Source organism: Limanda limanda, chromosome 11, assembly GCF_963576545.1.
Source record: "Limanda limanda chromosome 11, fLimLim1.1, whole genome shotgun sequence".
Taxonomy (NCBI): domain Eukaryota; kingdom Metazoa; phylum Chordata; class Actinopteri; order Pleuronectiformes; family Pleuronectidae; genus Limanda; species Limanda limanda.
Genome location: NC_083646.1, coordinates 4,701,140 through 4,841,990, shown reverse-complemented (window position 1 = coordinate 4,841,990; position 140,851 = coordinate 4,701,140). Strand labels below are relative to the sequence as shown.

General features: G+C 42.1%; 10 protein-coding genes, 1 long non-coding RNA gene and 2 pseudogenes across 21 annotated transcripts in view; all 13 read left to right on the top strand.

Moving 5' to 3' along the window:
* tap1 (transporter 1, ATP-binding cassette, sub-family B (MDR/TAP)) overlaps window positions 1–4,046 on the top strand; it is a 6,923-nt gene extending 2,877 nt beyond the window's left edge. The window contains exons 5-13 of the mRNA XM_061080956.1: window positions 1–101; window positions 320–525; window positions 740–937; window positions 1,114–1,242; window positions 1,343–1,537; window positions 1,636–1,809; window positions 2,214–2,373; window positions 3,042–3,178; window positions 3,271–4,046. The exon at window positions 1–101 is cut by the window's left edge and continues 30 nt beyond it. Coding sequence (XP_060936939.1) covers window positions 1–101; window positions 320–525; window positions 740–937; window positions 1,114–1,242; window positions 1,343–1,537; window positions 1,636–1,809; window positions 2,214–2,373; window positions 3,042–3,178; window positions 3,271–3,504 — 1,534 coding nt within the window. The 3' untranslated portion in view covers window positions 3,505–4,046. The remainder of the gene's footprint in view (window positions 102–319; window positions 526–739; window positions 938–1,113; window positions 1,243–1,342; window positions 1,538–1,635; window positions 1,810–2,213; window positions 2,374–3,041; window positions 3,179–3,270) is intronic.
* Window positions 4,047–5,570: 1,524 nt separating this feature from the next.
* On the top strand, window positions 5,571–15,458 carry brd2b (bromodomain containing 2b). Of its 3 annotated transcripts, none has more exons than XM_061081523.1 (12): window positions 5,571–5,680; window positions 8,514–8,802; window positions 8,923–9,060; window positions 9,459–9,603; window positions 9,793–9,956; window positions 10,139–10,648; window positions 10,814–10,942; window positions 11,053–11,286; window positions 11,406–11,659; window positions 11,786–12,102; window positions 13,627–13,752; window positions 13,895–15,122. In XM_061081523.1, exons 1-12 carry the CDS (start codon window positions 5,649–5,651, stop codon window positions 14,023–14,025), a joined length of 2,469 nt encoding a protein of 822 aa, XP_060937506.1. In that variant the 5' UTR covers window positions 5,571–5,648; the 3' UTR covers window positions 14,026–15,122. The 3 variants fall into 3 exon arrangements, with proteins under 3 accessions (XP_060937506.1, XP_060937505.1, XP_060937507.1); XM_061081522.1 differs by having other exon boundaries at window positions 11,053–11,298; XM_061081524.1 differs by lacking the exon at window positions 13,627–13,752 and having other exon boundaries at window positions 11,053–11,298; window positions 15,050–15,458.
* A 4,173-nt stretch (window positions 15,459–19,631) lies between these two features.
* LOC133013594 (vitelline membrane outer layer protein 1 homolog) lies at window positions 19,632–23,568 on the top strand. Its single transcript, XM_061080580.1, has 4 exons — window positions 19,632–20,442; window positions 22,259–22,371; window positions 22,988–23,299; window positions 23,486–23,568. The coding sequence occupies exons 1-4, from the start codon at window positions 20,248–20,250 to the stop codon at window positions 23,490–23,492; spliced, it is 627 nt and encodes a 208-aa protein (XP_060936563.1). The 5' UTR covers window positions 19,632–20,247; the 3' UTR covers window positions 23,493–23,568.
* A 3,420-nt stretch (window positions 23,569–26,988) lies between these two features.
* Window positions 26,989–37,665, top strand: LOC133013591 (vitelline membrane outer layer protein 1 homolog; annotated as a pseudogene).
* Window positions 37,666–41,044: 3,379 nt separating this feature from the next.
* Window positions 41,045–43,767, top strand: LOC133013847 (H-2 class II histocompatibility antigen, A-K beta chain-like). The gene is made up of 3 exons (XM_061080934.1): window positions 41,045–41,135; window positions 42,488–42,613; window positions 43,517–43,767. The coding sequence occupies exons 1-3, from the start codon at window positions 41,045–41,047 to the stop codon at window positions 43,708–43,710; spliced, it is 411 nt and encodes a 136-aa protein (XP_060936917.1). The 3' UTR covers window positions 43,711–43,767.
* A 134-nt stretch (window positions 43,768–43,901) lies between these two features.
* LOC133013592 (vitelline membrane outer layer protein 1 homolog) lies at window positions 43,902–47,135 on the top strand. 2 transcript variants are annotated; one of them, XM_061080578.1, is made up of 4 exons: window positions 43,902–44,169; window positions 44,942–45,057; window positions 46,537–46,839; window positions 47,053–47,135. In XM_061080578.1, exons 1-4 carry the CDS (start codon window positions 43,981–43,983, stop codon window positions 47,057–47,059), a joined length of 615 nt encoding a protein of 204 aa, XP_060936561.1. In that variant the 5' UTR covers window positions 43,902–43,980; the 3' UTR covers window positions 47,060–47,135. The 2 variants fall into 2 exon arrangements, with proteins under 2 accessions (XP_060936561.1, XP_060936562.1); XM_061080579.1 differs by lacking the exon at window positions 47,053–47,135 and having other exon boundaries at window positions 46,537–46,843.
* Window positions 47,136–55,358: 8,223 nt separating this feature from the next.
* Window positions 55,359–57,131, top strand: LOC133013846 (uncharacterized; the record flags this gene model as incomplete). Its single annotated transcript, XM_061080933.1, has 2 exons — window positions 55,359–55,679; window positions 56,575–57,131. Coding segments are annotated over 2 exons (609 nt in total), but the record flags the coding sequence as incomplete, so codon positions are not given.
* A 1,029-nt stretch (window positions 57,132–58,160) lies between these two features.
* Window positions 58,161–60,322, top strand: LOC133013590 (vitelline membrane outer layer protein 1 homolog). Its single transcript, XM_061080577.1, has 4 exons — window positions 58,161–58,381; window positions 59,115–59,227; window positions 59,716–60,019; window positions 60,234–60,322. The coding sequence occupies exons 1-3, from the start codon at window positions 58,202–58,204 to the stop codon at window positions 60,014–60,016; spliced, it is 594 nt and encodes a 197-aa protein (XP_060936560.1). The 5' UTR covers window positions 58,161–58,201; the 3' UTR covers window positions 60,017–60,019; window positions 60,234–60,322.
* Window positions 60,323–63,020: 2,698 nt separating this feature from the next.
* LOC133013588 (vitelline membrane outer layer protein 1 homolog) lies at window positions 63,021–66,179 on the top strand (annotated as a pseudogene).
* A 405-nt stretch (window positions 66,180–66,584) lies between these two features.
* LOC133013589 (vitelline membrane outer layer protein 1 homolog) lies at window positions 66,585–86,650 on the top strand. Of its 2 annotated transcripts, XM_061080575.1 has the most exons (9): window positions 66,585–67,031; window positions 71,942–72,025; window positions 72,155–72,235; window positions 72,586–72,691; window positions 82,041–82,124; window positions 82,694–84,673; window positions 85,223–85,335; window positions 86,020–86,323; window positions 86,529–86,650. In XM_061080575.1, exons 6-8 carry the CDS (start codon window positions 84,485–84,487, stop codon window positions 86,318–86,320), a joined length of 603 nt encoding a protein of 200 aa, XP_060936558.1. In that variant the 5' UTR covers window positions 66,585–67,031; window positions 71,942–72,025; window positions 72,155–72,235; window positions 72,586–72,691; window positions 82,041–82,124; window positions 82,694–84,484; the 3' UTR covers window positions 86,321–86,323; window positions 86,529–86,650. The 2 variants fall into 2 exon arrangements, with proteins under 2 accessions (XP_060936558.1, XP_060936559.1); XM_061080576.1 differs by lacking the exons at window positions 66,585–67,031; window positions 71,942–72,025; window positions 72,155–72,235; window positions 72,586–72,691; window positions 82,041–82,124 and adding an exon at window positions 82,152–82,343.
* A 15,391-nt stretch (window positions 86,651–102,041) lies between these two features.
* On the top strand, window positions 102,042–115,704 carry LOC133013585 (vitelline membrane outer layer protein 1 homolog). Of its 3 annotated transcripts, none has more exons than XM_061080572.1 (8): window positions 106,020–106,212; window positions 106,563–106,668; window positions 111,104–111,187; window positions 111,747–112,400; window positions 112,511–113,725; window positions 114,277–114,389; window positions 115,074–115,377; window positions 115,583–115,704. In XM_061080572.1, the coding sequence occupies exons 5-7, from the start codon at window positions 113,537–113,539 to the stop codon at window positions 115,372–115,374; spliced, it is 603 nt and encodes a 200-aa protein (XP_060936555.1). In that variant the 5' UTR covers window positions 106,020–106,212; window positions 106,563–106,668; window positions 111,104–111,187; window positions 111,747–112,400; window positions 112,511–113,536; the 3' UTR covers window positions 115,375–115,377; window positions 115,583–115,704. The 3 variants fall into 3 exon arrangements, with proteins under 3 accessions (XP_060936553.1, XP_060936555.1, XP_060936554.1); XM_061080571.1 differs by having other exon boundaries at window positions 111,747–112,745; window positions 112,915–113,725; XM_061080570.1 differs by lacking the exons at window positions 106,020–106,212; window positions 106,563–106,668; window positions 111,104–111,187; window positions 111,747–112,400; window positions 112,511–113,725 and adding an exon at window positions 102,042–102,544.
* A 1,922-nt stretch (window positions 115,705–117,626) lies between these two features.
* The window catches only part of LOC133013584 (vitelline membrane outer layer protein 1 homolog), a 51,677-nt gene continuing 28,452 nt past the window's right edge, over window positions 117,627–140,851 (top strand). For 4 of the 5 annotated variants that reach the window (XR_009681424.1, XR_009681423.1, XR_009681425.1 and 1 more), the window contains exons 1-7: window positions 117,627–120,275; window positions 120,458–120,559; window positions 129,530–129,613; window positions 129,743–129,823; window positions 130,174–130,279; window positions 139,661–139,744; window positions 140,314–140,419. The gene's annotated coding sequence lies outside the window, so the exon portion shown is untranslated. The remainder of the gene's footprint in view (window positions 120,276–120,457; window positions 120,560–129,529; window positions 129,614–129,742; window positions 129,824–130,173; window positions 130,280–139,660; window positions 139,745–140,313; window positions 140,420–140,851) is intronic. The other variant, XM_061080569.1, reaches the window with a different exon arrangement.
* LOC133013587 (uncharacterized) lies at window positions 121,422–121,821 on the top strand. Its single transcript, XR_009681427.1, has 2 exons — window positions 121,422–121,492; window positions 121,735–121,821. It is a non-coding gene; the product is annotated as an uncharacterized LOC133013587 (long non-coding RNA).

Genomic DNA, 140,851 nt, shown 5'->3' with positions numbered 1-140,851 from the left:
CTACAATATGACCATGAGCAACATCCACACCTCGGTGCAGGAAGTTGTCTTCCAGGCCGTGCTGAAACAGGATATAACTTTCTTTGATGCCCATAAGACTGGTAAATTGCAAACGACTGACAACGCAAAGTTATCTTTAAATGAAAGCCCGTCGCACAGTCGACCACTGTGAATAAATCCTGAATATATTTTGTCCGTATGGTACCAGGCTTTTATTTTTTATCAAGGCCAACCTCAGTTCTCTGATCATTTTTAATTTACTCACGGATGGACAGCTCCTCACTTCACAGGAAAACTAACGACCCAACTTCCCTCTCAGGTGAACTGGTTTCCCGCATCACCACAGACGCCAATAAACTGAGCGAGGCGCTGAGCGAGGAACTCAGTCTTGTGATGTGGTACACAGCACGCTTTCTCTTCCTCTTGTTCTTCATGGTGAGCCAGTCTTGGAAAATGACCTTGTTCACTTGCATGGGACTGCCCATCATCTGGGTCATACCAAAGCTCATCGGACAATTCTACCAGGTAAACATAAATATACGCTATATATTATATGTAGAGTGCTTTCCTCCCACCAAAACCCAATAGTCCCCATACATTTGAAGTTAATTTCATACACACATAGATATCAGTCCCCAAAATTCAGTGTAGATACAATTATCGTCACAAAAGAGGATTTAATTTCTTAAAACACATTATTAATTCATTTTTTAATCGTTCTTTTTTTAATCTGTCTCAGAAAATTGCTGTAAAAGTTCAGGAGTCACTTGCTAAGGCCAACCAGGTGGCCACCGAGACCTTCTCCAACATGAAGACAGTGAGGAGTTTTGCCAACGAGGATGGCGAGACAGAGCGGTACAGACGGCAGCTGGAGGAAACTTACAGCCTGAACAAAAAGGAAGCTGCTGGCTATGCGGCCTCTACCTGGTCCAACAGCGTGAGTCGAATACTGATGTGTGCTAAAAAGTATACGTGGTTAGTCTAGAGAATGAATTGCTCGAAGTGTCTGAAATGTCTCAGTGAGGTTGCTTCCTGCAACTTGCCATTGAGACTCTTAAGATCTTGGAATGCAGGCGGTCCACAGTGGAATAATTGTATTTTATGTTCTCCCAGATCACCACTTTAGCCCTGAAGGTGTTTATTCTGTACTATGGCGGGACTCTTGTGACCGGGGGGGCTGTCAGCAGTGGGGACCTGGTGTCCTTCATCCTTTACGAGCTACAGTTTGCCTCTGCTGTTGAGGTGAGCCGCATGCCAAGAAGCAGCAAATCATTTTGTGCAGAGTAGCCCACAGTCGTATCAGCAAGTGCCCAGTTTTGCTTGACCTTCACTTCTCTTCCAGGGTGTGATGCGTGCTTACCCGGATGTGAGGAAGGCAATCGGTGGCTCTCAGAAGATCTTTGAGTATTTGGATCGGAAACCTGAAACACCCCCAGACGGCACTTTGGCCCCCGAAACTCTTCAGGGACACATTCAATTCAAGAATGTCCGATTTTCTTACCCTGTCACAGCCGATGAAAAGAAAATTGTGTTGAAGGTGTGTGTGTATTTATGTTTATCTCCTGTGCATTAATTATGTTAACAATTTAAGTGATTTTCCCCTCTTCAATTAAACCAAATCCTCTCTTCCCATAGGATGTGTCGATGGAGCTAAAACCAGGTCAAACCACTGCCCTTGTCGGGCTCAACAGATCAGGGAAGACCACCTGTGTCAAACTGCTCGAGAGGTTTTATCAGCCCCAAGCAGGGGAGATCCAACTGGATGGAAAACCACTGCAGAGCTATAAAGACCAGTACCTACACGACAAGGTGGGTCCGCAGCAAAGTTAAGCTGGTGTTTGAAGAAAGTTTAGTTAGATGGGTCGATTTAATCCCGGGAGTAATTGTCATTCTTTAGAAAGTAGAGATCTGTTTTCTTTAAAAATAGAGTAAATTTGTGTAAATATTCCTACATTACCACGAAAAAACAATGTAAAAAAACAAAAACATGCAACACTTTTTAATACGTCATCATATTGCAAACATTGAAATTTGAAAATGAAATTTAAGTTGCTCAGAGCTGTAAACAAGGAAAGAAGATAGATAGAAGGTGAGAAAAGAGAGAAGGTGATTCACAATTCATCGAAACCTTCTACTCTGTTAACACATCTTAGCTTCAGCTGTGACAACTATACAGCCACTAACTGTTCCCTCCTCATCCTCTGTGTTCATAGATTGCCGTGGTGAGCCAGGATTGTGTGCTGTTCGGTCGCTCGGTGCGGGAGAACATCAAGTACGGCTTCGAGGACGCCTCTGATGAGGAGATGCACCGCGCTGCCAAGCTGGCGAGCGCCCACGACTTCATCATGGGGCTGCCAAATCAATATGACACAGGTTCAGAGCCGGACTTTCTACTTTCTGGAAGAAATTGGAATGATTTTTCCTGTTAATATAAATTCTTAGATGCTCGCACAGAAAATAGAACATATGCCTGTAAGGAGAAGGAACTGTTTCCGTCAAGCTGTCGCACCAGAGTGTCTCAATCAAGCAATCAAATAGCCCATATTCACAAATCACAATTTGCCTCGTGGGGCTTAACAAGGTCGTTTGTCCTTAACCCTCAACGAGAGAAGTGGGACGGTTAAGATGCTGGGTTGTGTTCACAGGATGTTCAGTCTTCACTTACACAACTACAGCAAGCACTATAGGAAAACGTGCCAAAATGCATCAATAAATTCTGGGTTAGTCCATTTATCCATTTTCTAACACCTACCTGGACACAGGTTGTTTCACACATATTATTAAATATTATACTGCTGAGAAGTACAGGAAAATCTGAGCACTATTGTCCCCGCTGGTCATTCAGTTGTAGTCTGGTATTAAAAAGCCTTATAGAAAGTATGAGACCTGCAGAAATCCTGCTGACAGCAGTGGAGGAACTAATACATTTAATTAAGTGCACTAGGAACCAAAAGCACTCGGGTTCTTCCGTTCATGCAGAATTCAAAATACACTGTTCCCCAAGTAAGTACATGAACAAAGTATGTCGTTCTGTTGTATAGATGCCGGAGAGAAGGGGGGGCAGGTAGCTGGAGGCCAGAAGCAGCGCATCTCCATTGCCAGAGCTTTAATCAGACGTCCCAAAATTCTGATACTGGACAACGCCACCAGTGACTTGGATTTAGAAAATGAATACCAGGTAGGAAATGATTGTGTTTCACACATTGTTTTTGCTCCTGATTTGTCTCTTTTTCTCTTCATATAACAGCAAGTCGTGGTTGTACTCAACAGGTCTACCAAGCTTTGTTGAACCAAACCAACCGCTGCACCGTGCTGCTGATTTCCAACCAGATGAATGTTGTAGAGAAGGCCAATCATATAGTCGTCCTCAGTGAGGGGGTGATACAGGAGGAGGGCAGCCATGGCGAGCTGCTGGAGAAAGGCGGCCTTTATGCTGACATGGTGAAAAAGTACAATATGGGCTTTCAGCGCAAAGGAGAGGAGAGGAACGATGCACAGTCATGATACCTCTGGGTCCCCAAGGAGCCAGAGAAGTCAAGCTACAGAGGAGTTGCTGGTTGAAAGTCTGGACGTGAAGGTGTGAAAACTCCAGCTACACTTTAAGTTTTATTGTTAAACAACGCTTATTGTATTGGTAGAGATTTGTGCCTCCTTGCACCTTGGAAGAAGAGGAAGGAACAACTTGGATAGTGTTATAGATGTATAATATTACACTTAATTATGTGATGCCATGATATAAATGGGGTTAGTTTTGAATGAGAATCATCAGCTGCATTTATCCATTCGACTTTCCGAATTGCCGCCCTTTAACACACCAGCCTATGGTACCAAATCTACTTTCATAATTTATGATCTTAATGCACTCCAGAGTTGTATATGATGTTTCATATTGCACTATTTACAAATTAGTTTTCCTAAACATTTTGGCTGTATATTTTTTTTTTTTTATATTTGTCAAATGTTTTATCCAACTTTTCCCTGTATTAATCTTGTAAGTAAATTAATATTAGTTCTTAGTTCTAGTTTGCCTCTCTTTAGTTATGACAATAAATAATTTGAATGAATTACTCCTTTATTGTCCTTGTCTACCATGTGTTGAGTTTCAGTTTTATAAGAGCATAAAACTATTGATCTGTGATTGAAGTGTTTCATTTTATGGTAATTATTTATTGATATTTTTGCTTTGAAAATTACATATGTTTTGCAGCTTTTTGAGTTGAGATGATTCCAATTCAAGCTGTCATGGAAAGTGATGCTTTAGATACACATACTTATGTTTCATCAGATCAATACTAGTTTCTGCGCTGAAAAAGGATGAACCTTCTCCATACCTCAATATTTACACAGTTTGAGGAAATGTCACAATTCCGAGAGAAAGAAAGAGAGAGAGAGAGAGAGAAAAAGAGAGAGACGTCACTCTTGAAAGACATAAAATATTCCGTTGATCTTTGATCTATGACCACTGACACTGTCTTTGAAGGAGAGGAGTTGTTTGATGGCTCAGTATCAAAGGATTCAGGGTCCATGTATGTCTGAGATACAGAACATCGAGTGTTGATGGCGTGTCATCAGACCTGGACGCCACGCCACGGTCAAACAGTTTGTATCTCCGTCTTGTTGTGATGACGCTCATCTCAATTTGAAGTTGATATGATGTAAGTCCTGGTACATGTACCTCAAAGTAAATATGTGGAAAATGGCCACGAAATGCAAAATGGCGGGCTTCCTGTTGTGTTTTTCATAATGCCCCTTAAGACTTTATCATTTCTCTGGTCATGATACACCCCTGTGTATCGATTTTTGTGAAGATCGGTCAATGTGAACGCGTTCCGGGGGCTCGGGGCGCCCTAAATATAAAATCTAAATTATTAATATATTACTGAGTAGAATGAATGAATGAGAATGTAAGTAATACTGATTAGGGCAGTGCAAATATTACATATAAACATTCTATTTTAACATTAAGGGAATAATTAAACATTTTATTCACCTAACAATTAATCGATTTTGAATGAAATCAACCCCTTTACGCCTATTGATAAAGAAAGTGATAATTTGATAAAAAACAACACTGCCTTGTGTAGTGTCTCTACTTCTGCGTTGTTATTGTTTTCCAATTCATAACAACTTGATAAATCCTGCGGTTTGTTTCCAGCCCTGGAATTATCAATACACAAAATCCAGATGGAAACAGTTGCACATCTTTAACACATATCAGGGGGCCAGTTCCCTGCAGGTAATCCGCAATATGAGGCACAAAACCCGGGTGCAACACAACCCGCGTCCCCGCAGACCCGCGGACACTCGCCTGAAAAGACAAACCCGCGTTTAAAGAAGCTAAAACACGTAGAAATCCACGCAGTGCGACGCAGCCTCCATTGTTTTCACTCAACAGCTGATTGAGGACAGCGTGTTCCGAGCAGGGGGGCGGGGCTTGGAGCTCCGGCCAATCGGAGCGCAGAGCCGGGCAAAAGCGACACCGGAAGTACGTCACAGCTCCGCGGCGGGGGAGGGAGGGGTTTATATAGCGACACACGGAAGTGAACCGTCGCCATTTCGCTGCGGTGGGAGCTCGGGCGGGTGTGTTTTGCTTTTCTCTCTCCCCGGGCGGACAGTGTCAGCGGGCGTTGGGAGAATTGGAACCCCGGATGGAAGCGGCCGTCAACCCGCCTCACGACAGGTAGACTACCCGGGGGGACGGAGGGTTTAACCCAGCTCCGCAGCGGCCATGGAGCCGGAGGACGAGTGTCATCCGGACCGTTAGCTTCCCAACGGCGGCGCTAGCTTGTCTCTCTCTCCACCCAGCTAGCTAGCTAGCTTCCCATCGCGGCGCTGCTCATCCCCGATTCGTTGCTAAATACCTTATATATTTATTTATGTATTTAATTATTTATTTGTTTATCTTTTAGCTACATCTTTGGAACCCGGACCGTGGATGACAGCTGCCCCCCCCCCCCCCCGGCTCCCTGTCATTCATTGCCCGTGTAATCCCGCTGCTCTTGATGCTAACCACTGCGAAATATCCCAGTCCGCTTTGCTAATGCACTTCATTTACCCCCATGTGATTCCGGTTGCAGTCTAATATTAAATATTAATTTAATGTTTTGATTGAAATCTGGTGACGCCAGCTAGCCCCCCCCCCCCTGCTAGCAGCGGCTACATGCTAGGTGGAATAACGAGCCCGGATCAACGGGTAACGGTGTTGGGATCCGTCTCTGCTGCAGCACCGGGAAAAACCCCACTTTGGTTATTTCAATATTTTGCATTATGATAAATGATATAAAAATGGGTCCGTCATCCGTTTGCTGTCATCGTGAGGCCAGTGTTTACAAACAGGGAGGGCGGGGCGTCCCGACCACGTGATCCTCTGCTGTGGAGCCGCTTGTGTTTTCATTTCTCCTCCATCGCTTCCTCTTTAGTGAAAACACGTTGTTTTAAGACTCTAATGTGGGAATAGTGGTGTGTGTTAGTGGGAGCAGGAGTGGATTCAGTCTCATGGAAGTGTGTGTGTTTGTGTGTGTGTGTATTTGTGTGTGTGCATGGCTTTGCTTATATGAAATCCCAGAGCCTTAGAATAAAGAAGGATTCACATGTTTCCTTAGGATCATGCTTGTGCTCAGACTATTTGTCATATCTTGCATATTGTGATAAGTTTATTATTCATCTGACATGAACTCATTATCTGTAGAGGGCAACAGCCACATGTGTTTTTATTTCTCCTCCATCGGATCCTCTTTAGTGAAAACACGTTGTTTTTAGAATCTAATGTGGGAATACTGGTGTGTGTTAGTGGGAGCAGGAGTGGATTCAGTCTCATTGAAGTGTGTGTGTGTGTACATGGCTTTGCTTATATGAAATCAAAAAGTCAGTGTTTCCTAAGGATCATGCTTGTGTCATATCTTGCATATTGTGAGACATTTATGATTTATCTAACATGAGCTCATTATCTGTAGAGGGCGACAGCAGCAGGTGTTTACAGGAATACATGCATTTAAAGTGATTCTATAGCCAAAGGGAAACTTAACCGTATTCCCCCCCATGATGTTTGTACACAACATATCCAAAAAGTAGTTATTTTCCCATCATGATCCATGAATCACACTTGCAATCAGCTGGGCTCATGCATTTTCAGCCCCCCCTCTCCAAAACTAATCACACATTTGAGGTCCTTCTCTTGATTTTGTGAATCATTGCAATGCTAATTAATATTCTTACATTGTGAGATCTAAGTGTTTTGATACAACCCATTTTATTCATAATACAATGTCTAATTCCTTCTTTTACAATATTACCTGATAAATAACAAAAGGCTACAATATGCGGTGCCCAAATAAGACTGGAATTGTATTGTGTTGTATTTACTACACAGCAGTGTCATGCTTTTCCTAACACAAACGCCTCTGAGCCTTTCTTTGTGTTGCTGGGATTCTGACTGATGGAGAAGATCAGCTCACAGGCTTTGCCGGGGTTTGTGTGTGTGTGTCTGTGTCTGTGTGTGTGTGTGTGTCCTGATCTGGTGCATGTGCTCTGCTCAGAGGGGGTTCCTTTGACTATGTGGACTGAGACACCTCTGTTAAGCTGTGTAGTAAATGCTCTTATGTCGTCTCATTGAATAACAGGCTACACTGAAGATGGGGGGACTTTTCTTTTTAGAGCATTTTGAGGTCTGCATCATCTTCCTTTTTAAAATTAGCTTAAGTCTTTATTTCCAATGCCAAGATTGTCCTTTTTATTTCATCCATTCTTTCTCTACAATGAGGAATAAATATACAAAAAATATTAATATTTACATGAGTTTTTGTTAAATAGTGGCTGCACAATCCACTGTTTAGAATGAAACCAAACCACCTATTATTATTATTATTTATTTATATTCATGATCAGTGCAGTGAAACAACTATCATCACAGTTTCTTAAAACCCTGTTGTCAAATGTTTTCTTTTTAAGTTAAATAATTTGTGCATTTATTAATAATTCTTGCAGCTTTAGAGTGCGACATATTAATGATGTGTCATTAATGAGTGACAGTTTTAAAAGTAAAGCTTTTTCCATTACTCGCAGGAGAAAAAGTGGATAACATATTGCTCAGCTTTTGGTGGTTTATCACTCAGCCTTATTATAATTGACTGATGTTTTTTTTAACTGGTGAGAACCCATGGGATGATGGTTCCCATTGCTGTTTTAAAAGTAGTCGATTGAATTCTAGTTTCCCTCGATAACGTTTAGCTGACTGGGAGACGGAGCCATGGTTTCACTGGTCACATGGGTGACATAAATAAAGCCTGTATTGGCTGAAGATTGTCCAGGAGTGGATTCTAGTGAATGTCAGATCAGAATCAATGTGTTCAATCAATGACGGTAGAACAATTTATTAAGCAGAGTCGACTGTGAAAATAGCAGGTACGGTTTTCTCTGTGTGTTTAGAAGATAGCATGTCTGTTCCTGAACTTTTCTATTCCCAGCAGTGTTCTCATTTTTCCATCCTCTGTTCCTTCTGTTTGCCTAAACTGTAGCTCCCTAGTCGGGTTGTCCAGTGGCGGGATGGACCAGCACAGCAGCTCGGGCAAACGCATTCGCAAGCCCTCCCTGCTGTACGAGGACTTTGAGAGCCCCTCCCTGCCGCACACCCTGCCCCAGGGCCCCCCAGCCCCGATGCAGCCCCTGGTCAAGGATCCCAGCCGCCAAGGCCGGATGACCAACCAGCTGCAGTACCTCCAGAGGACCCTGGTTAAGAGCCTGTGGAGGCACCACTTTGCCTGGCCTTTCCATGAGCCTGTGGATGCCTCCAGGCTCAGCCTACCAGTGAGTTCACTTTCTACTTTCATTTGATGCATTTATTCATGTCTGTGCAAAGCAAATCTCCCCATTAGGATCATTTTGTAAATTTGGAGTGTCTTTAGTGTCTTATTCTGTCTTTTTCAGGATTACCATAAAATTATTAAACAGCCCATGGACATGGGGACCATAAAAAAGCGCCTTGAGAACAGCTTCTACCGCTGTGCAAGTGAGTGCATACAGGACTTCAACACCATGTTCACCAACTGCTACATCTACAACAAGGTAGGTGAAACGCTAGAGAACAGAGCTCTGTCCATCCTGTTATTGCTTTCTTTTTCATTTCTATTGCATGCTCTTCCTAATAACATTCCCCCTCCCTTTTTATAAACATGTTATACAAGGTGACTCTAGTCACATCAGTGATAACACAGGGTTATATAAAGATCAAGGCATTCAGAGAAGCACCGGAAGCAGCTTTATTTACTTTGAAAATGTGTTGGAGGTTTCATTATTTATTTTTTCTCAAGATACACGTGTGCAAAGGTTTTCTTCCCCAACAGCTTAGAAAAAGCACTTAGAAAAAAAAGGAATTTCAGTTAAAATAAGTTGTATGTTTGAATGAAAATGCATCACTTTTTTGTGTTTTACTAATATGTTAATGAACTGTTTTTGTGTTTTAGCCCACAGACGACATTGTGCTGATGGCCCAGTCCCTAGAGAAGATCTTCCTGCAGAAAGTGGCCCAGATGCCCCAGGAGGAAGTGGAGCTCCCACCTCCAACTCCTCGAAACAAAAACAACAGGGGAAAAGGTCGCAAGTCTAGTTGTGAGTTAATGACAAAGTCTTACAGAGTTGTTGTTGTACTGTTTTAACCACTGGAAATATTCAGTAGTTTTCTGTTCTGAATAATATGCTTCCACCAAACTTCTTGGTGTTAATGTTATTCTCGAATATCAATATTCAGCTCAGTTTTTGATTTCAGCTCCTATTTTAAAAGTTGACTTGGTTTCTCAGCATCCAGGGCTCAGCAGGTGCCAGCAGTGTCCCAGTCGGCCTACTCCCCTTCCTCCTCAGACACTGGGGAGTCCATGCTCGCTAACTCTCCCCAGACTGTGCTGACCAAAAGCCTCCCCCCCGCCAACATCATGGGCCTGCCTCCTACACAGCCCACAACCAAGGTATTTAGAAAACACAAAGTCAGTATCATATGGTGGAACACAAGCAAAACGCTGATTCCTAGTACATCGAAACTTTAAAATATTTGGTGTATTCAGTGTTTTAAAGTTTCTAAAAAAGTTTAAAAAGGAGTAATGAGTTGAATAATTGTAGTAACTTCCAACCTCTGTATTGTTTTCTGTAGAAGAAAGGTGTGAAAAGGAAGGCAGACACCACCACCCCCTCCAACATGGGCTTTACTGTGGGCATTTCGGGTGTGGGCATGTCTGGAGCGACCCACATGGTAGGTTTAGGGAAAGGCGGACACGGGGGCCAAGTTCACGACACCTCCATGCACACCATCTCCATGGGGGGCATGGGCTTAGACACTCCACCTGGGATGGGCCTGGTCAGGAGCGCTGGAGGTCCTGTCCTCCTCCAGCCAATGATGGCCGGTGGTGGACGCAGGGTCGGCAGCGGACGTCCCATCAAACCCCCCAAGAAGGACTTGCCCGATTCGGTCCAGCCTCAGGCCTTGAAGAAGAGCAAACTGAGTCCTCAGCTGAGGTACTGCAGCGGGCTGCTGAAGGACATGCTGTCCAAGAAACACGCAGCGCTCGCCTGGCCTTTCTACACACCTGTGGACACCGCCGCCCTGGGACTTCACGACTATCACGACATCATCAAGTGTCCCATGGACCTCAGCTCCATCAAGGTGAAGTCCCACATACTTTTAATTCTGTGAAGTAGTAATAAGCATTGAATATTATGTTTCTTTGGATAAAAATAACATTTCTTAGTGGCTTTAAATCTAACATCCTGAAAGTCAAAAATGTGCCTGCGTGAAGCACTAAAATTCATCTTCCCCATGTGTGTTCAGAGGAAGATGGACTGTCGTGAATACAGGGAGGCGCAGCAGTTTGCCAGCGATGTCCGACTCATGTTCTCCAACTGCTACAAGTACAACCCACCTGACCACGATGTTGTCGCCATGGCTCGGAAGCTGCAGGTGAGCTTCGCTTCCTCATTTGACTTTTAAAACATTCAGCACGAGTCTTTGTATTTGATGTTTCCTCCCATTTCTCATCTTTGATTTGGGCTTTTTCTTTCGTGCCCCAGGATGTTTTTGAGTTCCGTTTTGCCAAGATGCCCGACGAGCCACACATGGACCGTACAAACATGTCCATGAGTGGCAACCCAACATCCTCTTCGTCCTCTTCCTCCTCCTCTTCCTCGTCATCGTCCTCTGGCTCTGAGAGTGAGCCCAGCAGCGAGAGTGAGGCGAGCGAGAGCAGCCCCAGCTCCGACAGTGAAGAGGAGCGAGCACATCGCTTGGCTGAGTTGCAGGATCAGGTGTGCACACAAGTAAGGCCTGCAGTTGCTATTTAGTCATTCAAGTGTTACAACACATTTCACGTGGAAACAAAATGTTTTTCACTGTGATAATTTTGATGTTTTGAATCTTCCCTCAGCTCAAAGCCATGCACGAGCAGCTGGCCGCCCTCTCTCAAGGTCCCATTGTCAAGACCAAGAAGAAAAAAGAGAAGAAGGAGAAAAAGGAGAAGAAGAAAAAGAAGAAGCTGGAGAAGAAGAGTCGAGGCAGCAGGAGCAGAGCGGGCTCTGAGGAATGGAAGATGCCGGGAAAAATCCTCAAGAGCAAGTCTGCCAGAGAAGGTGGCTCGCAGACCAAGAAGAGCCAGGGGAAGAAGAGTAACAAGAACAGCAAGTCAGTAGTAAAGTGATTACCCACTTTATCAGTTATTGTAAAGCTTTATCGTATCTTCAAGTTGTTAAGCACCGGCTGATAATATTTACCCTCGTCCTGATTTGATCTCTTCTCTCTCTTCTTCAGGAGCGCAAAGAAGCCCTTCGAGCCGCCGGCGGCCCCTTCCATGCTGCCGCACTACGACTCGGAGGAGGAGGACGAGATCGTGCCCATGTCGTACGACGAGAAGCGCCAGCTAAGCCTGGACATCAACAAGCTGCCGGGGGAGAAGCTGGGTCGCGTGGTCCACATCATCCAGTCCAGGGAGCCTTCCCTGAGGGACACCAACCCGGAGGAGATTGAGATCGACTTCGAAACACTGAAACCATCGACACTAAAAGAGCTGGAGCGCTACGTCATGACCTGTCTGAGGAAGAAGCCGCGCAAGTCTTTCGGAGAGCCAGGTAGATGAACCGTCCACCAGGGACATATTAACTCAAACATGTCTTCTTTGTAACCTCCCACATATCTGATTATATACAGTGACAGCAGCATGTGATCAAAATGACCTTTATGCAGCACCAAGCTGAGGTCCAGCCTCTGGCCAGACAAACACACCCAATCTGCAGATCTTTAAGTGACCCTGATTTTCACTGTGATTGCTTTACAGCATCATTAAGACACAGCAGAAAGAAAAAAGGACAATTTCCCCCCCCTCGAGCAGCAACACATCTCAAAGCAGCTGATCTTTGTAAAGCACCACATGCTTTTCGATATGAAATTTATAAAACAGGGAAGGCCTGCCAAAAAAGAAGCGGCATGACGAGGCAATCGTATTATATCAAAGTTAGATTTCACCCTGACCGGACTGCTGAAGCTATAAAAGTGTAACTATAGTATTGCACCAAACCGACAGGAATATAATGACGTTTTCTCAGCCTGTCCATGCACTTGACTTTGGTTCTGCACCCACTTCTCTCATTCATCTCTCCTCGGTGAACGAGAGCTAGTTTTCCTCCTGAGTAAACGCTGCTGTATTGGTCTCGAGCAGCTTATCCCATGTGGAAAATTAAAATGATGAACTTGCTGAGTTAGTATGCACTGTGTTGCACTGAAGCGTAAAGCATTTAATCAATGACATGTCATGGAAGTCCTTATATTTGAGGCAGGTCAGGAGGTTTTCCACATGAATGACCAGTAGTAACATACATTTTCTTGGGTTTATTTCCTCCTGTTAACAACTAACTGTAATTTGATGTCAACATGACGAACGGTCATATCTTTACTTGCCCTACCTGATTAAAAACGGCTAAGTCAGCTGTTTACGAAGCTGCCGGATGATGGTGCAACTTGTACTTCAGCTCTGGGATGATGTGTAGAGCTGAAATGATTAGTCTATACACAGGAAACAGGTTTGCATCTATTTTCATCCTTTATATATCATAATTTTTCGAGGAAAATGTGTAATTGTCTTTGTCTCACTCGACAGCGTCGTGGAGGTTTTGCCCTCACATCATTTTCTAGTCTCAAATAAACTAAATACCCGAATTGAAGACGAAAGAATCCAGTGGTGTTTCCCATTATTTACCTACACTTGGTTGTCCCGCAACCGTTGTTAGTTTGAACCTAGCGGTAAACCTAAATATTCGGAGGTTTCTAACTTAGTTTTGTGCCGTTGTAGATCTCTGTGGAACGCTCTTTGCTTTACTCTTGCCCGTTCAGTCACTGTCTCTTTCTCCGTTTCTCCGTCCTGTGCCAGTGGACCATTCAAACCGTTATAATTGTAAGGGAAACACTGAAAGCAATTTGAAAACACACCTTGGGCCTTTGTTATGGGCACATCTCATATTTTTGTAATGTTTACAGACCAAACACTAACTCCCTTTACACACCACTCCCCCTCTTAGCACATCTTCAGTAACAGTAGTTGCAGCTGTATTGTCTATGTGGATATCAGGTGTAACAGCCTTGTCGTTGTTCACCTGCAGCAGGGAAAGGCAGTATTGGCAAATCTAAAGAGGAGCTGACTCTGGAGAAGAGGAGGGAGCTGGAGAAGAGGCTGCAGGACGTCAGCGGGCAACTCAACTCTGTCAAGAAACCTACGAAAGCTAAAGGTGAGCTTGTGCATCTTCCCTTTCTGAATGTGTGTCTTCTGAACCTTTTACATGTGCATAAATGGTTCTTTTCATCTGTACCTGAGAATCTGCAGATGTAGAATCAGATTCTCTCGATCTAACCCACTCCTCCTTTCCTCAGCGGAGAAGCCCAGTGCTGTGGAGACCAACGCGCAGCCCGCGCGCCTCAGCGGCAGCAGCTCCAGCTCCGACTCCTCTTCGTCATCCTCCTCATCGTCGTCCTCAGACACCAGCGATTCAGACTCTGGCTGAGATCCTAAGCAGCCGCTAAGAGTGGGATAAAAAAACAAAACACTAATAACTCAGGGACTTGGGCTGGCCCCGGACACAACACACCCTGAAACCGTAGTGGGCTGAGATATTAGACACCATGGCAACAAAAAACCTAAAATGTTTTGAATGTGGGACTGAGGGACGTGAAACAATGTCTCTGTGGATCAATATAGAACCCAAACACTAAATGCCTTGGTTCCCCTCTCCTCCCCTTTGTAAATACTTGTACAAATTTATGTTTCTTTTATAAAGAAGAATTTTATGGTGATCCCCCAAAGAGGGAAGTGGAGTAGTTAAAAAAAAAGAAAAGATGTGGAAAGACGGGCCATACCCTAAAATCTGCTTTGGTCGGCCTTTACGCTGTGTCCCCTGGTGGTGAGGGAGTGGAAGAGTCGTTATTTATTTGTTTTCTTCAACAACATTTCCTCAGATGCTACTGGAATTTGAACCAGCAACTGTTTTGGTCACGAGCCTACCTTTTCTAACATCTTGGCCGTCTGCCACACTTAATCTTTAGACCAACCCCCTTAGACTCGGACTTGATGATCCAGATTGTGAATAACTGTGTGATTATTAGGGGAAAATAACTTATTGTGAAGGAGACTCCTCCTCATGTCCGCAGGTCTGTTTGAGCAGTAAATGAAATCCATGTTTTCTGCCATATTCCGGTCAAAAGTTAAACTTGGTTACAGCTCGAGTTGTGTTTACAGCCATAAATCTCCCTCGTTCGACATTGAGCTTCATGCAACAGTTTCTCTTTCACAGCTTGTAGTTCTCGTTCTTGTTTGAAAACAAGGTGGATTTATAATACAGTATAGATATATGGTAAAATACTGTAATTTCAAAGTTTGCAATTGAGTTTCCTTATTTATTTTGTCTCGATCTACGTGGCAGTGTTTTCAGACTTGAGCGTGACCCTGATTGAATTACTGTCTGTCTTCAGTATTTTGAAAGCAGCTCAGCTTTGGTGTTGTTCTCAACGTTTGTCCTTCACATCGAACAGGAACAACACAGGCTGCTGAATGTCATCAGGTCCCAGAGCAGGTTTCTAATCCTCACACGAGTGAAGGGTTGAAGACATCTGTCGCACTTGGGTCGAAGGATTCTGAAAACCAATCGTTGGGCTGCTCAGCACTTTCTGGAAACAATGGGAATTGACTGAATAAACTGAAGTTGAACGCCGCCACACGTATATAAAGAGACGGGAGAGTCCTCACAGTCCAATGCGTAGTTAAAGCTGTTGTTGAATGTTCAGCGAATGAAGATATGCTTGTATATATTTAAACTGTATTTGCTATTGCACAAACTATTGTATTTCTGCTGTTTATTTTTTGAGTTCCCTGTTTTTTAACATGCTGTCATTTCTCATTCCTGTCTTGGTTGTTCTCTCAGAATCATACCTTCATTTGACAACTGTGTTTATTAAAATATTCACTTCTGTAGAAGAGTTTGAATTTGGTCTGACGGTTTCATTCTATTGATTGACTAGCTTTTCCGTTCATGATGAAATACTGTTTCATTCCTTGTTCGGTAGTCAATTTAATTGGAATTAGAGGGCAGATCCCTCCTTTAACATTGTGAGATGCTGGTTCTTTTGATATTTTCATCCTTTTCCCAGCGAATAATTCATCGATCTTGATGAAAACGATCAGTTGTGATCTACCGAGTAAGATTCTAGTTGAGGCTGTATTTTCAAACTTAGCATGTGGGGCTGAACTTCATTTCTTATTGATCAACATAATTGACTCAGTTTTGATAGTTAATATTGAGCTGCAAGAATTAGAGGATTAATTGATGAGTGGATCTGAACAAACTAAAGAAGATAAGCCACATGGAGAAAAAAATGACATTTCCTGTTTTTGTCTTCTCAGATATTTACAGTAAAGTGAATATCTTCATCTTCAGTGTCTCCCTCTGTCTAAAGGGTATTTTAACCTCTGAAGGAGGTTATGTTTTAAGGATGACACAAATAACCCATACAAGTTTGTGATGTGAACAAAGAAAAAAACACTTTCTGTAACATTGCATAATCCTTTTTAAATTATTTTTTAAGCCAACTTCAAAGGGAATAATGCATGAATATTGATTTTTAAAAAGCAGTCATATTTAGAGGACTGATAAATAGTATGTAACATTTTCTGCAGCTTGATTTTATTTAATAGGACTGTCTAGTGAGTACCGTTCTAGCTATATTATTTCAAATCATTCCCTGATTTGGTGATTTGATGATGGTGTTGTAGAGCACTGCCTAATATTTAGGTCTTAAACATCTCACAGTTTCATAAAGATGTGGAGACAGAAATCAATGTATCAATCAATTTTATTTGTAAAGCCCATTTTCAAAAATCACAATTTGACTCATAACAAAAATTTTTGTTATTCCCTTGCTATAAAACAGTGTGAACAACATGAATGTAAACAACCAATCAAATTGCATCCCACTCAGTCAGGGGCTCGTGCTGTGATTATCATCTTTGCTCTATAGGTGGCAGCAGTGAGTCGTGTTAGAATCTCAGCCACACGATCCTCTGCAGTGTTTTCGAGCTTGTCATTGAATCACAGGCCTTGATTGGCTTGTGTTATGAAGGAAGTTCCATCAGAATGTGAAATGTTTGGGAGGAACGAGACACCTGCAACATGGAGCAGAGCCTGATCCTGCTGCTGCTAATCTGTTCTCCTAGAGCCGGTCAAGGTAAGCTTCTAAAGAAACACTTTAATGTCAGGAGGCATTTAGAGTTCTGTATTCAGGTGCACATGAAGAATACGAACATTTCATGGAAAAGTAGGTATTTTGTTCACCTGCTTGTGTTTCGACTGGACCCAGAAACACCACAGTCAAACCTTTAGCAGCAGTTTGGATGGTGTCTGGTGTCTGAGGCCTCAGTTCAGCTCGGGCACAGACACCACATCTGCTCTCTGGACTCTTTCTGAGACAGAGTTGACAGTTGTTTTGTTTAAAGAGTTCAAAAGTCCCCCTATGAAAGGCAAAGAAAGAAATCAATATTAAACAGGCAGGTTTCTTCTTCTTCTTATATTCAGTCTATTTCAGATTATTTTATTCAAATCAAATAACCACTAATTTCTTATTTGTTTTATGTACTTTACTTTATTACTTTATTTGTGTATTTGCTGTGTGTTCTACTGAAGAAGGTTATTATGGGTCAAACAGTTTCACTTCCTTGGCTTCATTTGCTTCTAGGTCTCTCTCCCTGTGCTTTAATTCAATGGATTAAATAAAGTGACTCTGTCTTCTGCAGGTCATTGAGCTGCTGATGTTTTGCTCTGATCTTCTCCACGCTCCCAGCCGCCGGTTGTCAGGGTCCATCACACCGAGCCGGCTGACTACGAGGTGCGGACCGTCCTCCACTGCAGCGTCTTGGGCTTCAACCCTCAGAAAGTAACAAAAACAAGAAAACACAGCTCACTCACTGCCAAACAATCACAGACACACTAACAATAAAACAACTAACAACTACAAAATCATACAAAAACACAGTTTAGAATATAACTATAGCAATTTGCGAAAATACGACAAAATATCACACGCTCACCACCACTCCACCAACAAACTCCCAGCATGCACCTGGAGAGAGAGAGAGAGAGAGAGAAAACGTTGATCCAGTAGGTGGCGCTATCACTAACACTACATACACACTCATAGGTTTCTTCAGGTCAGGGCTCTGTTCATGTGATAGAATTTGGGGTCAACTGCTCAGACTTCATTTTCACACTTTAGGTGGCGCTATAACCAAGAGTCAATATTGAAGTTGAGTGCAATTGGACATGTGAGAAAAAATTAATATTTTTTGGCTTCAGTTGGTTTTGAACTCACTGATCCAATCTCATTGTTGTTCTAAATCATTGACAGTTGTTAACTTAAAGAGTTCAAAAGTCCCCCTCTGAAAGGCAAAGAAAAAAATCAATACTAAAGTTCTGCCCTCAACTGGACTTGAATTCCTCACATCCGAGTCACCGTCCCACAGCTCTACCTACTGATCCATCACGTTGTTGTTCTAAATCATTGACAGTTTTATCTGTAAAATGAAAACTTTTTGAGAATCCCAAGACTTCCATGGACAACCAGATATCTTTTTTATTGGTGAGAGTTAAGAAATGTGGCCGTGGCAGTGGTTTAGGACTTATTGTTCATTTTGCTCTTTCCAGGAATTTCGGTCAAAATTAACATGACACCCAATGGAAGTCTGTGCCGGAAATAATTCCTAAATTTTTCGTGGCAGACGGAAGCACGGGTCCAAGAGATTTGAGAGTGGGGTTTTTGTGTTTGCTCATAAATAATCTCATAACAAATAATTTCTTATTTATTCATCACACCGAGACGGCTGACTACGAGGTGCGGACCGTCCTCCACTGCAGCGTCTTGGGCTTCTACCCTCAGAAAGTGGCCATCCAGCCGAGAAAATACGGCTCACTCACCGCCAAACAATCACAGACACACTTACAATTCTACAAACTTACAACTACACAATTATACAAAAACACAGTTTATATAACTCTAGCAATTTGAGAAAATACGACACACTCTCACCACCACTCCCCCAACAAACTCCCAGCATGCACCTGGAGAGAGAGAGAGAGAGAGAGATTGTTGATCCAATAGGTGGCTCTATCACTAACACTGTATTCACACTAATAGGTCTCTTCAGGTCCGGGCTCTGATCATGTAACCGAATTTTGGGGTCGATTGCTCACACTTAATTTTCACACTTAATTTTCACACTATAGGTGGCGCTATTACAATGAGTCAATATTAAAGTTGATTGCAATTGGAAATGTAGGAAAAAAATAATATTTTTTGGCTTCAGTTGCTTTTGAACTCACTGATCCAATCACATTGCTGTTCTAAACCATTGACAGTTGTTAACTTAAAGAGTTCAAAAGTCCCCCTCTGAAAGGCAAAGAAAAAAATCAATGTTAAACAGGTAAGTTTCTTCCTCTTCTCGTATTCAGTCTATTTCAGATTATTTTATTCAAATCATATAACTAATAATTTCTCATACGTTTTTATTTACTTTACTTTATTACTTTATTTGTGCATTTTGACAAGTCAACATCACCGATGTGGTTTTCTTGGTGAAAAACGTATTCAACATGAAGCTCAACACCTTGTACGACTCCGGGGTCAGGAAGTACGAGGACTTTGAAGAATTTGGCATGAAAAACGCAAAACATTACAACACTCAGGATTGGAAAATGGCCTTGAGAAGAATTCAAGTGGAAATTCTCTGCAGATACAAAACGAGGCTGTTCAGACGGAGCACGCTGGACAGAACAGGTACATTTCTGTGTTTTCTACTGAAGAAGGTTATTATGGGTCGAACACTTTCACTTCCTTGGCTTCATTTGCCTCTAGGTCTCTCTCCCTGTGCTTTAATTCAATGGATTAAATAAAGTGACTCTGTCTTCTGCAGGTCATTGAGCTGCTGATGTTTTGCTCTGATCTTCTCCACACTCCAGGGCCGCCGGTTGTCAGGGTCCATCACACCGAGCCGGCTGACTACGAGGTGCGGACCGTCCTCCACTGCAGCGTCTTGGGCTTCTACCCTCAGAAAGTGAAGGTGAGCTGGCTGAGGGACGGGATGGAGGTCAGGCGCCCAGGAGGGGGGAGAGGGTGAAAAAGTTTTCCCACAGAGAAAGTATCAAGGGTAGGAATGTAGCCATCTTACACTGATGACGTCATCTGGAGCCAGAGTCTGAGCAGGAGCAGTCGGGGGAAGAAGCCGAGGCCGATGAGTGAGTCTCAGCTGTCAGTCATGACCTTACTCTCCTGTTTTGATAGCTTTTAGAGGCTGTTCACCTCAAATTACTTTCACTTCATATCTGACGATAAAGTTTATCTCTGCATATCCAAGAAAAACAAATGTGTGTTTACTCTCTTAATGTCTTTCCTGGCCCGGCTTGTTTAATCTATGTATAGACTGTAATACATGTAGTTTACAGGAGGCTGTTGGTCCTTGGAGAAATGTCCTATTGACCCATTGATTCTGAGCTCTCTGGAGATGTGGAAATGTTAAATCCACACCAGTTCCACTTCGTCTGCGTCTCTGTAAATGATTCACGCTGATACGAGTTGTCTGTTCCGCGATCAACATGTAAACTATATAAGAGCTTTTGAGGCTGAACCCCCTCCGGTAGTCGTTAGCTGGCTTTTCCCGTTGAAACCTTCCACTCACTGCTGTCGACATGGAGAGTCTGCTCGGCGCCGTGGCCTCGCTGGCTCCGTTCTTCTTGGGGTTGTTCCAGCAGGAAGCTGGTGTGGCCTTTACCAGCCGGCCGTACAAATCTGAGGTGAATGTGACAAACGGAGAGCGGTTTGGAAACTGGACGTGGCCCGAGATGTGTCCTGACCAGTTCTTTGCTGTTGGCTTCAGTACCAGGGTAAAGACAATGATTTCTAACATTTATCACAATCATTTTTTATTTAACTTAAACCTACTGAGGCAAATAAAGCTACTTTCCATTGCTTAGTCCAATACTAACTTTTTCTTTCCAGAAAGTACACTGGCTGAAAAGCTGAAGGCTTTTATCTCATTGGACATTCTGCTTGTCCATAATTCATGTGTTCTACATTTTAAATTAAAATTTAAATCACTTTTGCCAAAATATGACTTATATATATATATATATATATATATATATATAGAACACTTACAAGTTATCAAAAAAATCAACTTTTCGTCAGAGCGTGTGACCGTGGCGTTGTGTCAAAGTTTGATTAAACGCCATCAAAACACGGGCGTCTGTATCTCGAACATATTTGGTCTGATCAAGTCCAAACTAGACACATAAGACAAGAGTCTCGACCTGATGACCCCTGAAGACTGTCAGATGGTTTTAAAGAATGGGTGTGGCAAAGTAACTGACTAGCGCCCCCTAAAGGGCAGCCCCGGCACTACGATTGGCCTACTTCTACAAAAATCGACAGGGACATGTGTCTTTTCATGACAAAGAAATAAGTCTCTTGGATAGATATGCTAGAGTAAACAGGAAGCCCGCCTTTTTGGATTTGGTGGCCATTTTCCGCATATTTACTTTGACATACTTTTCGTAGGGCTTTCATCAGATCAACTTAGAATTTAGATGAGTGTCTTCACAACAAGATGGAGATCTAAAGTTATTTGAATTTTAACATTTCGTCATACCATGTGACCATGGCCTGGCGTCAAAGTTTGATACACGCCATCAAAACACGAGCTTCTGTATCTCAGGCATAATTGGTTCAATCAAGTCCAAACTAGGCATGTAAGACAAGAGTCACGACCTGATGACATCTACAGAGACACCATGGCTTAAAATCACAGCGCCACCTGCTGGCTACAGGAAGTGAAGCATTTATCCTTGACACATAGCGCAAACGCATGCAACGCGGAGACCAGCGCTTGGTTATCGAACGCTCTCTCTTCCCAGACCGCAACAGACTTGGAACCGCGCGTGTGCTCGGGCCTGTTACTGCTACAACGTAGCCGTAGTTGTATTTTATTTTATTAGATGGATTTTGTTATTCATATACATACAAATACAAATCGCTATGAGTTAAGAAAAGTATTATAACAACAAACTGCAGATTTGATGATTAAAATACACACAGTGTATAATTGATCTTCAAAGCGTTAACAAATTTATATAATGGATTTATTTGTTGTCCAGTTTATGAAAGGTGCCTGATTGGAGACTGGTACCAGTACAGAACACTTACTAGCCAGTGTGAGACTCCACAGAGTAAGTTAAGCTCCGGTCCCGGACTTTGCCGCAGATGAGGCGGATGCTGTTCATGGCCGTGTTGTCGCCATCGCCCAGTTTGGACTCCAAACCCTAACCCTAACCCTAACCCTAACCCTCATTTGTATTATTCCAACATAATGGGAAAAAAATCAATGAAATAAGAAAAATGAAAAAAGGTAAAAGTTTGTTTTATTGTCCTGCAGCTCAGAGAACATTTATACTGGGAAACTGTGTTTGCAGTCATGAGGATTAACTGGTTTCTAATGAATGATCATAAGAATCCTGATTATGTACAGAGAACAATTTACAACAACCAGCGATGCATTTACTTCCTGTTGTACCAGATACTAAGCTGCTCTTCACCTGCTGTGACCTGTGACATCACGTGCGCTTGTTGCTGGTGCAGCAATTAAACAAAAGAAAAACGAGTTTAATCTGATCTGCTTCTGGGAACTGAACTCTGTTTCCTCAGGTGCAGGCCTACCTTTACCCTGGCGACAACACAGCCATGAACGGCATCCGCCTCATCTGCAGCAAAGACGGGAACCGAAGCTTAACTTACTCTGTCGAGTCTCACACTGGCTAGTAAGTTTTCTGTTCACGACATCTAGCGTATTGTTTCTGACATAGAGGAACCACAACAAATCGCGGGAATTGTTTTTTTCCATTTTTTTAGGACGGTATACATGCCAGATACCAACATTAACGTGTAGAAGCACTACAAAAGTGTCATTTTCATAATATGGGCCCTTTAATAAACTGGACAACAAATAAATCCAGTATCAAAATGCGTTAACGCTTTGAAGATCAGTTATACACTGTGTATTTTAATCACCAAATCTGCAGTTTGTTGTAATAATACTTTTCCTAAATAATATTGATTTGTATTTGTATGTATATAAGTTACGAAATCCATCTAATTAAAGTAAAGAAAATTATATAAAACCAAACATAGGTGCTGATAATAATGATCATAAAAAAGAGAAGTGATTTACAAAGATGTTACAGATTCAGAGAAATTATGATAACCAGTCAGATTATTAGAAAACTCTGCATAGAACCAATTAAATTCACAGGGATTAGTTGTGAAATATATAAAAACTCATGTGACCCAGACGTCTCGACTTCGTGTTTCCAAACCGAACCTCGGCTCTTATTCAGATTTGATTCACTCTGCTGTGCTTCTTGCTCTTGTCTCCAGCTGGGGCAACTGGTCCCTACCTCAGTTCTGCCCCAGTGGCGTGCTCAGCTCTTTCCAGCTCCGCGTGGAGGGCCATCGGGGCCGGATGGGTGATGACAGCACCGCCGTCAACAACATCAAGTTCCGCTGCAGCAGTGGCCGCCTGTTGAAGGGCACCGGCACGAAATGGGGGTTGTATGGCGAATGGAGCCAGAATTGTGACGACGGAGGAATCTGTGGCATCGAGACCAAGATGGAGGAAGAACTGTCTGGAGGGGACAACACCGCCCTCAACGACGTGCGCTTCCGTTGCTGTGCCAGAGAGCCCAGCAGGTAATTAAATTAAAGCCCAGAACGAGCTGAAAGACTCAAAGTAATTACCTCTGCCAATGTTATAAAACTTTGGTTTAACAGCTGAAGGACGTTTGTGACATTATTCAATTGTTGTTTTGTTCATTATCCTGTGACTCTGTTCTTTGCACTTTCTGAATTTGTGCTTTGTGTTTTTTTTATCGACAGTGATTGACTGGTGAGCAGCTTGGTCCGCCCCTCCTCCGTCAACCTGAATTAAACAATGACAAATAATAAAGTGCTCATTTGAATCGCTGCTGTTTCTGTGATGTTTTTTCTCAGAACTTCAAGTGTCTGATTAAGCTTCATTTCCTTTTATTAAAAACACAAACACTGAGATCAGAGTTCAGCCGACAACTAACTGACAGTTATTAATATTTAGCTTTCAAGAGAAAGTTTCACGTGTCACTTCGGCAGCAAAGACCAAAAGATGAAGGAACGATTTTTACTTTGTGTCGTCGCCACCTCACCTCATCAGCACGAGAGCGGCGTGTTTTCACTTCCTGCGCTGACACGGGCGTTTCCCACAATTCCTGCTGGAACCGAGGTAATTAGAAAATGACGAGAGGGTGTATTAATTAATTTACAGTTTAAGGCCTGACAAAGTTTAATAAGACACCGATTGGCATAACATAACCAGGAGTCAGGTGGTGCAAGATTGTAAAGGTCATCAATAACATCTTCAAAAATTAAAAGCAGCTAGTGCAAAGTCACTTAAACTGACTAATTATGATCAATTGCACTGGCTTATATGTATATATGCTTATATGCACTGGCTTTTATGTATATAAGTAACAAAATCCATCTGATTAAAGTAAAGAAAATTATATAAAACTAAACATTGGTGCTGATAATAATGACCATAAAAAAGAGAAGTGATTTACAAAGATGTTACAGATTCCGAGAAATTATGATGACCAGTCAGATTATAAGAAAACTCGACATTGAACCAATTAAATTCACAGGGATTATTATCTAATTCTAATGGTCCACTAATCATTTCAGTGCTCGAAACCATCAGGAACAATCTGAATCCTGTTTATTTCCCCACTAGATGGCAGTGCTGTAACAAGTGGAGCTGCCCATCACCTCTCTAAAAACCTCTGACTTTTATGACTCCACACATGAAAATATAGAATAATGATTTCATGGAGGCAGTGAACTCTACATGAATCAGTCCGGAGATGTTGAACATCTGATGCAACCCCGCAGCTCCAGCAGAGAAACGCCCTCTGGGCACAAAGGCCCGAGCTCTGCACCGACTCGACCTGGACACTGTACCACGTCCTGTGACAGCAGAGTTATCGATTGTTGAACAACAGATAATTTATTCAGTTTTGATAGTTAGTATAGAGCTGGAATAATTAGAGGATTAATTGATCATTGGATAAGAAGAAACTTAAGAAATTTTGTCACATTTGAAGAAAAATAAATGCGTCAATTCCTGTTTTTGTCTTCTCAGATATTGATGTGTTACTTTGCCACAGAGACACTAGAAAAACAGTAGTGAACAAGTGAATATCTTCATCTTCAGTGTCTTCCTTGGTCTAAAGGGATTTATAAAGGGTATTTTTGACCTCTGTGAAAGAGGTTATGTTTTCAGCTACATTTGTCAGTAAGATAACATAAAAGCGCATGAGTGCATTTTGGGGTCGATTGCTCTGTTCATTTTCACAGTGACCAATAGGTGGCGCTATAACGATGAGACAATATTGAAGTTGAGTGCAATTGGACATAAAAATAAATGTTTTTGGCATAAGTTGGTTTTGAACTCATTGATCCAATTGCATTTTTGTTCTAAATCAGAGGTGTTCAACAGGGGGGCTGCGACCCCTAGAGGCTCCGCGGAGGTACTGCAGGGGGGGTCGCGAAATCTTTGGTTGATTAGATAATTTTTAATTTTTTTATCATTTTTAATTTATTTTCCAACGAATATTTTTTCCACAAATTTAAATGTCTTAAAATACACATTAACATGCATCCAACCTATTGTGAGGCTGATTTGACCCTCTGCCTGACAACCTCCATCCGTCCAAGGTTAGATAAGTTGTGTGCTACCCATCAGGATGCTACATCTCACTAATGTGGGAGTATGTGTGCCATCCACAGATAGCTTGAGGATTCACTGTCTCTTCTACATGTATGTTTAAAATAAAAACATGAATCTGTGAATTACTTTATAGCTCAGTGTTGTATGCACGATGTATGTTTATAAATGGCAGTGGCATGGCCACCCTGTACCTTGCAAATGTTTAAATTAAAAACATGAATATATGAACCCGTGTAATGTTTGAATAGCTTAGTATTGAATGCACAATAACAGAGTAGCTATGTTTATACAAGGCAATAGGCCCAGTTTAATATAAAACACAATTTTATACAATATATATAGTATGGGGTCCCTGCTCCATCTCTCCACCAGTTTGGGGGTCCTTGGCCTGAAAAACGCTGAAGACACCTGTTCTAAATCATTGACAGTTGTTTATTTAGAGTTCAAAAGTCCCTCTCTGAAACGCAAATAAAAAAATCAATATTAAAGTTCTGCCAACAACTTCACTTCAATTCCCCACATCCGAGTAACTGTCCCATAGCTCTACCTACTGATCCATCACGTTGTTGTTCTAAATCATTGACAGTTTTGTCTGTAAAAAGTAAACATTTTTAGAATTCCAAGACAATGAACAACCAGATATCTTTTTTATTGGTGAGAGTTAAGAAATGGGGCCGTGGGAGTGGTTTAGGATTTATTTTTCTGTTTTGCTCTTTCCAGGAATTTCGATCAAATTTAACATGAGACCCAATGGGAGTCTGTGCCAGGTATAATTCCTCGATTTTTCGTGAAAGATGGAAGTAGGGTCCGAGAGATTTGAGTGTGTTTTTTTTTGTCATGCTCCATTCCTAATGTCACGTGAATCTGTTGAGTAGTTTCAAATAAACAAATTCAAATGAAAACATTACAAGGAGGCAAACATTTTTTACTGCGTTCTTTCTTGACCCAAGTTTCATCCATCTGATCGTTTTTGCACAATCCTGCTTACAAACACATAAAGCAATGAAAACATATTCTCGGTGGATCGGAGAGAATCGTGCAGGAGCCTCACTCATGTTCGGTGATGTTGTATCACAGTTTTGTGTTTGTAGCTAGTCCTGAGCACGTGAAGCAAATGAAGGGAAGCTGAAAGTATCTGTTCCTGTTTGTGCTGCTGCTCGTCAACAAAAGACATTGAAATGTAAGAGAACAAATCCATCACATTCTTCCCTGTTTTTTTAAATTAACCCTTCGTTTTGTGGCACGTTCTCAAAGTCACCATGTATCACCTCAGCACCGCTTCAAGCTGTTGTTGCTCCTGCAGCGACCGCCTGACACCGAGCCGGCTGACTACTGGGTGAGGACGATCCTCCACTGCAGCTTCTTGGGCTTCTACCCTCAGAAAGTGCAGGTGAGCTGGCTGAGGGACAGGGTTGAGGTCTCCAGCGACGTGTCGTCCACTGACGTCCTGGCCAACGAGGACTGGAGCTTAATCTATGTATAGACTGTAATACATGTAATTTACGGGAAGCTGTTTGGCCTTGGTGTAGAAATGTCCTATTGACCCATTGATTCTGAGCTCTCTGGAGATGTGGAAGTTTTAAATCCACATCAGATCCACTTCGCCTGCCTCTCTGTAAATGATTCACGCTGATACGAGTTGTCTGTTCCGCGATCAACACGTAAACTATATAAGAGCTTTTTGAGACCGAACCCCCTCCAGAACTCGTTAGCTGGCTTTTACCGGTGAAACCTTCCACTCACTGCTGTCGACATGGAGAGTCTGCTCCGCGCCGTGCTGGCCGTGTTGTTCGTGGGGTTGTTCCAGCAGGGAGCTGGTGTGGCCTTTCTGGGCGATTTGTTCCAGCAGGAAGCTGGTGTAGCCTTTACCAGCCGGCAGTCCACATCTGTGCTGACTGTGACAAACGGAGAGCGGTATGGAAGATGGAGGGGCTCGAGATGTGTCCTGACCAGTTCTTTGCTGTTGGCTTCAGTACCAGGGTAAAGACACTGATTTCTAACATTTATCACAGTTATTTTTTATTTAGCTTAAACCTACTGAGGCAAATAAAATAACTTTCCATTGCTTAGTCCAATACTAACTTTAGCTTTCCAGGTAGTACACTGGCTGAAAAGCTGAAGGCCTTTATCTCATTGGACATTCAGCTTGTCCATAATTCATGTGTTCTACATTTTAAATTCTTCATCACCAGTGTTGGGAGTAACGGCGTTTAAGTATAACGGCGTTACTAACGGAGTTCTTTTTCAGTAACGGAGTAATCTAATTAATTACTTTTGTCATCGTTACAAAGCCGTTATCGTTATTGATAATGTAAAGTGGCGCGTTACTACAATTTGGTTGAATGAAGCGTGCGGTGTCATATTACACCCCAGCTGCGTGGAGAGAGCAGGGCGTGGGGATGACGACACCGTTGCAAACGCGATGATGATTGGCTGGGTGGGCGCGCGGATGCCCTGCTCACGCTGTCTCACTGCACGCTCTGACTACAGCTCAAGACAGCGACAATGGCGACGAGCCAGGGAAATTCAAACTTCGCTGGCTGCGGTCACAGGAGTTAAAGGATAAGGCTAAAGGCCGGCGCATGCTTCTGCGTCGTCAGGGGCCCGCAGGCACGCAGCTGTAACGCAGGACTCGTTCTCATTCATGGTTCTCCAACCGTTCCGCCAGAAAACTAGGCGCAGTAATGTCGGCTCTTCTTCGTGTGTTGCACGAAGAAGAGCGATTTATTTACATCGCCACAGAGGCTCCGCAGAGCCTTTTTCTGGCGGAAAAATCCGCCGGTTAGTGACGGGTTATACTAGTGGACATAGTGTCGGATCTCTTCTGCCAAGTGCTCTTCTATTTGGTCCATATTCGTTCTTCTAAATCTTCCGTGGTTTCCGGGCATGGACCGGAAATGCGACTCCGGAAATGATGTAGTCAGCAGACCAATCACAGCCCTCGCGGCCGGGTGAAGCTTGCGGGGCTTTGCCGTCGAGTTAGAAAAATTGGCTGACGCACGTTAGGACGTAGGAAGGGCCGTGAGGGGCCCGGAAGGGCTCCTGCGTCTCCGTTCCCGTGAAAACGCAGAAGCATGCGCCGGCCTTAAGGCAAGTTTGCTGGCAGAGTGCCGTAAAATTGTCCATGAAGAACCACAGCCAGGTACCAGCAGCACATCTTCACATCACACAGATTCAGCCAAAGAGAGCGAATTCTTTGCTTTTGAGGAGGATGAGGACACCTCTTCAGCAGAAAACCAGGTGGCAGACTATATTAGATCTTCAGAACAAAACTTAAACTATCTGTGTGGATTTTCTCTCATCAAGAAAATTTCACTACGTTACAATGCTGCTACTCCATCTAGTGCACCTGTTGAGAGACTGTTCAGCCTGGTTAAACTTGTTTTCTCTCCGAAGAGGAACAGGCTGTCGGACAAAAGATTTGAAAAGCTTCTCCTCTTACGTTACAACCACTGGTTTAATTGTTAGATGAGAGGAGTCTTTCAGTATAGATAGATTAATGCATTGATCATTTTCACTGAGAATGAACAACATGTTAAGCTACATTGAGAGTTGGATAGTGCTCTGTTTATTGTGCAATAATATACAGGTTCAGAGAATTGCACTACTTAAAGGTCAAATTTTCGATTGTTTCTTTTACAGAGATTTGCACTATACTTAATGGCCAGATCTTCCTTTGTTACTTTTTACCCAAGTTTACATTTGCGTGTTTTGCACTTGATTGCAAAGTGTGAATAGCTGAATATTATTTATTTTTAACATTTAATTTTGTTACTGTTCTGAATATTTAAGAGTTGGATAGTGTTCTGTTTATTGTGCAATGGTATACAGGTTCAGAGAATTGCACTACTTAAAGGTCAAATTTTCGATTGTTTCTTTTTTACCCAAGTTTACTTTTTTGGGTATTTGGTTTTGTACTTGAATGCAAAGTGTGTGAATATTATTTTATTTTCAATATTTAATTTTGTTACTCTACTGAATATTTAAGAGTTGGATAGTGTTATGTTTATTGTGCAATGGTATACAAGTACAGATAATGGCACTACTTAATGGCCAGATTTTCCTTTGTTTCTTTTTACCCAAGTTTACATTTGCACTTGAATTTTATTTTCAATATTTATTTTTATATGTTTTAATTCTATGCATCATATGGCAGGCTGCAATCTATTGAGTTCAAATAAATACCAAATGTTCTAAAATACTGTATATAGTGTTTTTATTCTTCAATCAGTTAATATAAACATCTTTGACGTTAAAGATGTTACAGAACGTAACAGCGTTATAAAACATGAAAAATAACGCCACAGTTACTTTGCTGAGTAACTAATTACTCTAACAATGTGGTAACTGAGTTACTAACTCAATTACTTTTTGGGAGAAGTAATTTGTAACTGTAACTAATTACTTTTTAGAAGTAACTTGACCAACACTGTTCATCACTTATATATATATATATATATTACGGCTGGGCAACGATTAAAAGTTTTAATCGCGATTAATCGCATGATTTCCCTGATTAATCCCGATTAATCGCATTTGTATACGCAAAATCCAATAATGAATTAAAAAGTAGTGTATAGAGCAATTTTATTTTCAATGTTCTGCCATATGAACGAAAGTGCCATAACATTTGTTGTGCAAACACTTTTAACATCAGCATTTAATATAGTAGCAGTTAAATAGCAAATACAAAGTTAAAGCTCAATGCCACTGCCAGGGCATTAAAGTTATCCTCTTCGTTATGAAAAATGTATACTCCTCCCTGCGTCTAACGTAGTCTGCCGAAGCCTCGCTCCAATCGCTGTTTCGTTGAATGATTTGCTGATATCAACTGTGTGTTTTGCATTCAGGTGATGTTTTAGACTGGAAGTACTCCGGTGATAAGAAAATTCACCTTGGCAGTGGCTACAAATAACTTTGGTTCTGTCGACTCCGCCGTCTGGAAGGACTTTAAAATGAAACTGGCCATGTAAAAGCTCCGTACCCTTATCCATGGTTGTTTATCCGCCAATTATTTTCTTTTTTCCGGGTCCGCAGCAGTCAGCAACAGACTTTCACAAAATAAAAGCCTGACTTTCACAATAAAACAATAAATAATCAAACCTGAGTTAACGCGAGATAAAATAATTAGTTGAGTTAAATAAGTGATGAGTTAACTCGTAAATAACTAGTTAACTTGCCCAGCCCTAATATATATATAATTATTGATTTGGTTATTCAACAAATTTTGACCTTAAATGTAGAACCGAAGTTTTGTTTGTGTTTTTATCATTTTCGTGACTTTTGTTTTTCTTATCCTGAAGGTAAAATAGGAATATAAATATAAATACATCAGAGTTTCGACCGTACAGCTTTTTTGCTGTGAAGAGACACCTTAATTTGTATTATTCAAACATAATGGGACAAAAATCAAGGAAATAAGTAAATGAAAAAAGGTAAAAGTTTGTTTTATTGTCCTGCAGCTAAGAGATCATTTATACTGTGAAACTGTGTTAAGCAGTCATGAGGATTAACTGGTTCCTAACGAATGATCATAAGAATCCTGACTATGTACAGAGAACAATTTACAACAACCAGAGATGCATTTACTCCCTGTTGTACCAGATACTAAGCTGCTCTTCACCTGCTGTGACCTGTGACATCACGTGCGCTTGTTGCTGGTGCAGCAGTCACACAGAAGAAAAACTGGTTTAATCTGATCTGCTTCTGGGAACTGAACTCTGTTTCCTCAGGTGCAGGCCAAACAGGGCGATGACAACACGACCATGAACGGCATCAACCTCATCTGCGGCAAAGACGGGGACCGGAGCTTAACTCACTCTGTGAGGTCTCACCCTGGCTAGTAAGTGTTTTGTACTGGTACCAGTCTCCATTCAGGCACCTTTCATTATCTGGACAACAAATAAATCCAGTATATAAATGTGTTAACGCTTTGAAGATCAGTTATACACTATGTGTATTTTAATCATCAAATCTGCATTTTGTTGTAATAATACTTCTCGTAAGTAATAGTGATTTGTATTTATATGTATATAAGATACAAAAACCATCTAATTAAAGTAAAGAAAATTATATAAAACCAAACATTGGTGCTGATAATAATGATCATAAAAAAGAGAAGTGATTAACAAATATGATACAGATTCCAAGAAATGATGATAACCAGTCAAATTATTAGAAAACTCTACATAGAACCAATTAAATTAGCCTTTTCACAGGGATTAGTTGTGAAATATATAAAAACTCATGTGACCTAGACGTAAATTCACTTGATTTTCAGTTGTAGCATGAAACAAACGTTATATTAAAGGGGACATAGTATGAAAATTTCACTTTTTTAGTGCTTCTATAAGTTCATTTGGGTATCTGGCATTTTACGATTTAAAAAAGGTGTTTTGGAAGCAACAGGAAGCTGGAGACAGTTTCCACATCATGGAAATCAAAACATTATTTCTCCAGGATTTCCAGTTCAGGGTTCAGATGTTGAAACGTCTCGACTTTGTGTTTCCAAACCAAACCTTGGCTCTTATTCAGATTTGATTCACTCTGCTGTGTTTCCTGCTCTCGTCTCCAGCTGGGGTTACTGGTCCCAACCTCAGTACTGCCCCAGTGGCGTGCTCACCTCTTTCCAGCTCCACGTGCAGGCCTATCAGGGCATGTTCGTTGACGACACAGCCGTCAACAACATCAGGTTCCGCTGCAGCAGCGGCCACGTGCTGGAGGGCAGAGGCATGCACTGGGGGGAGTATGGCCACTGGAGCCAGAATTGTGGCAAGGGAGGAATCTGCAAAATCCAGACCAGGATGGTCTATTGCTGTGCCAGAGCCCAGCAGGTAATTAAATAAAAGCAGAAAGAGCTGAGAGACTCAAAGTAATTACCTCTGCCAATGTTATAACACTTGTAAATGGAATTGAGATAAAAGCACTGTTGACATGGAGAGTCTGCTGCGCCGTGGCCGTGCTGGCCGTGTTGTTCGTGGGGTTGTTACAGCAGGAAGCTGTTGTGGCCGTCCGGCCGTACAGATCTGTGCTGACTGTGACAAACGGACAGGGGTGGGGAACATGGAGGGAGCCCAAGATGTGTCCTGACCAGTTCTTTGCTATTGGCTTCAGTACCAGGGTAAAGACACTGATTTCTAACATTTATCACAGTTATCTTTTATTTAACTTAAACCTACTGAGGTAAATAAAATAACTTTCCATTGCTTAGTCCAATACTAACTTTAGCTTTCCAGGTAGTACACTGGCTGCAAAGCTGGAGGCCTTTATCTCACTGTACATTCTGCTTGTCCATTATTCATGTATTCTACATTTTAAATTCTTCATCACTTATATATATATATGTAATTATTGATTTAGTTATTCAACAAATTTTGACCTTAAATGTAGGTCAAAACTGAAGTTTTGTTTGTTTTTATCAGTTCCTCTGTGCCTCCAGTGCCCCCTCTCGTTTCTCTTTTTCCGCAGGTGCAGCACATCTCGGTGATGATCCGGCTCTACAGGCGCACCTGCACTAATCAACTCCTGTCTTTATCTGCCCTGGCTGTGCTGCGAGTCATCGCCAGTTCGTCCTCGTCACTACAGTGGTAGATACTCGTGCTCGGCTCCGTAACTGTCTCTGGATGAGACCTCTTGTTCTAACCCCCGTGTCTTTCCCTCTTATCGCCAGGACTTAAACCTTGGACCCTTGTGTCTTCCTCCACGCTGAAGATCTCACGGAGCTCTCAGCCGACCTGTCTACCTCCCCGCTGAAGACCTCACGGAGCATCAGCGGACCCGCAATTCTGTTCTCTCCTACTGCAATAAACATCCTTGAACGCACCACCCTTTTTGGCTCTGTCTTGCCTCTGCTCTGGGGTCCCTCTCGAGACCTCAGTCGTCACAGAACGAACTGGCCATTAAACCATGGACCTCGCAGAGTCAAAGGAACTTCGCCACGCCATCTCAATGCAAGGGAACCTGCTCGGACAACACGACTAGACGCTCCACGGAACGGTAACCTCCGTGAACGCCGTTGGAGTCCTGCTGACGCAGCTTAACGAGCGGCTTAATCCCTCCACCGGCTCTGTCTCGGGGGAACCATCAGCCCCGACGCATTCCGACCCTCCGGGGACTTCGTCCCAGGATCCTCACATCCCCACACCAGAACGTTACTCCGGTGAGTTGGGGTCTTGTTGGCGCTTTTTGCTCCAGTGCTCTCTATTGTATTTGATAATCAGCCCCGTATTTATGATAATGACCGTGTTAAAATAGCTTTTATTGTGAGTCTCCTCTCGGGTCGGGCTGCGCAGTGGGCCACGGCGCTGTGGGACCGAGACTCACGATTTAATTTTTCTTTTGATCAGCTTCAAGCAGAAACGAAAAAGGTTTTTGACCACAGTTCGGGGCAAGGAGGCAGCCAATCGCTTGCTTTCGCTCCGACAGGGGACACGCTCGGTGGGGGATTACGCCGTGGAGTTTCGCTTTCTCGCTGCGGAGAGCGGCTGGGATTCGCTCGCGCTGCAGAGCATGTTTTCGCACGGTCTAGGGGATAACATTAAAGATGAATTAGCAGCTAAAGATGAGTCTGAATCCCTCGATGATTTAATTTCCCTAGCCATCAGACTAGATAACCGCCTTAGAGAGAGAAAGCGAGAGCGAGCAGGGCGCCAGCAGACCCCAGCTTCACTACCCCGCACCTCATTCGGTTCACGTCCACCATATCCAGCTCCTCCTCCAGGGAGGCCACGGAGGAGCCCATGCAGGTTGGGAGGGCCCGGCTCACGGCGATTGAGAGAGCGGCGTTTCCGGGAGCGGATTTGCCTGTACTGTGGTCAGCCCGGCCACACTCTCTCCTCCTGCCGCCAGCGGTCAAACGAGGAGGCTCATTAGGGGAGGGGGGAATCCTGGTGAGCCTCAGTCCTCCACGTCTCTAACTCCCTCCAGAACATTATTAGAGGCAAGACTGTCTTCCAATGAGTTGTCCCTTTCCCTCAAGGCTCTATTGGATTCCGGTTCGGATGAGAACTTCATTGACACGGACCTGGTCACTCAGATCAACATTCCTCTCACTCCCCTCCCTCAACCTAGAGAGGTGAGTGCCTTGGATGGTCAACACCTGGCCAGGATAACCCATCAAACTAAACCCCTCACCTTGGAGGCGTCAGGAAATCACCGGGAGATCATCCAATTCCTGGTTATCTCATCGCCTCATTCTCCCCTGGTTCTGGGTCAGCCCTGGTTACAGCTCCACAATCCCCACGTCGACTGGAGGAGAGGCGTGGTGATCGGATGGAGTACACATTGCCACGCCAACTGCCTTCGTTCAGCCAGCCTGTCATCTTCTCTTCCTCCGTCTCCTCCTCCTCCACCAGACCTATCTCTGGTTCCCCCTGAGTACCACGACCTCCAGGAGGTGTTTAGTAAGGACAAGGCCCTTACCCTACCCCCTCACCGACCCTATGATTGTGCAATCACTCTCCTTCCGGGACACACGCTTCCCTCCAGCAGACTTTACAATATATCCAAGCCCGAGAGAGAGACGATGGAAAAATACATCCAGGAGACACTCAGAGGAGGACTCATCACGCCCTCGTCATCCCCGGTGGGAGCAGGTTTCTTTTTCGTTAAAAAGAAAGATGGCTCCCTACGGTCATGTATAGACTTCCGCGGGCTTAACAACATCACTGTAAGAAACAAGTACCCACTCCCCCTGATCGACGCTGCTTTCGGCCCATTACATGAGGCTGCTGTGTTCTCCAAACTGGATGTCTGCAATGCCTATCACCTGGTGCGGATCAAACAGGGAGACGAATGGAAGACGGCTTTCAACACCCCGCTAGGACACTTTGAGTATCGGGTGATGCCTTTCGGACTCACCAATGCCCCTGCAGTGTTCCAAAACCTTGTTAATGATGTTCTCCGTGATATGCTCAAGACGCTGTTCTCCACCGCACCTGTACTGGTTTACCCGGATCTGTCCCTGCAGTTTGTGGTGGAGGTGGATGCTTCTGACATTGGGGCTGGGGCAGTCCTCTCAACGTTCCCCAGTTGCACCCTTGTGCCTTTTACTCTCATCGTTTCTCTCCCGCCGAGCAGAATTATGATGTCGGTAACCAGGAGTTGCTGGCCGTCGTGTTGGCGCTGGGAGAGTGGCGTCACTTGCTGGAGGGAGCTGAACACCCGTTCATCGTTTGGACGGATCACAAGAACCTGTCATACCTCCAGTCAGCTAAGAGACTTAACCCACGACAGGCTAGGTGGGCTCTGTTCCTGGGACGTTTTGAAATTACATTAACTTTTAGACCTGGTTCCCGCAACATCAAGCCAGACACCCTGTCCCGGCAGATGGCCCCCGTGACCCCCGTGACCCCCTGTCAGTCTCCTGCGACCATCCTTCCACCATCGTGCATCGTGGCAGCGGCCTTTTGGGAGGTGGAGTCCCGGGTCAAGGAGGCCCAGCTCACGGATCCCGGCCCAGGTAACGGTCCTCCTAACCGCCTTTATGTCCCGGTCCCCCTCAGATCTCAAGTGCTGGTATGGGGACATGCGTCCAAGCTAGTCTGCCATCCTGGGAACCAGCGAACTCTGGAGTTCATCCGACGGCGCTTCTGGTGGACCGGAATGGCTCAGGGTATTCAGTCTTTCTTCGCTGCTTGCTCAGTCTGCGCCTGTGGAAAGGCCTCTCACCAACCTTCCTCGGGACTCCTCAGACCGCTCCCCATCCCCAGCCAACCATGGTCCCACATCGCTGTGGATTTTGTCACAGGGCTCCCCCTATCTGCAGGTAATACTACCATACTCACCATAGTGGATCGCTTCTCTAAGGGCGTACATTTTGTTCCTCTCCCCAAACTCCCTTCTGCGCTCGAGACAGCTGATCTCCTCACCCAGCATGTGTTCCGGTTGCACGGTCTGCCTCTGGACATTGTCTCCGACCGTGGACCCCAGTTCACCTCCCAGGTATGGAAGGCGTTCTGCCGGGCTTTGGGGGCATCGGTCAGCCTGTCCTCGGGTTATCACCCCCAGACGAACGGACAGACCGAGCGAGCGAGCCAGGATTTGGAAGCAGCCCTCCGCTGCGTTTCAGCACGACATCCCTCATCCTGGAGTGCTCACCTGGCCTGGGTCGAGTACGCCCACAACTCCCTCACCAGTTCTGCCACATCCGACCTTTCACACCTCCCTCATCAAGCCGGTCTCCACCTGTCCATTGAGCCCTCCGGCCGAGCCCCCGCCACCCACCCGGCTCATCGACAACCATCCAGCTTACACCGTCTCCAGCATCCTGGATGTCCGAAGACGGGGCAGGGGGTACCAGTACTTGGTGGACTGGGAGGGATATGGTCCGGAGGAGAGGTCTTGGGTCTCCCAACAGCTCATCCTGGACTCGACCCCCCTTCGTGACTTCTATCGGGCCATCCTGACCGTCCTGGTAGGACGCCCAGAGGCATCCGTTGGGGGGGGGGGGCACCTGCACTAATCAACTCCTGGCTTTATCTGCCCTGGCTGTGCTGCGAGTCATCGCCAGTTCGTCCTCGTCACTACAGTGGTAGATACTCGTGCTCGGCTCCGTAACTGTCTCTGGATGAACCCCCGTGTCTTTCCCTCTGTTCGCCAGGACTGAAGACCTCACGGAGCATCAGCGGACCTGCAATTCTGTTCTCTCCTACTGCAATAAACATCCTTGAACGCACCACCCTTTTTGGCTCTGTCTTGCCTCTGCTCTGGGGTCCCTCTCGAGACCTCAGTCGTTACATCTTCATGACTTTTTCTTTCTTATCCTGAAGGTAAAATAGGAAACTATTTAAATATAAATACATAAGAGTTTCGACCGTGCAGCTTTTCATTCCTCACGTTGTTTCACAAAGTCACAGTAAACTAGCTGTGAAGAGACACCTTCATTTGTATTATTCCAACATAATGGGACAAAAATCTATGAAATAAGTAAATGAAAACAGTAAAAGTTTGTTTCATTGTCCTGCAGCTCAGATAACATTTATACTGGGAAACTGTGTTAGCAGTCATAAGGATTAACTGGTTCCTAACGAATCATAAGAATCCTTATTATGTAATATAATCTGTGACCTGTGACATCACGTGCGCTTGTTGCTGGTTCAGCAATTAAACAAAAGAAAAAATGGTTTAATACGATCTGCTTCTGGGAACATGAACTCTGTTTCCTCAGGTGGAGTCCAAACAGGGCGATGGCGACGACACGGCCATGAATGGCATCCGCCTCATCTGCGGCAAAGACGGGGACCGGAGCTCCACGTCCACTGTGGAGTCTCACCCTGGCTTGTAAGTGTTCTGCACTGGTACCAGTCTCTGATCAGGCACCTTTCATTATCTGGACAACAAATCAGTTTTACACTGTGTGTATTTTAATCACCAAATCTGCAGTTTGTTGTAATAATACTTTTCCTAAATAATAGTGATTTGTATTTGTATGTATATAAGTTACGAAATCCATCTAATAAAGTAAAGAAAATTATGTAAAACCAAACGTTGGTGCTGATAATAATGATCATAAAAAAAAGAAGTGATTTACAAAGACGTTACAGATTCCGAGACAGAGAAAAACGAATTAAATTCACAGGGATTAGTTTTGAAATGTATAAAAACTCATGTGACCAAGACGTCTCGACTTTGTGTTTCCAAACCAAACCTAGGCTCTTATTCAGATTTGATTCACTCTGCTGTGTTTTTCTCAGAACTTCAAGTGTCTGATTAAGCTTCATTTCCTTTTATTAAAAAACACAAACACTGAGATCAGAGTTCAGCCGACAACTAACTGACAGTTATTAATATTTAGCTTTCAAGAGCAAGTTTCAAGTGTCGGCTTCGGCAAATAAGACAAAAAGATGAAGGAGCCATTTTTTACATCATCAGCACGAGAGCGACGTGTTTACACTTCCTGTCTGATGAACCAATGAGCTCACGGTAAAGTCAGGTTAAGCTGGAGGCGCTGACACGGGCGTTTCCCACAATTCCTGCTGGAACCGAGGTAATTAGGAAATGGCGAGAGGAGGTATTAATTAATTTACAGTTTAAGACCTGACAAAGTTTAATAAGACACCGATTGGCATAACATAACCAGGAGTCAGGTGGTGCAAGATTGTAAAGGTCATCAATAACATCTTCAAAAATTAAAAGCAGCTAGTGCAAAGTCACTTAAACTGACTAATTATGATCAATTGCACTGGCTTATATGTATATATGCTTATATGCACTGGCTTTTATGTATATAAGTAACAAAATCCATCTAATTAAAGTAAAGAAAAAAGTATATAAAATAAACATTGGTGCTGATAATAATGATCATAAAAAAGAGAAGTGATTTACAAAGATGTTACAGATTCCGAGAAATTATGATAACCAGTCAGATTATAAGAAAACTCGACATAAAACCAATTGAAATTTTTTGTCACATTTGAAGAAAAATAAATGTCAATTCCTGTTTTAGTCTTCTCAGATATTGATGTGTTACTTTGCCACAGAGACACTAGAACAACAGTAAAGTGAAAATCTTCATCTTCAGTGTCTCCCTCGGTCTAAAGGGATTTATAAAGGGTATTTTTGACCTCTGTGAAGGAGGTTATGTTTTCAGCTACGTTTGTCAGTAGGATTACATAAAAGCTCATGAGTGAATTTTTGGGTCGATTGCTCGGTTCATTTTCACAGTTACCAATAGGTGGCGCTATAACGATGAGACAATATTGAAGTTGAGTGCAATTGGACATAAAAATAAATATTTTTGGCATCAGTTGGTTTTGAACTCATTGATCCAATCACATTTTTGTTCTAAATCAGAGGTCTTCAACAGGGGGTCCGCGACCCCTAGAGGCTCCGCGGAGGTACTGCAGGGGGGGTCGCAAAATCTTTGGTTGATTAGATAATTTTAAATTTTTTTATCATTTTTAATTTATTTTCCAACGAATATTTTTTCCACAAATTTAAATGTCTTTAAATACACATTAACATGCATCCAACATATTGTGAGGCTGATATGACCCTCTGCCTGACAACCTCCATCCGTCCAAGGTTAGATAAGTTGTGTGCTACCCATCAGGGTCCGACATCTCACTAATGTGGGAGTATGTGTGCCATCCACAGATAGCTTGAGTATTCACTGTCTCGTCTACATGTATGTTTAAAATAAAAACATGAATCTGTGAATTACTTTAATAGCTCAGTGTTGTATGCACGATGTATGTTTATAAATGGCAGTGGCATGGCCACCCTGTACCTTGCAAATGTTTAAATTAAAAACATGAATATATGAACCCGTGTAATGTTTGAATAGCTTAGTATTGAATGCACAATAACAGAGTAGCTATGTTTATACAAGGCAATAGGCCCAGTTTAATATAAAACACAATTTTATACAACATATATTGCATGGGGTCCCTGCTCCATCTCTCCACCAGTTTGGGGGTCCTTGGCCTGAAAAACGCTGAAGACACCTGTTCTAAATCATTGACAGTTGTTTATTTAGAGTTCAAAAGCCCCCTCTGAAAGGCAAAGAAAAAAATCAATATTAAAGTTCTGCCAACAACTTCACTTCAATTCCCCACATCCGAGTCACTGTCCCACAGCTCTACCTACTGATCCATCACGTTGTTGTTCTAAATCATTGACAGTTTTGTCTGTAAAAAGAAAACATTTTTAGAATTCCAAGACAATGAACAACCAGATATCTTTTTTATTGGTGAGAGTTAAGAAATGGGGCCGTGGGAGCGGTTTAGGATTTATTTTTCTGTTTTGCTCTTTCCAGGAATTTCGATCAAATTTAACATGAGACCCAATGGGAGTCTGTGCCAGGTATAATTCCTCGATTTTTCGTGAAAGATGGAAGTAGGGTCCGAGATATTTGACTGTGTTTTTTTTTTGTCATGCTCCATTCCTAATGTCGCGTGAATCTGTTGAGTAGTTTCAAATAAACAAATTCAAATGAAAACATTACAAGGAGGCAAACATTTTTTACTGCGTTCTTTCTTGACCCAAGTTTCATCCATCTGATCGTTTTTGCACAATCCTGCTTACAAACACATAAAGCAATGAAAACATATTCTCGGTGGATCGGAGAGAATCGTGCAGGAGCCTCACTCATGTTCGGTGATGTTGTATCACAGTTTTGTGTTTGTAGCTAGTCCTGAGCACGTGAAGCAAATGAAGGGAAGCTGAAAGTATCTGTTCCTGTTTGTGCTGCTGCTCGTCAACAAAAGACATTGAAATGTAAGAGAACAAATCCATCACATTCTTCCTTGTTTTTTTTAAATCAACCCTTCGTTTTTGGCACGTTCTCAAAGTCACCATGTATCACCTCAGCACGTCTTCAAGCTGTTGTTGCTCCTGCAGCGACCGCCTGACACCAACGATCTGTAAATGCTGTTTGTCATCTCTGCCTGCTTCTCATTTAATACTGTCACCGAATGCAGATGTTTTTTAAAAGTGCCTACGCTGGATTTGTTCTGCTCGGGCCTGAATCTAATTATATTATATTATATATTATTATATATGAGTCGCTGCCAGATTTTATTATCCAAGTGCGTCGAGTTTCTGATGGATAAAGTTTAGATCCCGAACGCTGAAAATCCCCAAAACGGCAGCTTGGATTTTACTGTATATATCCAGTGGTGTAGAACTTATTCATACCCTGGACTCTACAGGTGGATTGACCCATCAACAGAGCTCAAATGACCGCTATCAGCAGTCGCGGGCTGGGGCCGGAGGAGGATCACCAGGAGCCAGATCACTCCCGGAATCAGATAAACACTAGGCTGAAAAGCTAGTCGCTATATGTTTGTGAGAAGTTTATGTTTGTTAAGATGCACGTGTGAGCGAATAAAGAACACTATTGAGACTCACCTACCTGTTTCCCTTTGTTTGCCTGACGAAGAACGCACGGTAACAAAGAGACATTGTTACAACGACTTCCTAGAAAGCATGAAAAGAGTTTTGGTAAAACCTGAAAGAACAGTTCATCTCTTCTATAAACACGTGGTTCTCTGCAGATACAATTTGAGGCTGTTCAGACAGAGCATGCTGGACAGAACAGGTACATTTCTGTGTTTTCTACTGAAGAAGGTTATTATGGGTCAAACAGTTTCACTTCTGTAATGGAAATCTGGAAATAGAAGAGGCTGGAAACATCAAAGTTATCTACGTGTATTTAATAAGGGGCTTTCTGCAGAAAGGATCAACACAGAGAGTCACAGGGTTCTCAGTGAAGATGGAGAACAGTCAAATACAAGAGTCTTTTAGGAGGACTGAGGGTTGTCTCTCTGAACCAATCCAGACTGGTTCCTTAGGCACGGGAAGGAGAGGAATCTAAACATAAACAGCTGATTCACATGTGTTTGCTAAGGTGATACGCAGACATACACATCCTTCCTGTGGTGGGTAAACAAGTGGCAAAAGGTCGAACCGTATTCAGGTCATAAACAGTACCGACCATAAAACAGCTCAGGTCATAAAGCATTTGGTATATGTAGATACAGGTCATAAAAGTATTTTAGACAAGGCTGCAAAAACTTACTATCCAAATACAAAATAGTTTGTCAGCCATATGTTGGGAAACATGTTTTATGAAACTAAAGGCTTCCTTCTCGGCCTACGTGTGTGGACAAAAGCTGAAGCCACATGTGCTGGGCCAAGCCTCCCAAACTCAATCTCCCAGGGTGCAACGTGTTTTCTTTGTTCTTGGAAGGCCAAGAAACTCTGGCTCCCAGAGTGCTGCATGTCCCCTTTGTTTCAGCAACTTCACATAGAGGTGCAAAGTGCTACCAGGATCAGATGCCAATTGGTCACTCTGGCCACATGACCTGATGGTCATCAGCCCAATATAATGAGAGGGCTCCCCCAATTCACTCTCTTCTCCTCAACTCTCCAAAGGAGCAGGCTGTCCAGCCTCTCTTCTCCTGCATCGCCTAGCAGGGGCCTGACTGCTCCTGCCTGGCATCTTCTCTTTGCATCCAAATCTACGAGAGGAGCGTAAAGTGGCAGCTTCCAGCCCACCTTCTCAAGGAAACCTCCTCGCCCTTCAAAGGTCGAGCTTTCAGCTCATCTTCTCAAGGAAATCTCCTCGCCCTTCAAGCTCTACTATTCTCCTTGCAGCGATTCGATATCCTGCAGGTAAGGAATTCAACAAGCGAGAGCATCACAGCTCAACAGAACCGCGGAAGCAGAGACCACACAAACCAGAGACTTCAAAAGCCAGGACGAACGGCGAACCGCACAGCAACTTTCTCCCTGTTCAAGGACAGGTAACATACTGGGCTTAATAATTATACTACGCTTAGCAAGACTGTTTATTTGATTCTGTGTGATGTTTTAGAGTTTGATATGTGGTGTTATTGTAGTTACAAGCTAAATGAAAGTTAATGTGAGTTGGCTCTACACAGACCCTGCCATTTTCTAATTAGCATTCTCACAGACACTGCATATCACTACCATCGTACCCACTCCCCCACTCCAGAAGGGCGGGGGGGGCTGCTATCTTAGGAGCAACCATTTTAGGAGCCCACAGGAAGGTGTGACTTAACTACCACAGAGCCCCTCTCACACACACACACACACAAACACACATACACATCTTTGTTAGTTAAGTACATTTTGTTAGTAACTTGTGTTTTTGATACTTTATTATGTTCATAATAAATGTTTTCTTTTAAACTTGTCCTGTCATTAATGTTGCACAAGTGAAGTTTGCCAACAGTTACACTGTCAAGAACTCTATAAACCTTAACTGTTCATTATATAATCTTTAATAGTAAATATTAAGATTTCTAATTGAACTAGATCTAAATGAGACTGATCTTAATCAATAAATTGGCTATCGTTTCCCTTCTGTGAAGGGTGGTGCCCCGCGAGAACTTAAACAAAATAAAGTTATGATTTAATATTAATATTTTAAATATTAATGTTTTATATTTTATTTTGATAACCAAATGTATTAAACGTCTAAAGGCAACCCAGCTTATGGTATCACTCCTAACCATTATTGCACAACACATACTTAGTTAATTTTTCCACTACACTTCCTTGGCTTCATTTGCTTCTAGATCTCTCTCCCTGTGCTTTAATTCAATGGCTTAAATAAAAGTGAGTCTGTCTTCTGCAGGTCATTTAGCTGCTGATGTTTTGCTCTGATCTTCTCCACATTCCAGTGCCACCGGTTGTCAGGGTCCATCACACTGAGCCGGCTGACTACGGGGCGAGGACGTTCCTCCACTGCAGCGTCTTGGGCTTCTACCCTCAGAAAGTGCAAGTGAGCTGGCTGAGGGACGGGATGGAGGTCTCCAGCGATGTGTCGTCCACTGATGTCCTGGCCAACGAGGACTGGAGCTTCATCTACGTATAGACTGTAATAAATGTAATTTACGGGAAGCTGTTTGGCCTTGGTGTAGAAATGTCCTATTGACCCATTGATTCTGAGCTCTCTGGAGATGTGGAAATGTTAAATCCACATCAGATCCACTTCGCCTGAGTCTCTGTAAATGATTAACGCTGAAACGAGTTGTCTGTTCCGCGATCAACACGTAAACTATATAAGAGCTTTTTGAGGCCGAACCCCCTCCAGAACTCGTTAGCTGGCTTTTACCGGTGAAACCTTCCACTCACTGCTGTCGACATGGAGAGTCTGCTCCGCGCTGTGGCCGTGCTGACCGTGTTGTTCGTGGGGTTGTTCCAGCACGGAGCTGTTGTGGACGGCCGGTCGTACACATCTGTGCTGACTGTGACAAACGGACAGCAGTATGGAACATGGAGGTGGCCCGTGATGTGTCCTGACCAGTACTTTGCTGTTGGCTTCAGTATCAGGGTAAAGACACTGATTTCTAACATTTATCACAGTTATTTTTTTATTTAACTTAAACCTACTGAGGCAATAAAGTTAATTTCCATTGCTTAGTGACTAAGCAGTGGAAAGTAATTTTATTGAAATTCGTCATCATTTTTGCCAAATCATGATTATATTATATATTTATATATATATATATATAATTAGTGACTTAGTTATTCAACACATTTTTACCTTAAATGTAGAACATGAAGTTATGTTTGTGTTTTTATCATTTTCGGGACTTTTGTTTTTCTTATCCTGAAGGTAAAATAGGAAACTTTTCAAATACATCAGAGTTTCGACCGTACAGGTTTTCATTCCTCACGTTGTTTCACACAGTCACATTAAGTAATGGAATTGTCCCTCAAACTCAAACTGGCTGTGAAGAGACACCTTCATTTGTATTATTCCAACATAATGGGACAAAAATCAAGGGAATAAGTAAATGAAAAAAGGTAAAAGTTTGTTTTATTGTCCTGCAGCTCAGCGAACATTTATACTGGGAAACTGTGTTTGCAGTCATGAGGATTAACTGGTTTCTAATGAATGATCATAAGAATCCTGATTATGTACAGAGAACAATTTACAACAACCAGAGATGCATTTACTTCCTGTTGTACCAGATACTAAGCTGCTCTTCACCTGCTGTGACCTGTGACATCACGTGCGCTTGTTGCTGGTGCAGCAATTAAACAAAAGTAAAACTAGTTTAATCTGATCTGCTTCTGGGAACTGAACTCTGTTTCCTCAGGTGGAGGACTACCAACAATACCCTGAGGACAACACGGCCATGAACGGCATCCGCCTCATCTGCCGCAAAGACGGGGACCGGAGCTTAACTTACTCTATGTATTCTCACGGTGGTTTGTAAGTGTTCTGTACTGGTACCAGTCTCCATTCAGGCACCTTTCCTAATCTGGACAACAAATAAATCCAGTATATAAATGTGTTAACGCTTTGAAGATCAGTTATACACTGTGTTTATTTTAATCAGCAAATCTGCAGTTTGTTGTAATAATACTTCTCTTAAATAATAGTGATTTGTATTTATATGTATATAAGTTACAAAAACCATCTAATTAAAGTAAAGAAAATTATATAAAACCAAACATTGGTGGTGATAATAATGATCATAAAAAAGAGAAGTGATTAACAAATATGATACAGATTCCAAGAAATGATGATAACCAGCCAAATTATTAGAAAACTCTACATAGAACCAATTAAATGAGCCTTTTCACAGGGATTAGTTGTGAAATATATAAAAACTCATGTGACCCAGACGTAAATTCACTTGATTTTCAGTTGTGCTTTTTAGTGCTTCTATAGGTTCATTTGGGTATCTGGCATGTCTCCCAAACCTAAAACTCTGGAAAAAAAACAACTCACGCGGCTTGTTGTGGTTTCTCTATGTCAGAAACGATACGCTTGAGTGCGTCGAATGGGATTACGACCGATAAGTACGTCATTGTCGAAACATGCCCATGTACGGAGTCTCGCTACATGGCCTTGGCAAATACGATATTTGCCAAAGCACTTCGCTTTGTTTTTGAAAACCTCGGATACACCTGGAATAGATAGCTAGCAGCATGAAGCACTCAAGATGCGCTGTGGTCGGCTGCACAGATCCGCACAGATCTGTACAGCCGACATTGTGCATTAGGATGAAGCTCGGATCCTGCGGAAAGCGTTTAGTGTCCCGGGGGTCTGGGGAGTTGGCTCATGAGCTTTTAAAGGAACAGGCAGTCAAAACAGGTCATTCTGAGGAGGGGTGTTTTAGACAGGGTAAAAAGGGTGCTGTTTTAAATTATCCTTGTGGTATTTTGACCAAAATTAGAGACATTTCATAATGACCAAAGGAACCATGTCAACTTGTGGTAAAATGAGCATAATATGTCCCCTTTAACTACTCTGTCACATTATGGTTTTCTTACTTTAATTACTTTAAAATAAAGCTGTCCCTGTGTAGAGAGCTGGTATTTAGCCGCAGGGAATCTGATGTTGGACAGAAATGAACTTATCAGTATAAACTCTTTATTTCTTTGAGTCACTAAGGTGGTTTTTATCAATGTCTTTAATTATTAAGCTGGTCAGGTCGTCTGTCTCAGATGAACCAACCTGTCGGTCCTGTGAAGGTTAAATAAGAATACGATTTTAAAAATGTGTTTTGGAAGCAGCAGGAAGCTGGAGACAGTTTCCACATCATGGAAATCAAAACATTCTTTCTCCAGGATTTCGAGTTCAGGGGTCAGATGTTGAAACGTCTCGACTTTGTGTTTCCAAACCAAACCTTGGCTCTTATTCAGATTTGATTCACTCTGCTGTGTTTCCTGCTCTCGTCTCCAGCTGGGGCGACTGGTCCAGCTCTCAGTACTGCCCCCGTGGCGTGCTCACCTCTTTCCAGCTCCGCGTGGAGGCCTATCAGGGCTGGTTCCATGACGACACCGCCGTCAACAACATCAGGTTCCGCTGCAGCAATGGCCACGTGCTGCAGGGCACCGGCATGAACTGGGGGGAGTACGGCTACTGGAGCCAGGATTGTGGCAAGGGAGGAATCTGCGGCATCGAGACCAGGATGGTGGAAAACGGGGGTTATGATGAATCCAGCCTCAACGACGTGCGCTTCCGTTGCTGTTACAGAGCCAGCAGGTAATTAAAAAAAAGCAGAAAGAGCTGAGAGACTCAAACTAATTACCTCTGCCAATGTTATAACACTTGTAAATGGAATTGAGATAAAAGCACAGTTTGGTTTAACAGTTGAAGGACGTGTGTGACATATTTCAAATGTTGTTTTGTTCGTAATCCTGTGACTCTGTTCTTTGCAGTTTCTGAATTTGTGCTTTGTGTTTTTTGTATCGACAGTGATTGACAGGTGAGCAGCTTGGTCCGCCCCTCCTCCGTCACCCTGAATTAAACAATGACAAATAATAAAGGGCTCATTTGAATCGCTGCTGTTTCTGTGACGTTTTTTCTCAGAACTTCAAGTCTCTGATTAGGTTTCATTTCCTTTTATTAAAAACACAAACACTGAGATCAGAGTTCAGCCGACAACTAACTGACAGTTATTAGTATTCAGCTTTCAAGACAAAAAGATGAAGGAGACATTTTTTACATCATCAGCACGAGAGCGGCGTGTTTTCACTTCCTGTCTGATGAACCAATGAGCTCACAGTAAAGTCAGATTAAGCTGGAGGCGCTGACACGGGCGCTTCCCACAATTCCTGCTGGAACCGAGGTAATTAGAAAATGACGAGAGGGTGTATTAATTAATTTACAGTTTAAGGCCTGACAAAGTTTAATAAGACACCGATTGGCATAACATAACCAGAAGTCAGGTGGTGCAGGATTTTTAAAGGTCCTCAATACCATCTTATTAATTTAATAATTAATTATTTAATTAAATATAAATAAAATAATAGGTAACTGGTGCAAAAAAACCCTTAAAGTGACTAATTATGATCAATTGCACTGGTGTTCCATTGATTATTATCTAATTCTAATGGTCCACTAATCATTTCCCAACTAGATGTCAGTGGAGTAACAAGTGGAGCTGCCCATCACCTCTCTAAAAACCTGTGACTTTTATGACTCCACACATGAAAATACAGAATAATGATTTCATGGAGGCAGTGAACTCTACATGAATCAGTCCGGAGATGTTGAACATCTGATGCAACCCCGCAGCTCCAGCAGAGAAACGCCCTCTGGGCACAAAGGCCCGAGCTCTGCACCGACTCGACCTGGACACTGTACCACGTCCTGTGACAGCAGAGTTATCGATTGTTGAACAACAGATAATTTACTCAGTTTTGATAGTTAGTATAGAGCTGGAATAATTAGAGGATTAATTGATCATTGGATCAGAAGAAACTTAAGAAATTTTGTCACATTTGAAGAAAAATAAATGCGTCAATTCCTGTTTTTGTCTTCTCAGATATTGATGTGTTACTTTGCCACAGACACACTAGAAAAACAGTAAAGTGAATATCTTCATCTTCAGTGTCTTCCTTGGTCTAAAGGGATTTATAAAGGGTATTTTTGACCTCTGTGAAAGAGGTTATGTTTTCAGCTACATTTGTCAGTAAGATAACATAAAAGCGCATGAGTGCATTTTGGGGTCGATTGCTCTGTTCATTTTCACAGTGACCAATAGGTGGCGCTATAACGATGAGACAATATTGAAGTTGAGTGCAATTGGACATAAAAATAAATGTTTTTGGCATAAGTTGGTTTTGAACTCATTGATCCAATTGCATTTTTGTTCTAAATCAGAGGTGTTCAACAGGGGGGCTGCGACCCCTAGAGGCTCCGCGGAGGTACTGCAGGGGGGGTCGCGAAATCTTTGGTTGATTAGATAATTTTTAATTTTTTTATCATTTTTAATTTATTTTCCAACGAATATTTTTTCCACAAATTTAAATGTCTTAAAATACACATTAACATGCATCCAACCTATTGTGAGGCTGATTTGACCCTCTGCCTGACAACCTCCATCCGTCCAAGGTTAGATAAGTTGTGTGCTACCCATCAGGATGCTACATCTCACTAATGTGGGAGTATGTGTGCCATCCACAGATAGCTTGAGGATTCACTGTCTCTTCTACATGTATGTTTAAAATAAAAACATGAATCTGTGAATTACTTTATAGCTCAGTGTTGTATGCACGATGTATGTTTATAAATGGCAGTGGCATGGCCACCCTGTACCTTGCAAATGTTTAAATTAAAAACATGAATATATGAACCCGTGTAATGTTTGAATAGCTTAGTATTGAATGCACAATAACAGAGTAGTTATGTTTATACAAGGCAATAGGCCCAGTTTATTATAAAACACAATTTTATACAATATATATAGTATGGGGTCCCTGCTCCATCTCTCCACCAGTTTGGGGGTCCTTGGCCTGAAAAACGCTGAAGACACCTGTTCTAAATCATTGACAGTTGTTTATTTAGAGTTCAAAAGTCCCCCTCTGAAAGGCAAAGAAAAAAATCAATATTAAAGTTCTGCCAACAACTTCACTTCAATTCCCCAGATCCGAGTCACTCTCCCATAGCTCTACCTACTGATCCATCACGTTGTTGTTCTAAATCATTGACAGTTTTGTCTGTAAAAAGAAAACATTTTTAGAATTCCAAGACAATGAACAACCAGATATCTTTTTTATTGGTGAGAGTTAAGAAATGGGGCCGTGGGAGCGGTTTAGGATTTATTTTTCTGTTTTGCTCTTTCCAGGAATTTCAATCAAATTTAACATGAGACCCAATGGGAGTCTGTGGCAGGTATAATTCCTCGATTTTTCGTGAAAGATGGAAACACGGGTCAGAGAGATTTGAGTGTGTTTTTTTTTTTTGTCATGCTCCATTCCTAATGTCACGTGAATCTGTTGAGTAGTTTCAAATAAACAAATTCAAATGAAAACATTACAAGGAGGCAAACATTTTTTACTGCGTTCTTTCTTGACCCAAGTTTCATCCATCTGATCGTTTTTGCACAATCCTGCTTACAAACACACAAAGCAATGAAAACATATTCTCGGTGGATCGGAGAGACTCGTGGAGGAGCACTCATGTTCGGTGATGTTGTATCACAGTTTTGTGTTTGTAGCTCGTCCTGAGCATGTGAAGCAAATGAAGGGAAGCTGAAAGTATCTGTTCCTGTATGTGCTGCTGCTCGTCAACAAAAGACATTGAAATGTAAGAGAACAAATCCATCACATTCTTCCCTGTTTTTTTTAAATCAACCCTTCGTTTTTGGCACGTTCTCAAAGTCACCATGTATCACCTCAGCACCTCTTCAAGCTGTTGTTGCTCCTGCAGCGACCGCCTGACACCAACGATCTGTAAATGCTGTTTGTCATCTCTGCCTGCTTCTCATTTAATACTGTCACCGAATGCAGATGTTTTTTAAAAGTGCCTACGCTGGATTTGTTCTGCTCGGGCCTGAATCTAATTATATTATATTATATATTATTATATATGAGTTGCTGCCAGATTTTAATATCCAAGTGCGTCGAGTTTCTGATGGATAAAGTTTAGATCCCGAACGCTGAAAATCCCCAAAACGACAGCTTGGATTTTACTGTATATATCCAGTGGTGTAGAACTTATTCATACCCTGGACTCTACAGGTGGATTGACCCATCAACAGAGCTCAAATGACCGCTATCAGCAGTCGCGGGCTGGGGCCGGAGGAGGATCACCAGGAGCCAGATCACTCCCGGAATCAGATAAACTCTAGGCTGAAAAGCTAGTCGCTATATGTTTGTGAGAAGTTTATGTTTGTTAAGATGCACGTATGAGCGAATAACGCCACTCACGCAGCGCCATCATTAAAGATGGCGCTGCGTGAGTGGCAGCCTGTTACAGCAGCTCTCACTTTTCGTACCTCTTTTAGTGTGTAAATAGTGTTTTTAGTGTATTTTTGTTGTTGTTTTTTTTACTACATTGACACTTTAAGCAAGTGCGCAGCTATGGATGTTCACATTTTAACATTCGTAGTTTGCTCCTTGCTGTTTTCGGCACTTTTTGGTGTGGCTGTGGGAAACTCACTCGACCACGGCTCCCCATTCAACCACGGCTCCATTGTTTACACCCGGGATCAGCTGTTGGGCCTGCGCCACACACCCCTTCTCTGCGTGGAGCGGCCGGAGATCCCCGAGGAGTTACGGAGGAGGAGAAGAGGATGCAGAGCGGGAGTGAAGCGCAGGGAGCGGAAAAGACGGTTTAAACCATGTTTACCGTCTGTCATCATGGGGAATGTAAGATCTCTCCCAAACAAGATGGAAGAGTTGACGGCGCTGACCCGACTGCAGAGGGAATACAGGGAATGCAGCCTCATGTGCTTCACAGAGACGTGGCTGACTGAACTTTCTCCGGACTCACACGTAAATCTGGACGGCTTCCAACTCGTACGAGCGGACCGAAATGCAACGGAGTGCGGTAAGAAGAAAGGAGGTGGGATCGCTGTGTTGGTTAACGATAGATGGTGCCACCCGGCACACACCAGCGTGAAGGAGATGCTCTGCACCAGAGATTTGGAGCTGTTAGCGGTCAGCATGCGGCCATACTATCTCCCGAGGGAGTTTTCACATGTTATTGTTGTGACTGTGTACATCCCCCCCTCGGCGGTCGCTGCTGTAGCTTCAGATCGGATCCACACAGTTATCTCGCATCTTCAAAGCCAGCACCCCCAAGCCCTCCTCCTCATCTCCGGTGACTTCAACCATGCCCCTCTGTCCTCTGCTCTTCCCACCTTCACCCAGTACGTGAACTGCCACACTAGAGACAATAAAACTTTGGACCTAATGTATGCAAACATCAAGGATGCATACACCTCATCCCCCCTCCCCCCGCTTGGTCGCTCGGATCACAACCTCGTTCACCTCGTCACGGACTACACCCCTGTGGTGAATAAACAACGACCTGTGAAGAGGACTGTTAAGGAGTGGTCCGAGGAGACCAGTGCCAGGCTCAGAGACTGCTTCGAGACTACAGACTGGGAGGCACTCTGCAGCCCCCATGGCACTGACATTGACAGCATGACCCACTGCATTACGGATTATATTAACTTCTGCGAGGAGAACACTGTGCCCTCCAAGCTGGTACGGTGTTTTCCCAACAACAAACCCTGGGTGACCCCCGAGATAAAGGCCCTGCTGAACGAGAAGAAGAGGGTCTTCAGATCGGGGGACAAAGAGGAGCTGCGCAGAGTCCAGAAGGAACTCCGGCTGATGATCAGGAAGGGGAAGGACAGCTACAGGAAGAAACTGGAGAAGCGGCTGGAGCAGAACAACGCCAGGGACGTTTGGAGAGGGCTGCAGACCATTGCAGGCCACGGAAAAGGTGTGGGAAGACAACAACCCAGCGGGGACAAGGACTGGGCAGATGAACTGAATCTGTTCTTCAATAGATTTGATTCCCCCCCCCCTGCCCCCTCTTCACACCTCTCCTGGCCAGCCCCCCCTCCCCCCCTCCCCTCCTCAGCCTGCCACCTTCGACACCTGACCCCCACCAGCCAACCCCCACCCCATATCCAGATCATCATCCCCCCTTGAGACTCTCACCACTCCTCACCCCCACACCCCCACCACAGTCATCCTCCACCCCCCTCTCTATAACAGATGATCAGGTGAGAAGCCAACTCAAGAAGATCAAGGCAAGGAAGGCCCCGGGCCCGGATGGTATCAGCCCAAGACTGCTCAAGGACTGTGCTGACCAGCTCTGTGGTGTGATCAGGCATTTGTTCAACCTAAGCTTGAGCCTGGAGAAAGTCCCAGCCCTGTGGAAGACCTCCTGTGTGGTCCCGGTGCCGAAGACGCCGCGCCCCAAGGAGCCTAACCACTTCAGGCCAGTTGCCCTGACTTCTCACCTGATGAAGACGATGGAGAGGATTATCCTGAGACACCTACGACTGCTGGTGGGCACACAGCTGGACCCCCTGCAGTTTGCTTACCAGCCTGGGATTGGGGTGGATGACTCAGTTACCTACCTGCTGCACAGATCCCTGCTACACCTGGAGGACAGCAGGAACACTGTGAGGGTCATGTTTTTTGACTTCTCAAGTGCATTCAACACCATCCAGCCTTCACTGCTCAAAGTGAAGATGGAGAACGTGGGAGTGGACCAACACCTGGCTGCATGGACAACGGATTACCTCACCAAGAGACCACAGTATGTGAGGCTCCATCACTGTGTGTCTGACGTGGTGCTCTGCAGCACAGGTGCCCCTCAGGGTACGGTGCTCTCCCCTTTCCTCTTCACCCTCTACACCTCCGACTTCACCCACAACACCACCCACTGCCACATCCAGAAGTTCTCAGATGACACAGCCATCGTTGGATGTGTTCCTGAGGGGAATGACCTGGAGTACAGGGCGGTCATCACAGACTTCGTCAGCTGGAGTGAGCTCAACCAGCTTCAGCTGAACACCAGCAAGACGAAGGAGATGATCGTGAACTTCCGGAAAAAAGCATCCAACTTAACACCAGTGAACATCCAGGGATTGGACATAGAGGTGGTGGAGAACTACAAATTCCTGGGTGTTCACCTCAACAACAAACTGGACTGGTCTGATAACTCACATGCCCTCTATAAGAAGGGCCAGAGCCGCCTCCACCTGCTGAGGAGGCTGAGGTCCTTCGGAGTGTGCAGGGCTCTCCTCAGGACTTTTTATGACTCTGTGGTGGCTTCAGCAATCTTCTACGCTGTGGTCTGCTGGAGGGGGGGTAGCACGGACAGAGACAGGAGCAGGCTCAACAGACTGATAAGAAGAGCGAGCTCTGTCCTGGACTGTCCTCTGGACTCCATTGAGGAAGTGGGGGACAGAAGGATGTTAGCCAAGCTGGCGTCCATCATGGGCAACACCTCTCACCCCCTACATGACAATGTGGGGTCCCTGAGCAGCTCCTTCAGCAGCAGACTGTTACACCCATGGTGTAAGAAGGAGAGGTTCCGCAGGTCCTTCATCCCGGCTGCAGTCAGGCTCTACAACACCAGCACCACCTGATAATGTTGTAGTCCCTGTCTATTATTTATCTCCACTCAACCTCTCACCATAGCTGTATTTGTATTTTTATTTTTCTTATTTATTTTTTATTTTTTTACTCAGATCACTACTATGCACAATAATATTCAACACTTTACATCTATATTTATATCATGGTCACTTATAATGGTTACATTGCAATATTTATATTTTCCTTTATACTATCTTGTAGTATTATTTATATTATGGTCACTTACTTTTTAATTATTTTTTCTGTATCATGGTCACTACTGTTGCAATATTACTTATAATACTTTTGTTTTCATTACAATAACACTTACATCACTCCACTTTCTCCCCAGTACCTGCTTTTGCACAGTGTCTGTTTTGCAGGTTGTTTTTTGTTTTTGTTTTCTGTATATTTTTACTCTCATTATGTGTAGTTTAGTAGTGTATATATTTTGATCTTTCTTTTTTATTGTTGCTTCGGCACTGTTATTTAAATTCTGTTTTTCTCTTTTTTGCTGTAACAAGTGAATTTCCCCGTTGTGTGGATAAATAAAGAAATCTAATCTAATCTAATAAAGAACACTATTGAGACTCACCTACCTGTTTCCCTTTGTTTTCCTGACGAAGAACGCACAGTAACAAAGAGACATTGTTACAACGACTTCCTAGAAAGCATGAAAAGAGTTTTGGTAAAACCTGAAAGAACAGTTCATCTCTTCTATAAACACGTGGTTCTCTGCGGATACAATTTGAGGCTGTTCAGACAGAGCATGCTGGACAGAACAGGTACATTTCTGTGTTTTCTACTGAAGCAGGTTATTATGGGTCAAACAGTTTCACTTCTGTAATGGAAATCTGGAAATAGAAGAGGCTGGAAACATCAAAGTTATCTACGTGTATTTAATAAGGGGCTTTCTGCAGAAAGGATCAACACAGAGAGTCACAGGGTTCTCAGTGAAGATGGAGAACAGTCAAATACAAGAGTCTTTTAGGAGGACTGAGGGTTGTCTCTCTGAACCAATCCAGACTGGTTCCTTAGGCACGGGAAGGAGAGGAATCTAAACATAAACAGCTGATTCACATGTGTTTGCTAAGGTGATACGCAGACATACACATCCTTCCTGTGGTGGGTAAACAAGTGGCAAAAGGTCGAACCGTATTCAGGTCATAAACAGTACCGACCATAAAACAGCTCAGGTCATAAAGCATTTGGTATATGTAGATACAGGTCATAAAAGTATTTTAGACAAGGCTGCAAAAACTTACTATCCAAATACAAAATAGTTTGTCAGCCATATGTTGGGAAACATGTTTTATGAAACTAAAGGCTTCCTTCTCGGCCTACGTGTGTGGACAAAAGCTGAAGCCACATGTGCTGGGCCAAGCCTCCCAAACTCAATCTCCCAGGGTGCAACGTGTTTTCTTTGTTCTTGGAAGGCCAAGAAACTCTGGCTCCCAGAGTGCTGCATGTCCCCTTTGTTTCAGCAACTTCACATAGAGGTGCAAAGTGCTACCAGGATCAGATGCCAATTGGTCACTCTGGCCACATGACCTGATGTTCATCAGCCCAATATAATGAGAGGGCTCCCCCAATTCACTCTCTTCTCCTCAACTCTCCAAAGGAGCAGGCTGTCCAGCCTCTCTTCTCCTGCATCGCCTAGCAGGGGCCTGACTGCTCCTGCCTGGCATCTTCTCTTTGCATCCAAATCTACGAGAGGAGCGTAAAGGTGCAGCTTCCAGCCCACCTTCTCAAGGAAACCTCCTCGCCCTTCAAAGGTCGAGCTTTCAGCTCATCTTCTCAAGGAAATCTCCTCGCCCTTCAAGCTCTACTATTCTCCTTGCAGCGATTCGATATCCTGCAGGTAAGGAATTCAACAAGCGAGAGCATCACAGCTCAACAGAACCGCGGAAGCAGAGACCACACAAACCAGAGACTTCAAAAGCCAGGACGAACGGCGAACCGCACAGCAACTTTCTCCCTGTTCAAGGACAGGTAACATACTGGGCTTAATAATTATACTACGCTTAGCAAGACTGTTTATTTGATTCTGTGTGATGTTTTAGAGTTTGATATGTGGTGTTATTGTAGTTACAAGCTAAATGAAAGTTAATGTGAGTTGGCTCTACACAGACCCTGCCATTTTTTAATTAGCATTCTCACAGACACTGCATATCACTACCTTCGTACCCACTCCCCCACTCCAGAAGGGGGGGGGGCTGCTATCTTAGGAGCAACCATTTTAGGAGCCCACAGGAAGGTGTGACTTAACTACCACAGAGCCCCTCTCACACACACACACACACACATACACATCTTTGTTAGTTAAGTACATTTTGTTAGTAACTTGTGTTTTTGATACTTTATTATGTTCATAATAAATGTTTTCTTTTAAACTTGTCCTGTCATTAATGTTGCATAAGTGAAGTTTGCCAACAGTTACACTGTCAAGAACTCTATAAACCTTAACTGTTCATTATATAATCTTTAATAGTAAATATTAAGATTTCTAATTGAACTAGATCTAAATGAGACTGATCTTAATCAATAAATTGGCTATCGTTTCCCTTCTGTGAAGGGTGGTGCCCCGCGAGAACTTAAACAAAATAAAGTTATGATTTAATATTAATATTTTAAATATTAATGTTTTATATTTTATTTTGATAACCAAATTTATTGAACGCCTAAAGGCAACCCAGCTTATGGTATCACTCCAAACCATTATTTCACAACACATACTTAGTTAATTTTTCCACTACACTTCCTTGGCTTCATTTGCTTCTAGATCTCTCTCCCTGTGCTTTAATTCAATGGCTTAAATAAAAGTGACTCTGTCTTCTGCAGGTCATTTAGCTGCTGATGTTTTGCTCTGATCTTCTCAACACTCCAGTGCCACGGGTTGTCAGGGTCCATCACACTGAGCCGGCTGACTACGGGGGGGCGGACGATCCTCCACTGCAGCGTCTTGGGCTTCTACCCTCAGAAAGTGCAGGTGAGCTGGCTGAGGGACGGGGTGGAGGTCTCCAGCAACGTGTCGTCCACTGACGTCCTGGCCAACGAGGACTGGAGCTTCCAGGTCCACTCCTACCTGGAGCTGACGCCCAAGACGGGGGAGCAGGTGAAAAAGTTTTCCCACAGAGAAAGTATCCAGGATAGGAATGCAGCCATCTTACACTGATGACATCATCTGGAGTAGGGCTGCTCGATTATGGAAAAAATCATAATCACGATTATTTTGGACAAAAACTAAATCACGATTATTCAAACGATTATTAATATGTGCCCTTATTTTTTTTAATGACTAACCGGAAGTACCAGTCACTTCCGGTTCCGGTAAACACCGATTACGGCTGCGTGTCTTATTCCTCCGTGAAACCATGCAGGATATCGGTGCCTTGTTATTCAAACCCTTAATGATGGCAACATTCTCCATAAAAACACTTTGTAACTGAGAACTTTGAAATTTTCTCTCATTATTAAATGTCCCCATCTGCCCCCCCCCCACTACAAGCACACAGAGAGAGAGACAAAGAGAGAGAGAGAAAGAGGGGTGGGGGGGGGGGGCTATGAGGACCATCATCATTTACCCCCGAACCCCGACATTGAACGGGTTCCATACAACAACAAGGGGAGAATCGCGAGCTGACCCGCGAGGGTCCGGTGAGAACAGCCGGCGGCTGCGCGCTGGAGAATAGACGCTGTGCGGCCGCTACACTGTGTGGTGCTGCTCGTCGGATTCGAAGAGTCGATCAGACGGGGCTGCCCTCCCTCTGCCGTTTTCCACTCGCGCTGTTTTTTAAATACCTACGGTCCCCACACACACAACTCGCCTCCTTCACTTCACAGCTGCTTGAGAGTGAGTGCCGGTCAGCGGGGCCGCGCTGAATGCTTTTGGGGAGGGACTGAATTGCGCATGCGCGTCTCTTTAGAAAAAAATGCCAAATAATCGTTTCAACTCGATTATAGTAGTTTGGAGATCGTTTGACCCAATAATCGTAATCACGATTATATTTCGATTAATTGAGCAGCCCTAATCTGGAGCCAGAGTCTGAGCAGGAACAGTCGGGGGAAGAAGCCGAGGCCGATGAGTGAGTCTCAGCTGTCAGTCATGACCTTACTCTCCTGTTTTGATAGCTTTTAGAGGCTGTTCACCTCAAATGACTTTAACTTCTTATCTGATGGTAAAGTTGATCTCTGCATGTCCACAAAAAACAAATGAAGCGTTTCCAAAATTCCTCTTAACTCTTTCCTGGCCCAGCTCGTTTAAATCTATGTATAGACTTTAATACATTTAGTTTATGGGAGGCTGTTGGTCCTTGGTGGAGAAATGTCTTATTGACCCATTGATTCTGAGATCTCTGGAGATGTGGAAATGTTAAATCCACATCAGATCCACTTTGCCTGTGTCTCTGTAAATGATTCACGCTGATATGAGTTGTCTGTTCCGCGATCAATACGTAGACCTTATAAGAACTTTTTGAGACCGAACCCCCTCCAGAACTCGTTAGACTGTTGACATGGAGAGTCTGCTCCGCGCCCTGGCCGTGTTGTTGGTGGGGTTGTTCCAGCACGGAGCTGTTGTGGCCGTCCGGCCGTACACATCTGTGCTGACTGTGACAAACGGACAGCAGTGGGGAACATGGAGGTGGCCCGAGATGTGTCCTGACCAGTTCTTTGCTATTGGCTTCAGTACCAGGGTAAAGACACTGATTTCTAACACTCATCACTGTTATTTTTTATTTAAGTTAAACCTACTGAGGCAAATAAAATAACTTTCCATTGCTTAGTCCAATACTAACTTTTGCTTTCCAGGTAGTACACTGGCTGCAAAGCTGGAGGCCTTTATCTCACTGTACATTCTGCTTGTCCATAATTCATGTATTCTACATTTTAAATTCTTTATCACTTATATATATATATATATGTATTATTGATTTAGTTATTCAACAAATTTTGACCTTAAATGTAGAACTGAAGTTTTCTTTGTGTTTTTATCATTTTCGTGACTTTTGTTTTTCTTATCCTGAAGGTAAAATAGGAAACTATTTAAATATAAATACATAAGAGTTTCAACCGTACAGCTTTTCATTCCTCACGTTGTTTTACAAATTCACAGTAAGCTGGCTGTAAAGAGACACCTTCATTTGTATTTTTCCAACATAATGGGACAAAAATCTATGAAATAAGTAAATGAAAAACGGTAAAAGTTTGTTTCATTGTCCTGCAGCTCAGATAACATTTATACTGGGAAACTGTGTTAGCAGTCATGAGGATTTACTGGTTCCTAACGAATGATCATAAGAATCCTTATTATGTAATATAATCTGTGACCTGTGACATCACGTGCGCTTGTTGCTGGTTCAGCAATTAAACAAAAGAAAAACTGGTTTAATCCGATCTGCTTCTGGGAACTGAACTCTGTTTCCTCAGGTGGAGTCCAAACAGGGCGATGGCGACGACACGGCCATGAACGGCATCCGCCTCATCTGCGGCAAAGACGGGAACCACAACTCCATACACACTGTGGAGTCTCACCCTGGCTTGTAAGTGTTCTGCACTGGTACCAGTCTCTGGCCCCTTTCATTATCTGGACAACAAATAAATCCAGTATCAAAATGCGTTAACGCTTTGAAGATCAGTTATACACTGTGTGTATTTTAATCACCAAATCTGCAGTTTGTTGTAATAATACTTTTCCTAAATAATAGTGATTTGTATTTGTATGTATATAAGTTACGAAATCCATCTACTTAAAGTAAAGAAAATTATATAAAACCAAATGTTGGTGCTGATAATAATGATCATAAAAAAGAGAAGTGATTAACAAAGATGTTACAGATTCGGAGAAATTATGATAACCAGTCGAATTATTAGAAAACTCTACATAGAACCAATTAAATTCACAGGGATTAGTTTTGAAATATATAAAAACTCATGTGACCCAGATGTCTCGACTTTGTGTTTCCAAACCAAACCTTGGCTCTCATTCAGATTTGATTCACTCTGCTGTGTTTCCTGCTCTCGTCTCCAGCTGGGGCGACTGGTCCAACGCTCAGTACTGCCCCAGTGGCGTGCTCACCTCTTTCCAGCTCCGCGTGGAGGGCCATCAGGGCAACGGTGACGACACCGCCGTCAACAACATCAGGTTCCGCTGCAGCAGCGGCCCCGTGCTGGAAGGCACCGGCCTGGACTGGGGGGAGTACGGCGGATGGAGCCAGGTTTGTGTCAACGGAGGAATCTGCGGCATTGAGACCAAGGTGGAGGACCACCAGGGGAGAGGGGACGACACCGCCCTCAACGACGTGCGCTTCCGTTGCTGTGCCAAAGTCTAGCAGGTAATTAAATTAAAGCCCAGAAAGAGCTGAGAGACTCAAAGTAATTACCTCTGCCAATGTTATCAAACTAGTAAATGGAATTGAGATAAAAGCACAGTTTGGTTTAACCACTGAAGGACGTGTGTGACATTTTTCAAATGTTGTTTTATTCATAATCCTGTGACTCTGTTCTTTGCAGTTTCTGAATTTGGGCTTTATGTTTTTTTTTATATAGAGTGATTGACAGATGAGCAGCTTGGTCCGCCCCTCCTCTGTCACCCTGAATTAAACAATAATTAATAATAAAGGTCTCTTTTGAATCGCTGATGTGTCTGTGACGTTTCTTCTCAGAACTTCAAGTCTCTGATTAAGTTTCATTTCCTTTTTGTTTAAACACAAACACTGAGAGTTATTAATAATAAGCTTTCAAGAGAATGTTTCAAGTGTCGGCTTCGGGAGCCAAGACAAAAAGATGAAGGAACCATTTTTACGCGGCTCCAGCAGAGAGACGCCCTCTGGGCACAAAGGCCCGAGCTCTGCACCGACTCGACCTGGACACTGTACCACGTCCTGTGACAGCAGAGTTATCGATTTTTGAAAAACAGATAATTGACTCAGTTTTGATATTTAGTATAGAGCTGGAATAATTAGAGGATTAATTGATTAGTGGATCAGAAGAAACTTAAGAAATTTTGTCACATTTGAAGAAAAATAAATGTAAATTCCTGTTTTTGTCTTCTCAGATATTGATGTGTTACTTTGACACAGAGACACTAGAAAGACAGTAAAGTGAATATCTTGATCTCAGTGTCTCCCTCGGTCTAAAGAGAGTCATAAAGGGTATTTTTACCTCTGTGAAGGAGGTTATGTTTTCACCTACGTTTGTCTGTAGGATTGCATAAAAGCGCATTAGTGAATTTCCACCTAACTTGGAGTAAGGATGGCACATGGGCAAAGAAAGAACCCATACAATTTTGGATCTGAAAAAAGGTGGATCATGGATTATATTTTTTAGACATTTTTACAAACCATCTTCCTAGGCCATAATGCCTGAATATTGATATTAGTATTTTAGGTGTAAAGCATCTCAGAGTTTCATAAAGATGTGTAGACAACAATCAATCTATCAATTTATATTTGTACAGCCCATAGTCACAAATCTCAATTTGTCTCAGAACAAGGTGCAACATCATTCCTTTTATTTGTCTCTAGTCTTTATTCACCTAAATGTAAAACATCCTCTGGTTCCAACTTTTCTCTATTTTCCATCACTATAACTTACTTTCATAGTTTTAGTTTGAAGACATTGCTTCTGGATTTCTCTTTTTCTGATTTTTATTTTTTTTATTCCCTTGCTATATAACAGTGTTATATAAGAGAGTCCTTGCTCTGATGAAGTATTAGTAATTTGGGACCGATTGCTCACTTCATCTTCACACTGACCAGTAGGTGGCGCTATCACCAACACTGCATTCACACTAATAGGTCTCTTCAGGTCAGGGCTCTGATCATGTGACAGAATTTCGGGGTCGACTGCTCAGACTTCATTTTCACACTATAGGTGGCGCTTTAACCAAGAGTCAATATTGAAGTTGAGTGCAATTGGACATGTGAGAAGTTCAGTTGGTTTTGAACTCACTGATCCAATCTCATTGTTGTTCTAAATCATTGACAGTTGTTAACTTCAAGAGTTCAAAAGTCCCCCTCTGAAAGGCAAAGAAAAAAATCAATACTAAAGTTCTGCCCTCAACTGGACTTGAATTCCCCACATCCGAGTCACCGTCCCACAGCTCTACCTACTGATCCATCACGTTGTTGTTCTAAATCATTGACAGTTTTATCTGTAAAATGAAAACTTTTTGAGAATCCCAAGACTTCCATGAACAACCAGATATCTTTTTTATTGGTGAGAGTTAAGAAATGTGGCCGTGGCAGTGGTTTAGGACTTATTGTTCATTTTGCTCTTTCCAGGAATTTCGGTCAAAATTAACATGACACCCAATGGAAGTCTGTGCCGGAAATAATTCCTAAATTTTTCGTGGCAGACGGAAGCACGGGTCCAAGAGATTTGAGAGTGGGGTTTTTGTGTTTGCTCATAAATAATCTCATAACAAATAATTTCTTATTTATTCATCACACCGAGACGGCTGACTACGAGGTGCGGACCGTCCTCCACTGCAGCGTCTTGGGCTTCTACCCTCAGAAAGTGGCCATCCAGCCGAGAAAATACGGCTCACTCACCGCCAAACAATCACAGACACACTTACAATTCTACAAACTTACAACTACACAATTATACAAAAACACAGTTTATATAACTCTAGCAATTTGCGAAAATACGACACACTCTCACCACCACTCCCCCAACAAACTCCCAGCATGCACCTGGAGAGAGAGAGAGAGAGAGAGAGAGAATGTTGATCCAGTAGGTGGCGCTATCACTAACACTGTATTCACACTAATAGGTCTCTTCAGGTCCGGGCTCTGATCATGTAACCAAATTTTGGGGTCGATTGCTCACACTTAATTTTCACACTATAGGTGGCGCTATTACAATGAGTCAATATTAAAGTTGATTGCAATTGGAAATGTAGGAAAAAAATAATATTTTTTGGCTTCAGTTGCTTTTGAACTCACTGATCCAATCACATTGCTGTTCTAAACCATTGACAGTTGTTAACTTAAAGAGTTCAAAAGTCCCCCTCTGAAAGGCAAAGAAAAAAATCAATGTTAAACAGGTAAGTTTCTTCCTCTTCTTGTATTCAGTCTATTTCAGATTATTTTATTCAAATCATATAACTAATAATTTCTCATACGTTTTTATTTACTTTACTTTATTACTTTATTTGTGTATTTTGACAAGTCAACATCACCGATGTGGTTTTCTTGGTGAAAAACGTATTCAACATGAAGCTCAACACCTTGTAAGACTCCCGGGTCGGGAAGTACGAGGACTTTGGAGAATTTGGCATGAAAAACGCAAAACATTACAACACTCAGGATTGGAAAATGGCCTTGAGAAGAATTCAAGTGGAAATTCTCTGCAGATACAAAAACGAGGCTGTTCAGACGGAGCACGCTGGACAGAACAGGTACATTTCTGTGTTTTCTACTGAAGAAGGTTATTATGGGTCGAACACTTTCACTTCCTTGGCTTCATTTGCCTCTAGGTCTCTCTCCCTGTGCTTTAATTCAATGGATTAAATAAAGTGACTCTGTCTTCTGCAGGTCATTTAGCTGCTGATGTTTTGCTCTGATCTTCTCCACACTCCAGGGCCGCCGGTTGTCAGGGTCCATCACACCAAGCCGGCTAACTACGAGGTGAGGACGATCCTCCACTGCAGCTTCTTGGGCTTCTACCCTCAGAAAGTGAAGGTTAGCTGGCTGAGGGACGGGATGGAGGTCAGGCGCCCAGGAGGGGGGAGAGGGTGAAAAAGTTTTCCCACAGAGAAAGTATCAAGGGTAGGAATGTAGCCATCTTACACTGATGACGTCATCTGGAGCCAGAGTCTGAGCAGGAGCAGTCGGGGGAAGAAGTCATGACCTTACTCTCCTGTTTTGATAGCTTTTAGAGGCTGTTCACCTCAAATTACTTTCACTTCATATCTGACGATAAAGTTTATCTCTGCATATCCAAGAAAAACAAATGTGTGTTTACTCTCTTAATCTCTTTCCTGGCCCGGCTTGTTTAATCTATGTATAGACTGTAATACATGTAGTTTACAGGAGGCTGTTGGTCCTTGGAGAAATGTCCTATTGACCCATTGATTCTGAGCTCTCTGGAGATGTGGAAATGTTAAATCCACACCAGTTCCACTTCGTCTGCGTCTCTGTAAATGATTCACGCTGATACGAGTTGTCTGTTCCGCGATCAACATGTAAACTATATAAGAGCTTTTGAGGCTGAACCCCCTCCGGTAGTCGTTAGCTGGCTTTTCCCGTTGAAACCTTCCACTCACTGCTGTCGACATGGAGAGTCTGCTCGGCGCCATGGCCTCGCTGGCTGCGTTCCTCTTGGGGTTGTTCCAGCAGGAAGCTGGTGTGGCCTTTACCAGCCGGCCGTACAAATCTGAGGTGAATGTGACAAACGGAGAGCGGTTTTGAAACTGGACGTGGCCCGAGATGTGTCCTGACCAGTTCTTTGCTGTTGGCTTCAGTACCAGGGTAAAGACAATGATTTCTAACATTTATCACAATCATTTTTTATTTAACTTAAACCTACTGAGGCAAATAAAGCTACTTTCCATTGCTTGCTGTTTTTCTTATCCTGAAGGTAAAATAGGAAACTTTTTACATATAAATACATGAGAGTTTCGACCGTGCAGCTTTTCATTCCTCACGTTGTTTCACAAAGTCACATTAAGTAATGGAATTGTCCCTCTGACTCAAACTGGCTGTGAAGAGACACCTCACTTCGTATGATTCCAACATAATGGGACAAAAATCTAGGAAATAAGTAAATGAAAAACGGTTTGTTTTATTGTCCTGCAGCTCAGAGATCATTTATACTGGGAAACTGTGTTTGCAGTCATGAGGATGAACTGGTTCCTAACGAATGATCATAAGAATCCTGATTATGTACAGAGAACAATTTACAACAACCAGAGATGCATTTACTTCCTGTTTTACCAGATACTAAGCTGCTCTTCACCTGCTGTGACCTGTGACATCACGTGCGCTTATTGCTGGTGCAGCAGTTAAACAAAAGAAAAACTAGTTTAATCTGATCTGCTTCTGGGAACTGAAGTCTGTTTCCTCAGGTGTAGCCCTACATATACGCTGAGGACAACACGGCCATGAACGGCATCCGCCTCATCTGCAGCAAAGACGGGGAGCTGAGCTTAACTCACACTGTGGAGTCTCACACTGGCTAGTAAGTGTTCTGTTCTGTGCACGCGAGCTAACGCTAGCCAGGAAGCCGGTGAGATGATGGTGGGGGGTGGTCCAAGGCCACGTAGCGAGACTATCAGGTATTTTCGGGTAGTAATCCCATTCGACGCCATCTAGAGTATCGTTTCTGACATAGAGGAACCACAACAAATCGCGGGAGTTGTTTTTTTCCAGAGTTTTTGGGACGGTAGACATGCCAGATACCGACATTAACGTGTAGAAGCACTACAAAAGTGGAATTTTCATAATATGGGCCCTTTAATAAACTGGACAACAAATAAATCCATTACATAAATGTGTTAACGCTTTGAAGATCAGTTATACACTGTGTATTTTAATCATCAAATCTGCAGTTTGTTGTTATAATACTTTTCCAAAATATTAGTGATTTGTATTTATATGTATATAAGTAACAAAATCCATCTAATTAAAGTAAAGAAAATTATATAAAACTAAACATTGGTGCTGATAATAATGATCATAAAAAAGAGAAGTGATTTACAAAGATGTTACAGATTCAGAGAAATTATGATAACCAGTCAGATTATAAGAAAACTCGACATAGAACCAATTAAATTCACAGGGATTAGTTTTGAAATATATAAAAACTCATGTGACCCAGACGTCTCGACCGTGTTTCAAAACCGAACCTTGGCTCTTATTCAGATTTGATTCACTCTGCTGTGTTTCCTGCTCTCGTCTCCAGCTGGGGCGACTGGTCTCTACCTCAGTACTGCCCCAGTGGCGTGCTCAGCCATTTCCAGCTCCGCGTGGAGGGCCATCAGGAAAACATGGACGACACCGCCGTCAACAACATCAAGTTCCGCTGCAGCAGCGGCGACCTGCTGGAGGGCACCGGCACGAAATGGGGGGATTATGGCGAATGGAGCCAGAATTGTGGGAGAAACAACGGAGGAATCTGTGGCATCGAGACCAAGATGGAGGAAGAACTGTCTGGAGGGGACAACACCGCCCTCAACGACGTGCGCTTCCATTGCTGTGAGAGAGAGCCCAGCAGGTAATTAAATAAAAGCCCAGAAAGAGCTGAAAGACTCAAAGTAATTACCTCTGCCAATGTTATCAAACTTTGGTTTAACAGCTGAAGGACGTTTGTGACATTATTCAATTGTTGTTTTGTTCATAATCCTGTGACTCTGTTCTTTGCAGTTTCTGAATTTGTGCTTTGTGTTTTTTGTATCGACAGTGATTGGTAGGTGAGCAGCTTGGTCCGCCCCTCCTCCGTCACCCTGAATTAAACAATGATTAATAATAAAGTGCTCTTTTGAATTGCTGCTGTTTTTCTGTGACGTTTTTTCTCAGAACTTCAAGTCTCTGATTAGGTTTCATTTCCTTTTATTAAAAACACAAACACTGAGATCAAAGTTCAGCCGACAAATAACTGACAGCTATTAATATTTAGCTTTCAAGAGAAAGTTTCAAGTGTCGGCTTTCGGCAAATAAGACAAAAAGATGAAGGAGCCATTTTTACATCATGTCGTCACCTCCTCACCTCATCAGCACGAGAGCGGTGTGTTTTCACTTCCTGTCTGATGAACCAATGAGCTCACGGTAAAGTCAGATTAAGCTGGAGGCGCTGACACGGGCGTTTCCCACAATTCCTGCTGGAACTGAGGTAATTAGGAAATGACGAGAGGGTTATTACTTAATTTACAGTTTAAGGCCTGACAAAGTTTAATTAGACACCGATTGGCATAACATAACCAGGAGTCAGGTGGTGCAAGATTGTAAAGGTCATCAATAACATCTTCAAAAATTAAAAGCAGCTAGTGCAAAGTCACTTAAACTGACTAATTATGATCAATTGCACTGGTGTTCCATTGATTGTGATCTAATTCTAATGGTCCACTAATCATTTCAGTGCTCGAAACCATCAGGAACAATCTGAATCCTGTTTATTTCCCCACTAGATGGCAGTGCTGCTACAAGTGGAGCTGCCCATCACCTCTCTAATAACCTGTGACTTTTATGACTCCACACATGAAAATATAGAATTATGATTCCATGGAGGCAGTGACCTTTACATCAATCAGTCCGGAGATGTTGAACATCTCATCACCGTTGTCCCGATGGCCCTCCACGCGGAGCTGGAAAGAGCTGAGCACGCCACCCGGGCAGTACTGAGGTAGAGACCAGTCACCCTAGCTGGAGACGAGAGCAGGAAAGACAGCAGAGTGACTCAAATCTGATTAAGAGCCAAGGTTCGGTTTTGAAACACAAAGTCGAGACATCTGGGTCACATGAGTTTTTATACATTTCCCAACTAATCCCTGTGAATTTAATTGGTTCTATTTCGAGTTTTCTTATCATCTGATAAGTTATCATCATTTCTCGGAACATCTTTGTAAATCACTTCTCTTTTTTTATGATCATTATTATCAACACCAATGTTTGGTTTTATATTATTAGGGCCCGAGCACCTCCGGTGGGAGGCCCTATTGAAATTGTAAGGATTATTCTGAGCGTAGTGAATGGGCTTTTTGAGGGCTTTCCCATGCTTAAAAATGTTTTAAATTTTGCAGTAAGGTAGAAATGTGTGAAAATGTACGTATACTGGAGTATTTGGAAATAGGCGTGGCAAAATAGCTCAACAGCGCCGCCTACGGATAAGCCCCTCATTTAGCATTCACCGATCCTCACGAAAAAAAAAAAGCTTGTGTATCATGACCAGACGCACAAAAAAGTCTCTCAGTGCATTATGAAAAACGGAACAGGAAGCCCGCCATTTTGGATTTAGTGGCCATTTTGGCCATATTCCACGTTTTTACTTTGATGTATTTGTCGTAGAGCTTTCATCGGATCAACTTAAAATTTAGACGAGTGTCATCACAACAATATGGAGATCTAAAGTTATCAAAATAATCAACTTTTCGTCAGAGCGTGTGACCGTGGCGTTGCGTCAAAGTGTGATTAAACGCCATCAAAACACGGGCGTCTGTATCTCGAACATATTTGGTCCAATCAAGTCCAAACTAGACACATAAGACAAGAGTCTCGACCTGATGACATCGACACAGAAATTGTGACTTAAAATCACAGCGCCCCCTGGTGGCAGCAGAAAATGTCTTGGTACGTCTTAGACTTGGATATACCTCCTCATCCACTTTGCGCAACCATGTCAAACTATGTCTAATGGGTCTCAAGACATTGATAATGAATATATAAAATTACTGGGACTTTTCGTCAAACGCCATATTAATGGCGTGGCATCAAAGTTTATCAACTTGCCATGACACGAAATTACTATAACTTCCGTGTTCATTGGTCCATCTCCCTCAAACTACATGTGTGTATCAACAGCCCCCCCCGAAGACTGTCAGATGGGTTTAAGGAATGGGCGTGGCAAAATAACTGACTAGCGCCCCCTAAAGGGCAGCCCCGGCACTACGATTGGCCTACTTCTACAAAAATCAACGGGGACATGTCTCTTTTCATGACAAAGAAATAAGTCTCTTGGATAGATATGCTAGAGTAAACAGGAAGCCCGCCATTTTGGATTTGGTGGCCATTTTGGCCATTTTCCGCATATATACTTTTCGTAGGGCTTTCATCAGATCAACTTAGAATTTAGATGAGTGTCTTCACAACAAGATGGAGATCTAAAGTTATTTGAATTTTAACATTTCGTCATACCATGTGACCATGGCCTGGCGTCAAAGTTTGATACACGCCATCAAAACACGAGCTTCTGTATCTCAGGCATAATTGGTTCAATCAAGTCCAAACTAGGCATGTAAGACAAGAGTCACGACCTGATGACATCTACAGAGACACCATGGCTTAAAATCACAGCGCCGCCTGCTGGCTACAGGAAGTGAAGCATTTATCCTTGACACATAGCGCAAACGCATGCAACGCGGAGACCAGCGCTTGGTTATCGAACGCTCTCTCTTCCCAGACCGCAACAGACTTGGAACCGCGCGTGTGCTCGGGCCTGTTAGTGCTACAACGTAGCCGTAGTTTTATTTTATTAGATGGATTTTGTAATTCATATACATACAAATACAAATCGCTATGAGTTAAGAAAAGTATTATAACAACAAACTGCAGATTTGATGATTAAAATACACACAGTGTATAATTGATCTTCAAAGCGATAACAAATTTATATAATGGATTTATTTGTTGTCCAGTTTATGAAAGGTGCCTGATTGGAGACTGGTACCAGTACAGAACACTTACTAGCCAGTGTGAGACTCCACAGAGTCAAAGTTAAGTTAAGCTCCGGTCCCGGACATTGCTGCAGATGAGGCGGATGCCGTTCATGGCCGTGTTGTCGCCATCGCCCTGTTTGGACTCCACCTGAGGAAACTAAAGGTTTTATTTGTTTAATTGCGGAACCCTCAACAAGCACACGTGATGTCACAGGTCACAGCAGGTGAAGAGCAGCTTAGTATCCTGTTCAAAAGGAAGTAAATGCATCTCTGGTTGTTGTAAATTGTTCTCTGTACATAATAAGGATTCTCATGATCATACATCAGGAACCAGTTAATCCTCATGACTCCAAACACAGTTTCCCAGTATAAATGTTCTCTGAGCTGCAGGACAATAAAACAAACTTTTACCTTTTTTCATTTACTTATTTCATTGATTTTTGTCCCATTATGTTGGAATAATACAAATGAAGTTGTCTCTTCACAGTCAGTTTGAGTCAGAGGGACAATTCCATTACTCAATGTGACTTTGTGAAACAACGTGAGGAATGAAAAGCTGCACGGTCAAAACTCTGATGTATTTATATTTTAAAAGTTTCCTATTTTACCTTCAGGACAGGCATGTGCACAGACATTTTGGGGGGCAGGTGCTCAAACCAAAAAAAAAGGGAACCCATCGCCAAATTATTTATCAAATTAAAAATAATAATAATAAATCAAATAAACTTACTGATTCTCCCTCATTTGTTTTACTAGTTGATGGCCTGATCCAATATAAAAGAGAGATGCTACCCTGAGTTGCTTGCTGCAGTTCCCTGTCCTTCTGCTTTTGGAGTCTGTCTTTTCTTGGCATTATGAGCAAATTTTGTAAATGAGATAAATCGATGTTGTGCATAATAATTAAGAGTGACTAACATAATCTCTATAAAGCTGACAACACAGTACACACACATTTTTGTTTACTGTTTTCTGAAGTATAAGCAGCATTACACTGATAATATACCACAATATACCTCACCAGACTGCCATGTAGCTCCACTTAAGACCTACCTTTCATTTCAATAATTACGATTTTAAATTAAACAAAACAAGTCAATCAATCAATCAAGTTTTATTTGTATAGCCCACATTCACATATAACAATTCGTCTCATGGGGCTTTAGTGAACTTGTCTAATTTGTAGAACAGTACAACTGCCTTGAAATGATCTGCCTGTCCGCCTGCCTGCCTGTCTGTCTGTGTCCGTGACTTTTTTGTTAGTTTATTTTTTAGGAAACGTCGGACCAGTTGCGACGTAATGTTTTCAGCGCTAATGTTGTGGTTCATTTATCACCAAACACCTTCCGGGGATTGCACACACAGCGTCATTACCTGTTTGTCTGATGCTGCGGGTCATAGGAGAAGTGTTTGCAGCCGTTTGGCCCTCAGCGCTGCATGAGGAGGAGGGGGGGGGGGCTTGTGAGCGCCGCAGAGCATGTCGGGGCGAAATTCTCACAAAAAATCAAATAAATGCCCCGTCAGACATCAAAACACATTGGGGGGAAATTGATGACAGAGAGAGTAATTTTCATTCTTAAATATTGATGAATGAAGAAAAAATTGGACTCCAGCAGAAGGGGCACTTTTCTCCTCCAGGGCAAAAGGGCAGGTGCTTGAGCACCACTAGGGGTCTATCTGTGCACGTGCCTGCTTCAGGATAAGATAAACAAAAGTCACAAAAATGATAAAAACACAAACAAAACTTCAGTTCTACCTTTAAGGTCAAAATTTGTTGAATAATAAAATCAATAATTATATATATATATATATGTCATGATTTGGCAAAAGTCATTTAAATTTAAATGTATAATGTAGAGTACATGAATTATGGACAAGCAGAATGTCTAATGAGATAAAGGCCTTCAGCTTTTCAGCCAGTGTACTTCCTGGAAAGCAAAAGTTGTGTGTGTCCAGAGAATTAGCTCCACCATGTAAGATAGCTAATGTTATGTAAAGTTATTTAACTCGCCAACCAATTTGACTTGACTGCGTTACACTGATTCTTATTCTGCAGAAACAGATTTACTAATATGATGATAGATGAAGCCATAGGTTTTGTTGTTTCAAGGTTACTTACCTCCAGTTCATGGTAAAGTTTGCGACCACCCGGAGCAGCTGCAGCGCTAGCCTGTTAGCACTGGCGGCTAGCATGTCGCGGCTAACCGATTAGCATCTTGCGGTTAGCCTAGCGCCGTAGCCTAAGCTAACCATAGTCGCATAGTTCTTTAAGGATTTTACAGAGGCGGGTATATCAAAAACGATATGTTCATGTATTCTACATTATACAAAAAAGACATGATTAAAATATTGAAGGCCAGCCAGTCATAAATTACACCAGGGGCGCACAGATAAAGCCAATAGCTAGTGCAACAACACTACAAATATTGTACTCGTTGCATAGCACACCCATTAAGGAAGAAAAATACGGCAACTTGTCAACAAGTGAGGAATACTGGTGAAAATCCAAGTGTTGTATTGTCAACTTTAGCGAATGGTTTGTATGTAATTTTGTAAGTTAGCTAACGCTAGCTAGCCAGTGACATGTGACGCTCCTTGTTATTGCCATTCAGTCGAAACATCAGGCTATCTTTAGCAAAACATGCAAGTTCAGCTGTACCGCAATTTGCGTCATTTTCATTGTGTCATGAAATTGAAATTTGAGAAATTATAACAAGGTTGGTTTTGGTGTATTAATTAGACATGATTCAACTAATCAAGAGCTATGCATCTTGGAATGAAAAGAGTTTGTCAGGCTGTCCAAATTCACCAAAATGCTTAATAACTACATAGTAGCTCCATTTAACAAATAATGATAATACATTCTTTTATTATATCATTTTAGATTCACTTTTAAAATATCTGGCACCACCTGCTGCATCAATTGACGAGGAACAGCCAAGCACCTCAGTTGTGCCAGCATCCTCAGGTGAGTGCGATGTTTCAACAGATTTTCCTGATGATAAATAATTTAATGTAAAAGTGACAATATGTCGTGCCATTTCTAATCCAGCCAATATATTGCTCTTGTGTGTTCTCTCTATATGTATAAGCCCAGAACCACTGCAAGGAACTTCAGACACGCGTGTTGTATCTCTTTCTGATTGAACCACTGATTCCACACATACACTCTTCTTAGGTGTGTGCCTCATGAATGTAAAGATTGTTAGCATATACTTCATTGTCCTTATGTTAAATTTATCTCAGTTGGCTCAAGGATGTTCTCTTTAAAACAATATGAGGATACGCTTTACATGAATTAATCTACATGAACCATTCATAATGCAGTCATACAGTAACATTACATTGTAATTACATATCTCATTTGGAAACATTTATTAAATACTGTAATATGTATGTGTATATACTGTATATACATATATATGGAGCCAACCATGTGCTCCATACTGTACCAGCGTAATTTACAGCTGTTTTAAAACTACAACAATTATGTGAGATGAGAAATAGTGCTTTTCGCGTGCCCTCCAGATGCAGCAAGCAAACAGACGCTCCACCATCAACCGATCCTGCTGACTGGCCTGCACATCTCACAAACACAATAAGGACAGAGTTTGTTCGGAGAGGACCAAATCAGGTACACCTGATTTCATTTTTCCATGGAGAGATGAAGGGAGAAGTTGCCACCACCAGTACTTCAGCAGGACCTTAATAAATGGAGAAAGGATAAAAAAAAGTTGGTTGACATATTCAAAAAAGAAAACAGTCTTTTTTGTTTTTGTTTTCAACTTTTCTCCCCAAAATAATTTTTTTTAACACATGGAGGACTGTCTGATTGGAAAAATGCAAGTGCTGCTCTAAACAGCCACGAAAACAGTCCGGAACACCTGAACAATTTGGCGTCATGGAAAGAATTGGCAGTTCGAATAAAACAAGGTACAACCATGGACAAACAAGAGCAGGCCCTCTTAGAGGCAGAGCAGAGTCGGTGGAGAGCAGTGCTGACAGGACTGGTTGCTATTGTACAGTTGCTGGCTGTGCAAAATATGGCATTTAGAGGAAACACAGAAATACTCCACTCTCCTTCAAATGGAAACATTTTGAAAGAGGTTGAGCTTATGGCACAGTTTGGCTCAGTGATGAAAGACCACATCCACAAGATTAAATGTGAACCATCACACCACAGGTTCTTGGGCAAAACCATCCAGAATGAGTTGATTGAATGCATCAGTGGAAAGATTCTCTCAACAATGGTGCAAGAAATAAAGAAATGCAAATACTTTTCTCGCGCAATTCTCCAGCGCGCAGGCGCCTGGCTGTTCTCACGGGAAGCGCATTTCTCAGCGCCGGTCAGCCCGCGATTCTGCTTTCTCCGCTTGTTGTATTTAACCGTGAACGCACCTCGCCTCGCAACCTCAGCCTGAACCATTATTAACCCCGCTGCGTCACTTCCTTCTATCACTGTTTAATCTATTTTCATCGGACCATTGTTCAAAACCGGCAAATCTGACGTGAAAAGATTTTTATTATAGACGGATGTTTCAAAACGGTAACTTAACACAAACTAGGGTTATGGCGAAGTGCTCTATTCTAACTAGTCCTGTTTGATTGCTGTGGTAACAGTGATTTCAGGTGGTAGAGAAGTCGTTATGCGCAGATTGCTAGTAGGATCTCGACTTTAGTCATCTTTCACTTTAAGCGCATGCTCCATGACGTCTTTACAGCGATTTCAACCACTCCGCTCCAGCGTTTCCGTGTTTTCCTGAAAGGGCTTCGTGTAGACGAGATAAACATAAGTACCGGATCCAAAAATGTTTCCGGATTCCGGCAATCCAGGTTACTTATGGAAGTCAGTAAATACATACATTACATACATACATATATACATGCATGCATAAATAAATAGATAGCCAGATAGATAGATAGATAAATTACAGTTCATATAGAATGAATAGGGGATTATTTCAGTTTTCTTTTTGGTTTTAGGCAGTGGTGGGAAGTAACAAAGTAGAAATACTTTGTTACTGTACTTAAGTAGATTTTTCACATATCTGTACTTTACTTGAGTATTTATTTTCCTGACGACTTTTAACTTTTACTCGCTACATTTGAGCACAAATAGCTGTACTTTCTACTTCTTACATTCTCAAAACTGGCTCGTTACTTGAGCAGCGGAGGTTGGCGGAACGTGCACCTTTACGCACGGCGCACCTCTCTCTCGCCTTCTCGCTCCTGCAGGAGCTCGGTTCAGTCTTTATTTTTAGGGCCCAGGCACTGACAGACATGTGGCCCTATTGAAATTGTAAGGATTATTATTCAGGCAAATGAATTGGCTTTTTGAGGGCTTTTATAAGGTGACTTTACATAATTTTTTGAAGGTATTCCTTTTTCGATTCACATTCGTTTTCCCTTTCCTGCTTCGTGTCAACATCTGCACATAAATACATAGCTCGAAGCAGCAAGTGGTTAACTTTTCTTAAAGACAATATTGGAAAAAGTTGGTTTAAACAAAAACTGTTGGCAAATAGACTATCATTGGTTGGCCGTGTCTACTTAGTCTTACACGTCCACGTAAACAAAACAAACAGATTTAAAACAAGTCGAGATGGAAAAACAAACAACACAACCAATTATATAAGCAAACGCAAAAACAACTTTCAGCCAACACAACCAAAAACAAACACTGTGTCTTGGACTACTACTACTGCATATTCACGCACACAATTCATTTTTTTAATGGACCTCCCAAATGGAACCCTGGGTAATCAGGCCCAGTTTTCCACTCACTATAATGCCAATAGAATTTTTTGCAAAGATATTATATATATATATATTGCCAATTTTAATCCTTAGACGCCCTTTGTGCTGACTCAACACAACTTAGAAGCTGTTGAGTCTTGTGTATGTATTGTACAAACTGGCTAATGTGTACAACTTCAAGCACGGTTGTGTCTTAACTTTGCCGTCCCTACAGGCAAGATACCCTACAGGTGTATTGTCACCCTGCTGGAAACAAATGCAAACACAACCCCAGGCCCATTCAGTTAAGATAGTCTCATGATAAATAAACAGGCTTACATGTAGATGCATGGACAAGCTGGCGGGCAGTTATACAGGCAGGTAAACATCCAGGCAGTTAAAATGCAAAATACAGCTAATAGACACAAAAGGTTCATTTGGTCTATTAGTGTTCTTAGGTAGAATCAAGAGGCACTTGTTTATTCTGTTGTGTTGATTCTTTGTTGTCGCTAGAAGTTCAGATGCACTTGTCCAATACTATTTTAACCTCAGCATCTCGGGTTCAAAATTTGTAAAATTATACATTATATATATAGTGTTGTTATAATTTTTTAGTCAGTTGAAATAAAATTTGGTACTCGTACTTTTACTTTTGATACTTAAGTAAATTTCAACACCAGATGATTTTGATACTTAAGTACATTTAATATGAGCAACTCTAAGACTTTAACTCAAGTCATTTTCTGACGGGTGACTTTTACTTTAACCGGAGTCACTTTCAAGTAAGATATCTGTACTTTTACTCAAGTATGGCTTTCAAGTACTTTATACACCACTGTTTTTAAGAATGTTATGTCGCATACGTAGACAGCAGTCTGAGCATCACAGAATAGCCTGTCAGCGCCGAAATCCAATGTACAGTTCAAAATCATTAAAAGAAACACATTAACATCATGATTCCTTTAAGTTTTTGTGTCCGTGTTTGTCTCCCCCCCCCCCCCCAAAAGCTGTAAACCTAGGGGAAACACTGAAAGTTATTTCACTCACCAACCCATTTGACTTGACTGCGTTACACTGATTCTTATTCTGCAGAAACAGATTTACTAATATGATGATAGATGAAGCCATAGGTTTTGTTGTTTCAAGGTTACTTACCTCCAGTTCATGGTAAAGTTTGCGACCATCCGGAGCAGCTGCAGCGCTAGCCTGTTAGCACTGGCGGGTAGCATGTCGCGGCTAACCGGTTAGCATCTCGTGGTTAGCCTAGCGCCGTAGCCTAAGCTAACCAGGAAACGTTGCAGTCGCTGAGCTGTGAGTCTTCACTCACGCTCCTCGTCCTTGCCCATTGATTGGTTAGCGAGGAACTAGGAGGCGTAAGCACCGGCAAGATGGCGCCGGGGGAACGCCTCCTACGAGCCTCATTCTCACCCTGTAGAAACCAATGGGTGACGTTATGGAACCTCTGTCTATTTATATATACAGTCTATGGTGCCAAGGAGAAAGGTAAATTCTTAAATCCTGTTCTTAGCCAAGAATGAATCCCAAATAAGAACACTTTCATGAATGCCAGAATTGCCCCGGGCACTTTAGTGGAGTAAAGAAGAAAAGATGTACCATTGTCATTGAAAGCCTTCCTACTCCCTGTCGCATAGTTCTTTAAGGATTTTACAGAGGCGGGTATATCAAAAATGATATGTTAATTTATTCTTCATTATACAAAAAAGACATGATCATCAATCAAGCAATCAATCAATCAATCAAGTTTTATTTGTATAGCCCACATTCACAAATAACAATTCGTCTCATGGGGCTTTAACATTGTGTGACATCCTCTGTCCTTAACCCTCAACAAGAGTAAGGAAAAACTACTAAAAACCCTTTTCACAGGAAAAAATATGTAGAAACCTCAGAGAGAGCCACATGTGAGGGATCCCTCTCTCAGGACGGACAGAAGTGCAATAGATGTCAGGTGTAAGAAAACATCATCAGGATTTTTAGCAGCATCCATGAGGCTAAACATTTTTCAATACTATGTGTCAGGCAGTCCCGCTGCAATCACAGTCTCTGGCCAGCAGCCAGCAAGACCACGATCCAGCATCAGGATGAGATCCACTGTAATCCACAGTCATTGGCCGCCAGTTAGAATCCATTATCAGCTGCCGCTGATCCTCCATTACAACGACGATCAGCTGGCATGATACAGAATCCACCGAACTGGATCCCCCATTGCGACCTCCGACACGCGATCCACAATCATAATCCATGGTGCGGCCACAGCTGTGGCCCTGCATCCGCGGGCGCTAAGGCACAGAAACTCCGGGAAAAGGGGTCAAGTTAGTAACATGTACTGATCAGATAAGAATTATCTTGATGTGATAAATATGGAGAAAAAGGAAGGAGAAGCAGGAAAGAGAAGCTCCGTGTGTCTTGTGTCATAAATTCCCTGTGCGTCTTAGCATCATCAGGGGTTTTTGCCATTTAATCAAATTTGGAACATCGCACTAATTAGCTCTAACTATAAGCTATATAAAACAGGAAGGTTTTGAGTCTACTTTTAAACGAACAGAGCGTGTCTGCTTCCCAAACTGAAAGTGAGAGATTATTCCACAGCAGTGGGGCTTGATGGCTAAAAGCTCTGGCTCCTACTCTACTTTTAGAGACTTTAGGGACAACAAGTAAACCTGAGTTCTGGGATCGGAGTGCTCTAGTAGGTTGATATGGTACTAACATCTCTTTAAGGTAAAGAGGTGCCATATCATTACGGGCCTTGAAGGTGAGGAGGAGAATTTTAAATTCGATTCTAGATTTAACAGGAAGCCAGTGTAGCGATGCTAATACTGGAGAAATGTGCTCTCTTTTCTTAGTTCTCGTCAGGACACGTGCTGCGGCATTTTGGACCAGCTGCAGAGTCTTTAACGACTTGCTGCTGGAGCCTGATAATAATGAATTACAATAGTCCAGTCTCGATGTAACAAAGGCGTGGACTAGTTTTTCTGCATCTTTTTGCGAAAGGACATGTCTGATTTTTGAGATATTACGCAAGTGGAAAAACGCAGTCCTAGAAATTACTTTTAAGTGACTATTAAAGGACAAATCAGGATTGAAGATCACTCCCAAGTTCCTGACTGTGTCATTGGAAGCAAGGGCAATGTCATCTAGCGCAGCTATATCATTAGATAATGTATCTCTAAGGTGTTTAGGGCCGAGTATTATAACCTCTGTTTTATCTGAGTTTAATAAGAGAAAATTGCGGATCATCCAGGTTTTTATGTCCTTGAGACATGCTCGAAGTTTAGTTAATTGATTACTTTGATCAGGTTTTATTGACAAATATAACTGGGTGTCATCCGCATAACAGTGAAAATTTACCGAGTGTGTCCTGATAATGTTTCCTAGTGGAAGCATATATAATGAGAATAAAATTGGGCCGAGCACAGACCCCTGTGGGACACCATGGTTAACTTTGGTGCGCACCGATGACTCATCATTGATTTGAACGAATTGGGAGCGATCAGCAAAATAAGATTTAAACCAGTTTAAGGCCGTTCCTTTAATGTTAATTAACTGTTTTAGTCTCTCTAATAAAATTTGATGGTCAATTGTGTCGAATGCTGCACTGAGATCTAACAGAACGAGGACAGACACAAGTCCCTGATCTGAAGCTATTAGAAGGTCATTAGTGACTTTTGCCAGGGCTGTCTCTGTGCTATGATTGGTTCTAAACCCAGACTGAAAGTCTTCATATATATTATTTTCCTGGAGAAACTCACACAGCTGATTGGCTACAACTTTTTCTAAGATTTTAGATAGGAAGGGGAGATTAGATATTGCCCTGTAATTTGCTAAAACCTCTGGGTCTAGGGTGGGTTTTTTGAGTAGGGGTTTGATTACAGCTATTTTAAAAGACTGTGGTACATAACCTGATGATAATGACAGATTGATTGTGTTAAGTAACGAATTATCTATTAGGGGCAGAATTTCTTTAAGTAATTTAGTTGGAATCGGATCTAAAATACAGGTTGTTGGTTTAGAACCTGAGACTATTTTGGTAAACTGATCACGGGTCATCAGAGAGAAGCTGTCTAAATAATGGGAAGGATTCTCAGCCGTTTCTGAGATCTCTATTGTTGGGAGGGTATTAGTGCCAATTGAGGGCAGGAGATGATTGATTTTATTTCTAATAGTTAGAATTTTATCATTAAAAAAGGTCATAAAGATATTGCTATTTAGGGATCGAGGAATACTGGGTTCGGTGGAGGTGTGACTCTCTGTCAGCCTGGCTACAGTGCTGAAGAGAAACCTGGGGTTGTTTTTATTCTCTTCTATTAGTTTTGAATAATAGGCAGCTCTTGCTTTGTGGAGAGCCTTTTTATATTCTGTAACACTACTCTTCCAGTCTAGGAGATTTCAACACTGTTGCTGGAGCGCCACTTCCTTTCTAGTTTTCTTGATATTTGTTTCAACTCATGTGTCTTGGAATTATACCACGGAGCTAATTTACTATGTTTTACACATTTCTTTTTTAGAGGCGCTATTGAGTCTAATGTTAATCGTAATGAGTCTGCAGAGCTTTCTACGAGGTGGTCAATCTCAATAGAGCTCGGGTTTTTAAAGAATTTGTTGTTTATGTCGACGGATAATACGGGTTTAAATGTAATCGGAATTATTTCCTTAAATTTAGCTACAGCACTATCAGGTAGACATCTAGAAAATGAGTTTTTTATTAGGGGCATATATTCAGATAGTGAAAAATCGAAGGTTATTAAATTATGGTCTGATAGTACTGGATTGCGCGGAAGTACTGTTAAATGTTCAATTTTGACACCGTATGATAACACAAGGTCAAGTGTGTGGTTACAACAATGAGTAGGTTGATGCACACACTGACTAAAACCAATTGAGTCTAGTATTGAAATAAATGCTACGCTCAGGCTATCTTTATTATTGTCAACATGAATATTAAAGTCACCAACAATAATAATTTTATCTGTCTTTAGGACTAGGTTTGATAAAAACTCAGGGAATTCTGTTAGAAATTCAGTATAAGCCCCAGGAGCACGATAAACTACAGAAAATACGATTGGCTGTTGGTGTTTCCTGGATTGACGTGGAAGATTAAGAACAAGACATTCAAATGAGTTGTAGCTAAATTTAGGTTTAGGATTAATTGATAGACTGGAGTTAAAAATAGCAGCAACTCCACTTCCTCGCCCGAGTTCCCTGGGAACGTGTGAATTTATATGACTGGGGGGAGTAGATTCATTTAAACTGACATATTCATCAGGATGCAGCCACGTCTCAGTAAGGGACAATAAATCTATATTGTAGTCTGAGACTAGTTCATTAACTAAAATAGCCTTTGAGGACAGTGATCTAATGTTTAAAAGACCACATTTGAAAGTCTTAGTTTCCTGTGTTGTTCCAGAGGTTGTGTTAATTTGTATAAGATTATTGTGAGTTCTCGCTCTGTTATTGTTTAATTTAAATAATTGAATCGGACGGTAGACAGAGACAGTCTCTATGCGGTTGGGTGACTGATCCAGAGGGAGCGCAGAGAAGTGTTTAGCACTGCAGCTCTGCTTCCTGGTCCCAACTCTGGGTTGTCATGTGATAGACTTAGTAATATTCTTAGATAAGAGAGCTGCTCCATCCCAAGTGGGATGAACGCCATCTCTCCTAACAAGACCAGGTTTCCTCCAAAAAGTTTGCCAATTATCTATAAAGCCCACACCGTTTACAGGACACCACCTCGACAGCCAGCGGTTAAAAGACAACATGCGACTAAACATGTCATCACCTGTAGTGTTAGGGAGAGGGCCAGAGAAAATTACTGTGTCCGACATCGTTTTAGCAAAAGCACACACAGACTCAACATTAACTTTAGTGACCTCCGACATACGAAGCCGGGAGTCGTTGCTGCCGACGTGAATTACGATTTTACTGTATTTACGTTCAGTTTTAGCCAGCAGCTTCAATTTGGATTGGATGTCGCCGGCTCTGGCCCCCGGGATACAATTGACTATGGCCGCTGGTGTCGCTAATCTCACGTTTCTGAGAACCGAGTCGCCAATAACCAGAGTTTGATTCTCAGCGGGTGCGTCGCTGAGTGGAGAAAATCTATTTGAGACGTGAGCTGGTGGCTCTTTAATCGTGGGCTTTCTATGGGTGGTACTATGCCCCCTCCGGACCGTCACCCAGCCACCCTGGGCTCCCGGCTGCCCGGGGCAAGTCGAGGGACTGCTAGCTGAAGCTAAGCTAGGTGGCTTCGCTGCGGCTAGCACGGGCCGGCTAACTATAGCTAACGGGGGTTCTAAGCTGAGGAGCCGAGCTTCTAAGTTGCTAAGCCTCGCCTCCATGTCTACCAACATACTGCATTTATTACATTTACCACTACTGTTAATGGAGGCGGAGGAGTAAGTAAACATGAGACACTCGGAGCAGGAGAGAGCGGTGGAGCGAGAGGGAGAGAGAGAACACATCGCTGCTAAAACTATGAGTGTGAGATTTAAACAGAACACAGAATCACAAAGCACCAGAGAGGAGGGGCTGGTATGTGAGGGTCCTTAACTATATACCGGTGATTTTAGCCGTAGTAGAACAGAAAGACAGTTGTGTTTAGCGGAGGAGCTAATTCAGATAGCGACTACACCACCCGTGTCCCGTGGCAATAACAGGAAGTGACGAAATGACGCAGCACGCTTACCGTAAACACTGGAGAACAGGGGGGCCGACATGAGTAAAATATTGAAGGCCAGCCAGTCATAAATTACACCAGGGGCGCACAGATAAAGCCAATAGCTAGTGCAACAACACTGCAAATATTTTACTCGTTGCATAGCACACCCATTAAGGAAGAAAAATATGGCAACTTGTCAACAAGTGAGGAATACTGGTGAAAATCCAAGTGTTGTATTGTCAACTTTAGCGAATGGATTGTATGTAATTTTGTAAGTTAGCTAACGCTAGCTAGCCAGTGACGTGTGACGCTCCTTGTTATTGCCATTCAGTCGAAACATCAGGCTATCTTTAGCAAAACATTGCAATTTGCGTCATTTTCATTGTGTCATGAAATTGAAATTTGAGAAATTATAACAAGGTTGGTTTTGGTGTATTAATTAGACATGATTCAACTAATCAAGAGCTATGCATCTTGGAATGAAAAGAGTTTGTCAGGCTGTCCTTAATAACTACATAATAGCTACATTTAACAAATAATGATAATACATACTTTTGTTATATCATTTTAGATCCACTTTTAAAATATCTGGCACCACCTGCTGCATCAATTGACGAGGAACAGCCAAGCACCTCAGCTGTGCCAGCATCCTCAGGTGAGTGCGATGTTTCAACAGATTTTCCTGATGATAAATAATTTAATATAAAAGTGACAATATGTCGTGCCATTTCTAATCCAGCCAATATATTGCTCTTGTGTGTTCTCTCTATATGTATAAGCCCAGAACCACTGCAAGGAACTTCAGACACGCGTGTTGTATCTCTTTCTGATTGCACCACTGATTCCACAGATTCCACACATACACTCTTCTTAGGTGTGTGCCTCATGAATGTAAAGATTGTTAGCATATACTTCATTGTCCTTATGTTAAATTTATTTCAGTTGGCTCAAGGATGTTCTCTTTAAAACAATATGAGGATACGCTTTACATGAATTAATCTACATGAACCATTCATAATGCAGTCATACAGTAACATTACATTGTAATTACATATCTCATTTGGAAACATTTATTAAATACTGTAATATGTATGTGTATATACTGTATATACATATATATGGAGCCAACCATGTGCTCCATACTGTACCAGCGTAATTTACAGCTGTTTTAAAACTACAACAATTATGTGAGATGAGAAATAGTGCTTTTCGCGTGCCCTCCAGATGCAGCAAGCAAACAGACGCTCCACTATCAACCGATCCGGCTGACTGGCCTGCACATCTCACAAACACAATAAGGACAGAATTTGTTCGGAGAGGACCAAATCAGGTACACCTGATTTCATTTTTCCATGGAGAGATGATGGGAGAAGTTGCCACCACCAGTACTTCAGCAGGACCTTAATAAATGGAGAAAGGATAAAAAAAAAAATTGGTTGACATATTCAAAAAGAAAACAGTCTTTTTTGTTTTTGTTTTCAACTTTTCTCCCCAAAACAATTTTTTTTAACAAATGGAGAACTGTCTGATTGGAAAAATGCAAGTGCTGCTCTAAACAGCCACGAAAACAGTCCGGAACACCTGAACAATTTGGCGTCATGGAAAGAATTGGCAGTTCGAATAAAACAAGGTACAACCATGGACAAACAAGAGCAGGCCCTCTTAGAGGCAGAGCAGAGTCGGAGGAGAGCAGTGCTGACAGGACTGGTTGCTATTGTACAGTCGCTGGCTGTGAAAATATGGCATTTAGAGGAAACACAGAAATACTCCACTCTCCTTCAAATGGAAACATTTTGAAAGAAGTTGAGCTTATGGCACAGTTTGACCCAGTGATGAAAGACCACATCCACAAGATTAAATGTGAACCATCACACCACAGGTACTTGGGCAAAACCATCCAGAATGAGTTGATTGAATGCATCAGTGGAAAGATTCTCTCAACAATGGTGCAAGAAATAAAGAAATTCAAATACTTTCTCCTCATTTTAGATTGCACCCCGGATGTTAGCCACATTGAACAGCTGTCAGTAGTGATATGAATTTTGACATTGGAAGAAGAGCCCCAGGTTAAAGAGCACTTCATGGAATTCCTAGTAGCAGAGGAGTCCACTGGTGAAAGTTTGTCTGCCCTGATTTTGAAGAGGGTGGAGGAGTTGGAGATTGCCTTTGATGACTGCAGAGGACAGTCGTATGACAACGGGGCAAATATGAGAGGAAAGAACAAGTGAGTACAGGCCAGGCTACTGCAACTGAACCCAAGAGGTTTGTTTGTGCCGTGTGGGGCACATATACTCAATTTGGTCAATTCTGATGCTGCCAAACGCTCCAAAGATGCCATATTATTTGTTAGTATTGTGCAGAAGCTATACTGCTTGTTTTCTGCCTCTACACAGAGATGGGCCATCCTCAAGAAAAATGTCAACCTTTCGCTCAAAATGTGGTCAGAAACCAGATGGGAGAGCAGAGTGAAAGCTGTGGGACCTCTGCGATATGAAGCCACAGCTGTAAGAGAGGCACTGCTTGAGGTTAGAATCCAGGCCAAAGACCCAATCATCAGGATTGAAGCCCAGTCTCTGGCAGAAGAAGTGGGGTCATTCTGCTTTTCACTGTGCACAGTGGTCTGGTATGATGTGTTGATTCAAATTCAGCAGGTGAGCAATGCTGTCCCAAACAATGCAAGTGGATGTAGCAGTAAGTACTGAAAAAGACTGAAAAAGCTCTTGAGTCCTACAGAGCCACAGGCTTTGTGGCTTCACAAACATCAGCCAAGGCCATATGTGAAGACATGAATGTGGACGCTGTCCTTGTGTAAAGAGGCTAAAGTCCACAAAGAGACACTTCTCAGTGAACTTGACTAAATACACTAGGGCCAGCCCTGTTTGTAAACACGGCGTAATACGAGTTGTCTGTTCCGCGATCAACACGTAAACTATAAAGAGCGCTTTGAGGCCGAACCCCCTCCAGAACTCGTTAGCTGGCTTTTCCCGGTGAAACCTTCCACTCACTGCTGTCGACATGGAGAGTCTGCTCCGTGCCTTGGCCGTGCTGGCCGTGTTGTTCGTGGGGTTGTTCCAGCACGGAGCTGTTGTGGACGGCCGGCCGTCCACATCTGTGCTGACTGTGCCAAACGGAGCGCCGTGGGGAACATGGAGGGGGCCCGAGATGTGTCCTTACCATTTCTTAGCTGTTGGCTTCAGTACCAGGGTAAAGACACTGATTTCTAACATTTTTCACAGTTATTTTTTATTTAACTTCAACCTACCGAGGTAAATAAAATAACTTTCCATTGCTTAGTCCAATACTAACTTTTGCTTTCCATGTAGTTCACTGGCTGAAAAGCTGAAGGCCTTTATCTCATTGGACATTCTGCTTGTTCATAATTCATGTATTCTACATTTTAAATTCTTCATCACTTATATATATATATATAATTGTTGATTTAGTTATTCAACAAATTTTGACCTCAAATGTAGAACTGAAGATTGTGTTTTTATCATTTTCATGACTTTTGTTTTTCTTAGCCTGAAGGTAAAATAGGAAACTTTTGATTGATCATAAGAATCCTTATTATGTACAGAGAACTATTTACAACAACCAGAGATGCATTTACTTCCTGTTGTACCAGATACTAAGCTGCTCTTCACCTGCTGTGACCTGTGACATCACGTGCGCTTGTTGCTGGTGCAGCAATTAAACAAAAGAAAAACTAGTTTAATCTGATCTGCTTCTGGGAACTGAACTCTGTTTCCTCAGGTGGAGGCCAAACAGGGCAGTGGCGACGACTCGGCCATGAACGGCATCCGCCTCATCTGCGGCAAAGACGAGCAACGGAGCCCCATCACCACTGTGGAGTCTCACACTGGCTAGTAAGTAAATGAAACCAAACATTGGTGCTGATAATAATGATCATAAAAAAGAGAAGTGATTTACAAAGATGTGACAGATTCCGAGAAATGATGATAACCAGTCAGATTATTAGAAAACTCGACATAGAACCAATAAAAATGTGCCTTTTCACACGCAGTAGTTGTGAAATATATAAAAACTCATGTGACCCAGATGTAAATTCACTTGATTTTCAGTTGTTGCATGTAACAAACATTATGTAAACTGCTCTGTCACATTATGGTTTTCTTACTTTAATTTCTTTAAACTACAGCTGTCCCTGTGTGGAGAGCTGGTATTTAGCAGCAGGGAATCTGAATTTATCAGTAGAAACTCTTTATTTCTTTGAGTCACTGAGGTGTTTTTTATCAATGTCTTATCAATGTCTTTCTTCAATTATTCAGCTGGTCAAATCGTCTGTCTCAGTGGAACCAACCTGTCGGTCCTGTGAAGGTTAAATAAGAATAAGATTTTAAAAAATGTGTTTTGGAAGCAGCAGGAAGCTGGAGACAGTTTCCACATCATGGAAATCAAAACATTCTTTCTCCAGGATTTTGAGTTCAGGGTTCAGATGTTGAAACGTCTCGACTTTGTGTTTCCAAACCAAACCTTGGCTCTTATTCAGATTTGATTCACTCTGCTGTGTTTCCTGCTCTTGTCTCCAGCTGGGGCGACTGGTCCAACGCTCAGTACTGCCCCAGTGGCGTGCTCACCGCTTTCCAGCTCCGCGTGGAGGGCCGTCAGGGTGGCGGTGACGACTCCGCCGTCAACAACATCAAGTTCCGCTGCAGCAGCGGGCACGTGCTGGAGGGCACCGGCCTGGACTGGGGGGAGTACGGCGAATGGAGCCAGGATTGTGTCAACGGAGGAATCTGCGGCATCATGACCAAGATAGAGGAAGAACAGGGGGAAGGGGACGACTCCGCCCTCAACGACGTGCTCTTCCGTTGCTGTGCCAGAGCCTAGCAGGTAATTAAATTAAGGCCCAGAAAGAGCTGAGAGACTCAAAGTAATTACCTCTGCCAATGTTATAAACCTTGTAAATGGAATCGAGATAAAAGCACAATTTGGTTTAACAGTTGAAAGATGTTTGTGACATTATTCAAATGTTGTTAGGTTCATAATCCTGTGACTCTGTTTCTGAATTTTTGCTTTATGTTCGTTTTATCGACAGCAATTTATAGGTTAGCAGCATGGTCCACTCACCTGTGATTGACTGGTGAGCAGCTTGGTCCGCCCCTCCTCCGTCACCCTGAATTAAACAATGATTAATAATAAAGTGCTCATTTGAATCGCTGCTGTTTCTGTGACGTTTTTTCTCAGAATTTCAAGTCTCTAATTAGGTTTTATTTCCTTTTATTAAAAACACAAACACTGAGATCTGAGATTTTAGCCGACAACTAACTGACAGTTATTAATATTTAGCTTTCAAGAGAAAGTTTCAAGTGTCAGCTTCGGCAAATAAGACAAAAAGATGAAGGAGCTATTTTTTACATCATCAGCACGAGAGCGGCGTGTTTTCACTTCCTGTCTGATGAACCAATGAGCTCACGGTAAAGTCAGATTAAGCTGTAGGCGCTGACACGGGCGTTTCCCACAATTCCTGCTGGAACTGAGGTAATTAGAAAATGACGAGAGGGTTATTAATTAATTTACAGTTTAAGGACTGACAAAGTTTGATAAGAAACCGATTGGCATAACATAACCAGGAGTCAGGTGGTGCAAGATTGTAAAGGTCATCAATAACATCTTCAAAAATTAAAAGCAGCTAGTGCAAAGTCACTTAAACTGACTAATTATGATCAATTGCACTGGCTTATATGTATATATGCTTATATGCACTGGCTTTTATGTATATAAGTAACAAAATCCATCTGATTAAAGTAAAGAAAATTATATAAAACTAAACATTGGTGCTGATAATAATGACCATAAAAAAGAGAAGTGATTTACAAAGATGTTACATATTCCGAGAAATTATGATAACCAGTCAGATTATAAGAAAACTCGACATTGAACCAATTAAATTCACAGGGATTATTATCTAATTCTAATGGTCCACTAATCATTTCAGTGCTCGAAACCATCAGGAACAATCTGAATCCTGTTTATTTCCCCACTAGATGGCAGTGCTGTAACAAGTGGAGCTGCCCATCACCTCTCTAAAAACCTCTGACTTTTATGACTCCACACATGAAAATACAGAATAATGATTTCATGGAGGCAGTGAACTCTACATGAATCAGTCCGGAGATGTTGAACATCTGATGCAACCCCGCAGCTCCAGCAGAGAAACGCCCTCTGGGCACAAAGGCCCGAGCTCTGCACCGACTCGACCTGGACACTGTACCACGTCCTGTGACAGCAGAGTTATCGATTGTTGAACAACAGATAATTTACTCAGTTTTGATAGTTAGTATAGAGCTGGAATAATTAGAGGATTAATTGATCATTGGATAAGAAGAAACTTAAGAAATTTTGTCACATTTGAAGAAAAATAAATGCGTCAATTCCTGTTTTTGTCTTCTCAGATATTGATTTGTTACTTTGCCACAGAGACACTAGAAAAACAGTAAAGTGAATATCTTCATCTTCAGTGTCTTCCTTGGTCTAAAGGGATTTATAAAGGGTATTTTTGACCTCTGTGAAAGAGGTTATGTTTTCAGCTACATTTGTCAGTAAGATAACATAAAAGCGCATGAGTGCATTTTGGGGACGATTGCTCTGTTCATTTTCACAGTGACCAATAGGTGGCGCTATAACGATGAGACAATATTGAAGTTGAGTGCAATTGGACATAAAAAATAAATGTTTTTGGCATAAGTTGGTTTTGAACTCATTGATCCAATTGCATTTTTGTTCTAAATCAGAGGTGTTCAACAGGGGGGCTGCGACCCCTAGAGGCTCCGCGGAGGTACTGCAGGGGGGGTCGCGAAATCTTTGGTTGATTAGATAATTTTTAATTTTTTTATCATTTTTAATTTATTTTCCAACGAATATTTTTTCCACAAATTTAAATGTCTTAAAATACACATTAACATGCATCCAACCTATTGTGAGGCTGATATGACCCTCTGCCTGACAACCTCCATCCGTCCAAGGTTAGATAAGTTGTGTGCTACCCATCAGGATGCTACATCTCACTAATGTGGGAGTATGTGTGCCATCCACAGATAGCTTGAGGATTCACTGTCTCTTCTACATGTATGTTTAAAATAAAAACATGAATCTGTGAATTACTTTATAGCTCAGTGTTGTATGCACGATGTATGTTTATAAATGGCAGTGGCATGGCCACCCTGTACCTTGCAAATGTTTAAATTAAAAACATGAATATATGAACCCGTGTAATGTTTGAATAGCTTAGTATTGAATGCACAATAACAGAGTAGCTATGTTTATACAAGGCAATAGGCCCAGTTTAATATAAAACACAATTTTATACAATATATATAGTATGGGGTCCCTGCTCCATCTCTCCACCAGTTTGGGGGTCCTTGGCCTGAAAAACGCTGAAGACACCTGTTCTAAATCATTGACAGTTGTTTATTTAGAGTTCAAAAGTCCCCCTCTGAAAGGCAAAGAAAAAAATCAATATTAAAGTTCTGCCAACAACTTCACTTCAATTCCCCAGATCCGAGTCACTCTCCCATAGCTCTACCTACTGATCCATCACGTTGTTGTTCTAAATCATTGACAGTTTTGTCTGTAAAAAGAAAACATTTTTAGAATTCCAAGACAATGAACAACCAGATATCTTTTTTATTGGTGAGTGTTAAGAAATGGGGCCGTGGGAGCGGTTTAGGATTTATTTTTCTGTTTTGCTCTTTCCAGGAATTTCGATCAAATTTAACATGAGACCCAATGGGAGTCTGTGGCAGGTATAATTCCTCGATTTTTCGTGAAAGATGGAAACACGGGTCAGAGAGATTTGAGTGTGTTTTTTTTTTGTCATGCTCCATTCCTAATGTCACGTGAATCTGTTGAGTAGTTTCAAATAAACAAATTCAAATGAAAACATTACAAGGAGGCAAACATTTTTTACTCCGTTCTTTCTTGACCCAAGTTTCATCCATCTGATCGTTTTTGCACAATCCTGCTTACAAACACACAAAGCAATGAAAACATATTCTCGGTGGATTGGAGAGACTCGTGGAGGAGCACTCATGTTCGGTGATGTTGTATCACAGTTTTGTGTTTGTAGCTCGTCCTGAGCACGTGAAGCAAATGAAGGGAAGCTGAAAGTATCTGTTCCTGTATGTGCTGCTGCTCGTCAACAAAAGACATTGAAATGTAAGAGAACAAATCCATCACATTCTTCCCTGTTTTTTTTAAATCAACCCTTCGTTTTTGGCACGTTCTCAAAGTCACCATGTATCACCTCAGCACCTCTTCAAGCTGTTGTTGCTCCTGCAGCGACCGCCTGACACCAACGATCTGTAAATGCTGTTTGTCATCTCTGCCTGCTTCTCATTTAATACTGTCACCCGAATGCAGATGTTTTTTAAAAGTGCCTACGCTGGATTTGTTCTGCTCGGGCCTGAATCTAATTATATTATATTATATATTATTATATATGAGTCGCTGCCAGATTTTAATATCCAAGTGCGTTGAGTTTCTGATGGATAAAGTTTAGATCCCGAACGCTGAAAATCCCCAAAACGGCAGCTTGGATTTTACTGTATATATCCAGTGGTGTAGAACTTATTCATACCCTGGACTCTACAGGTGCATTGACCCATCAACAGAGCTCAAATGACCGCTATCAGCAGTCGCGGGCTGGGGCCGGAGGAGGATCACCAGGAGCCAGATCACTCCCGGAATCAGATAAACACTAGGCTGAAAAGCTAGTCGCTATGTTTGTGAGAAGTTTATGTTTGTTAAGATGCACGTGTGAGCGAATAAAGAACACTATTGAGACTCACCTACCTGTTTCCCTTTGTTTGCCTGACGAAGAACGCACGGTAACAAAGAGACATTGTTACAACGACTTCCTAGAAAGCATGAAAAGAGTTTTGGTAAAACCTGAAAGAACAGTTCATCTCTTCTATAAACACGTGGTTCTCTGCAGATACAATTTGAGGCTGTTCAGACAGAGCATGCTGGACAGAACAGGTACATTTCTGTGTTTTCTACTGAAGAAGGTTATTATGGGTCAAACAGTTTCACTTCTGTAATGGAAATCTGCAAATAGAAGAGGCTGGAAACATCAAAGTTATCTACGTGTATTTAATAAGGGGCTTTCTGCAGAAAGGATCAACACAGAGAGTCACAGGGTTCTCAGTGAAGATGGAGAACAGTCAAATACAAGAGTCTTTTAGGAGGACTGAGGGTTGTCTCTCTGAACCAATCCAGACTGGTTCCTTAGGCACGGGAAGGAGAGGAATCTAAACATAAACAGCTGATTCACATGTGTTTCCTAAGGTGATACGCAGACATACACATCCTTCCTGTGGTGGGTAAACAAGTGGCAAAAGGTCGAACCGTATTCAGGTCATAAACAGTACCGACCATAAAACAGCTCAGGTCATAAAGCATTTGGTATATGTAGATACAGGTCATACAAGTATTTTAGACAAGGCTGCAAAAACTTACTATCCAAATACAAAATAGTTTGTCAGCCATATGCTGGGAAACATGTTTTATGAAACTAAAGGCTTCCTTCTCGGCCTACGTGTGTGAACAAAAGCTGAAGCCACATGTTCTGGGCCAAGCCTCCCAAACTCAATCTCCCAGGGTGCAACGTCTTTTCTTTGTTCTTGGAAGGCCAAGAAACTCTGGCTCCCAGAGTGCTGCATGTCCCCTTTGTTTCAGCAACTTCACATAGAGGTGCAAAGTGCTACCAGGATCAGATGCCAATTGGTCACTCTGGCCACATGACCTGATGGTCATCAGCCCAATATAATGAGAGGGCTCCCCCAATTCACTCTCTTCTCCTCAACTCTCCAAAGGAGCAGGCTGTCCAGCCTCTCTTCTCCTGCATCGCCTAGCAGGGGCATGACTGCTCCTGCCTGGCATCTTCTCTTTGCATCCAAATCTACGAGAGGAGCGTAAAGGTGCAGCTTCCAGCCCACCTTCTCAAGGAAACCTCCTCGCCCTTCAAAGGTCGAGCTTTCAGCTCATCTTCTCAAGGAAATCTCCTCGCCCTTCAAGCTCTACTATTCTCCTTGCAGCGATTCGATATCCTGCAGGTAAGGAATTCAACAAGCGAGAGCATCACAGCTCAACAGAACCGCGGAAGCAGAGACCACAAAAACCAGTGTTGGGCAAGGCCCAGTGATCTGACTTAGAACAAAGAGTCGTAAAACCTTAGGCCAGGCTCGGGTAACCCCTTACATTTAAAAATCCAGCATGGGGCCCTTATCACCATGTGGCAGCAGGTCACTTCCTGGGTCCCCACTGTAAGCCCGCCCCTGGGGGCCAAATCCTGACAACTCAATTGGCTGGAGGGCCACACTGACCCCTGACCCCTCCTCCCAGGGGGGAGTCACCTGGAACATGACTTAAAAAGGCTGAGCTCACAGAAACCTCTCTCTCTTCACCCAGATGCCCAAGCAACAACAGAACCCCTAGGGGTTCTACTAGTTAACTCGGTATTTTTAAGAGACTCTCTTTGTCCTCTCTTTTCCACGCTGCTAAAGTTGTTTTCTGACCTCAAGAGGTCTAACCACACGACTCAGTAACTAAGGAGGCGATTAGACGTTTGTTTAATATCATTTTATTTGAAGTCGTTTCATTTTCTTCTTTTATCTCAGTCAAAGTTTTATCTTGATAGGACCTTTCCTGTTTTAACTTGAAAAACCGAAACAGGAAGTGCCCCGCTGGACGGACTCCGACACTTCCATAGACTTTCCTTTTTTCCAACGATCCACAAACGGCTTCCACAAAGCCGTTCCCTGCAGAAGCGCGACGTTCATCCCGCTGAGGAGTAAGAGACAATTCACTCCGTTCCTGTAAACCAGCACGTTCTCCGCTGTTACAGAAGAAAGGCGAAGTTTCATTCCGTCAAGACAGCAGGAATAATTCGCTTCCTTTTCCGGTCCAGCGGCCGAGCTCGGAGCTCCGCTCGTGAGAGAGACCACGTGATTCACTGGCCCCCGACACATTCGCGCAGACGCGCAGGCACATCGCAAGGGTTGTACAGTAAGAGACTTGATTATCTGGGCAGATACGTAGCATATTGTTTAATATTTGAGTGTATTTGTTTGTGGGACCTCCGTGTCTCATTGTTTAGCCACGACGATTCGGCTACTTCCGGTTCATTTCCGGGTTTTGTGTTAGTGGTTGAGCGCTGCGAGGAAAGCCTCCAGCCACGCTGTTAACGTCTGTGTTAGTCTGCAGTGAGTTTACCGATCAGAACCTCAGCCCACAACGTCCGCTTGGGGCTGAGGGGTGAATCACTGTTAATCTATCTCTGGCGTGTTTTTAAGAGCTTCTTTGAACTCTCCTTGCATGCCTTCTCTTCTCTCTCTCTCTCTCTCTCTCCTTCTAAACCGACCTATACACCCGTTCCGATCTGTATTTAGAATACAGTTCATGTAACAGTTAAATCTATATTTAAAGGGCCTGAAAACATCTGGCCGCCACTTTGAAGCCAAAGCTAAACCAGAACAAAGAATCCTTTGTTCCACCTCCTCCTTTGTGCCTCACACGTGGTCCGGCGGCCATTTGAGATTATTCATCGGTAGACCCGCCCTCAATTCTGGCTCTAAATTCATAACGAACCCGCCATTTTGTTTTGTAGTTTTAAGCCTAACATTGTCGGCCTCCATCTTGGATGTGACGTCACTACGTGACTGCGTCATCGCCACGCCCCCTCCCTTTTCTCTCTCGCTCTCTCACACACACACACACCCACACACACACACACCCACACAGACACTTTGATAGACACAGACAGATGCATACACACTCAGATACACATAGGTGGATACATGTGTCTTCTAAATTGTGATAAATGCTGCTGCTGTTGTGATCTTTGAAATATGGGAGTTTGTTAAGATGATGAATCATTAAATAACACTAACTTTATTTCACACACACACACACATAGACACACACACACAGAGAGACACTTTGACACAGACACACACACACATAGAGACAGACATACATAGGTAGACCGCAGGTTGTCCATGTATTTTCTGAATTGTGATAAGTGCTGCTGCTGTGTTTATCTTTGAAATATTGGAGCTTGTTAAAATGAGGAATCATTGAATAACATAACTTTATTTCCCCTTTTTAATAAATACTTTTGTAATTAAAGTATCTATAGTCTGTGATTATTTGTGCATAAGTGTGTGAATACAGCTGGATTATGATTGCCTGTGCTCGAACTTAGAAGCCTTCACTGTTTATTAAGTAATCGTTAATATTAAAATATTGACATTAATTAATTTGACATTTATCATTATGAGACTGATAATTATAGCTTGACATCGTTGGTCCCTGGAAACCAGGGTGGTGCCCCCCTTTCTCAATTATTAATATAGATAGTATTATTCTTAAATTGATAATTGTATTGTTTTTGACTAATTATTTTCATTATTCTTGGTTGATAACCTTATCATTGTTAATTGATAGCTTGTACTTTCTAATTGATAATTCCTATTTTCTCATTAGTGGTTTTATTGTTATTTGATTACTGATCATCTTCAATTAATAATTTAATTATTTTTGATAGATTTTAATAATCATATTTCATGATTATTAATAATTAGCCAACGTCAAGTCTACTCCTATTGCACAACATAAATTGTGCCCCGTGTGAGGGAATCTAACTCCAGCTGTATCATAATACTGTGTACAATAATCCAGATTCTTTTTTTCCAGAAATTTAATTTTTTTGAAAAATTTAAATTTTTTTTGAAAATTTAATTTTTTTTCAAAACTTTCCCTTTCTCTCATTTAGTATTGATCATGATTCGTTGTTGAAGAAGAAATTAATTTTGGAAATTTATTCTTCTTTGCAAAGTTTTATTTTTAATTCATTTGAACTTTTACCAAACCGGTATACCGGTGCCTGGTGTATCCGTAATTGGCTGCAGATTGCAATCGGTGGTTGTGTTCTCGAAGCACAAGAATCATAAATAATTTAAGAAAAGAGAAATATAATTCTGCAAATTTATTTCTCTTTGAAATTTTATTTTTAATCCCTTTGCACCTGTCCCAAGCAGGTATACTAGTGCCTTCTGTATCCGTGGTTGGTTGCTTCTAGCATATAAGTGGTTGTGTCATCTCAATGCACAATAATTATGATTCAATTTTTGAAGAGAGACATAGGTTCGAAACTAATTTCTCTTTGAAGTTTCTTTATTCTTAATTCCCTTTGCTAAGCAGACTTTTGTGTAACTTTGGTTGGTTGCTGACTGCGTTTCAGTAGTTGGTCATTTTTATAGGAGATTTTCTGCATGCTTTTTGATTTTAAGGAGACAAACTAGATTTGAGAGACTAGTTTTGAGAAGACTAGTTGTTGAACAACTAGGTCTTAAGGATTGAGCCACTGAGCTATCCTTCATTGCTACTATATAGACACAGGGTGAAGCTCACCTGTGCATCTTGTTGTGTAGTGTTAATTAAGCGTTTTACCCGCTTTTATCCAAGCGAGCTTGAGCCGTCCACCAGGTGTCTTTTCGCACTCAGAACATGAGTAGCATGTACCACCATGGGGCAAGCGCTCCCTCAGGACCAGACGTCCTATTAGACACTGTAGCCAGTCTGATTAATTTTTTCTAATGATGCGGTGAGTGAATTGAGTGAGTATGATTTAAGTACCTGCGATCGCAAGATCAAGAACTGTCCATGCACTCATCAACCCCACTGGCCCGCATCCAAAAATACCCCATGCTCTGGGTCAACTGACACTCCTCTACCAGCAGAGAGCCGAGCTGCAGACCCAAGAACATGCGAAGGCGCTCAGAGCCATGCAAGCAACATGTCGAGCGGAGCAGGAGAAAAACTCCCACCTGCGGCACATCATCGAGACCCGCAAAGAACAGGACCAGGCGGTGCAGGAGCACACGCAGGTCAAAGGTCAGCATAAAGGGGGGCACAGTCAAACAGAGCTGCCCCCCCCCTCAAGCTGATATCCCTGATGACAGGGCCAGGAGCTGACGTCATTCCCGGTGGAGCCAGCGGAACAGAGACACTGGGAGAAAAGCTGCGAGCACAGCTACGCAACCCTCATGCAGAGGAAGCTTGGCTCTGGTGGGCCAGACATCCAGCAGTCAACCGCTCCGACCCACTCAACACCAAAGGGGGAGCCGGACTCAACCCCTAGACGTGCAGTGACCTGGGACCGCTATGAGGCAACATCAAATGCCTGTCCAGCGGACACTAAGCATCCACTCCAGCCAGAACAAACACATCCTGCGCGGAGCCATGCTGATCCACATCACGACGACGGAAGCAATCCGTCCTGGAGGGCTGAAAGAGATTCCCAGTCTGTCACTCAGGCAAAGGCGCACCATGACTCACGGTCGCGTCCTGGATGGTCCTCCAACCCCGGTGCAAGAGATGGTGGCCACGAAGATGAGTACCGTGGCACATTCGAGTCAAAAGACACTGATGACTCAGCACCCCCTCAAAGAGAGGAAATCCGCAACCGGCGGCAAGAGCCCCTTGAAAAGACATTTATCGCTTCGACCCAGACAACCGAGGGTTTAACGAAGACGACACCGTGGTTCTGGCAGTTCAAACAAGTCCAAACAAATGTGGACCCGGCGCTGGAAGATGACAACTTTCCCCACGCCAAGATGAACCCCAGCAAAGAGAACCAGAAACAACGACCCTTCCAACAGGGTGCCCCTCAAAACCAAGGGGGTGAGGATTTCAACCAGCCCCACAAACAGTTTCGACCTCAGCACCTGAATCCCTCTCCACAGAGAAGTAGGGGCTGTAACCAAAGGAAACCTCATCAATACCAGGAGTATAGTGATGGTGACCGAAATCCAACACATGGGATGCATCCTGGCACAGAGGAATTAATACGGAGATGTGTGGATGAAGCAATGAGAGACATTGTGCCACGTGTTCCTCCAGGCTCCCCTAAGAGACCAGACACTGAACCCCGTTGGCGAAACTAGAAGCAGTTGCCCTCCTTCTCCACTCCTAAAGATGACTTCAATGACTGGGAAGGACCGAGGCGCTGCCAGAAACCCCTCTCACCTCCACACCTGAAAGGGGGGGGGGAAAGAAATCCCAATTTTAAAACAAAGACCGCTCAAACCACTCACTCCATCAATAGTTGCATGCTTTAGACCCTCTGTCAGTAAATTGTATAACGTAGTTCAAGTAGTGAACCTCCTTAGACCTCATTGAGGATTTTGAAGTCGTTACCACTACGGTTGTGCAGCCCTCACGGGTACACTTGGCAATTCAGTCTTGGCAGTGCAATTTCAATATCTGTAGATTTGCAAACCTAGAAATAGGATTTACCATATTTTCACAGATTAGCGAACAACAGAACGTGACTCGCCGTTCTAAATGTTTTGGTTTGACAGAATAACGCACATGTTTATTTCAAAACACCAGCACCTACTCAAACATATTCTTCTGTTCCTTTTTCCACTTTTCTTTCGTTTCACTCTTCACCGAAATTCATTGGTATGTTAACAATAACTGCCGATAAGCATGATGTGGAATTGAAAATGTGCGCCGTGTTTTAGAATATATGTTATTTAGTTCCTGTCTGCCCAGACAATTACCTCTCTCTGTTTAGACTCATGCCTCAAAGACATTTATGCCTCTGCCTCATGATGAACTAACTTTCAATGCTTCAACTCAACTCAAGGATTACCTCTCCTGGATTATCACTGGACTCTCGACCCTAGTGTGCCCTGGGAACCGGGTAACGACCCACTTCCCAGATCAAAGGGGGATTGTTGGGCAAGGCCCAGTGATCTGACTTAGAACAAAGAGTCGTAAAACCTTAGGCCAGGCTCGGGTAACCCCTTACATTTAAAAATCCAGCATGGGGCCCTTATCACCATGTGGCAGCAGGTCACTTCCTGGGTCCCCACTGTAAGCCCGCCCCTGGGGGCCAAATCCTGACAACTCAATTGGCTGGAGGGCCACACTGACCCCTGACCCCTCCTCCCAGGGGGGAGTCACCTGGAACATGACTTAAAAAGGCTGAGCTCACAGAAACCTCTCTCTCTTCACCCAGATGCCCAAGCAACAACAGAACCCCTAGGGGTTCTACTAGTTAACTCGGTATTTTTAAGAGACTCTCTTTGTCCTCTCTTTTCCACGCTGCTCAAGTTGTTTTCTGACCTCAAGAGGTCTAACCACACGACTCAGTAACTAAGGAGGCGATTAGACGTTTGTTTAATATCATTTTATTTGAAGTCGTTTCATTTTCTTCTTTTATCTCAGTCAAAGTTTTATCTTGATAGGACCTTTCCTGTTTTAACTTGAAAAACCGAAACAGGAAGTGCCCCGCTGGACGGACTCCGACACTTCCATAGACTTTCCTTTTTTCCAACGATCCACAAACGGCTTCCACAAAGCCGTTCCCTGCAGAAGCGCGACGTTCATCCCGCTGAGGAGTAAGAGACAATTCACTCCGTTCCTGTAAACCAGCACGTTCTCCGCTGTTACAGAAGAAAGGCGAAGTTTCATTCCGTCAAGACAGCAGGAATAATTCGCTTCCTTTTCCGGTCCAGCGGCCGAGCTCGGAGCTCCGCTCGTGAGAGAGACCACGTGATTCACTGGCCCCCGACACATTCGCGCAGACGCGCAGGCACATCGCGAGGGTTGTACAGTAAGAGACTTGATTATCTGGGCAGATACGTAGCATATTGTTTAATATTTGAGTGTATTTGTTTGTGGGACCTCCGTGTCTCATTGTTTAGCCACGACGATTCGGCTACTTCCGGTTCATTTCCGGGTTTTGTGTTAGTGGTTGAGCGCTGCGAGGAAAGCCTCCAGCCACGCTGTTAACGTCTGTGTTAGTCTGCAGTGAGTTTACCGATCAGAACCTCAGCCCACAACGTCCGCTTGGGGCTGAGGGGTGAATCACTGTTAATCTATCTCTGGCGTGTTTTTAAGAGCTTCTTTGAACTCTCCTTGCATGCCTTCTCTTCTCTCTCTCTCTCTCTCTCTCCTTCTAAACCGACCTATACACCCGTTCCGATCTGTATTTAGAATACAGTTCATGTAACAGTTAAATCTATATTTAAAGGGCCTGAAAACATCTGGCCGCCACTTTGAAGCCAAAGCTAAACCAGAACAAAGAATCCTTTGTTCCACCTCCTCCTTTGTGCCTCACACGTGGTCCGGCGGCCATTTGAGATTATTCATCGGTAGACCCGCCCTCAATTCTGGCTCTAAATTCATAACGAACCCGCCATTTTGTTTTGTAGTTTTAAGCCTAACATTGTCGGCCTCCATCTTGGATGTGACGTCACTACGTGACTGCGTCATCGCCACGCCCCCTCCCTTTTCTCTCTCGCTCTCTCACACACACACACACCCACACACACACACACCCACACAGACACTTTGATAGACACAGACAGATGCATACACACTCAGATACACATAGGTGGATACATGTGTCTTCTAAATTGTGATAAATGCTGCTGCTGTTGTGATCTTTGAAATATGGGAGTTTGTTAAGATGATGAATCATTAAATAACACTAACTTTATTTCACACACACACACACATAGACACACACACACAGAGAGACACTTTGACACAGACACACACACACATAGAGACAGACATACATAGGTAGACCGCAGGTTGTCCATGTATTTTCTGAATTGTGATAAGTGCTGCTGCTGTGTTTATCTTTGAAATATTGGAGCTTGTTAAAATGAGGAATCATTGAATAACATAACTTTATTTCCCCTTTTTAATAAATACTTTTGTAATTAAAGTATCTGTAGTCTGTGATTATTTGTGCATAAGTGTGTGAATACAGCTGGATTATGATTGCCTGTGCTCGAACTTAGAAGCCTTCACTGTTTATTAAGTAATCGTTAATATTAAAATATTGACATTAATTAATTTGACATTTATCATTATGAGACTGATAATTATAGCTTGACATCGTTGGTCCCTGGAAACCAGGGTGGTGCCCCCCTTTCTCAATTATTAATATAGATAGTATTATTCTTAAATTGATAATTGTATTGTTTTTGACTAATTATTTTCATTATTCTTGGTTGATAACCTTATCATTGTTAATTGATAGCTTGTACTTTCTAATTGATAATTCCTATTTTCTCATTAGTGGTTTTATTGTTATTTGATTACTGATCATCTTCAATTCATAATTTAATTATTTTTGATAGATAATTTTTATTATTTTAATAATCATATTTCATGATTATTAATAATTAGCCAACGTCAAGTCTACTCCTATTGCACAACACCAGAGACTTCAAAAGCCAGGACGAACGGCGAACCGCACAGCAACTTTCTCCCTGTTCAAGGACAGGTAACATACTGGGCTTAATAATTATACTACGCTTAGCAAGACTGTTTATTTGATTCTGTGTGATGTTTTAGAGTTTGATATGTGGTGTTATTGTAGTTACAAGCTAAATGAAAGTTAATGTGAGTTGGCTCTACACAGACCCTGCCATTTTCTAATTAGCATTCTCACAGACACTGCATATCACTACCTTCGTACCCACTCCCCCACTCCAGAAGAGGGGGGGGGCTGCTATTTTAGGAGCAACCATTTTAGGAGCCCACAGGAAGGTGTGACTTAACTACCACAGAGCCCCTCTCACACACACACACACACACATACACATCTTTGTTAGTTAAGTACATTTTGTTAGTAACTTGTGTTTTTGATACTTTATTATGTTCATAATAAATGTTTTCTTTTAAACTTGTCCTGTCATTAATGTTGCATAAGTGAAGTTTGCCAACAGTTACACTGTCAAGAACTCTATAAACCTTAACTGTTCATTATATAATCTTTAATAGTAAATATTAAGATTTCTAATTGAACTAGATCTAAATGAGACTGATCTTAATCAATAAAATGGCTATCGTTTCCCTTATGTGAAGGGTGGTGCCCCGCGAGAACTTAAACAAAATAAAGTTATGATTTAATATTAATATTTTAAATATTAATGTTTTATATTTTATTTTGATAACCAAATTTATTGAACGCCTAAAGGCAACCCAGCTTATGGTATCACTCCAAACCATTATTTCACAACACATACTTAGTTAATTTTTCCACTACACTTCCTTGGCTTCATTTGCTTCTAGATCTCTCTCCCTGTGCTTTAATTCAATGGCTTAAATAAAAGTGACTCTGTCTTCTGCAGGTCATTTAGCTGCTGATGTTTTGCTCTGATCTTCTCAACACTCCAGTGCCACGGGTTGTCAGGGTCCATCACACTGAGCCGGCTGACTACGGGGGGGCGGACGATCCTCCACTGCAGCGTCTTGGGCTTCTACCCTCAGAAAGTGCAGGTGAGCTGGCTGAGGGATGGGGTGGAGGTCTCCAGCAACGTGTCGTCCACTGACGTCCTGGCCAACGAGGACTGGAGCTTCCAGGTCCACTCCTACCTGGAGCTGACGCCCAAGACGGGGGAGCAGGTGAAAAAGTTTTCCCACAGAGAAAGTATCCAGGATAGGAATGCAGCCATCTTACACTGATGACATCATCTGGAGTAGGGCTGCTCGATTAAGGAAAAAATCATAATCACGATTATTTTGGACAAAAACTAAATCACGATTATTCAAACGATTATTAATATGTGCCCTTATTTTTTTAAATGACTAACCGGAAGTACCAGTCACTTCCGGTTCCGGTAAACACCGATTACGGCTGCGTGTCTTATTCCTCCGTGAAACCATGCAGGATATCGGTGCCTTGTTATTCAAACCCTTAATGATGGCAACATTCTCCATAAAAACACTTTGTAACTGAGAACTTTGAAATTTTCTCTCATTATTAAATGTCCCCATCTGCCCCCCCCCCCCCCACTACAAGCACACAGAGAGAGAGACAAAGAGAGAGAGAGAAAGAGGGGTGGGGGGGGGGGGGCTATGAGGACCATCATCATTTACCCCCGAACCCCGACATTGAACGGGTTCCATACAACAACAAGCGGAGAATCGCGAGCTGACCCGCGAGGGTCCGGTGAGAACAGCCGGCGGCTGCGAGCTGGAGAATAGACGCTGTGCGGTCGCTACACTGTGTGGTGCTGCTCGTCGGATTCGAAGAGTCGATCAGACGGGGCTGCCCTCCCTCTGCCGTTTTCCACTTGCGCTGTTTTTTAAATACCTACGGTCCCCACACACACAACTCGCCTCCTTCACTTCACAGCTGCTTGAGAGTGAGTGCCGGTCAGCGGGGCCGCGCTGAATGCTTTGGGGGAGGGACTGAATTGCGCATGCGCGTCTCTTTAGAAAAAAATGCCAAATAATCGTTTCAACTCGATTATAGTAGTTTGGAGATCGTTTGACCCAATAATCGTAATCACGATTATATTTCGACTAATTGAGCAGCCCTAATCTGGAGCCAGAGTCTGAGCAGGAGCAGTCGGGGGAAGAAGCCGAGGCCGATGAGTGAGTCTCAGCTGTCAGTCATGACCTTACTCTCCTGTTTTGATAGCTTTTAGAGGCTGTTCACCTCAAATTACTTTCACTTCATATCTGACGATAAAGTTTATCTCTGCATATCCAAGAAAAACAAATGTGTGATTCTCTTAATCTCTTTCCTGGCCCGGCTTGTTTAATCTATGTATAGACTGTAATACATGTAGTTTACAGGAGGCTGTTGGTCCTTGGAGAAATGTCCTATTGACCCATTGATTCTGAGCTCTCTGGAGATGTGGAAATGTTAAATCCACACCAGTTCCACTTCGTCTGCGTCTCTGTAAATGATTCACGCTGATACGAGTTGTCTGTTCCGCGATCAACATGTAAACTATATAAGAGCTTTTGAGGCTGAACCCCCTCCGGTAGTCGTTAGCTGGCTTTTCCTGTTGAAACCTTCCACTCACTGCTGTCGACATGGAGAGTCTGCTCGGCGCCGTGGCCTCGCTGGCTGCGTTCTTCTTGGGGTTGTTCCAGCAGGAAGCTGGTGTGGCCTTTACCAGCCGGCCGTACAAATCTGAGGTGAATGTGACAAACGGAGAGCGGTTTGGAAACTGGACGTGGCCCGAGATGTGTCCTGACCAGTTCTTTGCTGTTGGCTTCAGTACCAGGGTAAAGACAATGATTTCTAACATTTATCACAATCATTTTTTATTTAACTTAAACCTACTGAGGCAAATAAAGCTACTTTCCATTGCTTAGTCCAATACTAACTTTTGCTTTCCAGGAAATACACTGGCTGAAAAGCTGAAGGCCTTTATCTCATTGGACATTCTGCTTGTCCATAATTCATGTGTTCTACATTTTAAATTAAAATTTAAATCACTTTTGCCAAAATATGACTTATATATATATAAGAATGGGTGTGGCAAACTAACTGACTAGCGCCCCCTAAAGGGCTGCCCCGGCACTACGATTGGCCTACTTCTACAAAAATCGACAGGGACCTGTGTCTTTTCATGACAAAGAAATAAGTCTCTTGGATAGATATGCTAGAGTAAACAGGAAGCCCGCCATTTTGGATTTGGTGGCCATTTTCCGCATATTTACTTTGACATACTTTTCGTAGGGCTTTCATCAGATCAACTTAGAATTTAGATGAGTGTCTTCAGAACAAGATGGAGATATAAAGTTATTTGAATTTTAACATTTCGTCATACCATGTGACCATGGCCTGGCGTCAAAGTTTGATACACGCCATCAAAACACGAGCTTCTGTATCTCAGGCATAATTGGTTCAATCAAGTCCAAACTAGGCATGTAAGACAAGAGTCACGACCTGATGACATCTACAGAGACACCATGGCTTAAAATCACAGCGCCACCTGCTGGCTACAGGAAGTGAAGCATTTATCCTTGCCACATAGCGCAAACGCATGCAACGCGGAGACCAGCGCTTGGTTATCGAACGCTCTCTCTTCCCAGACCGCAACAGACTTGGAACCGCGCGTGTGCTCAAAACTCTGATGTATTTATATTTTAAAAGTTTCCTATTTTACCTTCAGGACAGGCACGTGCACAGACATTTTGGGGGGCAGGTGCTCAAACCAAAAAAAAAGGGAACCCATCGCCAAATTATTTATCAAATTAAAAATAATAATAATAAATCAAATAAACTTACTGATTCTCCCTCATTTGTTTTACTAGTTGATGGCCTGATCCAATATAAAAGAGAGATGCTACCCTGAGCTGCTTGCTGCAGTTCCCTGTCCTTCTGCTTTTGGAGTCTGTCTTTTCTTGGCATTATGAGCAAATTTTGTAAATGAGATAAATCAATGTTGTGCATAATAATTAAGAGTGACTAACATAATCTCTATAAAGCTGACAAAACAGTACACACACATTTTTGTTTACTGTTTTCTGAAGTATAAGCAGCATTACACTGATAATATACCACAATATACCTCACCAGACTGCCATGTAGCTCCACTTAAGACCTACCTTTCATTTCAATAATTACGATTTTAAATGAAACAAAACAAGTGAACTTGTCTTATTTGTAGAACAGTACAACTGCCTTGAAATGATCTGCCTGTCCGCCTGCCTGCCTGCCTGTCTGTCTGTGTCGGTGACTTTTTTGTTAGTTTATTTTTTAGGAAACGTCGGACCAGTTGCGACGTAATGTTTTCAGCGCTAATGTTGTGGTTCATTTATCACCAAACACCTTCCGGGGATTGCACACACAGCGTCATTACCTGTTTGTCTGATGCTGCGGGTCAGAGGAGAAGTGTTTGCAGCCGTTTGGCCCTCAGCGCTGCATGAGGAGGAGGGGGGGGGGGCTTGTGAGCGCCGCGGAGCATGTCGGGGCGAAATTCTCACAAAAAATCAAATAAATGCCCCGTCAGACATCAAAACACATTGGGGGGAAATTGATGACAGAGAGAGTAATTTTCATTCTTAAATATTGATGAATGAAGAAAAAATTGGACTCCAGCAGAAGGGGCACTTTTCTCCTCCAGGGCAAAGGGCAGGTGCTTGAGCACAACTAGGGGTCTATCTGTGCACGTGCCTGCTTCAGGATAAGATAAACAAAAGTCACAAAAATGATAAAAACACAAACAAAACTTCAGTTCTACCTTTAAGGTCAAAATTTGTTGAATAACAAAATCAATAATTATATATATATATATATATGTCATGATTTGGCAAAAGTCATTTAAATTTAAATGTATAATGTAGAGTACATGAATTATGGACAAGCAGAATGTCTAATGAGATAAAGGCCTTCAGCTTTTCAGCCAGTGTACTTCCTGGAAAGCAAAAGTTGTGTGTGTCCGGAGAATTAGCTCCACCGTGTAAGATAGCTAATGTTAAGTAAAGTTATTTAACTCGCCAACCAATTTGACTTGACTGCGTTACACTGATTCTTATTCTGCAGAAACAGATTTACTAATATGATGATAGATGAAGCCATAGGTTTTGTTGTTTCAAGGTTACTTACCTCCAGTTCATGGTAAAGTTTGCGACCATCCGGAGCAGCTGCAGCGCTAGCCTGTTAGCACTGGCGGGTAGCATGTCGCGGCTAACCGATTAGCATCTTGCGGTTAGCCTAGCGCCGTAGCCTAAGCCAACCAGGAAACGTTGCAGTCGCTGAGCTGTGAGTCTTCACTCACGCTCCTCGTCCTTGCCCATTGATTGGTTAGCGAGGAACTAGGAGGCTTAAGCACCGGCAAGATGGCGCCGGCGGAACGCCTCCTACGAGCCTCATTCTCACCCTGTAGAAACCAATGGGTGACGTCACGGACCCTCTGTCTATTTATATATACAGTCTATGGTGCCAAGGAGAAAGGTAAATCCTTAAATCCTGTTCTTAGCCAAGAATGAATCCCAAATAAGAACACTTTCATGAATGCCAGAATTGCCCTGGGCATTTTAGTGGAGTAAAGAAGAAAAGATGTACCATTGTCATTGAAAGCCTTCCTACTCCCTGTCGCATAGTTCTTTAAGGATTTTACAGAGGCGGGTATATCAAAAACGATATGTTCATTTATTCTACATTATACAAAAAAGACATGATTAAAATATTGAAGGCCAGCCAGTCATAAATTACACCAGGGGCGCACAGATAAAGCCAATAGCTAGTGCAACAACACTACAAATGTTTTACTCGTTGCATAGCACACCCATTAAGGAAGAAAAATACGGCAACTTGTCAACAAGTGAGGAATACTGGTGAAAATCCAAGTGTTGAATTGTCAACTTTAGCGAATGGATTGTATGTAATTTTGTAAGTTAGCTAACGCTAGCTAGCCAGTGACGTGTGACGCTCCTTGTTATTGCCATTCAGTCGAAACATTAGGCTATCTTTAGCAAAACATGGTTGGTTTTGGTGTATTAATTAGACATGATTCAACTAATCAAGAGCTATGCATCTTAGAATGAAAAGAGTTTGTCAGGCTGTCCAAATTCACCAAAATGCTTAATAACTACATAGTAGCTACATTTAACAAATAATGATAATACATACTTTTATTATATCATTTTAGATTCACTTTTAAAATATCTGGCACCACCTGCTGCATCAATTGACAAGGAACAGCCAAGCACCTCAGCTGTGCCAGCATCCTCAGGTGAGTGCGATGTTTCAACAGATTTTCCTGATGATAAATAATTTAATGTAAAAGTGACAATATGTCGTGCCATTTCTAATCCAGCCAATATATTGCTCTTGTGTGTTCTCTCTATATGTATAAGCCCAGAACCACTGCAAGGAACTTCAGACACGCGTGTTGTATCTCTTTCTGATTGAACCACTGATTCCACACATACACTCTTCTTAGGTGTGTGCCTCATGAATGTAAAGATTGTTAGCATATACTTCATTGTCCTTATGTTAAATTTATCTCAGTTGGCTCAAGGATGTTCTCTTTAAAACAATATGAGGATACGCTTTACATGAATTAATCTACATGAACCATTCATAATGCAGTCATACAGTAACATTACATTGTAATTACATATCTCATTTGGAAACATTTATTAAATACTGTAATATGTATGTGTATATACTGTATATACATATATATGGAGCCAACCATGTGCTCCATACTGTACCAGCGTAATTTACAGCTGTTTTAAAACTACAACAATTATGTGAGATGAGAAATAGTGCTTTTCGCGTGCCCTCCAGATGCAGCAAGCAAACAGACGCTCCACTATCAACCGATCCGGCTGACTGGCTTGCACATCTCACAAACACAATAAGGACAGAGTTTGTTCGGAGAGGACCAAATCAGGTACACCTGATTTCATTTTTCCAAGGAGAGATGATGGGAGAAGTTGCCACCACCAGTACTTCAGCAGGACCTTAATAAATGGAGAAAGGATAAAAAAAAGTTGGTTGACATATTCAAAAAAGAAAACAGTCTTTTTTGTTTTTGTTTTCAACTTTTCTCCCCAAAACAATTTTTTTTAACACATGGAGGACTGTCTGATTGGAAAAATGCAAGTGCTGCTCTAAACAGCCACGAAAACAGTCCGGAACACCTGAACAATTTGGCGTCATGGAAAGAATTGGCAGTTTGATTAAAACAAGGTACAACCATGGACAAACAAGAGCAGGCCCTCTTAGAGGCAGAGCAGAGTCGGTGGAGAGCAGTGCTGACACGACTGGTTGCTATTGTACAGTTGCTGGCTGTGCAAAATATGGCATTTAGAGGAAACACAGAAATACTCCACTCTCAAGAGGTTAAGCTTATGGCACAGTTTGGCTCAGTGATGAAAGACCACATCCACAAGATTAAATGTGAACCATCACACCACAGGTACTTGGGCAAAACCATCCAGAATGAGTTGATTGAATGCATCAGTGGAAAGATTCTCTCACCAATGGTGCAAGAAATAAAGAAATGCAAATACTTTTCTCGCGCAATTCTCCAGCGCGCAGGCGCCTGGCTGTTCTCACGGGAAGCGCATTTCTCAGCGCCGGTCAGCCCGCGATTCTGCTTTCTCCGCTTGTTGTATTTAACCGTGAACGCACCTCGCCTCGCAACCTCAGCCTGAACCATTATTAACCCCGCTGCGTCACTTCCTTCTATTACTGTTTAATCTATTTTCATCAGACCATTGTTCAAAACCGGCAAATCTGACGTGAAAAGATTTTTATTATAGACGGAAGTTTCAAAACGGTAACTTAACACAAACTAGGGTTATGGCGAAGTGCTCTATTCTAACTAGTCCTGTTTGATTGCTGTGGTAACAGTGATTTCAGGTGGTAGAGAAGTCGTTATGCGCAGATTGCTAGTAGGATCTCGACTTTAGTCTTCTTTCACTTTAAGCGCATGCTCCATGACGTCTTTACAGCGATTTCAACCACTCCGCTCCAGCGTTTCCGTGTTTTCCTGAAAGGGCTTCGTGTAGACGAGATAAACATAAGTACCGGATCCAAAAATGTTTCCGGATTCCGGCAATCCAGGTTACTTATGGAAGTCAGTAAATACATACATTACATACATACATATATACATGCATGCATAAATAAATAGATAGCCAGATAGATAGATAGATAAATTACAGTTCATATAGAATGAATAGGGGATTATTTCAGTTTTCTTTTTGGTTTTAGGCAGTGGTGGGAAGTAACAAAGTAGAAATACTTTGTTACTGTACTTAAGTAGATTTTTCACATATCTGTACTTTACTTGAGTATTTATTTTCCTGAAGACGTTTAACTTTTACTCGCTACATTTGAGCACAAATAGCTGTACTTTCTACTTCTTACATTCTCAAAACTGGCTCGTTACTTGAGCAGCGGAGGTTGGCGGAACGTGCACCTTTACGCACGGCGCACCTCTCTCTCGCCTTCTCGCTCCTGCAGGAGCTCGGTTCAGTCTTTATTATTAGGGCCCAGGCACTGACAGACATGTGGCCCTATTAAAATTGTAAGGATTATTATTCAGGCAAATGAATTGGCTTTTTGAGGGCTTTTATAAGGTGACTTTACATAATTTTTTGAAGGTATTCCTTTTTCGATTCACATTCGTTTTCCCTTTCCTGCTTCGTGTCAACATCTGCACATAAATACATAGCTCGAAGCAGCAAGTGGTTAACTTTTCTTAAAGACAATATTGGAAAAAGTTGGTTTAAACAAAAACTGTTGGCAAATAGACTATCATTGGTTGGCCGTGTCTACTTAGTCTTACACGTCCACGTAAACAAAACAAACAGATTTAAAACAAGTCGAGATGGAAAAACAAACAACACAACCAATTATATAAGCAAACGCAAAAACAACTTTCAGCCAACACAACCAAAAACAAACACTGTGTCATGGACTACTACTACTGCATATTCACGCACACAATTCATTTTTTTAATGGACCTCCCAAATGGAACCCTGGGTAATCAGGCCCAGTTTTCCACTCACTATAATGCCAATAGAATTTTGTGCAAAGATATTATATATATATATATTGCCAATTTTAATCCTTAGACGCCCTTTGTGCTGACTCAACACAACTTAGAAGCTGTTGAGTCTTGTGTATGTATTGTACAAACTGGCTAATGTGTACAACTTCAAGCACGGTTGTGTCTTAACTTTGCCGTCCCTACAGGCAAGATACCCTACAGGTGTATTGTCACCCTGCTGGAAACAAATGCAAACACAACCCCAGGCCCATTCAGTTAAGATAGTCTCATGATAAATAAACAGGCTTACATGTAGATGCATGGACAAGCTGGCGGGCAGTTATACAGGCAGGTAAACATCCAGGCAGTTAAAATGCAAAATACAGCTAATAGACACAAAAGGTTCATTTGGTCTATTAGTGTTCTTAGGTAGAATCAAGAGGCACTTGTTTATTCTGTTGTGTTGATTCTTTGTTGTCGCTAGAAGTTCAGATGCACTTGTCCAATACTATTTTAACCTCAGCATCTCGGGTTCAAAATTTGTAAAATTATACATTATATATATAGTGTTGTTATAATTTTTTAGTCAGTTGAAATAAAATTTGGTACTTGTACTTTTACTTTTGATACTTAAGTAAATTTCAACACCAGATGATTTTGATACTTAAGTACATTTAATATGAGCAACTCTAAGACTTTAACTCAAGTCATTTTCTGACGGGTGACTTTTACTTTAACCGGAGTCACTTTCAAGTAAGATATCTGTACTTTTACTCAAGTATGGCTTTCAAGTACTTTATACACCACTGTTTTTAAGAATGTTATGTCGCATACGTAGACAGCATAAACAGGCAGTTGTGAGAGGAAACCAGACCCGGCCATTTATAGTCTCCCTGCCAGTCCTACAGAAGGGACAAACTGGACAAACACATGACGTCTGAGCATCACAGAATAGCCTGTCAGCGCCGAAATCCAATGTACAGTTCAAAATCATTAAAAGAAACACATTAACATCATGATTCCTTTAAGTTTTTGTGTCCGTGTTTGTCTCTCCCCCCCCCCCCCCAAAAGCTGTAAACCTAGGGGAAACACTGAAAGTTATTTCATTCACCAACCCATTTGACTTGACTGCGTTACACTGATTCTTATTCTGCAGAAACAGATTTACTAATATGATGATAGATGAAGCCATAGGTTTTGTTGTTTCAAGGTTACTTACCTCCAGTTCATGGTAAAGTTTGCGACCATCCGGAGCAGCTGCAGCGCTAGCCTGTTAGCACTGGCGGCTAGCATGTCGCGGCTAACCGGTTAGCATCTCGTGGTTAGCCTAGCGCCGTAGCCTAAGCTAACCAGGAAATGTTGCAGTCGCTGAGCTGTGAGTCTTCACTCACGCTCCTCGTCCATGCCCATTGATTGGTTAGCGAGGAACTAGGAGGCGTAAGCACCGGCAAGATGGCGCCGGGGGAACGCCTCCTACGAGCCTCATTCTCACCCTGTAGAAACCAATGGGTGACGTTATGGACCCTCTGTCTATTTATATATACAGTCTATGGTGCCAAGGAGAAAGGTAAATTCTTAAATCCTGTTCTTAGCCAAGAATGAATCCCAAATAAGAACACTTTCATGAATGCCAGAATTGCCCCGGGCACTTTAGTGGAGTAAAGAAGAAAAGATGAACCATTGTCATTGAAAGCCTTCCTACTCCCTGTCGCATAGTTCTTTAAGGATTTTACAGAGGCGGGTATATCAAAAATGATATGTTAATTTATTCTTCATTATACAAAAAAGACATGAGTAAAATATTGAAGGCCAGCCAGTCATAAATTACACCAGGGGCGCACAGATAAAGCCAATAGCTAGTGCAACAACACTGCAAATATTTTACTCGTTAAGGAAGAAAAATACGGCAACTTGTCAACAAGTGAGGAATACTGGTGAAAATCCAAGTGTTGTATTGTCAACTTTAGCGAATGGATTGTATGTAATTTTTCTAAGTTAGCTAACGCTAGCTAGCCAGTGACGTGTGACGCTCCTTGTTATTGCCATTCAGTCGAAACATCAGGCTATCTTTAGCAAAACATAGTGCAAGTTCAGCTGTACCGCAATTTGCGTCATTTTCATTGTGTCATGAAATTGAAATTTGAGAAATTATAACAAGGTTGGTTTTGGTGTATTAATTAGACATGATTCAACTAATCAAGAGCTATGCATCTTGGAATGAAAAGAGTTTGTCAGGCTGTCCAAATTCACCCAAATGCTTAATAACTACATAATAGCTACATTTAACAAATAATGATAATACATACTTTTGTTATATCATTTTAGATTCACTTTTAAAATATCTGGCACCACCTGCTGCATCAATTGACGAGGAACAGCCAAGCACCTCAGCTGTGCCAGCATCCTCAGGTGAGTGCGATGTTTCAACAGATTTTCCTGATGATAAATAATTTAATATAAAAGGGACATATGTCGTGCCATTTCTAATCCAGCCAATATATTGCTCTTGTGTGTTCTCTCTATATGTATATGTCCAGAACCACTGCAAGGAACTTCAGACACGCGTGTTGTATCTCTTTCTGATTGAACCACTGATTCCACACATACACTCTTCTTAGGTGTGTGCCTCATGAATGTAAAGATTGTTAGCATATACTTCATTGTCCTTATGTTAAATTTATTTCAGTTGGCTCAAGGATGTTCTCTTTAAAACAATATGAGGATACGCTTTACATGAATTAATCTACATGAACCATTCATAATGCAGTCATACAGTAACATTACATTGTAATTACATATCTCATTTGGAAACATTTATTAAATACTGTAATATGTATGTGTATATACTGTATATACATATATATGGAGCCAACCATGTGCTCCATACTGTACCAGCGTAATTTACAGCTGTTTTAAAACTACAACAATTATGTGAGATGAGAAATAGTGCTTTTCGCGTGCCCTCCAGATGCAGCAAGCAAACAGACGCTCCACTATCAACCGATCCGGCTGACTGGCCTGCACATCTCACAAACACAATAAGGACAGAATTTGTTCGGAGAGGACCAAATCAGGTACACCTGATTTCATTTTTCCATGGAGAGATGATGGGAGAAGTTGCCACCACCAGTACTTCAGCAGGACCTTAATAAATGGAGAAAGGATAAAAAAAAAATTGGTTGACATATTCAAAAAGAAAACAGTCTTTTTTGTTTTTGTTTTCAACTTTTCTCCCCAAAACAATTTTTTTTAACAAATGGAGAACTGTCTGATTGGAAAAATGCAAGTGCTGCTCTAAACAGCCACGAAAACAGTCCGGAACACCTGAACAATTTGGCGTCATGGAAAGAATTGGCAGTTCAAATAAAACAAGGTACAACCATGGACAAACAAGAGCAGGCCCTCTTAGAGGCAGAGCAGAGTCGGAGGAGAGCAGTGCTGACAGGACTGGTTGCTATTGTACAGTCGCTGGCTGTGAAAATATGGCATTTAGAGGAAACACAGAAATACTCCACTCTCCTTCAAATGGAAACATTTTGAAAGAAGTTGAGCTTATGGCACAGTTTGACCCAGTGATGAAAGACCACATCCACAAGATTAAATGTGAACCATCACACCACAGGTACTTGGGCAAAACCATCCAGAATGAGTTGATTGAATGCATCAGTGGAAAGATTCTCTCAACAATGGTGCAAGAAATAAAGAAATTCAAATACTTTCTCCTCATTTTAGATTGCACCCCGGATGTTAGCCACATTGAACAGCTGTCAGTAGTGATATGAATTTTGACATTGGAAGAAGACCCCCAGGTTAAAGAGCACTTCATGGAATTCCTAGTAGCAGAGGAGTCCACTGGTGAAAGTTTGTCTGCCCTGATTTTGAAGAGGGTGGAGGAGTTGGAGATTGCCTTTGATGACTGCAGAGGACAGTCGTATGACAACGGGGCAAATATGAGAGGAAAGAACAAGTGAGTACAGGCCAGGCTACTGCAACTGAACCCAAGAGGTTTGTTTGTGCCGTGTGGGGCACATATACTCAATTTGGTCAATTCTGATGCTGCCAAAAGCTCCAAAGATGCCATATTATTTGTTAGTATTGTGCAGAAGCTATACTGCTTGTTTTCTGCCTCTACACAGAGATGGGCCATCCTCAAGAAAAATGTCAACCTTTCGCTCAAAATGTGGTCAGAAACCAGATGGGAGAGCAGAGTGAAAGCTGTGGGACCTCTGCGATATGAAGCCACAGCTGTAAGAGAGGCACTGCTTGAGGTTAGAATCCAGGCCAAAGACCCAATCATCAGGATTGAAGCCCAGTCTCTGGCAGAAGAAGTGGGGTCATTCTGCTTTTCACTGTGCACAGTGGTCTGGTATGATGTGTTGATTCAAATTCAGCAGGTGAGCAATGCTGTCCCAAACAATGCAAGTGGATGTAGCAGTAAGTACTGAAAAAGACTGAAAAAGCTCTTGAGTCCTACAGAGCCACAGGCTTTGTGGCTTCACAAACATCAGCCAAGGCCATATGTGAAGACATGAATGTGGACGCTGTCCTTGTGTAAAGAGGCTAAAGTCCACAAAGAGACACTTCTCAGTGAACTTGACTAAATACACTAGGGCCAGCCCTGTTTGTAAACACGGCGTAATACGAGTTGTCTGTTCCGCGATCAACACGTAAACTATAAAGAGCGCTTTGAGGCCGAACCCCCTCCAGAACTCGTTAGCTGGCTTTTCCCGGTGAAACCTTCCACTCACTGCTGTCGACATGGAGAGTCTGCTCCGTGCATTGGCCGTGCTGGCCGTGTTGTTCGTGGGGTTGTTCCAGCACGGAGCTGTTGTGGCCTTCCGGCCGTACACATCTGTGCTGACTGTGCCAAACGGAGCGCCATGGGGAACATGGACGTGGCCCGACATGTGTCCTCCCCATTTCTTTGCTGTTGGCTTCAGTACCAGGGTAAAGACACTGATTTCTAACATTTTTCACAGTTATTTTTTATTTAACTTCAACCTACCGAGGTAAATAAAATAACTTTCCATTGCTTAGTCCAATACTAACTTTTGCTTTCCATGTAGTTCACTGGCTGAAAAGCTGAAGGCCTTTATCTCATTGGACATTCTGCTTGTTCATAATTCATGTATTCTACATTTTAAATTCTTCATCACTTATATATATATATATATAATTGTTGATTTAGTTATTCAACAAATTTTGACCTCAAATGTAGAACTGAAGATTGTGTTTTTATCATTTTCGTGACTTTTGTTTTTCTTTATCTGAAGGTAAAATAGGAAACTTTTGATTGATCATAAGAATCCTTATTATGTACAGAGAACTATTTACAACAACCAGAGATGCATTTACTTCCTGTTGTACCAGATACTAAGCTGCTCTTCACCTGCTGTGACCTGTGACATCACGTGCGCTTGTTGCTGGTGCAGCAATTAAACAAAAGAAAAACTAGTTTAATCTGATCTGCTTCTGGGAACTGAACTCTGTTTCCTCAGGTGGAGGCCAAACAGGGCAGTGGCGACGACTCGGCCATGAACGGCATCCGCCTCATCTGCGCCAAAGACGAGCAACGGAGCTCCACGTCCACTGTGAATTCTCACCCTGGCCAGTAAGTAAATGAAACCAAACATTGGTGCTGATAATAATGATCATAAAAAAGAGAAGTGATTTACAAAGATGTGACAGATTCCGAGAAATGATGATAACCAGTCAGATTATTAGAAAACTCGACATAGAACCAATAAAAATGTGCCTTTTCACACGGAGTAGTTGTGAAATATATAAAAACTCATGTGACCCAGATGTAAATTCACTTGATTTTCAGTTGTTGCATGTAACAAACATTATGTAAACTGCTCTGTCACATTATGGTTTTCTTACTTTAATTTCTTTAAACTACAGCTGTCCCTGTGTGGAGAGCTGGTATTTAGCAGCAGGGAATCTGAATTTATCAGTAGAAACTCTTTATTTCTTTGAGTCACTGAGGTGTTTTTTATCAATGTCTTATCAATGTCTTTCTTCAATTATTCACCTCGTCAAATCGTATGTCTCAGTGGAACCAACCTGTCGGTCCTGTGAAGGTTAAATAAGAATAAAATTTTAAAAAATGTGTTTTGGAAGCAGCAGGAAGCTGGAGACAGTTTCCACATCATGGAAATCAAAACATTCTTTCTCCAGGATTTTGAGTTCAGGGTTCAGATGTTGAAACGTCTCGACTTTGTGTTTCCAAACCAAACCTTGGCTCTTATTCAGATTTGATTCACTCTGCTGTGTTTCCTGCTCTTGTCTCCAGCTGGGGCGACTGGTCCAACGCTCAGTACTGCCCCAGTGGCGTGCTCACCTCTTTCCAGCTCCGCGTGGAGGGCCGTCAGGGTGGCGGTGACGACTCCGCCGTCAACAACATCAAGTTCCGCTGCAGCAGTGACCACGTGCTGGAGGGCACCGGCCTGGACTGGGGGGAGTACGGCGAATGGAGCCAGGTTTGTGTCAACGGAGGAATCTGCGGCATCGAGACCAAGATAGAGGAAGAACAGGGGGAAGGGGACGACTCCGCCCTCAACGACGTGCGCTTCCATTGCTGTGCCGGAGCCTAGCAGGTAATTAAATTAAGGCCCAGAAAGAGCTGAGAGACTCAAAGTAATTACCTCTGCCAATGTTATAAAACTTGTAAATGGAATTGAGATAAAAGCACAGTTTGGTTTAACAGTTGAAAGATGTTTGTGACATTATTCAAATGTTGTTAAGTTCATAATCCTGTGACTCTGTTTCTGAATTTTTGCTTTATGTTCGTTTTATCGACAGCAATTTATAGGTTAGCAGCATGGTCCACTCACCTGTGATTGACTGGTGAGCAGCTTGGTCCGCCCCTCCTCCGTCACCCTGAATTAAACAATGATTAATAATAAAGTGCTCATTTGAATCGCTGCTGTTTCTGTGACATTTTTTCTCAGAATTTCAAGTCTCTAATTAGGTTTTATTTCCTTTTATTAAAAACACAAACACTGAGATCTGAGATTTTAGCCGACAACTAACTGACAGTTATTAATATTTAGCTTTCAAGAGAAAGTTTCAAGTGTCGGCTTCGGCAAATAAGACAAAAAGATGAAGGAGCTATTTTTTACATCATCAGCACGAGAGCGGCGTGTTTTCACTTCCTGTCTGATGAACCAATGAGCTCACGGTAAAGTCAGATTAAGCTGTAGGCGCTGACACGGGCGTTTCCCACAATTCCTGCTGGAACTGAAGTAATTAGAAAATGACGTGAGGGTTATTAATTAATTTACAGTTTAAGGCCTGACAAAGTTTGATAAGAAACCGATTGGCATAGCATAACCAGGAGTCAGGTGGTGCAGGATTTTAAAGGTCATCAATAACATCTTCAAAAATAATAGGCAGCTGGTGCAAAAACACTAAAACTGACTAATTATGATCAATTGCACTGGTGTTCCATTGATTGTGATCTAATTCTAATGGTCCACTAATCATTTCCCCACTAGATGGCAGTGCTGTAACAAGTTGAGCTGCCCATCATCTCTCTTAAAACCTGTGACTTTTATGACTCCACACATGAAAATATAGATTAATGATTTCATGGAGGCAGTGAACTCTACTTCAATCAGTCTGGAGATGTTGAACCTCTGGTGCAACCACGCTGTCCAGCAGAGAGACGCCCTCTGGGCACAAAGGCCCGAGCTCTGCACCGACTCGACCTGGACACTGTACCACGTCCTGTGACAGCAGAGTTATCGATTGTTGAACAACAGATAATAGACTCCGTTTTGATAGTTAGTATAGAGCTGGAATAATTAGAGGATTAATTGATGTGGATCAGAAGAAACTTAAGAAATGTAGTCACATTTGAAGAAAAAAATGACAATTCCTGTTTTTGTCTTCTCAGATATCGATGTGCTACTTTGCCACAGAAACACTAGAAAGACAGTAGAGTGAATATCTTGATCTTCAGTGTCTCCCTCGGTTGAAAGGGATTTATAAAGGGTATTTTTACCTCTGTGAGTGAATTTCCACATAACTTGGAGTAAGAATGACACATGGGCAAAGAAAGAACCCATAAAAGTTTGGATCTGAACAAAGGTGGATCATTTGTTCTACTTTCTGTAACATTCGCAAGATATTTTTTGAAGACAATTTTTCAATCCTAGGCAATAATGTATGAATATTGATATTAATATTGAGGTTTAAAGCGTCATACAGTTTCATAAAGATGTGGAGACAGCAACTAATCTATCATTTTTTTATTTGTATAGCCCATATTCACATATCTCAATTTGTCTAAGAACAAGGTGCAATAAATCATTCCTTTTATTTGGCTCTAGTCTTTACTCAACTAAATGTCAAACATCCTCTTGTTCCAACTTTTCTCCTTTTTCTGTCACTATATAACTTACTTTCATAGTTTTAGTTTGAAGACTTTGCTTCTGGTTTTTTCAGTATTTCCTTGAAATAATATTGACGTAATGTTAATGACTTGATGGATTATTTTGCATTACCTTGCAATATAACAGTGTGAACAACATGACTGTAAACAACCATCAAATTGCATCCCACTCAGTCAGGGGCTCGTGCTGTGATTATCATCTTTGCTCTATAGGTGGCAGCAGTGAGTCGTGATAGAATCTCAGCCACATGATCCTCTGCAGTGTTTTCGAGGTTGTCATTGAATCACAGGCCTTGATTGGCTTGTGTTGTAAAGGAAGTTCCATCAGAATGTGAAATGTTTGGGAGGAACGAGACACCTGCAACATGGAGCAGAGCCTGATCCTGCTGCTGCTGATCTGTTCTCCTAGAGCCGGTCAAGGTAAGCTTCTAAAGAAACACTTTAATGTCAGGAGGCATCTAGAGTTCTGTATTCAGGTGCACATGAAGAATACGAACATTTCATGGAAAAGTAGGTATTTTGTTCACCTGCTTGTGTTTCGACTGGACCCAGAAACACCACAGTCAAACCTTTAGCAGCAGTTTGGATGGTGTCTGGTGTCTGAGGCCTCAGTTCAGCTCGGGCACAGACACCACATCTGCTCTCTGGACTCTTTCTGAGACAGAGTTGACAGTTGTTTTGTTTAAAGAGTTCAAAAGTCCCCCTATGAAAGGCAAAGAAAGAAATCAATATTAAAGTTCTGCCCTCAACTGGACTTGAATTCCCCACATCCGAGTCACCGTCCCACAGCTCTACCTACTGATCCATCACGTTGTTGTTCTAAATCATTGACAGTTTTATCTGTAAAATGAAAACTTTTTGAGAATCCCAAGACTTCCATGAACAACCAGATATCTTTTTTATTGGTGAGAGTTAAGAAATGTGGCCGTGGCAGTGGTTTAGGACTTATTGTTCATTTTGCTCTTTCCAGGAATTTCGGTCAAAATTAACATGACACCCAATGGAAGTCTGTGCCGGAAATAATTCCTAAATTTTTCGTGGCAGACGGAAGCACGGGTCCAAGAGATTTGAGAGTGGGGTTTTTGTGTTTGCTCATAAATAATCTCATAACAAATAATTTCTTATTTATTCATCACACCGAGCCGGCTGACTACGAGGTGCGGACCGTCCTCCACTGCAGCGTCTTGGGCTTCAACCCTCAGAAAGTAACAAAAACAAGAAAACACAGCTCACTCACTGCCAAACAATCACAGACACACTAACAATAAAACAACTAACAACTACAAAATCATACAAAAACACAGTTTAGAATATAACTATAGCAATTTGCGAAAATACGACAAAATATCACACGCGCACCACCACTCCACCAACAAACTCCCAGCATGCACCTGGAGAGAGAGAGAGAGAGAAAACGTTGATCCAGTAGGTGGCGCTATCACTAACACTACATACACACTAATAGGTTTCTTCAGGTCAGGGCTCTGTTCATGTGATAGAATTTTGGGGTCAACTGCTCAGACTTCATTTTCACACTTTAGGTGGCGCTATAACCAAGAGTCAATATTGAAGTTGAGTGCAATTGGACATGTGAGAAAAAATTAATATTTTTTGGCTTCAGTTGGTTTTGAACTCACTGATCCAATCTCATTGTTGTTCTAAATCATTGACAGTTGTTAACTTAAAGAGTTCAAAAGTCCCCCACTGAAAGGCAAAGAAAAAAAATCAATATTAAAGTTCTGCCCTCAACTGCACTTGAATTCCCCACATCCGAGTCACTGTCCCACAGCTCTACCTACTGATCCATCACGTTGTTGTTCTAAATCATTGACAGTTTTATCTGTAAAATGAAAACTTTTTGAGAATCCCAAGACTTCCATGAACAACCAGATATCTTTTTTATTGGTGAGAGTTAAGAAATGTGGCCGTGGCGGTGGTTTAGGACTTATTGTTCATTTTGCTCTTTCCAGGAATTTCGTTCAAAATTAACATGACACCCAATGGAAGTCTGTGCCGGAAATAATTCCTAAATTTTTCGTGGCAGACAGAAGCACGGGTCCAAGAGATTTGAGAGTGGGGTTTTTGTGTTTGCTCATAAATAATCTCATAACAAATAATTTCTTATTTATTCATCACACCGAGCCGGCTGACTACAAGGTGCGGACCGTCCTCCACTGCAGCGTCTTGGGCTTCTACCCTCAGAAAGTGGCCATCCAGCCGAGAAAATACGGCTCACTCACCGCCAAACAATCACAGACACACTTACAATTCTACAAACTTACAACTACACAATTATACAAAAACACAGTTTATATAACTCTAGCAATTTGCGAAAATACGACACACTCTCACCACCACTCCCCCAACAAACTCCCAGCATGCACCTGGAGAGAGAGAGAGAGAGAGAGAATGTTGATCCAGTAGCTGGCGCTATCACTAATACTGTATTCACACTAATAGGTCTCTTCAGGTCCGGGCTCTGATCTTGTAACCGAATTTTGGGGTCGATTGCTCACACTTAATTTTCACACTTAATTTTCACACTATAGGTGGCGCTATTACAATGAGTCAATATTAAAGTTGATTGCAATTGGAAATGTAGGAAAAAAATAATATTTTTTGGCTTCAGTTGCTTTTGAACTCACTGATCCAATCACATTGCTGTTCTAAACCATTGACAGTTGTTAACTTAAAGAGTTCAAAAGTCCCCCTCTGAAAGGCAAAGAAAAAAATCAATGTTAAACAGGTAAGTTTCTTCCTCTTCTTGTATTCAGTCTATTTCAGATTATTTTATTCAAATCATATAACTAATAATTTCTCATACGTTTTTATTTACTTTACTTTATTACTTTATTTGTGCATTTTGACAAGTCAACATCACCGATGTGGTTTTCTTGGTGAAAAACGTATTCAACATGAAGCTCAACACCTTGTACGACTCTGGGGTCAGGAAGTACGAGGACTTTGAAGAATTTGGCATGAAAAACGCAAAACATTACAACACTCAGGATTGGAAAATGGCCTTGAGAAGAATTCAAGTGGAAATTCTCTGCAGATACAAAACGAGGCTGTTCAGACGGAGCACGCTGGACAGAACAGGTACATTTCTGTGTTTTCTACTGAAGAAGGTTATTATGGGTCGAACACTTTCACTTCCTTGGCTTCATTTGCCTCTAGGTCTCTCTCCCTGTGCTTTAATTCAATGGATTAAATAAAGTGACTCTGTCTTCTGCAGGTCATTGAGCTGCTGATGTTTTGCTCTGATCTTCTCCACACTCCAGGGCCGCCGGTTGTCAGGGTCCATCACACCGAGCCGGCTGACTACTTGGGGGCGGACCATCCTCCACTGCAGCGTCTTGGGCTTCTACCCTCAGAAAGTGAAGGTTAGCTGGCTGAGGGACGGGATGGAGGTCAGGCGCCCAGGAGGGGGGAGAGGGTGAAAAAGTTTTCCCACAGAGAAAGTATCAAGGGTAGGAATGTAGCCATCTTACACTGATGACGTCATCTGGAGCCAGAGTCTGAGCAGGAGCAGTCGGGGGAAGAAGCCGAGGCCGATGAGTGAGTCTCAGCTGTCAGTCATGACCTTACTCTCCTGTTTTGATAGCTTTTAGAGGCTGTTCACCTCAAATTACTTTCACTTCATATCTGACGATAAAGTTTATCTCTGCATATCCAAGAAAAACAAATGTGTGTTTACTCTCTTAATCTCTTTCCTGGCCCGGCTTGTTTAATCTATGTATAGACTGTAATACATGTAGTTTACAGGAGGCTGTTGGTCCTTGGAGAAATGTCCTATTGACCCATTGATTCTGAGCTCTCTGGAGATGTGGAAATGTTAAATCCACATCAGTTCCACTTCGTCTGCGTCTCTGTAAATGATTCAAGCTCAATAAGTAAATGAAAAACGGTAAAAGTTTGTTTTATTGTCCTGCAGCTCAGAGATCATTTATACTGGGAAACTGTGTTTGCAGTCATGAGGATGAACTGGTTCCTAACAAATGATCATAAGAATCCTGATTATGTACAGAGAACAATTTACAACAACCAGAGATGCATTTACTTCCTGTTGTACCAGATACTAAGCTGCTCTTCACCTGCTGTGACCTGTGACATCACGTGCGCTTATTGCTGGTGCAGCAATTAAACAAAAGAAAAACTAATTTAATCTGATCTGCTTCTGGGAACTGAACTCTGTTTCCTCAGGTGTAGCCCTACATATACGCTGAGGACAACACGGCCATGAACGGCATCCGCCTCATCTGCAGCAAAGACGGGAAATGGAGCTTGACTCACACTGTGGAGTCTCACACTGGCTTGTAAGTGTTCTGTTCTATGCACGCGAGCTAACGCTAGCCAGGAAGCCGGGGAGCCGGTGAGATGATGGTGGGGGGTGGTCCAAGGCCACGTAGCGAGACTATGAGGTATTTTCGGGACGTAATCCCATTCGACGCCATCTAGCGTATCGTTTCTGACATAGAGGAACCACAACAAATCGCGGGAGTTCATAATCCTGTGACTCTGTTTCTGAATTTGTGCTTTGTGTTTTTTTTATTGACAGTGATTGGTAGGTGAGCAGCTTGGTCCGCCCCTCCTCCGTCACCCTGAATTAAACAATGATTAATGATAAAGTGCTCTTTTGAATTGCTGCTGTTTTTCTGTGACGTTTTTTCTCAGAACTTCAAGTCTCTGATTAGGTTTCATTTCCTTTTATTAAAAACACAAACACTGAGATCAAAGTTCAGCCGACAACTAACTGACAGTTATTAATATTTAGCTTTCAAGAGAAAGTTTCAAGTGTCGGCTTTCGGAAAATAAGACAAAAAGATGAAGGAGCCATTTTTACATCATGTCGTCACCTCATCAGCACGAGAGTGGCGTGTTTCCACTTCCTGTCTGATGAACCAATGAGCTCACGGTAAAGTCAGATTAGGCTGGAGGCGCTGACACGGGCGTTTCCCACAATTCCTGCTGGAACTGAGGTAATTAGGAAATGACGAGAGGGGGTATTAATTAATTTACAGTTTAAGGCCTGACAAAGTTTAATTAGACACCGATTGGCATAACATAACCAGGAGTCAGGTGGTGCAAGATTGTAAAGGTCATCAATAACATCTTCAAAAATAATAGGCAGCTGGTGCAAAGTCACTTAAACTGACTAATTATGATCAATTGCACTGGTGTTCCATTGATTGTGATCTAATTCTAATGGTCCACTAATCATTTCAGTGCTCGAAACCATCAGGAACAATCTGAATCCTGTTTATTTCCCCACTAGATGGCAGTGCTGCTACAAGTGGAGCTGCCCATCACCTCTCTAATAACCTGTGACTTTTATGACTCCACACATGAAAATATAGAATTATGATTCCATGGAGGCAGTGACCTTTACATCAATCAGTCCGGAGATGTTGAACATCTCATCACCGTTGTCCCGATGGCCCTCCACGCGGAGCTGGAAAGAGCTGAGCACGCCACCCGGGCAGTACTGAGGTAGAGACAAGTCGCCTCAGCTGGAGACGAGAGCAGGAAAGACAGCAGAGTGACTCAAATCTGTTTAAGAGCCAAGGTTCGGTTTTGAAACACAAAGTCGAGACATCTGGGTCACATGAGTTTTTATACATTTCCCAACTAATCCCTGTGAATTTAATTAGTTCTATTTCGAGTTTTCTTATCATCTGATAAGTTATCATCATTTCTCGGAACATCTTTGTAAATCACTTGTCTTTTTTTATGATCATTATTATCAACACCAATGTTTGGTTTTATATTATTAGGGCCCGAGCACCTCCGGTGGGAGGCCCTATTGAAATTGTAAGGATTATTCTGAGCGTAGTGAATGGGCTTTTTGAGGGCTTTCCCATGCTTAAAAATGTTTTAAATTTTGCAGTAAGGTAGAAATGTGTGAAAATTTACGTATACTGGAGTATTTGGAAATAGGCGTGGCAAAATAGCTCAACAGCACCACCTACGGATAAGCCCCTCATTTAGCATTCACCGATCCTCACGAAAAAAAAAAAGCTTGTGTATCATGACCAGACGCACAAAAAAGTCTCTCAGTGCATTATGAAAAACGGAACAGGAAGCCCGCCATTTTGGATTTAGTGGCCATTTTGGCCATATTCCACGTTTTTACTTTGATGTATTTGTCGTAGAGCTTTCATCGGATCAACTTAAAATTTAGACGAGTGTCATCACAACAATATGGAGATCTAAAGTTATCAAAATAATCAACTTTTCGTCAGAGCGTGTGACCGTGGCGTTGCGTCAAAGTGTGATTAAACGCCATCAAAACACGGGCGTCTGTATCTCGAACATATTTGGTCCAATCAAGTCCAAACTAGACACATAAGACAAGAGTCTCGACCTGATGACATCGACACAGAAATTGTGACTTAAAATCACAGCGCCCCCTGGTGGCAGCAGAAAATGTCTTGGTACGTCTTAGACTTGGATATACCTCCTCATCCACTTTGCGCAACCATGTCAAACTATGTCTAATGGGTCTCAAGACATTGATAATGAATATATAAAATTACTGGGACTTTTCGTCAAACGCCATATTAATGGCGTGGCATCAAAGTTTATCAACTCGCCATGACACGAAATTACTATAACTTCCGTGTTCATTGGTCCATCTCCCTCAAACTACATGTGTGTATCAACAGCCCCCCCAGAAGACTGTCAGATGGGTTTAAGGAATGGGCGTGGCAAAATAACTGACTAGCGCCCCCTAAAGGGCAGCCCCGGCACTACGATTGGCCTACTTCTACAAAAATCGACGGGGACATGTTTCTTTTCATGACAAAGAAATAAGTCTCTTGGATAGATATGCTAGAGTAAACAGGAAGCCCGCCATTTTGGATTTGGTGGCCATTTTGGCCATTTTCCGCATATATACTTTTCGTAGGGCTTTCATCAGATCAACTTAGAATTTAGATGAGTCAATCAATCAATCAATCAAGTTTTATTTGTATAGCCCACATTCACAAATAACAATTCGTCTCATGGGGCTTTAACATTGTGTGACATCCTCTGTCCTTAACCCTCAACAAGAGTAAGGAAAAACTACTAAAAACCCTTTTCACAGGTAAAAATATGTAGAAACCTCAGAGAGAGCCACATGTGAGGGATCCCTCTCTCAGGACGGACAGAAGTGCAATAGATGTCAGGTGTAAGAAAACATCATCAGGATTTTTAGCAGCATCCATTAGGCTAAACATTTTTCAATACTATGTGTCAGGCAGTCCCGCTGCAATCACAGTCTCTGGCCAGCAGCAAGACCACGATCCAGCATCAGGATGGGATCCACTATAATCCACAGTCATTGTCCACCGCCGCCAGTTAGAATCCATTATCAGCTGCCGCCTCGGTCGTGGTCCCTCATCATCCGATGCCAACGCGACAAAGGATCCTCCATTACAACGACGATCAGCTGGCACGATACAGAATCCACCGAACTGGATCCACCATTGCGACCTCCGACACGCGATCCACAATCATAATCCATGGTGCGGCCACAGCTGTGGCCCTGCATCCGCGGGCGCTAAGGCACAGAAACTCCGGGAAAATGGGTCAAGTTAGTAACATGTACTGATCAGATAAGAATTATCTTGATGTGATAAATATGGAGAAAAGGAAGGAGAAGCAGGAAAGAGAAGCTCCGTGTGTCTTGTGTCATAAATTCCCTGTGCGTCTTAGCATCATCAGGGGTTTTTGCCATTTAATCAAATTTGGAACATCGCACTAATTAGCTCTAACTATAAGCTTTATAAAAAAGGAAGGTTTTGAGTCTACTTTTAAACGAACAGAGCGTGTCTGCCTCCCTAACTGAAAGTGAGAGATTATTCCACAGCAGTGGGGCTTGATGGCTAAAAGCTCTGGCTCCTACTCTACTTTTAGAGACTTTAGGGACAACAAGTAAACCTGAGTTCTGGGATCGGAGTGCTCTAGTAGGTTGATATGGAACTAACATCTCTTTAAGGTAAAGAGGTGCCATATCATTAAGGGCCTTGAAGGTGAGGAGGAGAATTTTAAATTCTATTCTAGATTTAACAGGAAGCCAGTGTAGCGATGCTAATACTGGAGAAATGTGCTCTCTTTTCTTAGTTCTCGTCAGGACACGTGCTGCGGCATTTTGGACCAGCTGCAGAGTCTTTAACGACTTGCTGCTGGAGCCTGATAATAATGAATTACAATAGTCCAGTCTCGATGTAACAAAGGCGTGGACTAGTTTTTCTGCATCTTTTTGCGAAAGGACATGTCTGATTTTTGAGATATTACGCAAGTGGAAAAACGCGGTCCTAGAAATTACTTTTAAGTGACTATTAAAGGACAAATCAGGATCGAAGATCACTCCCAAGTTCCTGACTGTGTCATTGGAAGCAAGGGCAATGTCATCTAGCGCAGCTATATCATTAGATAATGTATCTCTAAGGTGTTTAGGGCCGAGTATTATAACCTCTGTTTTATCTGAGTTTAATAAGAGAAAATTGCGGGTCATCCAGGTTTTTATGTCCTTGAGACATGCTCGAAGTTTAGTTAATTGATTACTTTGATCAGGTTTTATTGACAAATATAACTGGGTGTCATCCGCATAACAGTGAAAATTTACCGAGTGTGTCCTGATAATGTTTCCTAGTGGAAGCATATATAATGAGAATAAAATTGGGCCGAGCACAGACCCCTGTGGGACACCATGGTTAACTTTGGTGCGCACCGATGACTCATCATTGATTTGAACGAATTGGGAGCGATCAGCAAAATAAGATTTAAACCAGTTTAAGGCCGTTCCTTTAATGTTAATTAACTGTTTTAGTCTCTCTAATAAAATTTGATGGTCAATTGTGTCGAATGCTGCACTGAGATCTAACAGAACGAGGACAGACACAAGTGTCTTCACAACAAGATGGAGATCTAAAGTTATTTGAATTTTAACATTTCGTCATACCATGTGACCATGGCCTGGCGTCAAAGTTTGATACACGCCATCAAAACACGAGCTTCTGTATCTCAGGCATAATTGGTTCAATCAAGTCCAAACTAGGCATGTAAGACAAGAGTCACGACCTGATGACATCTACAGAGACACCATGGCTTAAAATCACAGCGCCGCCTGCTGGCTACAGGAAGTGAAGCATTTATCCTTGACACATAGCGCAAACGCATGCAACGCGGAGACCAGCGCTTGGTTATCGAACGCTCTCTCTTCCCAGACCGCAACAGACTTGGAACCGCGCGTGTGCTCGGGCCTGTTAGTGCTACAACGTAGCCGTAGTTTTATTTTATTAGATGGATTTTGTTATTCATATACATACAAATACAAATCGCTATGAGTTAAGAAAAGTATTATAACAACAAACTGCAGATTTGATGATTAAAATACACACAGTGTATAATTGATCTTCAAAGCGATAACAAATTTATATAATGGATTTATTTGTTGTCCAGTTTATGAAAGGTGCCTGATTGGAGACTGGTACCAGTACAGAACACTTACTAGCCAGTGTGAGACTCCACAGAGTCAAAGTTAAGTTAAGCTCCGGTCCCGGACATTGCTGCAGATGAGGCGGATGCCGTTCATGGCCGTGTTGTCGCCATCGCCCTGTTTGGACTCCACCTGAGGAAACTAAAGGTTTTATTTGTTTAATTGCTGAACCCTCAACAAGCACACGTGATGTCACAGGTCACAGCAGGTGAAGAGCAGCTTAGTATCCTGTTCAAAAGGAAGTAAATGCATCTCTGGTTGTTGTAAATTGTTCTCTGTACATAATAAGGATTCTCATGATCATACATCAGGAACCAGTTAATCCTCATGACTCCAAACACAGTTTCCCAGTATAAATGTTCTCTGAGCTGCAGGACAATAAAACAAACTTTTACCTTTTTTCATTTACTTATTTCATTGATTTTTGTCCCATTATGTTGGAATAATACAAATGAAGTTGTCTCTTCACAGTCAGTTTGAGTCAGAGGGACAATTCCATTACTCAATGTGACTTTGTGAAACAACGTCAGGAATGAAAAGCTGCACGGTCAAAACTCTGATGTATTTATATTTTAAAAGTTTCCTATTTTACCTTCAGGACAGGCATGTGCACAGACATTTTGGGGGGCAGGTGCTCAAACCAAAAAAAAAGGGAACCCATCGCCAAATTATTTATCAAATTAAAAATAATAATAATAAATCAAATAAACTTACTGATTCTCCCTCATTTGTTTTACTAGTTGATGGCCTGATCCAATATAAAAGAGAGATGCTACCCTGAGTTGCTTGCTGCAGTTCCCTGTCCTTCTGCTTTTGGAGTCTGTCTTTTCTTGGCATTATGAGCAAATTTTGTAAATGAGATAAATCGATGTTGTGCATAATAATTAAGAGTGACTAACATAATCTCTATAAAGCTGACAACACAGTACACACACATTTTTGTTTACTGTTTTCTGAAGTATAAGCAGCATTACACTGATAATATACCACAATATACCTCACCAGACTGCCATGTAGCTCCACTTAAGACCTACCTTTCATTTCAATAATTACGATTTTAAATTAAACAAAACAAGTCAATCAATCAATCAAGTTTTATTTGTATAGCCCACATTCACATATAACAATTCGTCTCATGGGGCTTTAGTGAACTTGTCTAATTTGTAGAACAGTACAACTGCCTTGAAATGATCTGCCTGTCCGCCTGCCTGCCTGTCTGTCTGTCTGTGTCCGTGACTTTTTTGTTAGTTTATTTTTTAGGAAACGTCGGACCAGTTGCGACGTAATGTTTTCAGCGCTAATGTTGTGGTTCATTTATCACCAAACACCTTCCGGGGATTGCACACACAGCGTCATTACCTGTTTGTCTGATGCTGCGGGTCATAGGAGAAGTGTTTGCAGCCGTTTGGCCCTCAGCGCTGCATGAGGAGGAGGGGGGGAGGGCTTGTGAGCGCCGCAGAGCATGTCGGGGCGAAATTCTCACAAAAAATCAAATAAATGCCCCGTCAGACATCAAAACACATTGGGGGGAAATTGATGACAGAGAGAGTAATTTTCATTCTTAAATATTGATGAATGAAGAAAAAATTGGACTCCAGCAGAAGGGGCACTTTTCTCCTCCAGGGCAAAAGGGCTGGTGCTTGAGCACCACTAGGGGTCTATCTGTGCACGTGCCTGCTTCAGGATAAGATAAACAAAAGTCACAAAAATGATAAAAACACAAACAAAACTTCAGTTCTACCTTTAAGGTCAAAATTTGTTGAATAATAAAATCAATAATTATATATATATATATATGTCATGATTTGGCAAAAGTCATTTAAATTTAAATGTATAATGTAGAGTACATGAATTATGGACAAGCAGAATGTCTAATGAGATAAAGGCCTTCAGCTTTTCAGCCAGTGTACTTCCTGGAAAGCAAAAGTTGTGTGTGTCCAGAGAATTAGCTCCACCATGTAAGATAGCTAATGTTATGTAAAGTTATTTAACTCGCCAACCAATTTGACTTGACTGCGTTACACTGATTCTTATTCTGCAGAAACAGATTTACTAATATGATGATAGATGAAGCCATAGGTTTTGTTGTTTCAAGGTTACTTACCTCCAGTTCATGGTAAAGTTTGCGACCACCCGGAGCAGCTGCAGCGCTAGCCTGTTAGCACTGGCGGCTAGCATGTCGCGGCTAACCGATTAGCATCTTGCGGTTAGCCTAGCGCCGTAGCCTAAGCTAACCATAGTCGCATAGTTCTTTAAGGATTTTACAGAGGCGGGTATATCAAAAACGATATGTTCATGTATTCTACATTATACAAAAAAAACATGATTAAAATATTGAAGGCCAGCCAGTCATAAATTACACCAGGGGCGCACAGATAAAGCCTATAGCTAGTGCAACAACACTACAAATATTGTACTCGTTGCATAGCACACCCATTAAGGAAGAAAAATACGGCAACTTGTCAACAAGTGAGGAATACTGGTGAAAATCCAAGTGTTGTATTGTCAACTTTAGCGAATGGTTTGTATGTAATTTTGTAAGTTAGCTAACGCTAGCTAGCCAGTGACATGTGACGCTCCTTGTTATTGCCATTCAATCGAAACATCAGGCTATCTTTAGCAAAACATGCAAGTTCAGCTGTACCGCAATTTGCGTCATTTTCATTGTGTCATGAAATTGAAATTTGAGAAATTATAACAAGGTTGGTTTTGGTGTATTAATTAGACATGATTCAACTAATCAAGAGCTATGCATCTTGGAATGAAAAGAGTTTGTCAGGCTGTCCAAATTCACCAAAATGCTTAATAACTACATAGTAGCTCCATTTAACAAATAATGATAATACATTCTTTTATTATATCATTTTAGATTCACTTTTAAAATATCTGGCACCACCTGCTGCATCAATTGACGAGGAACAGCCAAGCACCTCAGTTGTGCCAGCATCCTCAGGTGAGTGCGATGTTTCAACAGATTTTCCTGATGATAAATAATTTAATGTAAAAGTGACAATATGTCGTGCCATTTCTAATCCAGCCAATATATTGCTCTTGTGTGTTCTCTCTATATGTATAAGCCCAGAACCACTGCAAGGAACTTCAGACACGCGTGTTGTATCTCTTTCTGATTGAACCACTGATTCCACACATACACTCTTCTTAGGTGTGTGCCTCATGAATGTAAAGATTGTTAGCATATACTTCATTGTCCTTATGTTAAATTTATCTCAGTTGGCTCAAGGATGTTCTCTTTAAAACAATATGAGGATACGCTTTACATGAATTAATCTACATGAACCATTCATAATGCAGTCATACAGTAACATTACATTGTAATTACATATCTCATTTGGAAACATTTATTAAATACTGTAATATGTATGTGTATATACTGTATATACATATATATGGAGCCAACCATGTGCTCCATACTGTACCAGCGTAATTTACAGCTGTTTTAAAACTACAACAATTATGTGAGATGAGAAATAGTGCTTTTCGCGTGCCCTCCAGATGCAGCAAGCAAACAGACGCTCCACTATCAACCGATCCTGCTGACTGGCCTGCACATCTCACAAACACAATAAGGACAGAGTTTGTTCGGAGAGGACCAAATCAGGTACACCTGATTTCATTTTTCCATGGAGAGATGAAGGGAGAAGTTGCCACCACCAGTACTTCAGCAGGACCTTAATAAATGGAGAAAGGATAAAAAAAAGTTGGTTGACATATTCAAAAAAGAAAACAGTCTTTTTTGTTTTTGTTTTCAACTTTTCTCCCCAAAATAATTTTTTTTAACACATGGAGGACTGTCTGATTGGAAAAATGCAAGTGCTGCTCTAAACAGCCACGAAAACAGTCCGGAACACCTGAACAATTTGGCGTCATGGAAAGAATTGGCAGTTCGAATAAAACAAGGTACAACCATGGACAAACAAGAGCAGGCCCTCTTAGAGGCAGAGCAGAGTCGGTGGAGAGCAGTGCTGACACGACTGGTTGCTATTGTACAGTTGCTGGCTGTGCAAAATATGGCATTTAGAGGAAACACAGAAATACTCCACTCTCCTTCAAATGGAAACATTTTGAAAGAGGTTGAGCTTATGGCACAGTTTGGCTCAGTGATGAAAGACCACATCCACAAGATTAAATGTGAACCATCACACCACAGGTACTTGGGCAAAACCATCCAGAATGAGTTGATTGAATGCATCAGTGGAAAGATTCTCTCAACAATGGTGCAAGAAATAAAGAAATGCAAATACTTTTCTCGCGCAATTCTCCAGCGCGCAGGCGCCTGGCTGTTCTCACGGGAAGCGCATTTCTCAGCGCCGGTCAGCCCGCGATTCTGCTTTCTCCGCTTGTTGTATTTAACCGTGAACGCACCTCGCCTCGCAACCTCAGCCTGAACCATTATTAACCCCGCTGCGTCACTTCCTTCTATCACTGTTTAATCTATTTTCATCGGACCATTGTTCAAAACCGGCAAATCTGACGTGAAAAGATTTTTATTATAGACGGATGTTTCAAAACGGTAACTTAACACAAACTAGGGTTATGGCGAAGTGCTCTATTCTAACTAGTCCTGTTTGATTGCTGTGGTAACAGTGATTTCAGGTGGTAGAGAAGTCGTTATGCGCAGATTGCTAGTAGGATCTCGACTTTAGTCATCTTTCACTTTAAGCGCATGCTCCATGACGTCTTTACAGCGATTTCAACCACTCCGCTCCAGCGTTTCCGTGTTTTCCTGAAAGGGCTTCGTGTAGACGAGATAAACATAAGTACCGGATCCAAAAATGTTTCCGGATTCCGGCAATCCAGGTTACTTATGGAAGTCAGTAAATACCTACATTACATACATACATATATACATGCATGCATAAATAAATAGATAGCCAGATAGATAGATAGATAAATTACAGTTCATATAGAATGAATAGGGGATTATTTCAGTTTTCTTTTTGGTTTTAGGCAGTGGTGGGAAGTAACAAAGTAGAAATACTTTGTTACTGTACTTAAGTAGATTTTTCACATATCTGTACTTTACTTGAGTATTTATTTTCCTGACGACTTTTAACTTTTACTCGCTACATTTGAGCACAAATAGCTGTACTTTCTACTTCTTACATTCTCAAAACTGGCTCGTTACTTGAGCAGCGGAGGTTGGCGGAACGTGCACCTTTACGCACGGCGCACCTCTCTCTCGCCTTCTCGCTCCTGCAGGAGCTCGGTTCAGTCTTTATTTTTAGGGCCCAGGCACTGACAGACATGTGGCCCTATTGAAATTGTAAGGATTATTATTCAGGCAAATGAATTGGCTTTTTGAGGGCTTTTATAAGGTGACTTTACATAATTTTTTGAAGGTATTCCTTTTTCGATTCACATTCGTTTTCCCTTTCCTGCTTCGTGTCAACATCTGCACATAAATACATAGCTCGAAGCAGCAAGTGGTTAACTTTTCTTAAAGACAATATTGGAAAAAGTTGGTTTAAACAAAAACTGTTGGCAAATAGACTATCATTGGTTGGCCGTGTCTACTTAGTCTTACACGTCCACGTAAACAAAACAAACAGATTTAAAACAAGTCGAGATGGAAAAACAAACAACACAACCAATTATATAAGCAAACGCAAAAACAACTTTCAGCCAACACAACCAAAAACAAACACTGTGTCTTGGACTACTACTACTGCATATTCACGCACACAATTCATTTTTTTAATGGACCTCCCAAATGGAACCCTGGGTAATCAGGCCCAGTTTTCCACTCACTATAATGCCAATAGAATTTTTTGCAAAGATATTATATATATATATATATTGCCAATTTTAATCCTTAGACGCCCTTTGTGCTGACTCAACACAACTTAGAAGCTGTTGAGTCTTGTGTATGTATTGTACAAACTGGCTAATGTGTACAACTTCAAGCACGGTTGTGTCTTAACTTTGCCGTCCCTACAGGCAAGATACCCTACAGGTGTATTGTCACCCTGCTGGAAACAAATGCAAACACAACCCCAGGCCCATTCAGTTAAGATAGTCTCATGATAAATAAACAGGCTTACATGTAGATGCATGGACAAGCTGGCGGGCAGTTATACAGGCAGGTAAACATCCAGGCAGTTAAAATGCAAAATACAGCTAATAGACACAAAAGGTTCATTTGGTCTATTAGTGTTCTTAGGTAGAATCAAGAGGCACTTGTTTATTCTGTTGTGTTGATTCTTTGTTGTCGCTAGAAGTTCAGATGCACTTGTCCAATACTATTTTAACCTCAGCATCTCGGGTTCAAAATTTGTAAAATTATACATTATATATATAGTGTTGTTATAATTTTTTAGTCAGTTGAAATAAAATTTGGTACTCGTACTTTTACTTTTGATACTTAAGTAAATTTCAACACCAGATGATTTTGATACTTAAGTACATTTAATATGAGCAACTCTAAGACTTTAACTCAAGTCATTTTCTGACGGGTGACTTTTACTTTAACCGGAGTCACTTTCAAGTAAGATATCTGTACTTTTACTCAAGTATGGCTTTCAAGTACTTTATACACCACTGTTTTTAAGAATGTTATGTCGCATACGTAGACAGCAGTCTGAGCATCACAGAATAGCCTGTCAGCGCCGAAATCCAATGTACAGTTCAAAATCATTAAAAGAAACACATTAACATCATGATTCCTTTAAGTTTTTGTGTCCGTGTTTGTCTCCCCCCCCCCCCCCCAAAAGCTGTAAACCTAGGGGAAACACTGAAAGTTATTTCACTCACCAACCCATTTGACTTGACTGCGTTACACTGATTCTTATTCTGCAGAAACAGATTTACTAATATGATGATAGATGAAGCCATAGGTTTTGTTGTTTCAAGGTTACTTACCTCCAGTTCATGGTAAAGTTTGCGACCATCCGGAGCAGCTGCAGCGCTAGCCTGTTAGCACTGGCGGGTAGCATGTCGCGGCTAACCGGTTAGCATCTCGTGGTTAGCCTAGCGCCGTAGCCTAAGCTAACCAGGAAACGTTGCAGTCGCTGAGCTGTGAGTCTTCACTCACGCTCCTCGTCCTTGCCCATTGATTGGTTAGCGAGGAACTAGGAGGCGTAAGCACCGGCAAGATGGCGCCGGGGGAACGCCTCCTACGAGCCTCATTCTCACCCTGTAGAAACCAATGGGTGACGTTATGGACCCTCTGTCTATTTATATATACAGTCTATGGTGCCAAGGAGAAAGGTAAATTCTTAAATCCTGTTCTTAGCCAAGAATGAATCCCAAATAAGAACACTTTCATGAATGCCAGAATTGCCCCGGGCACTTTAGTGGAGTAAAGAAGAAAAGATGTACCATTGTCATTGAAAGCCTTCCTACTCCCTGTCGCATAGTTCTTTAAGGATTTTACAGAGGCGGGTATATCAAAAATGATATGTTAATTTATTCTTCATTATACAAAAAAGACATGATCATCAATCAAGCAATCAATCAATCAATCAAGTTTTATTTGTATAGCCCACATTCACAAATAACAATTCGTCTCATGGGGCTTTAACATTGTGTGACATCCTCTGTCCTTAACCCTCAACAAGAGTAAGGAAAAACTACTAAAAACCCTTTTCACAGGAAAAAATATGTAGAAACCTCAGAGAGAGCCACATGTGAGGGATCCCTCTCTCAGGACGGACAGAAGTGCAATAGATGTCAGGTGTAAGAAAACATCATCAGGATTTTTAGCAGCATCCATGAGGCTAAACATTTTTCAATACTATGTGTCAGGCAGTCCCGCTGCAATCACAGTCTCTGGCCAGCAGCCAGCAAGACCACGATCCAGCATCAGGATGAGATCCACTGTAATCCACAGTCATTGGCCGCCAGTTAGAATCCATTATCAGCTGCCGCTGATCCTCCATTACAACGACGATCAGCTGGCATGATACAGAATCCACCGAACTGGATCCCCCATTGCGACCTCCGACACGCGATCCACAATCATAATCCATGGTGCGGCCACAGCTGTGGCCCTGCATCCGCGGGCGCTAAGGCACAGAAACTCCGGGAAAAGGGGTCAAGTTAGTAACATGTACTGATCAGATAAGAATTATCTTGATGTGATAAATATGGAGAAAAAGGAAGGAGAAGCAGGAAAGAGAAGCTCCGTGTGTCTTGTGTCATAAATTCCCTGTGCGTCTTAGCATCATCAGGGGTTTTTGCCATTTAATCAAATTTGGAACATCGCACTAATTAGCTCTAACTATAAGCTATATAAAACAGGAAGGTTTTGAGTCTACTTTTAAACGAACAGAGCGTGTCTGCTTCCCTAACTGAAAGTGAGAGATTATTCCACAGCAGTGGGGCTTGATGGCTAAAAGCTCTGGCTCCTACTCTACTTTTAGAGACTTTAGGGACAACAAGTAAACCTGAGTTCTGGGATCGGAGTGCTCTAGTAGGTTGATATGGTACTAACATCTCTTTAAGGTAAAGAGGTGCCATATCATTACGGGCCTTGAAGGTGAGGAGGAGAATTTTAAATTCGATTCTAGATTTAACAGGAAGCCAGTGTAGCGATGCTAATACTGGAGAAATGTGCTCTCTTTTCTTAGTTCTCGTCAGGACACGTGCTGCGGCATTTTGGACCAGCTGCAGAGTCTTTAACGACTTGCTGCTGGAGCCTGATAATAATGAATTACAATAGTCCAGTCTCGATGTAACAAAGGCGTGGACTAGTTTTTCTGCATCTTTTTGCGAAAGGACATGTCTGATTTTTGAGATATTACGCAAGTGGAAAAACGCAGTCCTAGAAATTACTTTTAAGTGACTATTAAAGGACAAATCAGGATTGAAGATCACTCCCAAGTTCCTGACTGTGTCATTGGAAGCAAGGGCAATGTCATCTAGCGCAGCTATATCATTAGATAATGTATCTCTAAGGTGTTTAGGGCCGAGTATTATAACCTCTGTTTTATCTGAGTTTAATAAGAGAAAATTGCGGATCATCCAGGTTTTTATGTCCTTGAGACATGCTCGAAGTTTAGTTAATTGATTACTTTGATCAGGTTTTATTGACAAATATAACTGGGTGTCATCCGCATAACAGTGAAAATTTACCGAGTGTGTCCTGATAATGTTTCCTAGTGGAAGCATATATAATGAGAATAAAATTGGGCCGAGCACAGACCCCTGTGGGACACCATGGTTAACTTTGGTGCGCACCGATGACTCATCATTGATTTGAACGAATTGGGAGCGATCAGCAAAATAAGATTTAAACCAGTTTAAGGCCGTTCCTTTAATGTTAATTAACTGTTTTAGTCTCTCTAATAAAATTTGATGGTCAATTGTGTCGAATGCTGCACTGAGATCTAACAGAACGAGGACAGACACAAGTCCCTGATCTGAAGCTATTAGAAGGTCATTAGTGACTTTTGCCAGGGCTGTCTCTGTGCTATGATTGGTTCTAAACCCAGACTGAAAGTCTTCATATATATTATTTTCCTGGAGAAACTCACACAGCTGATTGGCTACAACTTTTTCTAAGATTTTAGATAGGAAGGGGAGATTAGATATTGCCCTGTAATTTGCTAAAACCTCTGGGTCTAGGGTGGGTTTTTTGAGTAGGGGTTTGATTACAGCTATTTTAAAAGACTGTGGTACATAACCTGATGATAATGACAGATTGATTGTGTTAAGTAACGAATTATCTATTAGGGGCAGAATTTCTTTAAGTAATTTAGTTGGAATCGGATCTAAAATACAGGTTGTTGGTTTAGAACCTGAGACTATTTTGGTAAACTGATCACGGGTGATCAGAGAGAAGCTGTCTAAATAATGGGAAGGATTCTCAGCCGTTTCTGAGATCTCTATTGTTGGGAGGGTATTAGTGCCAATTGAGGGCAGGAGATGATTGATTTTATTTCTAATAGTTAGAATTTTATCATTAAAAAAGGTCATAAAGATATTGCTATTTAGGGATCGAGGAATACTGGGTTCGGTGGAGGTGTGACTCTCTGTCAGCCTGGCTACAGTGCTGAAGAGAAACCTGGGGTTGTTTTTATTCTCTTCTATTAGTTTTGAATAATAGGCAGCTCTTGCTTTGTGGAGAGCCTTTTTATATTCTGTAACACTACTCTTCCAGTCTAGGAGATTTTCAACACTGTTGCTGGAGCGCCACTTCCTTTCTAGTTTTCTTGATATTTGTTTCAACTCATGTGTCTTGGAATTATACCACGGAGCTAATTTACTATGTTTTACACATTTCTTTTTTAGAGGCGCTATTGAGTCTAATGTTAATCGTAATGAGTCTGCAGAGCTGTCTACGAGGTGGTCAATCTCAATAGAGCTCGGGTTTTTAAAGAATTTGTTGTTTATGTCGACGGATAATACGGGTTTAAATGTAATCGGAATTATTTCCTTAAATTTAGCTACAGCACTATCAGGTAGACATCTAGAAAATGAGTTTTTTATTAGGGGCATATATTCAGATAGTGAAGAATCGAAGGTTATTAAATTATGGTCTGATAGTACTGGATTGCGCGGAAGTACTGTTAAATGTTCAATTTTGACACCGTATGATAACACAAGGTCACCACACACAAGTGTGTGGTTACAACAATGAGTAGGTTGATGCACACACTGACTAAAACCAATTGAGTCTAGTATTGAAATAAATGCTACGCTCAGGCTATCTTTATTATTGTCAACATGAATATTAAAGTCACCAACAATAATAATTTTATCTGTCTTTAGGACTAGGTTTGATAAAAACTCAGGGAATTCTGTTAGAAATTCAGTATAAGCCCCAGGAGCACGATAAACTACAGAAAATACGATTGGCTGTTGGTGTTTCCTGGATTGACGTGGAAGATTAAGAACAAGACATTCAAATGAGTTGTAGCTAAATTTAGGTTTAGGATTAATTGATAGACTGGAGTTAAAAATAGCAGCAACTCCACTTCCTCGCCCGAGTTCCCTGGGAACGTGTGAATTTATATGACTGGGGGGAGTAGATTCATTTAAACTGACATATTCATCAGGATGCAGCCACGTCTCAGTAAGGGACAATAAATCTATATTGTAGTCTGAGACTAGTTCATTAACTAAAATAGCCTTTGAGGACAGTGATCTAATGTTTAAAAGACCACATTTGAAAGTCTTAGTTTCCTGTGTTGTTCCAGAGGTTGTGTTAATTTGTATAAGATTATTGTGAGTTCTCGCTCTGTTATTGTTTAATTTAAATAATTGAATCGGACGGTAGACAGAGACAGTCTCTATGCGGTTGGGTGACTGATCCAGAGGGAGCGCAGAGAAGTGTTTAGCACTGCAGCTCTGCTTCCTGGTCCCAACTCTGGGTTGTCATGTGATAGACTTAGTAATATTCTTAGATAAGAGAGCTGCTCCATCCCAAGTGGGATGAACACCATCTCTCCTAACAAGACCAGGTTTCCTCCAAAAAGTTTGCCAATTATCTATAAAGCCCACACCGTTTACAGGACACCACCTCGACAGCCAGCGGTTAAAAGACAACATGCGACTAAACATGTCATCACCTGTAGTGTTAGGGAGAGGGCCAGAGAAAATTACTGTGTCCGACATCGTTTTAGCAAAAGCACACACAGACTCAACATTAACTTTAGTGACCTCCGACATACGAAGCCGGGAGTCGTTGCTGCCGACGTGAATTACGATTTTACTGTATTTACGTTCAGTTTTAGCCAGCAGCTTCAATTTGGATTGGATGTCGCCGGCTCTGGCCCCCGGGATACAATTGACTATGGCCGCTGGTGTCGCTAATCTCACGTTTCTGAGAACCGAGTCGCCAATAACCAGAGTTTGATTCTCAGCGGGTGCGTCGCTGAGTGGAGAAAATCTATTTGAGACGTGAGCTGGTGGCTCTTTAATCGTGGGCTTTCTATGGGTGGTACTATGCCCCCTCCGGACCGTCACCCAGCCACCCTGGGCTCCCGGCTGCCCGGGGCAAGTCGAGGGACTGCTAGCTGAAGCTAAGCTAGGTGGCTTCGCTGCGGCTAGCACGGGCCGGCTAACTATAGCTAACGGGGGTTCTAAGCTGAGGAGCCGAGCTTCTAAGTTGCTAAGCCTCGCCTCCATGTCTACCAACATACTGCATTTATTACATTTACCACTACTGTTAATGGAGGCGGAGGAGTAAGTAAACATGAGACACTCGGAGCAGGAGAGAGCGGTGGAGCGAGAGGGAGATAGAGAACACATCGCTGCTAAAACTATGAGTGTGAGATTTAAACAGAACACAGAATCACAAAGCACCAGAGAGGAGGGGCTGGTATGTGAGGGTCCTTAACTATATACCGGTGATTTTAGCCGTTGTAGAACAGAAAGACAGTTGTGTTTAGCGGAGGAGCTAATTCAGATAGCGACTACACCACCTGTGTCCCGTGGCAATAACAGGAAGTGACGAAATGACGCAGCACGCTTACCGTAAACACTGGAGAACAGGGGGGCCGACATGAGTAAAATATTGAAGGCCAGCCAGTCATAAATTACACCAGGGGCGCACAGATAAAGCCAATAGCTAGTGCAACAACACTGCAAATATTTTACTCGTTGCATAGCACACCCATTAAGGAAGAAAAATATGGCAACTTGTCAACAAGTGAGGAATACTGGTGAAAATCCAAGTGTTGTATTGTCAACTTTAGCGAATGGATTGTATGTAATTTTGTAAGTTAGCTAACGCTAGCTAGCCAGTGACGTGTGACGCTCCTTGTTATTGCCATTCAGTCGAAACATCAGGCTATCTTTAGCAAAACATAGTGCAAGTTCAGCTGTACCGCAATTTGCGTCATTTTCATTGTGTCATGAAATTGAAATTTGAGAAATTATAACAAGGTTGGTTTTGGTGTATTAATTAGACATGATTCAACTAATCAAGAGCTATGCATCTTGGAATGAAAAGAGTTTGTCATGCTGTCCTTAATAACTACATAATAGCTACATTTAACAAATATTGATAATACATACTTTTGTTATATCATTTTAGATTCACTTTTAAAATATCTGGCACCACCTGCTGCATCAATTGACGAGGAACAGCCAAGCACCTCAGCTGTGCCAGCATCCTCAGGTGAGTGCGATGTTTCAACAGATTTTCCTGATGATAAATAATTTAATATAAAAGTGACAATATGTCGTGCCATTTCTAATCCAGCCAATATATTGCTCTTGTGTGTTCTCTCTATATGTATAAGCCCAGAACCACTGCAAGGAACTTCAGACACGCGTGTTGTATCTCTTTCTGATTGCACCACTGATTCCACAGATTCCACACATACACTCTTCTTAGGTGTGTGCCTCATGAATGTAAAGATTGTTAGCATATACTTCATTGTCCTTATGTTAAATTTATCTCAGTTGGCTCAAGGATGTTCTCTTTAAAACAATATGAGGATACGCTTTACATGAATTAATCTACATGAACCATTCATAATGCAGTCATACAGTAACATTACATTGTAATTACATATCTCATTTGGAAACATTTATTAAATACTGTAATATGTATGTGTATATACTGTATATACATATATATGGAGCCAACCATGTGCTCCATACTGTACCAGCGTAATTTACAGCTGTTTTAAAACTACAACAATTATGTGAGATGAGAAATAGTGCTTTTCGCGTGCCCTCCAGATGCAGCAAGCAAACAGACGCTCCACTATCAACCGATCCGGCTGACTGGCCTGCACATCTCACAAACACAATAAGGACAGAGTTTGTTCGGAGAGGACCAAATCAGGTACACCTGATTTCATTTTTCCAAGGAGAGATGATGGGAGAAGTTGCCACCACCAGTACTTCAGCAGGACCTTAATAAATGGAGAAAGGATAAAAAAAAAGTTGGTTGACATATTCAAAAAAGAAAACAGTCTTTTTTGTTTTTGTTTTCAACTTTTCTCCCCAAAACAATTTTTTTTAACACATGGAGGACTGTCTGATTGGAAAAATGCAAGTGCTGCTCTAAACAGCCACGAAAACAGTCCGGAACACCTGAACAATTTGGCGTCATGGAAAGAATTGGCAGTTTGATTAAAACAAGGTACAACCATGGACAAACAAGAGCAGGCCCTCTTAGAGGCAGAGCAGAGTCGGTGGAGAGCAGTGCTGACACGACTGGTTGCTATTGTACAGTTGCTGGCTGTGCAAAATATGGCATTTAGAGGAAACACAG

What these genes read in the sequence shown, in the direction of transcription:
- brd2b (XM_061081522.1), top strand. Translation starts at nt 5,649, where the DNA reads ATGGAAGCGGCCGTCAACCCGCCTCACGACAG. An exon ending in TGGACCTCAGCTCCATCAAG is followed by an intron (nt 10,649 to 10,813) that starts GTGAAGTCCCAC and finishes ATGTGTGTTCAG; the next exon opens with AGGAAGATGGACTGTCGTGA. An exon ending in AAGAGTAACAAGAACAGCAA is followed by an intron (nt 11,660 to 11,785) that starts GTCAGTAGTAAA and finishes TCTCTTCTTCAG; the next exon opens with GAGCGCAAAGAAGCCCTTCG.
- LOC133013594 (XM_061080580.1), top strand. Translation starts at nt 20,248, where the DNA reads ATGGAGAGTCTGCTCGGCGCCGTGGCCTCGCTGGCTCCGTTCTTCTTG. An exon ending in CTGTTGGCTTCAGTACCAGG is followed by an intron (nt 20,443 to 22,258) that starts GTAAAGACAATG and finishes CTGTTTCCTCAG; the next exon opens with GTGCAGGCCTACCTTTACCC. An exon ending in GTCGAGTCTCACACTGGCTA is followed by an intron (nt 22,372 to 22,987) that starts GTAAGTTTTCTG and finishes TCTTGTCTCCAG; the next exon opens with CTGGGGCAACTGGTCCCTAC.
- LOC133013592 (XM_061080578.1), top strand. Translation starts at nt 43,981, where the DNA reads ATGGAGAGTCTGCTCCGCGCTGTGGCCGTGCTGACCGTGTTGTTCGTG. An exon ending in CTGTTGGCTTCAGTATCAGG is followed by an intron (nt 44,170 to 44,941) that starts GTAAAGACACTG and finishes CTGTTTCCTCAG; the next exon opens with GTGGAGGACTACCAACAATA. An exon ending in ATGTATTCTCACGGTGGTTT is followed by an intron (nt 45,058 to 46,536) that starts GTAAGTGTTCTG and finishes TCTCGTCTCCAG; the next exon opens with CTGGGGCGACTGGTCCAGCT.
- LOC133013585 (XM_061080570.1), top strand. Translation starts at nt 102,350, where the DNA reads ATGGAGAGTCTGCTCGGCGCCGTGGCCTCGCTGGCTGCGTTCTTCTTG. An exon ending in CTGTTGGCTTCAGTACCAGG is followed by an intron (nt 102,545 to 114,276) that starts GTAAAGACAATG and finishes CTGTTTCCTCAG; the next exon opens with GTGGAGGCCAAACAGGGCAG. An exon ending in GTGAATTCTCACCCTGGCCA is followed by an intron (nt 114,390 to 115,073) that starts GTAAGTAAATGA and finishes TCTTGTCTCCAG; the next exon opens with CTGGGGCGACTGGTCCAACG.
- LOC133013847 (XM_061080934.1), top strand. Translation starts at nt 41,045, where the DNA reads ATGACCGCTATCAGCAGTCGCGGGCTGGGGCCGGAGGAGGATCACCAG. An exon ending in GATAAACACTAGGCTGAAAA is followed by an intron (nt 41,136 to 42,487) that starts GCTAGTCGCTAT and finishes CCTGCAGGTAAG; the next exon opens with GAATTCAACAAGCGAGAGCA. An exon ending in TTCTCCCTGTTCAAGGACAG is followed by an intron (nt 42,614 to 43,516) that starts GTAACATACTGG and finishes TCCACATTCCAG; the next exon opens with TGCCACCGGTTGTCAGGGTC.
- LOC133013590 (XM_061080577.1), top strand. Translation starts at nt 58,202, where the DNA reads ATGGAGAGTCTGCTCCGCGCCCTGGCCGTGTTGTTGGTGGGGTTGTTC. An exon ending in CTATTGGCTTCAGTACCAGG is followed by an intron (nt 58,382 to 59,114) that starts GTAAAGACACTG and finishes CTGTTTCCTCAG; the next exon opens with GTGGAGTCCAAACAGGGCGA. An exon ending in GTGGAGTCTCACCCTGGCTT is followed by an intron (nt 59,228 to 59,715) that starts GTAAGTGTTCTG and finishes TCTCGTCTCCAG; the next exon opens with CTGGGGCGACTGGTCCAACG.
- LOC133013589 (XM_061080575.1), top strand. Translation starts at nt 84,485, where the DNA reads ATGGAGAGTCTGCTCCGTGCCTTGGCCGTGCTGGCCGTGTTGTTCGTG. An exon ending in CTGTTGGCTTCAGTACCAGG is followed by an intron (nt 84,674 to 85,222) that starts GTAAAGACACTG and finishes CTGTTTCCTCAG; the next exon opens with GTGGAGGCCAAACAGGGCAG. An exon ending in GTGGAGTCTCACACTGGCTA is followed by an intron (nt 85,336 to 86,019) that starts GTAAGTAAATGA and finishes TCTTGTCTCCAG; the next exon opens with CTGGGGCGACTGGTCCAACG.